General features: G+C 60.7%; 4 protein-coding genes and 1 long non-coding RNA gene across 11 annotated transcripts; 3 read left to right on the forward strand and 2 right to left on the reverse strand.

Annotated features, from left to right (window-relative positions):
• The first annotated feature begins 30,054 nt into the window (after window positions 1–30,054).
• On the forward strand, window positions 30,055–74,131 carry ACSF3 (acyl-CoA synthetase family member 3). 4 transcript variants are annotated; one of them, XM_042919205.1, is made up of 10 exons: window positions 30,055–30,092; window positions 35,587–36,293; window positions 37,946–38,101; window positions 44,221–44,375; window positions 45,850–45,995; window positions 50,226–50,338; window positions 60,174–60,300; window positions 69,041–69,175; window positions 69,752–69,863; window positions 73,731–74,131. In XM_042919205.1, exons 2-10 carry the CDS (start codon window positions 35,646–35,648, stop codon window positions 73,897–73,899), a joined length of 1,761 nt encoding a protein of 586 aa, XP_042775139.1. In that variant the 5' UTR covers window positions 30,055–30,092; window positions 35,587–35,645; the 3' UTR covers window positions 73,900–74,131. The 4 variants fall into 4 exon arrangements, with proteins under 4 accessions (XP_042775139.1, XP_042775141.1, XP_042775140.1 ...); XM_042919206.1 differs by having other exon boundaries at window positions 30,063–30,092; window positions 35,598–36,293; XM_042919208.1 differs by lacking the exon at window positions 30,055–30,092 and adding an exon at window positions 30,233–30,289 and having other exon boundaries at window positions 35,598–36,293.
• Window positions 74,132–89,624: 15,493 nt separating this feature from the next.
• Window positions 89,625–108,326, forward strand: CDH15 (cadherin 15). Its single transcript, XM_042920426.1, has 14 exons — window positions 89,625–89,699; window positions 95,954–96,112; window positions 96,309–96,464; window positions 97,572–97,716; window positions 101,574–101,734; window positions 102,642–102,770; window positions 103,254–103,439; window positions 104,249–104,502; window positions 105,091–105,233; window positions 105,390–105,626; window positions 105,909–106,148; window positions 106,340–106,476; window positions 106,715–106,882; window positions 107,821–108,326. The coding sequence occupies exons 1-14, from the start codon at window positions 89,658–89,660 to the stop codon at window positions 108,019–108,021; spliced, it is 2,358 nt and encodes a 785-aa protein (XP_042776360.1). The 5' UTR covers window positions 89,625–89,657; the 3' UTR covers window positions 108,022–108,326.
• Window positions 104,469–106,604, reverse strand: LOC122208959. The gene is made up of 3 exons (XR_006197383.1): window positions 106,312–106,604; window positions 105,891–106,070; window positions 104,469–104,929 (listed from the first exon to the last, which is right to left on the reverse strand). It is a non-coding gene; the product is annotated as an uncharacterized LOC122208959 (long non-coding RNA).
• A 213-nt stretch (window positions 108,327–108,539) lies between the features above and the next one.
• On the reverse strand, window positions 108,540–113,084 carry SLC22A31 (solute carrier family 22 member 31). 4 transcript variants are annotated; one of them, XM_042920501.1, is made up of 9 exons: window positions 112,707–113,084; window positions 111,129–111,232; window positions 110,855–111,009; window positions 110,457–110,625; window positions 110,106–110,251; window positions 109,912–110,020; window positions 109,571–109,785; window positions 109,165–109,276; window positions 108,540–108,857 (listed from the first exon to the last, which is right to left on the reverse strand). In XM_042920501.1, the coding sequence occupies exons 1-9, from the start codon at window positions 113,082–113,084 to the stop codon at window positions 108,578–108,580; spliced, it is 1,668 nt and encodes a 555-aa protein (XP_042776435.1). In that variant the 3' UTR covers window positions 108,540–108,577. The 4 variants fall into 4 exon arrangements, with proteins under 4 accessions (XP_042776435.1, XP_042776437.1, XP_042776436.1 ...); XM_042920503.1 differs by lacking the exon at window positions 112,707–113,084 and adding an exon at window positions 112,225–112,700; XM_042920502.1 differs by lacking the exon at window positions 112,707–113,084 and adding an exon at window positions 112,225–112,700 and having other exon boundaries at window positions 111,129–111,356.
• Window positions 113,085–118,440: 5,356 nt separating this feature from the next.
• On the forward strand, window positions 118,441–121,488 carry LOC122207768 (14-3-3 protein zeta/delta-like). Its single transcript, XM_042917939.1, is given in 4 exon segments — window positions 118,441–118,453; window positions 119,342–119,725; window positions 119,728–120,083; window positions 120,320–121,488. Coding segments are annotated over 4 exon segments (912 nt in total). The 3' UTR covers window positions 120,479–121,488.
• The last annotated feature ends 408 nt before the right edge of the window (window positions 121,489–121,896 follow it).

Consider the following 121,896-nt stretch of genomic DNA (forward strand, 5'->3'; position numbering starts at 1 on the left):
TGATCCCCCACACGCGGTTGTTAATTCTGGCGCAGCTGCTGCCCCCGCCGCAAATTAACACTATTTGTTCTGCCGAACGTGTGTTATTCCAACACTACACGCATAGCTTATTACCTCGCCGGCAGCGAGGGGAGGAAGGTGGCCGCGGCTGGGGAGCGGAAGGGGATGTGGCCCCTCTGGTTCCTCTGACTGCGCCCCCCAGCCCCCGCCACCCTGGCCCAAGCCCATCGCCTGCACGGGGGAGGGCACCGGCACTGGACCCGTGGACCGTGACCTTGAAGGACCGGCATCGTTCCTGGGGGAGGGTCCTGGCTCCCCTCTGCCCATCCTGGTGGCCACGCGCAGGGCTCTGGGCCTGCCGTTCTGGCAGCTCCTTTCTGCACCTCCAGCTCCCTGGCCTTGGGGGGGTGATTTGACCTCTCTCTTAGTCCCTGTGCCTGCCTCCCCAGCAATTAGACAAGACCCCCTGGGCACAGCTAAGGCTTGGCTCCGTTAATGGCACTGTTACCAAGTGTTTCCCTGCCCCCAGAGGTGAGAGTTCTCTGCATCGCAGGCAGTTCAGTCCACCAGGGTTCAGTCCAGAGGTCAGGACAGGGGGGTATGGCTCTGACATGGAGTCCCAGGCCGGACCCTCCTCTGTAGGTAGGCAGAGTGGGGGAGGGAGGCCCATGGGCAGAGTCTCCCAAGTGGGGAACCTGAGAGCACGAGGGACACATGTTGCCCAGGAAAGCCCCGGGGGCAGGACTCGGGCCCTGGTGGGCACAGCCTCCCCGTAGCTGCCACCTGCAGACCCGAGCTTGGGGCCCGGCAGACCCCTCACATGACTGTGCTTCCTTGCACCCTGTGGGGATCTCAGTGGGGATCTCAGGGGAGCCATTTGTCCCCCCCAGCCCTCCCTGAGCAGAGGCACCAAATGCAGGAAGGCAGAGGATTTTGTTAAAGACCTGCCATAGGCCGACTTCTCCTTAGACCCTTAGGCCAGGAGCACAAGGACCCCTCCAGGCGGAGCCCTGCCAGACTGTCCCTCCTCCCTGAGCCTCCTGCGTTTGAGGGGTATGTTCTGTACCTCCAGGTGTGGGGTGCAGAGTGAGGCCGTGCTTGGGGGCTCACACAGCACCCCGGGCCCCCAACCAGGGGCTTTCTAGGGTCCCAAGCCCCTATCCCTACTAACAGCACAACCAGGTACTGACGCTTTCTTCATAAAGGTCGCTGGACTAGAAGGTTGCATTGGGCCCCTGGGCCCCCTAGTCCCCCATGAGGGGGTCCCTGGGGAAGATGTGGCAGAGGGGTCGTCTAGACCCCGGGTAGCTGATAGCGGTTACCAGCTTTGGCTAAATGGAGCCTGGTCGGCACCCGCTGGTGTTTCCTGGGGTGATTTGGGCCAGGCACCGTGTCTGTGAACTCGAGTGCGGCTGGTCTGGACACCCCCTGTCCTCCTCTCCTCCGGCCCCACGGCCTTATCCAACAACCCAGCAGTGAGGACACACTCCCCGCGGGTTGTAGAGCACACTGGAATGCCTGGAGCCTGATCCGGGGAGAGGCGGGGGCCTCCCTGAGTGTGGGCAGAGGTGCTGAAGGGCCGGGACAGACAGCAGGGAGCAGGCAGCCAGCTTCAGGGCCGTTAGGGAGCGTCCATGACTGCCCGGGGCTCCCCAGGCAGCCACCCCGAGGGCCCTGGCCCGGAGCCCCAGCCGTGAAGCATAGAACGCTGCAGGGGGGCCGGGAGCCGGGGCGGTGCCGCAGGCCGCCTCCCTCCAGGCCGAATGTGGGCCCGTGGAGCCCCTGCCTCGCCTGGGTGAGCAGTTTGCAGGGGCTGGGGGCCTGGGGGCTGGAGGAGTGACCCCCTCAGGCAGCCGGCTCCACCCAGGTCGTTGCAGTTCAGGGACCTGCGGGGAGACCGCTGAGGGCACAAGGCTGGCCCCTCGGAGGCTGGAGATGGTGGGCGCAGCTGCGTGCGCCCTGCAAGGGCCTGGGGGGTGCCCCGCGGGGCCAGCGCGTGGGGGGCGTCACGTGTGTGTGGCCCAGAGCAGGGAGTCCGGTTTGTTTTGCTAGACATCGTGAAGCCCGAGCTCTGTGTGCAGAACGCAGCGTACAGGTTTCAGCTGACGGTGACTGGACGGACAGACGACTGACCGACTTCCAGCAGGTGACAGAAGGGGCTGCGGTGGGCTCAGGGTCAGGGGCCATGAGACACCAGAGCAAATGACCGCAGGGAGCCGTAGACCCCTCTCCTGAGCAGGCACCTGCTCACGCCCGGGACCCTTCTGGGAGGCTGGGTGCCCCGGCTCACTGTCCCCTGCTGTGGGGAGCCCCAGAGGCTTCTCTGTTGAGAGGCAGGAAGGCTCCACGAACGTTTCATTATGGATGCGGTGTGGTGACCACCGGGAACATCTGGCGGGGGTCTCCGGGGAGCTGGGAGCCCGTGCAGGAAGCAGGGCTGTGAAATTTGGAGGCAGAGGGGCCGGGAGCGGTGAGTGGAGGTGCCGGCCTCTACTGCTGAGGGCGGCTCAAGTCTGGCCACCCCACGGTCCCTCCGGCTCTCCCTGCCACCCACCCTGCTTTCATGGACAGACCTGCCCACGTGTTGGCGGACATCCTGGCCCGATTCTTCTTCAACCTCCACCGCGCTGCTCCCGCTGCCCGCCCTACCCGGCCCAGGCCCGTGGCCACTGGGACGAGGCGGTTGTGGGCAGGGTCCCGGCATCTCACTGTCGGGGGCAGTCGGTTTCCCACATTCCCTGCTGAGCACTCGGACCAGGGATCACCTGGGCCAGGCCAGCACCTGCCCTGCAGGTAGGGGGGTCGGGGCCATCGCTGGAGAGCCCTGGGGGCTGGGGACGGAATGACCCCCCAACCTAGCCTTCAAAGTCCCAAGCAGACCTGCGCGAGCGCCAGGCTGTGGTCCCAGAAGATGTGGGAACGCTCTTTGTGCAGGATTGGTCCACACCCGCCTGCCTGCTGAGGGGGGCTGCCCACAACCACCCACGTTGAGGCTTGGAGACCGTGGGCCACCCTGCCAAGGGGCAGACCCCGGACTCAATCCCAGCTGGCACTCCGCCAGCCCTGGTTCTGGGGCCCCTTCACCCCCACGGCCAGCCCCTGCCCTCCGCTCGAGCGTCTGCAGGGGTCTGAGCCCCGCCTGACGCCTTCCGTGTCCAGGAACCTGACTCCAGGTCCCGCGTCCCCTGGGTTCCTGCACGGGGTCCCCACCCCCCATGTCCCTGCATCTGAGCCCAGACCCTTGCTGCCCTCCAAGGGCAAGGCTGTGTAGCCCCAGCCAGGCCCTGCACTCAGCTTCTCCCACTCCTGCAGCCCGAGCTCCTCCTGACTCGGCAGAGCTGGGCCCCACCCCTGCGCAGGGCACAGGCCCTGCGGAGTGTCCACACACACCCCGCCCAGCACGTGCCCAGGCCTCCTGTGTGGCGTCTTCCTTCTGGGTCCGCACCGGCTGCTCTGAGCACCCCACAGGACGGTGTCCGATTCAGAGCCCCTGCAGCGGCAGGGGTGCGTCCTGCCTGCCCCTGTGCCCCAGATGTACCTGGAGACGGGAGGGGGAGGGTGCACTGTCTCCCTCCCCCGCCCCCCCTGCCCAGGAGGGCTGGCCAGGCACCCGCCCGCTGCCCTGGCCCCTTCTGCTCAGCACGCATGGCTGTCCCCACCAGACAGCTCGCCACCCCCCCGCCCCGTGCCCTTGGCAGCTGGGCTCCTTGGCACCACCCCCCCAGGCTCCTCTGATGGGCACGTTTGGCTGCGGTCCCACCGCAGACACCGTGGTGCCAAGACAGCCTGTGGGGCTCTGGACGGGAGGGAGGGACGTAGACACGCTTCTCTTGGGGCCTCGCGGCTCCTCCAGGCGTGTCCCTCCACCCATCCTCCCCCACCCCTGCTGAGCGCCTGGGTTGGCCTTCAAGAGGACACAGCAGACACCCAAGGACGTTTGGGGACACCTTCCAAAAATGGCGCAGAGTGGACCTGGCCCTGAGAGCCAGCAGGATCCCAGCGGGAGGGGCCCGAGCACCGCGGCCAGACGCACGGCCTCGCTGGGGACCCTGGGCTGTCCCCTCAAGCCCCCACGCCGCCCAGCCCGCCCGCCCGCCCGCCCAGCCTTATTCCTCTGTGCAGGGAGAGACCCCTGCCACCGGGACAGACAACTCAGCCACTGCATCTGAAACCGCGGGCCCTCGGGGCGGCGGGGGAGACAGGGCTGAGGGGGTCACCCGCGCTGCCTCCTGCAAGCTGCCCGGCCACGCGACTCGTGTCCACGCCGAGAGCCGGCCACCCACCCGTGAGCCCCGCACGTCGTTACCTGTGCGGCCGCCTCCGTCCGCCTGCTCCCCGCCGAGTCCTCCGTCCCTCCTCTGCCCGGCGGCTGCCAGCGATTTGCGGTGGGTTTTGTTTGCCAGTCCGGCCCCCGTGCCCACCGGTCCCCGGGAGGCGCCCCGCCCCGCCGCCCGTTCGTGGCAAGCGTCCACGTCCCCTTCCCTCCTGGCCCCCACGGTGCCAGCGCGGAGGCACCGGCAGGGACGGAGCCCGGCCAGCCTCCTGCAGCCGAGTGTCGCCAGGCGGCCGCTGCGGCTTTTCTTGTATTTTAAACACACACACACACACACTCTCGCACACGCACACACGCCGAGCCCCCCGCCCCTGACAACACGCATCCCTTCTGTCGGGGAGCAGCCCCAGCCAAGAAAGCCGGGAGCGAGCAGAGCTGTGCCAGCACGGAAGTCGGGCCCGGGCTCGAGTCCCCCCCCCACCCCCGCCGCCTCCCTCCCACGGAACTCCTGTCCGCCCGGGGGGGTCTCCTGACCGGGCGCCCCTCGTGGCCACACGCGGCCCCGGCCCGTCCCCGAGGGGAGCTGCTTGCCGAGCGCCGGCTGCCAGCTAGACGGCCGAGGGCCTGGCCTCCCCGAGCCCACGGTCCACCACGGGCCGGGCTGCAGGGAAGGCACCGGGAGGGCGCGCCTGGCCTCGTGGGAGCGGGGCCCTCCGTGCGCGAGACGGGACAGCCTCCAGCCGAGAGGGGGCCGTGGATGCGGGGCCCCTTCCGTCCCCACGGCCCACGGGGTTGGCGGCCAGCAAGTGGCCTGGGGGGAGGGGAGCCTCTGGCCTGGCTCTGGTGGCTGCTCGGGGCCGAGGTCACGCAGACGCGCTCCGCTGAGGCCTGAGTGCCCGTCTGGGCCGACGGCCGCCCGTCCTCGCGAAGCCTCCCTTAAGCCGTGTGTTCGGGCCCCGCCCTGCTTCTCTGTGTCTCCTTTTTCTCACTGCTGATTTAAGGACTCGATTGACGACTTCCACACCTTAGCTCTCCAGACGGACAAGGAGGAAGGGCCACTGCAGGACGCCAGGTGGAGGCCCGGTCACCTCCGGTGCAGGCTCCGCCCGGAGACCTCTCTCCCTCCGGAACCTCCCTGCCTAAAGCTCTGCTCGTGGTGGGACAAGGCCCCTGCCTGCGTCTCTGGCTCAGCCAGAGACGTCCCTGCCTCCGTCAAGCCCCGCGTGAGCACATCACCCCCTCAGGTCGTCACCCCCCTCAGGTCCTCACCCCCTCACATGGCACCTCTCTCAGATCACCGCTTTCTTTACTCCCCCAGGGCAGTGCCCCACCCCGCCCCGGGTTGCTCCTGGTGACTCGAGGGCAGCCTCTGATCTCCAGGCTCTGGGTCTCCCTCTCCACAGGGCCCGGGCTGCAAGAGGTTCTGGAAGGAACGGCCCCTGAAGCCCCGCCCTCCTGCTGCCTCCTTGCGCTCACTCAGCTGTCCTCCACACACCTTCTGGCTGCTTCCGGAAGATTCTAGCAGCCTCTGCCGAGGTGCCGGCACTTCCCGCTCCCCTCCCGCCCAGCGCCCCCTGCGCACTGGAGGCTTGCTCGCCTGCCTCCTTAGGGGCCTTCCCTGGCCACACCTGTGTTTTTAATCGAAAAACCCACATAATGTACCAGCGGCCCTTGAAGCGACAGGAAAATACGCGGTTCAGGCCACCGCCTCTACCTGTTCCAGACACTTCCGTCCCCGCAAGCAGAGGCCCGCCCCAGCCCCAGCCCGCCGGCCCGCTTTCCGTCTGGATTTGCCGGCTCCCGGTGGTTCACGTCGCAGAGTGTTGGATTCGTGGCTTCTCTGTGGCACGGCCTTTGCAAGGCTCTCCACGCCGCGGTCCGCATCAGACCTTCCTGCCCTTTTTCAGGGCTCCTTGTTTCCTCCCTGCAGGGCGCGTCAGTGTCCTTCCACGTGGAGCAGGGCCTGACTCAGCGCTCCGTCCCCGGCACCCACGCCGGGTGTGGCAGGCACCCCACTCCAGTCCCACACCCCACGGACGAGGGCACAGCCCCTCACCCGCCGGGCTCTGCTCCCTGCCGTGCTTCCCCTCCAGCGTGTGATGTGATGGGGGCGGGGTGCACCCCCGAGGCTGTGGGACCTGGCATCTGTGGCCACCGTGGCAGCTGCCATGTTGTCCAGCCAGGTGACACCTGCAGTCTGGGTGTGGTTGTGGGAGCCAGGCCCATGGCCGGTCTACAAACGTCCCTTTCTCAGTCCCCGTAGGAGGGAAGATCGGGAGGGTCCAGAACAGCCTCCGAAAATGAAATGAGACGAGCTTGCGGGGACAGGTGTGGACATAAGACCAGGCCTGTGGCACGGGGCAGGGACTGGCCCTGCGCAGGGCAGGGCCGGGGAGGGCAGGCCGTCGGGAAGGCAGATGCGCGGCCACAGCCAGAGTGACCCCGAGCCCCGCCTCCTCAGGGTGCCTGTGTGCACAGCTGCGGAGGCTCGCGCCATGCCTCCCCACCCCAAGCTCTCCTGGGGCTCCGGCTGTCACCCTGATGGATGGGCTGAGTCGGGGGACCCCGGCTGGGCCAGCGCCTCATCCATCACTGGGGGCTCCAGGCGGGCCGGCCGCAGCAGCTGCCTGAGTGGCCTGGTGCGTGCCTTCAGTCCCTGTCACCCCAGCCTCTCCAGCCAGAGCGGGTCGGTGAATGGCTGGGTCACACCTGCCTCCCTTGGCCCCCAGGACCCTGGCCGGGCGCCACCTGGCACTGTCTGGGCCGCGGGGTTTATGGTGGTTCACCTGCCGGAGGGGCACTCCCAGGGCACCCTGGCTTGCCTGCTGCTCCCTGCACAGCCTCGCCTCTGCGGGTCACCCAGTCTGGGGCTGTGCTGTGGACGGAACCGGGAGGTGGGGGTGGGGGTGCTGTCTGGTGACCCCACGTGCAGAGACGTGTCAGCCGCCGGCCTTGGTCCAGACCCAGCTTCCCCAAGGTGCAGACTTTCACCTTCTGTGACCTTGCGTGCCTCAGTTTCCCCAGTGGATAATGTGCTCACAGGCTGGGTGAGGCCTCAGGGGAGCACTGGATACCAAGGTGTGAGCAGTTGCTAGCTTGGGTGAAGCACGCTGTTTTTACATTTGAGTGTCGGGTGGGCTTGTGGACCATGGGAGCACGTGGTCTGAGTGTGTGTGGGCCCAGGAGGGGGCACGCCACGGAGGTGGTGTGTGCCTCAGCGGGTGAGTGGGCGGGAGGGGCCCCCCGGGTGAGCAGCGACGTGCTGGGTGAGGTGCTGGTGAGGTACGGCTCCCCCAGAGCCTCGGGGTGCCCCCGTCTTTCCCACCCGGGCAGGACGGGAGCGCTTGTGTTCATTGGTGTCCTGGTTTGCCCTGGAAAACTTGAGGAGGTGTCAGTGACAGGAAGCGGTAGAGACCGATGTCATCTCCTTTCCTGCCTTCCTGGAACACATGCTGCCAGCTGCTGCCCCGGGGCCTTTGCACATGCGGTTCTAGCAGCCGGGAAGACTCTTCCTCCAGGGATCCACATGGCTCGCCCCCTCACTCCTCCCGGTCTCTGCACCAGTGCCAAGTTTGCAGGGAGGGCTTCCCAGAGTGCACCTCCCACGTGGCCAGGCCCAGCCTGGGACCTGCTTCGCTTTCACTGTAATGCTGCCCTCATGCAGTCTGTCTACTGGCTGTCTTCGCTGATTGTCCCCCACTCAACGGCAGCTCCGTGGGGGCAGGGCCTTTGTCCCGCCCAGCTGGAGAATGGGCTGCAGGTGTTGCCTGAAGAGTCAGGGGAGGCTGTGCTCCAGACAGGGTGGCTGGTCCCCACACACAGGGGGCTCCTCTGCCCTCCCTGACCCAGCCGTGGCACCGGTGGGGGGGGGGGGGTGCGGAGCTGCCCTCCGCCCTCCGTGGAGGCCTCCACGTGGCTGCCCGGGGGCCCGCAGCACCGACCCCTGAAATGATGACGGGCCGTCTGTGGGGCGCTTGCCGCGTTCCAGGCCCCCACCAGGTGGCCTTTACCTGTAGCCAGTCCTCCCGACATCCATTCCCCAGGGGGGCCGCCGCCTGGAGACAAGGCGCCCACAGCCTGACTCGGACACGCCCCCTGGGTGGGGCGTGTGCGCGCGTGCGAGCTGTTCTGCGGCGGGGTGCCCCCCGCGGCACCCCAAAACGCTGCCTGCCGGCGTGTGCCGGTCTCCGTGGCGTGAAGTCCTCCCTGGGTGGCAGACGTCTCTGAATGCGGAGCGGGGAAGAGCTGAGCGCCACCGCGTCCGCGGGCCGAGGGCACCGGCCTGCACGCACCTGTGCCCCCGCGTGCGCGATGACGCCGGCCGGCTCTTCTCGAACGTCGACGTGAGTCTCCGAGCCTTATTTTGTGCCCGCCAGGACAGTTTCGCGGGCTTACGGTGCAAGGTTTCCACATCACAGCGCTGCCGGGGTTGCGCACAAGTATTTAGGGGTCGAGAGGCGTCACGTCTGCAACTTACTCCCAGCGTTTGGCAACGTGTGTCGGCGTGGGCAGAAAGCGGTGAAACGCAGTAAAACGTTAGGAGTTGAGGAAACCCGTCGAAAGGGGAAGGGACGTTCCTTATGTCATTCCTCCACGTTTTCTGTAGGTTTGAAATAATTTCAGAACGAAAAGTTCTAAAGTAACGAACACTGTCTCCACCCCCCCCCCCCACCCCGCCCAAAACAAGCGATGGGCGACGTCAGGTGGACTTTCTCCTTTGTGGCACCGGAGTAATGCATCCGTGACCACGTCTCCTAATGGGGGCGGGTGGGCGGCCCGTACTCAGCCCAAGCGCAGGGGAAGCTGGATGTGGTCTCCCGCGTTCTCTCCGGCCCGTCGTCCTCGCGGCCACCGTGGGGGCAGCCGACCTTCCTCTTTCTGGGTTCTCTTGCTTTACCTTTATTTCACATACTTTCTCTGGGTTGTTTTCTTTATAGTTCGAGTTAAATTCCAGTTCCTTAACGTGCAGCGTGACGTGGTTTTGGGGTATATGGCCGATGTGGCACTCACATGTGACACCTGGCCACGGGTGTCTTCTCACCTTGATCTGGACGCCCTTCCTCCCGGGTTTACCAACGGCCACGACCTTAAGTGCAAACATGTAGAGATGTCATTACGTTAGCGTTTAGACGTTTTGTGATGACAGTCTTGGCTGCTGTTTTGTCAGTTAGGTTATGTCTTAAATTCTGTCTGGGAATTGGGACAACGCTTTAATTGTGAATCATTTATATTGTGGTCTGTGAGTCCTGCCTGGGTAACGTCTGAGGCATCCACCCGTCCCGGCTGTCCCGGCACCGAGGGGCTTCCCAGGACACGAGACCTGTAGTGCCGGGCAGACTGGGACCAGCTGGTCACCCTCCCCGAGGAGGCATTCTGTGTCGCCTAAAGAGTGATTTGTTTTAGTACTTGCAACAAGGGAACTTGAAAAGAACCTGTTTCCTGAGTGTGGGGCACAGAGTTTAAATTTAGACCTACTTAATTAATTTAATCAATGACATTTCTCAGTTCCTCTCTATTTTTTTTTTTTTTTTTTTTTTGCTAATTTGATTAGTCAAAAATTCAGGAAAGTGTGTTAAAGTGTAGCCACTGCTACCGTATCTGTCCATTTTCACATTTTGTTCAAGCCACGTTTGCCGGACATATTTCAGCATTGTTACTTTTCGCATAAAAGTTTATTATGGAAAAATTGATAAGCCTTTAGCAAGACTGACACAACGAAGACGAGAGAAGACTGGAACTGCCAACATCAGACCCCGGGGCCCTTACGGATGTCATCAAGGAATATTACAGAAAACTTCTCGCTCGTGCCTTCGACACCTTGGAAGAAATGGACCGGCTCCTTGAAAAGCACACACTACCAGGGGCACCTGGGGGGCTCAGTCGTTAAGTGTCCAGCTTCAGCTTAGGTCATGATCTCACAGTTCATCCGTTCGAGCCCCACGTTGGGCTCTGTGCTGACAGCTCGGAGCCTGGAACCTGCTTCGGATTCTGTGTGTCCTTTTTGCTCAACTCCCCCTCCACTCCTGCTCTGTCTCTCTGTCTCTGTCTCTGTCTCTCTCAAAAATAAACATTAAAAAAAAAAGAAAGCCCACACCACCAAAACTCAACCAAGATGAAAAAGACAATCTGAACAGTCCTACAGCCATTCAAGCAGGTCAAATTCGTAACCAAAAAGTAAACTTCCACTTTCCCTGGAGAATTCTATCAATAATTTAAGGAACAATGAACACTAATTCGTCTCAAACTCTTCTGGAAAACCAAAGAAGGGGCAGCATTCTCTGACAGATTTTTGAGCCCAGAATTTCCTGGTTCTCAAAACCAAAGACAGCAGAAGACAAGAAAACTACAGACCAGTATCTCTCTTGAATTTAGATGCAAAAATTCTCAACAAAATTTTAACAAATCAAATCCAACAATGTGTAAAAATCACTAAGCACCATAACCCAGTGAGATTGCTTCTACCTGTACAAGGTTGGCTCAACAGTAGAAAGTCAACTGGGGCTCCTGGCAGGCTCAGTCGGTTGAGTGTCTGACTCTTGATCTCAGTTGAGGTCATGATCCCAGAGTCGTGGTATCAAGCCCCATGTCGGCTCTGTGCTAAGTGTGGAGCCTGCTTGGGATTCTCTCTCTCTCTCTCTCTCTCTCTCTCTCTCTCTCTCTCTCTCTCTCTCCCCCTCCTCCACACTCTCTCTCTCAAAAATATAAAATAAGCACAAGTAAAATAAACACAAAAACTTACCAAAACTGACACAAGAAACAAAACAGGAACCCTTAGAAGTCTTGAATCCGTTAAAGAAACGGAACCCTTCGTTAAAAGCCTTCCTGGAGAGGTCTGGCCTGGATGGCTGCCGTGGTGAGTTTGAGCAAACCTCATGGGAGGGACAGCCGCGGCCTTACGCCAACCTGCCCGGTGGGAGAGAGGCCCTTCCCGAGGGGAGCACGGCCCCGACACAGAAGCCCAGCGAGGATGCCCCCAGAGGGCTACAGACCTGCCTTCCTCACGAATCACTGGTGTATTTATAATACGTGTTGTAACTATTATGTATATTAGAAGCAAATGTGAGGAAACCGAACTTTAAAATCCCATACTACTTACAAGCACCCCAAAAGAGGAGACGCTAGGGTGTAAATTCAACGAAGCGTGTACAAGATCTATACGGTGTGTCTTCCGAAATGCCAAGGACAGAAACCAAAGCCCTAAATACATGGAGAGACGTGTCGTGTTCATAGATTGGAAGATTCGGCCAATAAAGATACCATCCGCTCCCACACTGAGCTATGGATTTAGCACAATTTCCATTAAAGCCCCAGCAAGGTGTTTTGCACACATGGACAAGATTATTCTAAAATTTATATGGAAAGACAAAGGACCTAGTTAACAACCATCCCGAAAAAAAGGAGAGTAGCTGTAAAACCTTCCCATAGAGCGACAGAGTCAGGATCGCATGACGTTGTGGAGGGATAGGTCAGACATCGATGGAGCCTAACAGAAATGGGAGCCACACAAATCTGCCCCAGTGATTTCTGACGACGGTAACAAAGCAGTCCAGTGGGGGAAGGGGCCGTCTCTTCAATAAACGGAGCTGAGCACGGGACGTCCACGGGCAACACTACGCACCGTGACCTAAGCCTCACACGCTGTGCAAAAATTCACTCCCAACTGTAGTTAGAACGGGCGGGTTCACAGAGACAGACATTGGACGTGTGGCTGTGAGGAGTCGGGGGGGTGGGCCCGTGGCTGTGCAGAACCGAACGGTCCGTGGCTGCTCGTCGTGAACGTGCTTCACGCCTCTGGGGGGTGCGCGTTCAAGTGGTGAACTTTATGTGACGTGACGTGCATTTCACCCGAACACAAAAACGTTAACAAAACGGATCACGTTTAAATCCAAAATGTAAAACTGGAACGTGTTTAGAAGAAAACAGGAGAAGGTTTCCTAGGACCACGGGAATGTTTTCGTTCTTAGAATTGACAGCAAAGCACGATCCGGTCCATAAATGGAAAAAACCGATACATTGACCCTCATCAAAATCAACAGCTTTTTCTCGGTGAACGACCTCGTTAGGAGGCTGGAAAGGCCATCTGCACCCTGGATGGCGTCTCGGCAAACCGTGTATGTAGCGAGGCCTGGTACGCGGGATGCACAGGGAATCCCTGAAGCCCCGTGCTGTAGAGACGATCCAGTTGGGAAATGGGAGGCGGGAACAGGAGCCTCACGGGGGAGCGCGGGGCGAATGAGCACAGAAGACGCCCAGCGTCGTTGGCCTCGGGGAGATGAAGCGTAAAACCTTCAAGGACCCACCAGCGTGCGCACGACGAGATGGTCACAACAGAAAACGGCGACCACACAGCAGCCTCGCGCCTTCCAGTACAAGTTTGGCGTCTCTGGCGTGAAACCCAGCCGCGGCGCTCTGGGGAAGCGAATGCTTGCGTCCACACTAGAACATTCGTAGCAGCTTTGTTAGAGCCCGAAACTGGGAACAGCCCGGGCGGCCTTCAACAGGGGGAACCCCGCTCGGTGCACCACAGCCCGGTTCACAAGCGGGTTGTGCCGGACCAAAAGGAGCCAGTCCCGGAAGGTCACGTCCGTCGTGAGCCCATTTGTATATCATTCTCGAAATGACAAAATTATAGAAACGGGGTGCCGGCCGGGGGTTACGGAGAAGGTGGGAGCGGCAGGACCCCCGTGAAGGGCAGCGTGAGGGGTCCCCACAAGGGTCCAGGTGTGGTCTCGGCCGCACCTGTGATGCTGTCGCAAGATGGCACCGCTGGGAGAGACGGGACTCAGAGCCCGGAGTCTCCGTGTTGTTTCTAAAACTGCACGTGCGTCTACAGCGGTCCCAACGTTAGGGCGACCGTCCAACTGCGGGGTCTGGCGGTCCAGCGTCGTCCGACACCGGGTCTGTGGCATCCACCCTCGCTGCCCGTTAATAAGAGGTAAGGAGCACCTTTCAGAGCTTCGTGCTGTCACTTTGCTGTGGCTCACACCCTTTGTCGAGAGAAATCAGTCCCTTTTATCTCATGTTCAGCTTTGTGTCGAATTCCCCCTTCAGCCCCGAAACTCGTGTTTCCCGGCCTAACTTGAAGTGTATCCTTTCTGATTCACTTTCTTTTAGACCTTTTCTTATAGACTTCAGTTTTGATTTTTTTTAACCAAATCTGAAAGACTTTTTGTCTTTTAAAAAGGAGTCGGATGTATGTATAGTTATCGTTAGGCACGCAGGGTAAGTGGGTCACCACTGCCGCGTCCCCCGTCCCCATCCCACGTGGCTGTTGAGTGTGCGTCTGCTTCCTACCGCCAGTTGCTGGGGAGATACTCTTCCTGTTCTCAGTCTTCTAGAGTCGCCTCGTTTTAATAGACGCACGTGCCCTGCTGAGTTGCCAATTGGCTGCATCGGGCGTGAGGCCCCTCCCTCCGTCCGCCCACGTGGGCTCCTGTTCCGCCACCCTCCCTGATTTTGTTGGTGTTTTAGGAGAAGGAGAACTTGCTTGGCTGATGTTTTAGCATATTAACTTTTCCTTTAAAATTGTTTATGGCGTTGGTGGGGGGGCACCTGGCCGCCTAGGTCAGCGAAGCATGTGATTCTCGATCTCAGGGCTGTGAGTTCGAGCCCTATGGAGGGTTTAGAGATTATCTGAAAATAAAATCCTTGGGGCGCCTGGGTGCTCAGTCGGTTAAGCGGCTAAGCGTCTGACTTCGGCTCAAGTCAAGACCTCACAGTTCATGGGTTCGAGCCCTGCTTTGGGCTCTGTGCCGACAGCTCAGAGCCTGGAGCCTGCTTCCGATTCTGTGTCTCCCCCTCAGTCTGCCCCTCCCTCATTCATGCTCTCTCTCTCTCTCTCTCTCTCTCTCTCAAAAATAAATAAACATTAAAAAATATTTTTTAAATGATAAAATAAAATCCTTTAGGGGTACCTGGGTGGCTCAGTCAGCTAAGTGTTCGAATTTGGCTCAGGTCGTGATCTCCTGGTTCGTGAGTTCAAGCCCCGTGTCGGGCTCTGTGCTGACAGCTCGGAGCCTGGAGCCTGCTTCGGATTCCGTGTCTCCCCTGCTCTCGCTCTCTTTCTCTCTCAAAAATAAGTAAACATTAAAAAAACATTTAAAAAAATATGTAGTAATAAAGTAAAATCTTTTAAAAAATTGATTTTACCATCGATATCCTGGTTTCTAACCACATCTTGGTGATTATTTGGATTTGCTCCTGTATTGAGCTCTTTACTCTCAGATAGAGTTCAGTAGTAGAACTGTCCTTTCTGGTAGCATTTCCCCCAACTCCGTCCTTGTCAGCTTGCGGCTCGTCTGAGGCATAATTTCCGAGTTTTTCGTAATCGGGAATGTCTTCCTGATGGCAGGTCATCATAACATCTCTGTTCTATATAAAATCTCGGATCAGAATCGTTTTCTCCCAAAACTCTGGATATTGCCGCATTGTTTTTAGAACTTCTTATTTCAAGGGCGTGACAAATTTAGTATAATATTTAAATATTTTTCTGCCTACAGGTTTAATAGAATTATTTGTGTACCCTCAACGCTTAAGATACTTTTTCCCTCTGAGAATTATCTAAGGGTTTTTTCCCTTTCGTTAATTTCACGAGACGCAGACAAGCCGTCTCACCTTCAGATGGGATGAGTTTCTGTCACGTCACGGACGGCCGCTCTGTCCCCTGTTCCTGGCTCTCTGTGGGGACGCCACCCACACAGGACCCCCGCCCCCCACCCCCGCACATGTTCAGTCTTCTCTCTCGCCGATCTCGTGTTTCTGGCGTGACTTCTGCAGGTGCACTGCCCTGGGTGCTCCCACACTCGACAGTGTTATTGAGACAGAACTGGCGTAGGACGGAAGGCACGTGTTTAAGATGTCGGGACTGAGTTTTGACAAATGCATTCAGGAACAGAGCCGTCGTCACAACCAAGATCCCGGACGCGTCTACCACCCTCCACGCTTCCTTGTGCCTTCGGCAGCCCCTCCCTCCCACCATGTCCCACCCGGGGGCAGGCGCGGAGCCTGGGTGACTGTGACCACGCGCACGGGAGGACGGGGCCCGGGGGTCCGGGGCGCAGACAGCCCCAGAGGAAGGCATGACGGGGTGCTGTGGACACAGACGGGTGGGACCAGGAGGGCGAAAGTGCGTGTGGCTGTGGGGGCCACGGCGACAGGGCAGGTCTGCAGGGGATCCCGGGAGGGTCTAGGGAGGGTCCAGATACAAGAGCCTGAGGACGTTTTCAGGATGCCTGTGCCCTGGAGAGGCGCTGGACGTGCTGGCCCGTGGGTGTCCTCGCAGAAGCCACGTGGAGGACTGTGGCTAGTGCGGGGTGGACATGAGTGTCTCTGGGGAGGGACGCAGCTGGGGACCAGACAGTCCTGGAAGACGCGGGGATCCTAAGCCCCGCGTCGTCTTCACTTAACGGTGCCCCTGGCAGCTATGTGTTGACCCAAGGACAGAGCCAGGACTCCTGACATTAAGGGTCAGCTCTCTGTACCTGACGGGTCCCCAAGGCCCGGCACTGTCTGAAGATGGGTCACGAGCAGCCGTGCTCTGGGCCTCGGTCTCCCTTCTGCGTCATGAGAAGCACAAGGTTTCTGAGGGATCCTCACCCCACGGCCCCTCCTGTGGGAGGAGACTTCTGGTTCTTGAGCCCTTGGGATCCTGGGGCGTCCACAGAGACCCCAGAGGGGGACTGAGCGGGAGTGGGCTGAGCAAAGGGGGAGGCGTCAGTGCCGTGACCCCCAGGTGGGATCCGGCCAGTGCAGGCCAGGCCAGAGGAAAGAGGAAGGGAGACTGGGCATGGGGAGGGCTCGGCTCACGGGAGTTTCCACCGTCAGACGCCCAGTGGGGCCCCGGAAACCGGGGCTGACCTCCAAGCAGGCAGAGCGCGTGACTCACCCGGGCCCACCTGCCCTGGGTCACGAGACTGCAGGATACCTGTCCACGGTCTGGGGCCACGTGTCACCCAGAGGCACCCATGGCCTGCTGGGAAGGGAGGCCGCCCAAAAGCCCCAGCTCTGACCCTGGATGCCCCGTCTGCTCAGCAAGGGGCCCGGAGCTGGGGGACGGGTACGGAGCTCCCCCGGGGCTCGGGCCCTCCTGCGGACCCCCAGCAGCTCTGAGTCTCCCCGGCTGCACCCCGGCCCTGAGCCCGGTAAGTGACCACAGCTCGGCCCCGTCCACTGTGCTGCCTGGGGGTGGGTGTGGAGAACGGCCGGCGGCTGGGGTCTGAGGTGCTCCACGGGACGGCAGGGCCCGTCGGCCCCCGAGGAGCCCAGCTGGACCCTCCAGGCTCCTAATCGGGCTCAGCTGGGCTGCTGGTGATCCGAGTCCGAGACCCGCCGCCCCCTGGCTACATGCCCCTTCCTCTCGGAACCTCGGTCCCCGCATCTGCCGCTGGGAACGAGGTCCCCGCTACGGCTGGTGCGTCTGAGACGTGCAAGTTCCCGTCCCTTCTAGCCTGTATGGGCGGGCACTGCGTCGGGGTGGGGGGAGGTTCTCCCTCCTCTCCCCCACGTGGTGATTCAAGGAAAAATCATGGGTCAGACGAGTGTCTTCTGTGCCTATTCTGCGTGATCTTGCAGGCTTTACGCACCTCCTGGCGTGAGCCCTGAGCTTCTAGCGTGAGGATCACGACTGTGAACCCTGAAACGGACGGCCACTCAAAGCCCATTCAGCCCCTGTCCCCTTGTTGCCGGGGCCCAGGGCTCAGCGCCACCCCCCGCCCCCAGCAGGGTTGGGGTACCAAGGCCCAGGGCACATTGACCTTGGCATAGAAGCTCAGCCCTGGAGCCTGAGCCTGTGGGAGGTCAGAGGTCCCACCAGCACCCCCAGTGGCTGCAGGGAGCCAGCCGCCCCCCCCCCACCCCCTACACCTCCGTGCATCGTCCCAGACAGGGGGAGTGCTTGTCCACAGCCCCCCAGCAGTTCCGCGGCCGCACCTGACTAGGATCCCACAGAAGGGTTTTCCCTTTGGCCCATGCAGGCCTCCTTCCAAAGCCCGGGACTTCCTGGAGGAGGCTGCAGGAATTCCCCTTGGGACCCCTGAGGATGGGCCAGGGCCACATCCTGTGAGAGGGCGCAGCCTCAGCCCGGGTCACTCTGCCCTACTTCTGGAAATTTCTTTGAACTTGAAGGCATATTCATATGAAGCACTTGATTTGCTAATCACACACTGACCCTGCCTAGGGGCTGGGGGGATGGGTGGTGTCTCAGACCAGGACCTGGTTTGGGGTCCCCGGCCGGCCCCTCCCCCAGCACGTCCCTTATGTTGCCGTGGTGGCCTGTCCTCGCCCTGCAGAGGGAGCTGTCTGCTCCGGCTGTAGCCCGAAGGGGTGGTCCCAGCTGGCGTGTATACCGAGCCGATGCGTGCAGTGCGGGGGCGCAGGGATGTTCCGCGCCCGCCCACCCAGGACTGGGAAGTGAAACCCCTCCGCGCGCGGGCGCGGGGGCCACCAGGTGGGCTTTGCGAGGGTGGCATGGAGGCTGGTCTTCTGCCCGGGCACCTGGGTGGACTCGGGCGTCCTCAGAAGTTGACCCTGAAGGGCTGGGCCCTGGGGGGTGTGGGACAGAGGTCCCGCTCTGCCCACGTGCCACCAACCAGGCCGCCAGGAAGAGGCGCTCTGCGGCCGGGTGACCAGGGTGCCTGTGCACGTGGCTCCCGTGTCCCTGGATCCTGCGTGGCCGGCCCACAGAAGGGGGTCCATGTGGCAACACCAGCCGCCAGGCTCTGCTCTCGTCCTTACCCCCCCCCCCCCATAGGCTCAGCGCTGGGATCCGACGCACCATCTGCGGGGTGACACAAAGTGAGTCAGGCCGCTTGTTTGAAAAGAATGACGGGTTTCAAGACGTTAATCCCGGAGCGCTGAGCAAGTGCGGACCCCGGGAGCCTTGCCGAGCATTCGGGCTTGCTCTGTCCGGCCCCCAGCCCCCAGCCCCCAGCCCCCAGCCCCTGGGAGGAGCTCGAACCACCCCTCACTCCCCGGCCAGGCTGGGAAGGCATTCTCAAACGAGGTTCCGTGGAGAACCAGGGTTCTATGGACCTCTCCGAGGCTGCCTTAGGGGGTGACAGAGCAAAAGCCCAAGCCCGACCCCTATTGCCAGCAACTCCAACCGTCCAGTTCACGTATTCCTGGTCAGTGTTGTTTGCAGCAAGTGAATATTAGGCTTTCAACATAAAAAATTGGGAGGAACGATGGTTCGAACAGACGGTTCAATACGTGTTAAAAATGCAAACCAACCCCATAGCTCAACACGAGGGAAACCGAGGCCCCAAGAGCAGGCGTGAGCTCCGGGGACACTGCGTAGCCAACCCAGAACCCGGGTCCCCTGCCTGGTCACTGGGAGCCGGTCACCCCTTGGTGGCTCAGAACCTGGCCGCATGGGCTCAGGGATGGCCCCCAAGTCGGGGTTTTGTGGGGGCATCCCTGCTGGTCTGACCTTCTTCAGGAGCCCCTCACACTGCCCATCCCCTGTGGCACTCACAGCTGCATGTGTGACCACTGACCGGCGTCTTTTCTGCTGGACTCTGTTGCTACATTCAAGGTGCCTGACGTGTGTGGAATCATCTGGGTGGGAGAGGGGTGGGGCACAGGAGGGCGGCATCCGCCCCCATTTCTGCCAGCCAAGGACAAGGAGCAGTGACTGGGAAGGAGCAGGTGCAGCCAAGGAGGGAAGTGGGCGGGGGGCGGCGGGGGGCGGAGGTCACACCTTACCCAGAGAGAATCTAAATATGGGATCACTGGGACTCCTGGGTGGTTCAGTCGGTTGAGCGTCTGACTCTTGATATCAGCTCCGGTCATGATCCCAGGGTCGTGAGATCGAGCCCCTCAGTGGGCTCCGGACTGAGCGTGGAGTCTGCTTAAGATTCTCTCTCTCTCTCTCTCTCTCTCTCTCTCTCTGACCCTCTCACCCGTTTATGCACTCTCTCTCTCTCTTTCTAAAATAAACAATAAAATAAAAATGTGACGGCTGTGCTGGCCAGAATTGCCTGTTCAGCCGGTGCTGACCAGACTCGCGGCTCGGGCCTGACCCTGCTGTGTATGGAGGCCTTCCCATAGCAGGTGCATGTGGGCACCCTCCCCCCGCCTTACCGCCAGCATCAGCAAATATTTGCAGGCCAGCACGAGACACCCACCATGTTCTAGAAGGACACACCGGGAGCAGAGGCCGGATCAGCCCTGGGGACAGAATTCTGTCTGTTGAAAGGAGGGTCACCCCGGGATCCTCGTGAGTAAAGCAAGATGAGGGGTCGAGGAGGGGACAGCCTCTGGGGGAGCCGTGGGGACTGACCCGGCCGCGACAGTGATGCTGCAGCCGCACGGGGCCCCGGAGCTGCCCCGGCCCTGGAGGGCCGTCGCCCCGGTGTGTCCCCAGCGCCACCATTCCTGGCAGGGCCGCGTGCGGCCAGACAACAGGCAGACGTGGCAGGCGGCCTGGGCACTGAGCACAGGTGCCGTGGCTCTTGCGTTCGTGCAGGGTGGCCGGGCCTCACCACGGCGGCCCTACGCCTCACCCACCCGGAGCTGGAGGCCACGGGCCGTGGCCCTTACTCCTCTTCCCACACTGGACCCGCCGGGAAACCGCTCACACGGGAGCTGCCAGGCACCGCGCAGCCCAAAGTGCCGGCCAATCGTGGGCGATCGCCGGGTGCCGGGCACAACAGGAGACCCAGAGACCAACGCTCAGCCAATGCTGAGCTCACGCAGAGGCTCCCAGCCCCGGCCGCTGTGCTTGAGGAGCCCTGGGGGCCTGGAGAGGCCCTGATGGCAGCCACCGGCCAGACCAGCCCCGTCAGCACACGGGCCGTTGGCAAGTTCACAGGGAGCGACTCAGCGAAGGTCAGGGAAGGCCAGGGAGGGGATGTGAGCAGAGTCCAGCCCCAGTCAGCCCCAGGCTGTTCTCCAGCAGCTACTGGCTCTAAGGCCTTGTTAGGACCCTGTGTTCCTCAGTTCAGTTTTTCTGTCTGCAAAGCAGGTGCCTCCTAGGTCCCTGAGAGCAGATGAGGAGACACTATGCCCGTGCCAGGCACAGAGAGGGCACCCGCCCGACGCGCGTGCTCGTATCACGGGCACAGGTTAGCGTGTTAATCCTCGCAGGCCTCTGGGAGCCGAGGGGTTGTTACCTCCACTTAGAGGAGAGGAAACCGAGGCACTGAGAGATTCAGCCGTTCACCTGAGGCCATGCGGTTCATACAGACGGGAGCTGACAATCGTTTGATCTAGTGATGCTGATACGACGGCGATGATGCGAATCACGACGGTGCTGGTGGTGATGATAATGGTGGTGATGGTGGCCGTGATGACGGTGGTGATGGTGACAGCAAGGCTATCTAACACATAGCACCTACTCTGTGACCGGCGCTCCTGGTAGTCTGAACGTATCGCCTCATTTAACTCTCCAATTACAGGTGAGGACAGTGAGGCATAACGAGAGAGAAGAAATAACTCGCTTGAAGCTACACAGCCAGTCAGTGGCAAAGCAGGGGTCCAGCACCGGGCGCCTGGTCACACTGTAATTCAGTGGTGCCCGTGTGGCTGCTGGACGAGGAGCAGGCCACTCCAAAGTGTCCCCGCGCTGCCCCCACGTCACTCTCCTTTGGCTGTAAAAGCAAGGAAGTCGTAGCCCTGCGGTGGGCTTGAGAGGGCCACGTGGGACTCACGTGGCCCGAGCTGATCGGGGGTGAGGGCTCAGTGAGCTACCCGTGGCACCGTTGTCACTCCGTGTCGTTGCTACCTTGTCCTGCCTGCCCCCTTGTCCAGTTCCCCGAGGACCCAACTGTCTCTGCTCACAGCTTCCGTAGATGCACTGTGTTGGGCGAAGGACCAGCCTGGCCCTGTGGCTGTGGTGTCAAAGGTGCCGGGGGGCGCTGTCCCCATCCTCTCTCCCGAGTGCAGGTGTCCAGGAGGCAGAGGTACCCGTCTGGAGGGACGGGACGGAGCCAGCCCTGCGCAGGGCACAGGACCACCCGGGGAAGGGGCACCGAGGCACAGAGGGGCCGGCGGGCGGCAGGGAGGCCACGAGAACGGGGCGCTTGTGCCGCAGACGGGCTGGCCTCAAGCCCACTCTGGAACGGCCCGGGGCGAGGGACCGAAACCGCTCAGCTGTCATTTTCATTAAATCTGCATGCCCCTACTGCCAATGCAAATGTGCTCCGGGAGTGTTCAGGTAGAAGACACAAGGACGGGACGAGTGCACCAGGGAGCCGGCTTCGTGGGGAGCCCAGCGAGGAGGGAGCAGGCTGTAGGAGCCCCAGGCTCCCGGCCGATGGCCAGTGGCCCAGCGCGGGGCGGCCCCTCTCCCCGCCAGCCTCTGACAGCCGCTTCTGCCAGGTAAACAGCCGGTGCCTGCTGGGAGCCTGGGAGCCCGGCAGGTGCTGGGATGGGCCGCGAGCCACCTTGCTCCCCTGAGGCTGCCCAGAGGTGAGCCTGGATGGGACACGGTTGACATCTTCCAAGGGACTTTCCCTGGGCCTGGAAATGGGGCGTTGAGCCCACAGTGACCTGAATTCAAAAATCATTCCAGCAGAGACAACCGGGAGCAGAGAGCAGGGCCCGGCCCCAGGATGGGGAACGGGAGCCAGGCCCCTGGGCGTGGCCGCGTGGAGGCCAGGCCAGCAGCTCTGTCTTCTAAGGGCCTGGGCCCTCGTGGGGGGCGGCTGGCCTTGCTGAGGGGCTGGACAGGGCACCCCGGGCCAACGCTGTGCTCAGTGCACCTCCTGGCCCAGGCCCATGCTGAGCTCAGGATGTGGGTGGGAGCGCGGGTGAGGCAGAGCCGGGCTCTGGGACAGCCGGGAGGCCTCCCTGGCCTCTCGTCTCCCGACGGGACGCGTGCTCTGAAGACAGGCCACCTCCCCACCGCTCGCCCCCACGGCACTCTGGACCCAGGAGCTGCCGCCTCTTGAATGAGCCCCTTGGCGGAGGCCCCCTCCGGACCTCCCGGCTCCCGTCCACAGCAGGAGAAAGGGCCGTGCAGGTGTCCGGGGCTCCAGCTGTGTGGTCTGGCTCAGCTGCTCCCGCCCCGTGGTCCAAGAGCTCCCCGCAGCGTTCCCCTTGCCGACACCAGCCGCCTCTGTCCTTGCGGGTGCCTGGGCTCCACGCCGCCCATCCTGCCCTAGGTCTTGCTGGGGGAAAGGCTGTGCACCGTGCACCCTCTCTGATCAGATCTCAGGGTGAGTGTTACTTTAAAACACTGGGGAAATTAAGACACGTGCTGTGAAGAGGCCGGGCCCGGGCTGACTCCCTGTGGGTCCCGCTAATGCCCTTTGCACCCGTCCCCAGAAGCCCAGTGGGGCAGAGAGAAGACGGCCCAGGACGGCATGGACGGGGGTGGCTGCCGGAAGCTTCCTGAGCTCGCCTGCCTCCCAGGCCCCCGTGCACCCCGCCTCTGCTTCCAGCGTCCCCCGACCCCTGACTCCCGTTTCTGCCGTGCTGAGGCCGGCGGGGAGACAGAAGGCGGGAGGCGATGAGGCGACGAGTCCTAAGGCTCCGCGGGACGGGGGCCCTCCCTGAACACGAGTCCAGCTGGTGGCTTGTGCTGTGTCACCCCATCTTATCCCACACGATGTTTGCAGCTCTTGCGAGCTCCCTCCCGGTGTCCCCTGGCCGCCCTGCCCTCCAAGGTCGGCCTTAGCAAGCGTCTCGTTCGGGCTCCTCCAGGGAAGCAGCCGGCGGCAGGCGCACGTGCGTGGGAGCACGCTTCCCCCGCGACCCGGCTCGGCTCCTGCAATCATGGAGGCCAGGAAGCCCCCCGACCCGCCGGGTACGACGAGCTGGAGGCCAGCCGGGCAGGAGTGCCATCCAGCCAGCGCCCGAGGGCCCGGGAACCCGGGGGGCCGACCTCTGAAGGTGGGAACGCGTGGGCGTCGTGTCGCACGGGGAGCAAGTCCCCCCCTTTTCCTCCCTCCGGGCCCTCAGGGGGTTGGACGAGGCCCACCCACACGTACGGGCTCAAAGGCCGGTCCTCCAGGAAACGTCCTCGCGACCGCGCGTCCCCGAGCCCGGGGCAGGCTGGCGCACGAGCTAACCGCCAGAGCAAGAGCGGTGGTTGTGCGCGCTTCCTGTTTGTCGCACGAGATACCAGACGCTGACTTCATATAAATAGTCGTCCCGCTGCCTCATCGAGGACGGTCTCGGGGGGAGCGGCTGCGTTTCCTGGAGTGCGTGTGTGAACCGCGGGGCGCTCGGGCCGCGGCCCGGACCGGGCTCTGGCTGCGGCCGCCTCCAAGCGCCGCAGGGCCAGGCTGGCTTGTGGGAAGGCAGCCGGCGGCCGGCCGAGTGTTCCCATGGAGCTGGTTTCGGCCTTGGGGACCCCTGGGGAGGGCCGCGGGTCCTGCGGTCACGCCTCTGAGGGGCACTGGCCCAGAGGACCGCGTGCCAGCGCCGTGCTCCGCTCTGAGGCCTTCCCCGCGGGGACATCCTGGCCATCCCTGGCCCGTGGCCCTCCGCTCGGGACTTCCCCAGCTGAGCACGGCGGCCCCCCTGCCCCGGCCAAGAGCAGCCTCCCAACCTCCGGTCCGCGGTCACTTGCTCTAGGCCGTGGGTAGGGCCTGGTTTCGAGCCCTGGAGGCATGGCGAGGCCCCTCGCGTCTGACCACCTGCTCACCCCTCCTCACCGCTTCCTCCCCGGGCCCTGCTAGTGAGGAAGGCTGACTAGCTGACTGGTTGTCAATGAGTCTGTCCCCTCCTCCCGCTGCTACCTTTGGGTGACTTCGACTGTGAAGGACAGAAAACCAAACTCAGAGTGACCGTGGCAACTTAGCTCGCCTAAGCAGAAGTCCAGAGGTAGGGTGGTTCCTGATATAATGAGTGCACTGGCTGGGATATGGCCCAGGACCCAGGCTCTGTCTGCCTCTTCTGTTCGCTCACTCTCAGGACGGCGCTTCCGTTGGTTACAAAATGGCTGCAGTGGTTCCAGACATCACATGCAGACACAGAATCCACCAGGGACACATAGGGGTTGCTTCTTCCGAAGCATCTCTCCTCGTCGGTGAGGACAGCGTTCCCAACTTGCACTCACGTCTCATGGACCGGTGTCGCTGGCAGGGAGAATGAGACCACTGTGACTGGCTTAGGGGGTCACGATTTGCCCTCTGGGGCTGGAGGTCCGCCTCACCCCCCTTTCCTGAAGCACCTGCCTCTTGGGGAAAGTGCCCACGTGAAGAAAACCGGGATCCAGGGGAAAGAGGGAAGGTGGCGTGGTGTCACGTGGGCATGAACGTGATCTGCCAGAGCTGTGTCCTGGATTTGCAGAGTAAATAGGTAGACCGGTGACAGCAGCGTTTCCCCGGTCTGAACCGGGGACCTCCAGACCCCCTCCTACTTTGTGACGCAGATGCTTCTATCGAGGGTTCGTAAGGATGAGGGTAACAGAACCGCACACTTGCTGTGCTGCAGGCACAGTGCTAAGAGCTTTACGTGGAGCACAACACTTAATTTTGACAGCATCCCTTGGAAGTGGGCATTCTTATCGCAGGTAGAAACGGACCCAGAGAGGTTAATTTGCCCAAGGTCACACAGCTACAGGTGACGGAAGCAGTTGTGTTCAAATCACCCCAGAACTCCGTGGCTTAAAATCCCACGCGTTTGTTATCTCTCACGGCCTCTGGGGTCAGGCGTGTGGGCGCATCTCAGCCGGGCGGCCTGGCTCGGGGCCTCCCCGGCCGGTGGCCCCGAAGGTCAGCAGGGGCCGCCGGCTCATCTGGAGGCCCGAACGGGGCTGGAGGAACCACCTCCAGGGTGGCTGTTCCCGCGGCCGCAGACGGGAGGCCTCGGTGCCTCGCTCGCGGGCCTGTCCACAGGGCTCACGGTGTGTTAGCTCGTGACCTGACGTCCGCCCCCTGAGCACCTGCTCTGGGGCCTGTGTGGAGGGGCTGCTGCCCGAGCCGCTGATGAACAGTGACAGTGCCTAGTGTCCAGGGGCAGCTGCGAGTGTCCTGCCATGTGGCCTCCTAGCAGGGGGACTGAGCGGGGACGAGAGGCCTCAGACACCAACCACACCCCCTCACGTTCTCGGGGGCTCCCTATCGGAAGCAGGAGCAGGCGAACAGCCTGGCGTGGAGGCCCTGCCCACCCGAGGCTCCCTCCCGAGGGCACCCCTCCTCCAGGGGTCAGATCCACGTGCAGCCAGGTCCACAACAGGTGGGACCTCCCTCGGGGGGGTGAGGGGCTCCCCTCCCCCCGGACACGGGCCTGCCGGCTCCAGGACCCTCAGCTGTTTTACGTGTGGGGCCAGCTCCCCACCAGTTCGAAGGTGCATGCGTGGGCTCACCGGGCATCGCTGAGGGCGACTGCAGGAGCTCCTGCCTTCGGAAGACGGATGCCTCTACTCCTCACGCTGTCCCGCCTGCTTTGTCCACACACATAGTGGGGAATCCTACCGCACGTGCGATTTGGGGCTCTAATTTAAATTTTAATGTTTACTTTTTTAAAGAGAGAGACAGAGTGCGAGTGGGGGAGGGGCAGAGGGAGAGGGAGACAGAGAATCGGAAGAAGGCTCCAGGCTCCAAGCTGTCAGCACAGAGCCCGACGCGGGGCTCGAACTCATGAACTGTGAGATCGTGACCTGAGCTGAAGTTGGACACCCAACCGAGTCACCAAGGCGCCTTGGGTTCTATTTTTACGTTAGGATTTAAGAAAGTATGTTCGTGCTATCTTTATTCAACCGTAGATCATTATCAGTAATTCTAGGTTTCTGTACAGCTTCACTCTTCTCCTTTCATTGGAGACACAGCGTCTCGTTATTCTGGCCCCCTAATGAGTTGTATCCTGGCTTGTGGCTGTCGCGAGTAGCACGGCCGTGAACATCTCTGGGGACATAGCTTGTGCAGATGACTCATTCTTTATGGGAGTTGTTGTTATGTGGGGTGGAGTCTGATTTTAAGCAAAGGGGACACGTGTCGGGCTGTTCATTCAGCTTCACAGCTGTGGGGAGGAGGGAGGCGTGGGGCAGAGGGGGCGGGACGTGGGTTCTGAGCTCGAGATCCCAGCTCCGTCACTTGGCAGGAGCAAGGACACACGATGACTTCTCTGAGCCTCAGTTTCCTCACCTGCAGAACGGGCACAACGCAGCCCTTTGCCAGTCACACAGCTCCCTGGCCCTACTGCCCTCCGTCGCGGCTCAGGGCACCCACTGGCAGGGGCCCCGGGGCCTCCGTGTCTGAAAGCCTTCCGGTCACCTTGCCTGGCTCGATTCTTCAGGGCACGGGCCGTCCGCCTCAGCCAGCCCGGCGGCTCTAACAAAACGTCCCCTATAGGCCAACGCCTATGACGAGAGTGCCGGCTCGTCCAGTGCCTGGTGACAACCGGCTACCTGGCGGGTACCTGTCACCTGCTTGTGTCCTCGCTCGGCGGAGAGCAGAGAGGAGGCAAGCTCTCCCGGCTCTCCTCATCGTGGGCTCCACCTACACACTCATCTGTCCTAATTGCCTTGCAAAGGCCCCACTTCTTCACATAAGGGGCAGAGCTTCAACATGTGAATTGTGGGGGGACACAACCGCTCAGTCCACATGTCACACGGCACATGACTTGGTGTGTCTGTTTATTCACCGCTCTCTCCGCTTCCCCTGCGAGCGTGTAAGTTACAGGAGGGCGAGGAGCTCTGTCTTCCTCTCTGTGCCTAGAGCAGGCCTGGGGGGCACGGGCACCTGCACAGACACCCACCCGTCTGTCCCGTGAACTGCCAGGCCAAGGGGAGGCCGCGGACGCACTTAGGGTCCTGTGCCACTCAGGGGAGGGTGGAGCCGTGGTGAGAAGGATTTATGTGTAGACAGTGACCCCTTCCCCTCTGTGCTTGGTGGAAAGCCCTCCCTAGGGGGCCCTCGGTGTGTTTAGGGGCCAGAGGCAAGAACACAGCCACAGTGGCAGTGCTGGGCAGGGGCTGCTGAGGGCTCAGAGGACCCGTGAAGTTTACACGAAGGGCTTCCTTGCCCCCTCCCCCTTTAGAAATTATTTTACAAATAAATAAAAATCATTTTACAGTCTGTTTATCAGTTACACAGTTTGAGAGACCACCGTCCCCTTCCCGCCCACCAGAGGCAACGCTGATTACCTCCGCGTGCCTGCAGAGCCTCCGTGGTGCCTGCAGAGCCTCCGTGGTGCCTGCAGAGCCTCCGCGTGCCTGCAGAGCCTCCGCGTGCCTGCAGAGCCTCCGTGGTGCCTGCAGAGCCTCCGTGGTGCCTGCAGAGCCTCCGCGTGCCTGCAGAGCCTCCGCGTGCCTGCAGAGCCTCCGTGGTGCCTGCAGAGCCTCCGTGGTGCCTGCAGAGCCTCCGCGTGCCTGCAGAGCCTCCGTGGTGCCTGCAGAGCCTCCGTGGTGCCTGCAGAGCCTCCGCGTGCCTGCAGAGCCTCCGTGGTGCCTGCAGAGCCTCCGTGGTGCCTGCAGAGCCTCCGTGGTGCCTGCAGAGCCTCCGTGGTGCTCCCTGTCACTGCTCCTGCTGTGGACGCCCAGTGCTCATCTCTCCCACCACACCCGTCCCTCCCTGAGAGGCGGCCATGGACTTGGTTAGGTCAACATCAATGTGTGCAGCTACTGCTCACGGTGTAAATGTAAGCCTGTAGGCGCTGTAGGGAACGGCCTCCTAGAACACGATTTCTCTGCCGTGGCTGTACGTCTGCCCGTTTTCCCTGCGTGGATCACCACCCTTTCTCTTGATCGGTTTTCTGTGCCCAAACTCTGCCTCGATTGTTCGAATCTCCTCTCAAAGGAGCAAACACAGAAATTCCATCAGTTTAGGGGCGCCTGGGTGGCTCAGTTGGTTGAACATCCGACCTCGGCTCAGGTCATGATCTCATGGTTCGTGGGTTGGAGCTCCGCATCCACGGCTCCGCTGGGCTGACAGCTCGGAGCCCGGAGCCTGCTTCGGATTCTGTCTCCCTCTCTCTGCTCCTCCCCTGCTTGTTCCCTGTCTCTGTCTCTCAAAAACAAATAAATGTTGGGCGCTTTTTTAAAAGAAATTCCATCAGTTGCATCTTGGGGCGGGGGGGGGGTGGGCAGGGAATGACCACTCCCACCTGTCAGGTGCAGGTCTCTGCAGCAGTGGGAATGGGACCAGGGGGGAAGCTGGGATCTGACTCAGGTTCCCACTGGGCCACTTGGCTGCTGCACTGGAAACAGGCAGCTGGTAGGGGGGTGGGGGCAGTGCGAGCGGGGAGACCAGGAGGAGGCTAGATCAGTAATCTGGATGTGAGATGAGGGTTTCCCAGGGCCCCTGGGGTGGCTGCACGGTGGCTGGTGGGAAGGGGCTGGCTCCTGAGGGACTCTGAAGGAGAAGTGACCAGGACTGGACGTGAGGTGGAAAGGAAGGAGGAGTCTACATGACCGAGGTCCCGGAACAGCGGTGAGCTGGGCAGGCGGCAGGGGAAGTGTTAAGACAGCCCTCCCGCAGCTGAAACGGGGAACTACAGATGGGGGCTCAGAAACCACAGCCCTGGAGGCTGGAAGCTGAGGACCAAGGTGTCGGCCGACTCAGTGTCTGACGAGGACCCGCTTCCCGGTTCACAGATGACCGTCTGGCTGTGTCCTTGCGTGGCAAAGGGCGAGGGAGCTCCCTGGGACCTCCGTTGTAAAGGCAGGAAGCCACTCGTGGCCTAAGCGCCTCCCAAGGGTCACCTCCTGGTACCATCCCATTGGGTGTTAGTTTCAACATATGCATTTTAGGGGGACATAAACACTCAGCCCATTAACAGGAAAGACCCAGTTCAGGTGGGCCATGTCAGGTATTCGACCCTCTGGAACACACAAGTGAGACGTCAGGCAGCTGGGATCTGCGACCAGGGACCCAAGTCTGCGTGCACTCACTGTACCAGGCACTCTGTGGCCCTCCACCCAGAAGGTGCTCGTTGTCATGAATTTCTTTGATGATTTCTGCCTTCTCTGCTCTCCCTCCCCAAAACTACTGTTTTTCGTATAGAACCTTCTGGATGGGCCCATTTCCTTATCTTTCCTCCCGGGTTTTCCACCTCCTAGTCTTTTTTTTTTTCTGTCTCTGGGGGATCCCCAGCCCCTCTTCCCTTGGGCCATGGCATTCTCCTTCTCCAGGAGCTCCCTTGAGTGTCCGGAATGTTCCTGACAGAGAACGGGGCTCCCCTCTTCTGCGCCACAGCCGGGAAGGTTTGGGCCCCTGCCCCTGGGCCCCCACGCGCCACCCCTGTCACCCTGCTCCAGGTCCCGCGCCACCAGTGTGTCCCCGTGCCTCCGGCACTCCCAGGTCCCGCGCCCCCTGTGTCACCCACGCGCCACCCCTGCTCCAGCGCCACCCGTGTGTCCCGTGTCCCCATGTCCCCCGCGCCCCCAGGTCCAGCGCCACCCGTGAGTCCCCGCGGCCCCAGGTCCAGCGCCGTCCTCCCGGGAGGACCGACCGCAGTGAGGGCCGTGCGCGATCCAGGACGACCTGCGCCCACACACCGCTGGACCGCACAGCTTGCGTGCGTTTGTTTTTTACTTTAGAAAAAAAATCACATGTTTCAGCCAAACGAACGGACTCTCGCCCCGAGTTCAAACACCCGCAGCGGTGGCGCAGCCGAGCCCCGTCACGCCCCGCCGGTAGCTACAGTTTTGAGACGCTCTGGTCCAGTCGGGAGCCCAGCGGCCGGGTGGCTAGTCCACCGACCGAGGTTACAGCGAACACCCTCCCGGCGGGCGCCTCCCGCTGTCGGCGCCGGGAACGTTCGCGCCCGGAACCCGCCGCCGCGGCGCCGCACGCGCCGGGAGGGTGGGGGTGGACGCGCTCCGGCGCCGGACGCGGGGTGCGCGCGCAGCCGCGGTTCCGGTTCCGGCCCGAGGGGAGGCGGAGGAGGAGCGCGAGCCGGAGGAGGAGGAGCGAGCGCCGCGCGGGCCGAGGTAGAGCCCGCCGTCCCCGGCCCCCCAGGCGTCCCCGCGCGCAGGCCTCCGCGTCCCGGCCCCGCCTCCTCGGCCGCGCGCCGCGGGGGCGCCTGGGCCGCGCGCCGGCGGCCGTGCCGAGGCGGGAGGGAGGGGGCCGGGCGCCCGCTGTCCGTGCTCGGCCTCCGGGCCGGGGTCGCCGGGTCGCCGCGTGTAAAGTAAATCATTCCCGTCTCCGCCGGGCCTGAGGTGCCCGCGCCCCCTGCGCGTCGTCCTCGCTGCCTGCTGCGTGCGGCGGGCGCCCAGGGTGCGGGTCCGCCCGGCTGAGCAGCCGGGCTCTGAGAGGCGATGAGTGGGGCGCCAGCCGGGGAGGGACGAGAAGTCAGCGGTGGGAGCGCCCGTCACGCCGGGGAATGGCTGCGTCGCCGCCCCCAGGGGGCAGGTGTCTGCGGGGGCACCAGGGCCGCGCTGCTGCCATTGAGCGTCTTGGCGCCTCGGGTGGTGGCTGCGGCGGCCGGCCGCCGCGAGGTGCGGGGCCGTGCCCAAAGGGCGGACCGAATCAGCCGGGTGGAACGCGGCCTGGGCCCGTGTCACGCCTCCAGGCGGCACTTTTGAAACAGTATTTTACTTCCTGATACGGATCCGGGTTCGAGCGTGACTTTCCCCCTTTGGGTTTTTTGATTTGACGGCAGCGGTCCTGGACGCACCGTGATGCCTGTTACTTAGAAATACAGACTTTCGGGTTCTGGGGGCCGTCACGTGCGCTCTTACTCATTTAGAAAGCAGCCACCCTCGTTTGAATGCAAGTATCACTCAGGAAGTGATTCCTGCTGCGGGGCCCCTGGGTCCTTCCTGCACAGGCTGCACGCAGGCCTTGTAACCAAAGGGAAGTGAAGGCTTAGGCAGGTGCAGAAACCAGGGGGGAGGAGCAGAGGCCCCGGGGCAGGCCTGTGCTGACTCTGGAGCCTGTGCTCTGAGCCATGGGTGTGACCCCACCACCTTCCTGATGCCCCGCGGGCTTCGGTTCCGTGGGAGAGTCTGGGTGGTGAGCATAACCAGCGGCCTCTGTGGGGTCTCGGGCTGGGCTTGTCACCGCTGGAGGAACCTGAAAGCAGCGTGTCCTGGGAGAAGAAAACCAAAATGCAGGTTCCTCTGGTCTTTGGCCGGGATCCTGCCACATCGCAGCCCGGTGCCTGTGGCCATCTGGGGCTGGCTGGTGACCCAAGAGCAGTTTCGTGGAGCTGGGTCGTTGAGACAGGGAGAACCCGTGGCCTGACTGCGTTTACTTGGTGGCAGTGGCAGTCGAAGCTGAGCCACTGGGGGTGGTGGAGGCCCTGTGGCTGGAAGGTGGGGCTGTCTTCCTGAAGGGTCTGTTGGTCCTTCTGGACCCAAAGGTGTCCAGGAGGATGACACACAGTCATCTGCCCTGGATAGAGGTATGTTTTTGCCTGTTCCCGTCGGGGCCCTGATCCCCTGATCTTGAAACTAGCCCTGTCTACAAGAGTTCATGACGAGTCATTTCAGGGTCACTTACGTGGGCGACTTAAAAGCCGTCTTGAAGGTCTGGTGCCAGAATAAATTAGCGCATCCTCTCTGGAGGGGACTCTGGCAGTATTTCCCCAAATGAAAAGTAATTTTTGCTGTGAGGCCCCCTGGTGAGCCCTGGGAGGGCCACGTCTCAGAATCTGCTCCACGAACTACCCCCTGGGAGCCCAGTACGTGCGCCCCGTGTCTCCTTCCCCGGACATTTGCCTTAGCTGCGGCGATTCTGGCCTGAGGCCGTGCTTCCGGGAGCCCTCCGCTCACGGCATCTGTCCTGGTCTCGCCGGCCGCCAGACGCTCAGACTGGTAGCGGGAGATGCCTAGTGTGTCACCGTCCACGCGGCCGCCGCAGGAGCTGCTTCATCGGCACCGATGTTTTCACGTCTGGACAAGCCTCTTACGAACCAGCAGTTTTAACTGAAGGAAAAACGCTGTTGTCTCCTTTTTATTTGCTTCTATCATTTTGAGAAATTAAAGAGCTATGGAGAGCTACAGACACCCTGCAGACCCACCATCCAAAACATGGTTTAATATTTTTGTCTCTTTTGTGTAGAAGAAAACAATGCTGCAGTTGGACCATCTCCACTTTTAGAAACTAAATGACATTTATTAGGCTTTTCAAACACTGGACTGTAAAAGTTGTACGTGCTCATTTCAGAAAAATTGCAGAAAATTGGGAAGCACTGAGAGGAGCCAAGAATCACCTGATTCCCACAACCCCCCGATCACCTGGTGTCTGCCTTCAAGGCTTCTCAGCTGCAACCATTTTCTCCCTCAGTGGCATTGCAGGACGCTTCCTGGCGGTCAGCACGCGCCCTCCACAGCTGGGCTGGGGCCCCAGCACCCCGTGCTCACCCTGATCTCCTTAAACCTCTTCTGGACCCTCTGGTTGAGTCCCAGTTTTCCGTATCGTAAATAACATTGCAGCGAACATCCCGTTTGTGCGTCGTGGTGCACGTCTCGAGTATTTTCTGAGGCTATGCTTTAAAAATACCACTGTGGGAACACGAGGCTTGTGTTCTCTGGGGCTTTTTGGGCTCATCTTGAGCTGACTGTGAAGTATCCTTTTGGGTGGCTGAGTCGATGCCCTGGGGCAGCCTGGCTTGTGGCTGGTGAAGCCTGTTGGGTGGAAGTCAGATGTCTGCCTCTTGGGGCCATTGCCCCGTCCGTCCCCAGCCCTGTTTACGGGGCCAGCCGAGGCCCCGGCGAGGGAGGGAGGGTGGGCTCAGCGCTGCTTTCCGGTTCTCAGGACTGACCCCAGGGCACGGGGTCCAAGGGCTCAGACTCCAGCTTCTCAGTGCCGTCTGCCCCTGGTGTGGCGCAGCTCCTGGGACCCTGGGACACGCAGGCAGCATACCCCCATCTCCCAGTGACAGGGAGGCAGGAGGTGTCTGTTCTTTGAGGGCCTGGAGGGGAGACGCGGGAGCAGATGTGGATGAACGGAAAGTGGCGTGGATTTCTGTGGCTGCAGTCACGGCCGCACGCCTGACACCCCCTCTGGTGCCTCCTGGGGACAGAGGTGGAAGAGGCAGCTGTTGGCAGCTGCTGGGGTGCTCCGATCCTTAGCACCCCCAGCTAGCGCCCTGAGCACCTGTCCTGTGCTCTCCCGCAGAAGAGCCGGCCTCCGTGTGGCCCAGAAATGCCTGGTAGCAGGCTTTCTGTTTGCAGACTCTTTTCTTTTCCCTCTGGCCACTACGGCTAATAGAGAAGAATTTGCTAGAAGTGAGGAAAGGAAACCTGTCAAAGCTACCCTGCTTTGTTCTTCACGAGCTTACTTTCTCTCCGAAACTGGCGTCTCTGAAATGTTTTTCACATTTACTGTTTTCTCTGATTGAGCCCAGCTCTCTCCTTACCAGTTGTCGGATTTCTTCATAGTAGCAGACGTGCACACCCAGCCACGGATTCGCCTCTGACCCACGGGCAGAGGGCAGGACAAGGACCCGGAGAAGTCATGGGACACGGGGGCTTTGAACGACTGCCTCTTTCATCTGGAAATAGCGTGGGGTCCAGTATGTTTGAGAACCGACCCTTAGGCGATGGAGGCTGTGGACTGTTAAGGCAGACTCGCCCGGGGCCTCCGCCAGCAGCGGGAGCTGAGGGGGTCCCGAAAGGCCTGCGGTGCGGGCGGGGTCCCCCCTGGTGGCTGCTGGAGCAGGCCCCCCGCCAGGCTGCCCAGAGCCGCCCTGCGGAGCCCCCAGGCCGCAGGAGAAAGCCTCGGCCTGCCACACTGCACTGCACGGGGCCCCCACACTGCATGGCGCACCGCTTGCTTGCCGAGGGGCTCAGGGGCTCGCACAAAGCACAGTTCACACTCCCGCAGCCTGTTTGTTTTGTTGGGTAATTATAAAGTGTTGTGTATAATTTGTTTTTAAATTAAGAACAGAGAACAAAACCGTTTCCTTCGTGTAACAAACAATAACACATTAGTCTTCCCCTGTGGCAGGGGAATGAATGTGAATGAAAGAGTAAAGCCAGGGTTTGTCAGGGGGAGAACTTGCTGAGCAGGGGAGTGGGGGGAGAGAGTGGGAGACAGAGCATGGGGGAGGCGGCGGGGGCGCCCGGGCCCCTCCTGGTCTCCGTTTTGCTGGGCCTGCTGGGAAGGGGGCAAGATGTACAGCTTCTGTTACAGTGTTGTTGGACGGCAGGCATCCCGTCAGCCTGTGGCACATGCAGAGGTGCCCTCTGGGGTCCCTGTGCCTGTCCTCCCCCACCCCACCCTCCAGGGAGCGGGCGGTGTGCGGTCATTGGTTGGGCTCATGCCTCCTGACCGGCTGTGGGCTCTGGTGGGCTTGGCTGGGATGGGAGGCTCAGCCTGGGGGCGGGAGGCTCTTCCGGGATGGGGGGGCGCGTGGGCTGGGCTGGGCTCTGTCTCTGACTTGGGGGCTGGGCACCTTGGAAGTTTCTTTGTGTGAAGTAAGTCCGAGGTGGTTTCCCTGCCCACTGAGCAGCCCGGCCGCAGCCGAGGGGGGTTACGGGGCGCAAACACATCCTAGTGCGGGAGGTGCATTTTCACTGCCGGCGACCCAGAGCCCAGAAGGGGCAGAGGCCGCGGGCTGCGCCCAGGGAGGGGGGCACAGTGAGGAGCAGCGGGAGCTGAAGGAGCTGTGAAATTGGGGATTTCGACCCAGAGCGAACGGTCGCTGCTGGAGTCTTCCGGTCGTGCTGGTGGCAGAGGCTCCAGGTAGCAGGTGGGCTCCTGACCCCTGGAATTGAGCTGAACTTCAGCTCTAAACTGCGGTGCAGCGGAAGCAGTCTTGAAAGCCTGCGCCCTCTCCTGCTAGGTGCTGACGCCCCTGGCTGTCCCCAGGAGGTGGTGGCCCAGAGCCGAGCCAGCGGCCTGCTGCAGGAGGGTCCCCTCTCTGGGCACTCAGCACAAGTGCAGGGGGAAGTCAGCCGGCCACAGCCCCTCCCGGAGGGCTCTTCCTTCCCCTGGCCCCGGGGTCCTGATTCTGACGGAGAGGGAAGAGTCCCCTTCGGCTTAAACCCAGACTGGCGCACCTGAGACCCGCAGACTCACTTTGTCTGGGCCTCTGCAGGCCGCCGCGTTCCGGACCGCGCTCCAGGGAGGGGTGTGTGCGGAGCCGAAGCGCGGCCTGTGTGTGGGTTCCGGGTGCCCCGGCCTCCAGGCTGCGCCCGCGGGGGGCACAGAGAACAGGTGCTCAGCGGCCCTCGGTGCTCCCTCCTCGTAGCTAGTAATTCTCCAGGCAGTAAGTTATTCGGGATTTACTTGAAGGGCCTTGAACTTGCTTTTCCTTGGTTTTTGCCTAGGTTAGTTGTTTTAGAAACTGCATTTTTGAGGTCCTTTAACGAGCGAGTACGAGGCCGGGGCCCTGGGCAGCGGGTCCCGAAGGAGCCGTGTCGCGGTGGCGTTCGGTTCGGGATGTCAGCTGGTGCCCGGGGGCCGGCCGACGCCATCTGGGCAATTCCACCCCCGCTCTGGCGGCGGTAACCTGTGGCGCCCTCTCTCTCCCGGCCCCGCCCCAGGTAAATCCACTTGGACGTTTGTGGGTGCGGTGCTGCCCCCCACCCGTGATGTCCCTCCGGCGCCTGCTCTGTGCTGCGGCCTCCCGGCGGCCGGCTCCCGTGACATGCAGACGAGGCCGCCCCCTGCACACGGCCCCGGCGGCCTGCTCGGACGGGAGTGCCCCCGTGTTCGGCCGGGCCCTGGCCTTCGGGGACCGGATTGCCCTCGTTGACCAGCACGGCCGCCACACGTACAAGGACCTGTACCACCACAGCCTCCGCCTGTCCCGGGAGCTGTGCCGGCTCCTCGGGTGTGCCGGCGGGGACCTCCGGGAGGAGAGGGTCTCCTTCATGTGCTCCAACGACGTCTCCTACGTGGTCGCGCAGTGGGCCTCGTGGATGAGCGGGGGCGTCGCTGTCCCCCTCTACAGGAAGCACCCGCGGGCCGAGCTGGAGTATGTCATCCGGGACTCCCGCAGCGCCGCGGTCCTCGCCGGCCGGGAGTATGTGGAGCTGCTGGGCCCGGTGGTCGGGAGGCTGGGGGTCCCGCTGCTGCCCCTCCCGCCCACGGTCTACGGTGCGGCGGCCGAGGCGCCCGGCGAGTGGCGGGTGCCGGAGCAGAGCTGGAGAGACCGAGGCGCCATGATCATCTACACCAGCGGGACCACAGGGAGGCCCAAGGGCGTCCTGAGCACCCATCACAACATCAGGGCCATGGTGAGTGCTCGCACGCCGTTGTGCTGGGGCCCCTGGGGTCGGTCCGGCTTTCCTGTCCTTTTCTGGGGGGCCTCTCGCGGCTGCCCCCGTCCTACCGGCCCTGCCGGCAGCACACGGCGAGACGTGACCGCCCGCCCCGCCACCCCGGGTGGGGCGGCTCTGGGAAAGGGGGCTCACTCGGGTGTAGGGGGACCTGGCGGCCCCCCGAGGGGCTCCGCGGGGCCGTGCCGCAAGCGAGAGACCGAACGTGCCCCGACACGTGACGTTGAGGGGTTTCGGGGAGAGCAGCCATGAGGCGAATGTTCGAGACGCGTGATCGGCACCTGAAATGGGGCTTCTTTGGGAAACCTGAAAACGGGAACTCGTGGACCCCACATCTTGGGTGTGACTTTTGTGTTCTGTGGCCTCGGCATCCCTGGGAAACTCCCCAGCCGCCTTGTTTACCTTGAATTTACATCCTTCCTACTTCCGGAAACCGTGTGCGTGGATGATAAAGACCCTTACACGCTAGGAGCGGTAAAATAGAACCGATGCTCAGGAGCACGAAGGTGAAGTGGTTAAGTCTTGGCCCAAAGCGGTCCTGTACGTCGGGGTAAACTGAGTCCGGGCTGACTGCAGGCAGGGTGTCACGATGCGTTTTCTGTCTCCCCTGCAAGACATACTCTGTGTCTGAGGAGACCCCATCCCTCGGCCGATGTTTGCAAAGGGGCGAGCGGGTCACGTGGGTTTGCCCGTAGCGGTCACTGAGGTGTGCAGGACGACGTCCCCACTGGCGATCTTGAGAACATTCAAAGCGGGGTGTCCCACACTGCTTCTCACTGAAAGCCAAGGTTGTGGCAGGAAACCCAGCTCCGGGTTCTGTGACGGTTCAGCTGGGGTGAGGGCGGCGCCGCACCAGGCGGTGGAGGGTGGGCGGCCAGACTCTGCCGAGGCCCGGAATCCCAGGGCCTGCCGGAGTCAGAACTGCACCCTGACTGCCGGGGGCGGGGCGGGGACGGGGGGAGCCACCACGGGCACATGCAGGGGACTTGGGACCCCCACACTAAAGCCCTGGCCGTGTCCAGCTCTGCTCTTGGACACGGGGGTCAGAATGTGAGCCAGCAGACCATGGTCACGAGGCCACCGTCACCTTCAGAAGCCGTGAAGGACTGGGCACCGGGCACCAGAGTGGGAGCTGCCCCTCCCCTGCCCTCCCCTGTCCTCCCCTCCTCTTCTCTCCTCCCCTCCCCTCCCCTCCCCCCCTCCCCTCCCTCCCCTCCCCTCCCCTCCTCCCCTCCCCTCCCCTCCCCCCCTCCCCTCCTCCCCTCCCCTCCCCCCCCCTCCCCTCCTCCCCTCCCCTCCCCCCCTCCCCTCCCCTCCTCCCCTCCCCTCCCCTCCCCTCCCCTCCCTCCCCTCCCCTCCCCTCCTCCCCTCCCCTCCTCCCCTCCCCTCCCCTCCCCTCCCCTCCTCTCCTCTCCTCTCCTTCCATCCCCTCCCCTCCTCCCATCCCCTCCCCTCCTCCCCTCCCCTCCTCCCCTCCCCTCCCCTCCCCTCCCCTCCTCTCCTCTCCTCTCCTCTCCTTCCATCCCCTCCCCTCCTCCCATCCCCTCCTCTCCTCCCTGCCCCAGCCTGGTGGCTTCCTTCCCATCTGAGGCCGTGCCTTTGTCCCACAGGTGACGGGGCTGGTCCACAAGTGGGCGTGGACTAAGGACGACGTGATCCTCCACAGTCTCCCGCTCCACCACGTGCACGGCGTGGTCAACAAGCTGCTGTGTCCCCTCTGGGTGGGCGCCACCTGTGTGATGCTGCCTGAGTTCAGCGCAGAGCTGGTAAGCGGGGGACAGGCTGCGGGCATGGCTGGATCTGGGCGCCCGGGGACCGGGGGCGCCTTGCTCTGCAGTGAGACCCTGTGGCCGTGTGAGTTCTGCGTTGCTGCCGCCATAACAAAGGATTACAGACCGGGGCGGGGCAGGGGGCTGACGGCAACACACAGATCCCTCACGGTTCCCAAGTCAGAAGTCCACGATGAGTCTTCTAGGGTGATGTCGGGGTGCGCACAGGGTGGCTGCCATCTGCGGGCTTCGGGACAGGCTGGTCCTGGCTTCTTCCAGCATCGGGCGGCACTGTGCCCTTGGCTCGTAGCCACCTCGCCCCGGGCTCTGCCTGCCTCACGTGGACCCCGTGGTCACATCGGGCCACCTGCGTGTCCAGGGTACCCTCCCTTCTCAAAAGCTTTAACCGCAGGTACAGAGCCCCTCTTGCCACGCGAGGTGACGTATCCATGTTGATTAAGAATCGGACGTTGGGGTCCGTGGCTCAGCCAACCGCACCGGCTCTCCTTCGTTCCGCAGCGGGAGGTCCAGCTGGGGCCTCGTTGTCGGGCCTCCCGTGTGCCCGTCCTTACGGCGTGTTCCTCCCCTGAGGCTCTCGGCCTCTGCCCTTCATCCGTTTGTGTTGTTTCTGAGCCGCGGGGTCCTTGGTGGTGTTGAGTGAACAGAGAGTCTGCAGCTCTGAGATGGCTGAGGCCCCGCCCACTTTCTAGACAGACAGACCCGTCTGGACGGTCGAGCGATGGTCCTGGCATGCACACGCCTCTTCCCTGCGGGGCTCTGACCCAGGCCCTTCCCTTCCTCTCTCTCCGCCCTGCTCCCCCCACCCCTGGCCGCACGGCTGCCCTGAACGGACTCGCTAGAACGGACTTGACGTTTCAGCCCGTCGCGCCGTGCTCGGGTTCATTCCTGTGCTGCCCTGAGGCTCCCTTGGCCTCTTGTGTCACCGTGTTGGGTCCCACTGCTTACCCGTGCTGCCATCGAAGGACATGGTTTCCAGTCCGAGGACATTGTGAGTCAGGCTGCTGAGGACACTCTCGTAAGGCTCTTTCTGTGGACGTGTCTCTCGGCCGTGACCTGCCACGGACACACGAGTGGAAGGGCGCTTACCGCCACCGGCAAGGCGTGCAGGTGGCTCCGTGTCCTCGCGCACATTGGCATCGCGGTCGTGTGGCTCTCAGCCGTTGCAGCGAGAGGGTTGGGTTTGTGCCCGTGTGTGTGTTTTTGCTTCCTTCTGTCGAGGTGTGATGCCCAGATAGTGTGTATTTCGCCGCGTTGAGGTGAGTGTGCGTGTGCGAGGCCCGCCGTCCCTGCCCTGCGAGGCTGGCCGTGCCCCCTTCCGCCCCCCCAACCCCGGACGCGGCCACCTCTTCTGTCGTCCTGCTCTAGGGCAGTTGGTCTCCTGAGCCTCACGAGTGACGGGGGCACAGGGACTGTGTCTCACTGCCGTCCCTGACCGTTCTTGAGATGTGTCTGTTCACGCGACAGTGGCTCATCCCTTCTCTGCTGCTGTCCCTCCCTTCTCCTGTTGGGGGACATTGGGTGCTTTCCACTTCGGCTTTACGAGTAAAGCTGCCAGGACATCGTCATGGAACTTCCTGTAGGGACAGATTTTCCTTTCCTTGGGGTACATACCCCAGGGTAGGACTGCTGGGTCAGGACGTCGTGTGCGTTTGACTTCAGGAGAAACTGCCGAACCGTGGCTTCTGCTCCCTGCTTTTGTCGGCAGTGAGGAGGGCAGCACAGCACAGTTGTCCAGGTTTTTGCATTTCAGCCACCTTCCTGCGTGCACAGCACCACCCTGTTTTCGTTATAAAATTCGTATTTCTCCTGAGCACTTTTTCATATGTTGTTGGCCATTCAAAATCTCTTTGAGGTGTTTTTTTACTATTGACTTGTAGGTCTTCTTTATACAATCTGGGTAGAAGGCCTTGGTCAGAATTACACGCTATGAACCTTTGCCCAGTCTGGTGTTTCACAAACAGTGTCTTTTTTAACACTGTCTTGTGATACAGACAATTTTTACTTCTGTAACTCTGGTCTGGAAGTGGTGACCGTCGTGGACGTCCTTGACTCACGGTCTCGAGGAAAGCGTTGACGGTTCCCGGTTCAGTGTGATGCCAGCTGCTGGGTTTGTAGATGCCGTTTACCAGCTGAGGACGTCCCTGTCGCGTCCCTGTCTGTGGAAACTTCTTCTCTTAGAGGGGACAGGGTATCACAGGTGTCTTCCCTATTGCGATGATCACACAGCCTCTTCCCCCTTGATTTGCTTATTATCTCTTTCTCCCTTTAGTCTGCTAACAAGGCTAGTTATGCTGATCAAAGGTTTTCACGTTTCTAGCTTCCTAACCTTGCGGCCCGGACTTCCCGTGGTCGGGATGTGCTGTCTTTTTATGTGTTGCTAGGTTTGATTTACTGACGTTCTGTTAAGGCTTTTGCATCTGTGTTGATGAGGAAGGCAGGTCTGTAGCCCTCTGGGGGCGTCCTCACTGGGCGTCTGTGTCGGGGCCGTGCTCCCCTCGGGAAGGGCCTCTCCCCCACCGGGCAGGTTGACGTAAGGCCGCGGCTGTCCCTCCCATGAGGTTTGCTCAAACTCACCACGGCAGCCATCCAGGCCAGACCTCTCCAGGAAGGCTTTTAACGAAGGGTTCCGTTTCTTTAACGGATTCAGGACTTCTAATGGTTCCTGTTTTGTTTCTTGTGTCAGTTTTGGCAAGTTTTTGTGTTTATTTTACTTGTGCTTATTTTCTGTTTCTGAGAGAGAGACAGTGTGGCCAGGGGGGTGTGGGGGGGAGGGACAGAGAGAGAAAATCACAAGCAGGCTCCACGCTTAACACAGAGCCCGACATGGGGCTCCATACCACGACCCTGGGATCGTGACCTGAGCCGAAATCAAGAGTCAGGCCCTCAGGGCACCTGAGTGGCTCCGTCGATTAAGCATTTGACTTTGGCTCAGGTCATGATCTCACAGCTTGTGGGTTTGAGCCCCATGTCGGTTTCTGCGCTGACAGCTCAGAGCCTGGAGCCTACTTCAGATTCTATGTCTCCCTCTCTCTCTGCCCCTCCCCTGCTCCCATTCTCTCTCTCTCTCTCTCTCTCTCAAAATTAAACAAACAGTAAAAAAAAAAAAAAAGGTCAGGCACTCAACCAACTGAACCACTCGGGTACCCCATTTTTGTTTCCAGAAGAAATTGTGCCTCATTACAATTGTGAAATGCATTGCATGAAGTAGTTCGTGCTTCTCTCCCTGTCCTTCCGGGGTGCCTGGGCTCTGAGGTGGTGTCTCCTTTAACTCTGATGTCGGCGGCTGGCGCTTTTGTTCTGTTCTCTCGATCGTTCCTGTGTCCGGGCTCGCGGTCCTGTCAGTCTTTTCTTTCCTCCAATGCACCCGTGCTGCTTTAAACAGTCCGGAGTCCATAACTTGCACAGTGATGACCCGGCCTTCCCTTGTGGGGTGCTCCCCCTGCCCCCCCCCACCCCCGCTGGCTCGTGAGCCTCCCAGCTCGTTTCCCTGAACTGTGTCGCGTCTTTCCTGCGGCTGTCGACGCGTTGTTCACACCATGCAAGTCGCCACCGTAAATGATTCAGGGAGTCTTCATAAATGTGGATTCTCGGGCTTTGTCTCAACCCCTGCTCCCACGCGGTGACCGCCGTCCACCGCCGTCCCCGCGCATTCCCCTTCCTGGACGCTGCACACACGGGGAGTCCTACCGCCCGCAGTGTCCCGTGTCCGGCTTCTGTCACTGCGCACAACGTCGCCGCTCCATCCACGTTGCAGCGCGGGGGTCAGCGGCCCCCGTCGTGCGGCCGCGCGTGCTCCGCTCGCCCCGGAACCGTCCGTCGGGCTCGTGGGAGACTCGTAGTTTTGCCCGGTGGGAGCGGCGCCGCCGTGAACGTTCGCACGCAGACCCTTGTGTGGCCCTGTCTCCGTTTGCCTTACAGGGATCTGCAGGGACAGGATCGCCACATCGCAGCACGGGTTTACGTTTTGTGTTTTCCGAAACCGCCAACCTGCTTTCCAGATCCGTTCTTCCCTGGTTTACGTTTTCACCCAAGTGTGCGGGGACCTCGGTTTCTCCATATCCTCACCAGCCTTGTTCTAAGTGACCACTGTCCTCACGGTGGAGGATGTGCAGCGAGATCCCTCGAGGTTCCGATCTGCATTTCCTTGCTGACTAGTCAGGTGGAGCGATGTTTCACGGTTTATTTGCACCCCTGTCTCTTCGGTGAGCCGTCTGTTTAGGTTTTTTTGCCCCTTAAATTGGGTTGTTTATCTTACTGAGTCGTAAGCGTTCTTCATATGTTCTGGATGTAAGTCTTTTATCAGATGGATGGTTTGCAAACATTTCCTCCCGGTCTGGCTTGTCTTTTCATTGCCTTAATGGTATCTTCTGAAACACGTGTTTTGGTGAAATCCGTCGTATCTGGTCATTTCATAGATCACGCTTGTGGTGTGACCGCTGAGAAATCTTTGCCCAACCAAGATCACGAAGATTTTTTTCCAGAAGTTTTGTGGTCTGAGCTCATGCATTTAGGTCTCTGATTCACTCTGGGTTAATTTTTGTGCGCGGTGAGGGTCTCAGATTCATCCTTTACGGGTACGTGTTCAGTTGTCCTAGCACTGTCCGCTAGAAAGATGACCTCTCCCCGGCTGAAGGGGGGCTCCCTTGCCAACACCCACTTGGCCGTGCGTGGCGGTCTGTTTCCGGGCTCTGGTCGGCCCGTATCTGGGGGTCTGAGCTTGGACCAGAAGCATGCTGCGTTGGCCACCGTTGCTTTAGAGCAGGTGGGGAGTTGAGAGCTGTGAGTCGTCCACGCTTGCTCTCCCTTGTCACAGTTGTTTCGGCTCTGCTGGGTCCTTACCCTCCCACATGAATGCGGCCAGGGGCCTGGGGCCCCGGGGGACGTGGTGACGCTGCGGCCGGGCGGCAGAGGACCGCCGTCTCGTCAGTGCTGCGGCTGCCGGGCCGCCGTTTCCTCGGCCGCCCGTGCGTCGCCCGCACTGCTCTGTCTCCTGTCCTGTCCCGTCACTTTCAGTGTAGACCTTTGCCACCGGCCTGTGCCCGACTGCTTCTGTCCTTCTGTGCCTTCCTATCCGTGTCTGAGTCTGTCCGGGGAACTCGTGACTTTGGACAGTATGTCTCCTGGTTTTGTGATGGTTCTTTTTTGTGTTTCCACATTCCCGATGAGATCCTTGATTTTCTCTTGTTTTGTTCACCTTTTCTTCAAAATTCTGTAGCCTGTTTGTTGTAATCGCTTCCTGTTCCCGGTCTGATAATTCCAACATCTGGATCTTTGAGGCTCTGCTCAAAGACATTTTTTTTCCTAATTATGGGTCACATCTTCCTGTTGCCTTACATGCTTTGTCACGTGGGGGTGCCCATCATTGTCTGTAAAGGAACAGTATTGTTTCCCCTGAGAGCCCAGTCAAGGGGCAGCGTGTGAGGTGCCGGGCCCTCGAATGCCATGGGCCGAGGTCCGCATGTGTCCGGGGCACCGGGGGCCCAGTGCCGTGAGCTCTGCGCCACCCCCACCCCCCCATGACCGGGGCTGACGCGGCAGCACCGTCGGGGGGGGAGCCGCGGAGGGAGTGTGCTGCCCCAGCTGCCTCCAGGGCTAGGCGACACGTGAAGCGCTTTTGTACGAAAGCAAGACGCGTCTGTTGCCGAGTGACACAGAATGCACGTGCCTTCCCGATGAGCCGGGACGGTGGCGCATTCACCACCTCTGTTGGCGCCAGGCCCTGTGCTGACCCGGGGCTCACCGCTGCCCCTCGGGAGGGCGTGAGGTGCCCCGCCGCTGCTGACGCCGGGCCGACGCCGGAGCCGCGCCCCCTCTCGCGACTTGCTGTGCCCCACAGGTCACCCTGCAGCGGACACCAGTGTCGCTGGCACAGCGGGTCCACGGAGTGGCCAGAGGCTGTGTCACCCCGTGAAAGTGATGGGAGCCGCTTACGGGCCCCTCAGAGCCGAAGGAAAGGAGCGGTCTCCACGAAGAAAACTGTTCTGGAAGCAGATGGCACGCGTCTGAGCGTGTGTGTGTGTGTGTGTGTGTGTGTGTGTGTGTGTGTGTGTGTGGTTTCTCACGTTTTTGCCGTATCCCTCCTTTTTCCTTTTGAGGTTTGGGAAAAGCTCTTAAGTTCTGAAGCTCCACGAATTAACGTATTTATGGCGGTGCCTACAATATATGCCAAGTTGATGGATTATTATGACAAACATTTCACTCAGCCTCACGTCCAGGATTTTGTACGTGCGGTCTGTGAGGAGAAAATTAGGTAAGTGAAAACAGTCCCCTCTCCTACCCAGAAAGTCTGAAAGGTCACACATACAACTTACTTCCAGTAAAACAGTTCCAGGTTTTAGGAGGCAGCGCTTTCCCTCTCCTGTAAAGTCTACATCTAGCCATTTGTATTTTCCGCACGTCCGTCCGTATTGTATCTCGCTGCGTGTCTGTCCAGCTGCCTCTGTCTCTCTGCCGGCCTGTCTGTCTGTCTGGTGGTCCAGTCTGAAGGAAGAGGGCTGCCCCATCCACTGTGACCCCTCGTCAGCATGGCTCCTCGCAGCCCCCCATCGTCTCTCTCGGCCGTGGTCCTCTAGCTCTGGCCCCTGAGCGCCCCCCCCTCCGGAGCACCCCCCCCCGCCCTCCCACATCCCTGGACAAACACGCTTCCTGACAGAGACACGCAGGATCTTCTGGGCCCTTCGGCGGCGTGAGGCTTCTTCCGCTCTGTCTCGTGCACCTGCAGACACCGCACACTTCTCCCTGCTTGTCGCTGCAGTGGGCGTCCTGAGAGTCCGTGAGTTTTCACAGGACCGGCAGACACACGTCACCCGAGTGTGGCTCCATGAGGCCAGCACAGCCACTCATCAGAACACCGAGTGAGCCGCTGCGCAAGCCTGACCTTGAGATCTGTGCGCGTGTCCCTGTGGCTTCCACCCCGCTCCACGCCCCTGGTTCCCGCTTCTTAGGAGGAGCACAGGAGGGTCGTCCACTGTGCTTCCTGGAGAGAATTCCGGATCATCCGAGCCAATATCCGACATGGCCGTGATTCTGCCCCCTCCCCCATTGCTTTGCTCCCCATCCGGTGTTGCCTGCCTCCCGCCTCCCCAGCCCCCTCACGAGGCATCTGGCCCCCAGGACAAGAGCGGCATCAGTCGTACATGTTCCCCAGACCTAAAGAGCCAAGGGCAAGCGTGGGATCAGAGAGAGGAAACCAGGGTGATTTCCGAGAGGCAGAGGCCCCAAGGCCTCACCGGCTTGGGCTCGTGGTGGGGCGGGTCCTCGTGAGCTCACCTCGTGAACTAGAAACAGAACCAGCTGTGTGGCGGGGACAGGAGTGCCTGGAGGCTGCCTGAGCGACTGTCCCCCCCCGTGAGCCAGCCGGCTACAGCAGTGCCCACCCGTGGGCCGTGTGCTTCCGGCGGCCTCTCGCCCTCTGACCTGGAAGCAGTTTCTCCCAAACCAAAGCCTTACTACCTCTGCTGAGGTTTGGGCTGGTTCATAAACAGCGTATTGCTTGCAAAGAATGCCTTCAAAGACCCTAAAGTTATTTTTTTACCTCGATTACCCATTCCTTTGGAAGACTTGTCTGCACCCTAAGATACACCCAACAAATTCATTTCAAAAAACAGACTTAGAATTTAGCCCGCAACTCCCGCTCGCGTCCTGAACCGTAGGGCAGTGACGGCGAGTGAAGAGCTGTGTGTGTCCACTTGCGGTCCCTAAGACTGTCCCCTTCGTGCTGGCAGGTTGATGGTTTCGGGGTCCGCTGCCCTGCCCCTGCCTGTGCTGGAGAAGTGGCAAAGGGTCACCGGCCACACTTTGCTGGAGCGGTATGGGATGACGGAGATCGGCATGGCCCTGTCCAACCCCCTGACCACGGCTCGCACGCCAGGTACCCACCAGCCGCGTCCTCTCCCTCCCTGCGCCCCGAGCCCTCGGGGGGCGGGGGGGGCCAGTCTGGGGAGCGCGCTGCCCTGCTGGGCCGGAGAACTCTCTTGGGGTGTTGGCCAGGTGGCTGGGGCCCGTCCCCCTGCCACTTCCGCGCAGACCAGGCTTGCCGCTGGCCAGAGCGTCCCATCCAGGAACCACGCAGGGTATAGGGGCAGGGGTGAGGGAGCCCTCTATCTGTCTGGATGACCGTTCCTAAGTCCAGCCCTTTCTCCGGCGCCCCACTCCGACTTCAGCTCAGACTTTCACGTCCCGGGTCCTTAGCAAGGAGTCCACAGCGGAGCCCAAGCCCGGGAAGTGAATGTGCCCCGTTTCTGTTCTCAGCTCCCTCCCCGTCCTCACAAGGCACCCCCTCCATGGTGTCCACAACACGAAAGGGATCCCATTTAGAAATAAGACCAAACACTTCTGTGTCTGTGATTATATCCACACGTGCATGTATCTCGCACGTACGATAAAACTCACCGTGTCCACGTTCAGTCTGTGAGTCTTGGAAACACACCTAACCATGTAGCCCCCATCACACTCGAGACACAGAAACGTCCGATGCCGCAGACCCTCTCCTTGTGCGTGCTCGGCACCCCACCCCCCCACCCCAGGCCAGGCAGGCATGCACCTCGTCTCTGTGCTTTTTCTGGAATGTCCTACAGGACGTGGCCTTTTGGGTCCCTTCGCGGGGTGTGGCATCCACATGGACACATGTCCTTTCCCACGCCGAGCGGACTTCCACGGGGCAGACCAGCCGCTGTTTGCTACCGCTTCGCCAGCCGAAGGACGCTGGGCTGTGTCTGGTTTGGGCCAGTTACCAGTAGGGCTGTCATAAACGTCCGTGTGCAGGTGCCGTGCGAACATATGCCTCGTGGGAGAGTCTCCAGAGGGGGGTCGTGGGGTCCGAAGGCAGATGAGCACTTGACTGCCTGAGAAGATGCCACACCGTGTCCAGAGCGGCTCCTGGCGCTGGGGCGCTCTTACCCATTGACAGACCAGGACCCCGAGGCTGGGGGGGCGGCAGGGTTGCACACCCGCTGTGCCACGGAGCAGGTGTTCGTGCCATTGCACTAGGACACCCGCTTTGTCGGGAGTGCAGCAGCACGGCCCGGTTTGGAGGCAGAGAGAGGGGCACAGAGATGCACAGAGAGCCTTCTGGGCCTTAATTATAAGAGCAGACACAAGGCCAAGAGCCAAGACCAGGAGCCAGGACCGGATGGAGTGCACGGGGGAGGCCCCGCGTGGGGCTCACCGCAGATGGGGTGGGGGGGGGTGGGGGGGGCAGGGTCCTCAGGTGAGCACGGAGAGCAGCCGCCCTGGACAGAGGTCACACAAGCGTGCCCAGCTGACCTGGCCGTTTCCGGCCCCCCTCTGCGGAAGGGGGATCCCAAAGGTTCTGAAACCCAAGATTTATTGGGCAGAAATTCTGGAATCTTCAGTCACGGCTGCAGCTCTCCTCCAGGCCTCAGGGGCCTCGTCGCTCGTCTTACCTTTGAATCAAATACCTGTGACCTTTTTCTGTAACGCAGGCCTCCAGCAGGCGGGTGCGATCCTGTTTGCTTTGGAAAAAAGTAAAGTGGCGTCGTTTCTGGAGAAACCAGGTTGACAGGGCGTCCTGGGCACCTTCCGGTCTTGTCTGCGCGTCTTGATGCCTGGGCTGGGCTCGCGTCACACTCGGGGACCCCCGTACCTGCTCCCGGCTCGGGGTCGCCCCGGGCCGGCCCTCCCTCTCTGCTGCCTGTGTGGCCTCCGAGTGTGGCGCTCTCCGTGGGTCCGGGGACCGCCAGGATCCGTTTTTGCAGGTTCTCACACCCCGACGTGGGCGCCCAGGGCGAGGCCAGCCTTGCAAGAGGCTTGTTTGCTGAGAGTCAGGCTCCGGGTCGGGTCTTCCGGTTGTTCCTTCTCCGTGGCCCTCACGGTACCACGAAGCGAGATGAATAATTCACGGCCAGGCGCCGCTGGGCCTCATCACACTCTAATTGGCGGTGGAGATCAGAGGCGCCAGCGGCTCCTGCAGCGGGCTCGGGGGAGCGCTGAGGGCAGCTCCAGCCTTACCAGCCTGTCCCCCTTCTCTCGGGACGGCCGCGGACTGGCCGCCCTCCCCAGACTCCGGACGGAGCCACGGGCCAGTTGCGGTTACCTGGGGAGAGCTGACGACCGACCGTTTTAAAGACCAACCGTTTTAAAGACTGCGTTTTATGACTGTGCCTGGGGGCGGGGCGGGGACGCTAGGAGGGGGCGGGGCCGACCCCGCGGGTGCGGGCTGGTGGCTGCCTGTGGTCCGCCCGGCCAGCTGGGGTGGGACAGACACGGTTCAGACTCCATTGCTGACCCCTCCCCCCCGCCCCGAACTGCGAACTGCGTCTTCTCTGTGTGGACCTCACCCTGCGGGACGTCAGGCCTCTGAAACCAGGGTCGTCCCTGCCTGGAGGTTTTAGCTGTATTGTCATGTCTGCGACGCTGTAATGAATCAAGATTCCGTTGGCTCGTCCGAATCAAGATTCCGTTGGCTCGTCCGAATCAAGATTCCGTTGGCTCGTCCGTTACAAATCTCAACGGCTGGCAGCACTCGCCGTTCAGAGGGAGAAAAGAGCAGAGAGGGGCAGGGGGAGCCGAGGAGGACGGCTTTCTCCTTTTAAAAAATGTTCCAAGGAGAAACCAGTGGATTGAAAGCTGGGGAGGAGGACGGGGGGGGGGGGGGGGGGGGGGGGGGGCGCTGGCGTTTCTCAGAGAGGAGGACGACCCCCTTCTGGTAAGAAGCGCGTGTCCGGTCGGTGCTCCCATACGGTGCCGGCGGGTGGTGCCGTGGAGGGCACGGGGCACAGAGACCGCTCCTCCCGGGCGCCTTTTCCACCTGCTGCCCGAGTCCTGCCCTCTGTGGTACGGTGGTGCCAGAAAGCGCCGTGTTTGCCGAGTTCTGTGAGCCGCCGGCCCGTCAACCTCTCTAGGCCGGGAGGCCCAGGAAAGGACAGTCTACGCAACAGAGTTAAACTTGTCACTGCCACGGTCTAAGGGAAAGGGGCCATTTAGTCTAGAAAAGGCGACCTCGAGGTCCCCTGGCAAGTGCGTCTAGACTGCGTGTGGTCTCCACTGCGCCCAGGGGATGCCAAGCCCGGCGCCGGGAGGAGGGGGCCGGAGGGGCTGGGTTCAGAGGCTTCTTCTTGTGTCTGGTATCCGTGCCTCACACTGGGGAGGAGACTCCCTCGCTTCCCGTGTGGCGTCTCGAGAGTCCTGTTGCCTGCGCGGCCGCGGGCTCCATGCACGTGCGCCGCTAGCAGGACTGGGGAGGACCCGCGTCTCAGGTCCTCGTAGGAGTGTCCGGAGCGGGCAGACCCGCCGAGGCAGCCGCTGCACGGTTGTGGGGGTGGGGGAGAACGCGTGACCGCTGACGCCTCTGGTTTCCGCCCGGTGACTGCAAGTTCTGGAGCCACGTGGCGGTTACGGTTGCCCCACGTCACGCGCGTGCACAAGGCCACTGAGTTGTGCGCTTCGTGACGAGTGATTGTATCTTGTACCGATTTAACTTTGATTTTTAAAATCTTTGGAAGCAAAACAAGAACGCGAAGGGCCAGAGGGGACCTGGTCCGGATGCGCCCCGCCAATCAGGGACACCGCCCTGGCCTCGCCCCCCAGGACCTCAGATGCAGAGACGGGCGGGCCGCGAGGATAGTACAGCGTCATTCTGGCAAAACGAGGCCAGGATCCCAGAATCCTGTGCGGACGTAGAGTTTCAGAGTTGGCCTCCCGGGTGTCTGTCCCGTGACAGTCCCTCACTGATTCCAGTGGACGCGAGTCCTCACAGACGCTGAGCGTTTGGTCTCGGGACCTCCGCCACAACGGTCCTTCACGTGGGGGCAGGCCGCTGCCCCCGTGCTCCGGAACACACCGAGCAAACCATGGGTGCCTAATAAATGAAGCAGAAAGCGGGTGACAGGCTTCCCTGCCTGCTTCGTCCCTCCTGGGCCTTCTGCACACAGGTGCCCTGTGGTGACCCCGGGGACAGGCCACCGGCGCCTGTGCCCTTACAGCAGAACTAGGTGCCGGAGGGGGAGGTGGTGGCAGCCCCAGCCTTCGGCCCGGGTGTCGAGCGCCTCCCTAAGGTGACTGGGTCCCCTCCGCTCTGGCGTCTACTGTCTTCTGTGCAGGACGTCCAGGCGTGCAGCCCTCTCCTTCTCTGTCTTTGCAGGTTCCGTGGGGACCCCGCTGCCAGGTGTGGAGGTGCGCATTGTCTCAGAAAACCCCAAGAAGGACGGCTATCCCTACGTGCTCCACGCGGAAGGAAATGAGAAGGAGACAAAGGTGGGCCACTGCTCGGTGCTCAGCTGGTGGCACACGGGTGTCCCCCGGCCAGGACCGCCCAGCAGGCCAGAGGTTGGAGGTCTCTTCCTTGGGGCCCCGACACAGGTTCAGGCTGGTGTTTCCCGAGGGCCCCCACCGGTGTTTCCGGGCACCATGCCCCATGGACGGTGTGCAGAGCAGGGCCAAGGCCCAGCTGGGCCCCGACCTCCAGACTCTGCCCGCCTCCTCAGGCACTGACCCTCCATCCACTGTGGGTCGTGACAGCCTCTGGACAGCCCTTGTTAAAACGGGTTGTTGGAGGCAGCCTCTGGTTAAAAGCGCCGTGCTGGCGGGGCCCTGTCTCCACTCAGTAAACCCAGGCTGGGTGCGGCCGGTTCCTTGCGAGGCCACCACGGGCAGCTCACGGAGCCCCGAGGACGAAGGCTGCCGCCAACCGCTGGAATCAGTGGTGGCTTGGCTGTTACTCTAGGTTGACCAGGGTGAGGAAGGGGATACTACTTACTGTCTTATTTCAGTGAAGTTTCTAGTAGCCGCAAATCTGATCGTCGGTGAGTAGAAACCCCAGGAAAGTTGAGGGTTGGTGGGACTGGAACCTTGATGTAAAAGGAAATCGCCTTCTCTATAGCCGAAGCCCATGCTAGACGTCCGTGTGACTGATCTCTACTGGACCCACGTGTCAGCTTCTGTCCCCGGAGAGGTGGCTCCCGGCTCCGTACCTGTGCCAGGCCCTGCCCTGTGACCTTGCCCCGTGGCCTCAGTTTCTGTGTGTGGAGTGAGAGGTCGAGGAGACGGTCAAGCAAGCGGGTGGAGCTGGTGGTTTCGGTGTAGTGCTACGAACGTGTTCACAGTGAAGAAGTAGGTGTTCCGTTTAGCCGAGAAGACCCCGCCCCTGGGCCCCCGTGGGGAGGGTCAGCCCTCGGCACGTCGCCCGGCTCCCAGTCGCGGCGTTCCCGGGGCCTGTGCAGCCTGACGGTCCTTGCCGCCTCTCTGGCCAGAACCCAGCACCGGGAATGAGGCGTGAGTGGCCGGGGGGCAGGGGGCGCCAGGGTCTCTGCGCCGCACAGGGGAGCCCTGGGCAAGACAGGAGCAGGGAACAGCGGGGCCGAGCCGTGCTTCCCAGATGGCGGGAAGGTTCCGTGTTTGCTCTCACGGGCCCGGAGCAAGGCGGGGAGGGGCGCACGCCTGTGACGCCCGGTGGCCGTGGCAGCCGGGTGGTGCCCGTGTCCGAGAAGGCCCTGACGGCTCCAGAGGGCGGCTCACGTGCCCGGGCCTGTGAGTGCCGGCCTCGTCGCGTCTGCCGGGGCACCGTCTGGGCTCTCGCTGCCGGTCCTCAGCGTGTGTCCTCGTCTCCCCGTCGCGGGCCGCCCCGGCTGTGGCTGCTTGCTGACGCGGCCGGAAGCCCGGGGGCACCCAAGCGTCCCGCCGTCCGCAGCTCTGAGCTGGCGCTTCCCAAGCCTGCAGCTTTGTCTGGCAGGACCTCGGGCTCCCCTGCCCGGACGCTTCTCTGGATGCACAGGAAGCGGCTCTGTCTTCTCGGTGTCTGTCTCGCCTGGCTGCCGGGCCGCGGTCAAGGCCGCACCTGCCTGGAGGACCCGGCAGCTTTGTTTGCTGTGGTGCATCTTCCACGTGCCGCGGCCGCCCAGCCGGCGTCGCCTTTAACCCTACACACACGTCGCGCGGCATCTGTTCGTTTTCCAAGTGCTCACTTTCAAGAGTGCCAAGCACGGGCCAGCACCAGTGAGGTCCGGCAGCAGACAAGCGGCTTCCCGGCTGTATGTGACACGCTGGCCTGCACGCGAAACGTCGTCTCTCGCCGAGGACGCGGAGACACCGTGTGTGGCGTTCCGGCTGGCGCAGGGCGGTGGCAGCGAGCTCTGCTTCCCTCGTTTCCCCTTAAAAATTAATTATCTTGTTGTTTGTCCATATGCGGGCTGTCGCTCCGGACAGCAGCCTGCTCGGCCGCCTGTCCTCCTGACGGCCACCAGCCTCTCCTGGGCTCCCCTCCCGCTCCTTCCCCCGCCCCCGCCTGTCCCTGCCATCTGTCGCTGCTGTGTGCCACCGACGGTTGAATGCGACCCGCGGCAGGGCGAGGACTGGGGGCGGAGAGCCGGAGGGCCTGCTCGTGCTCTGGCCCTTCAGTGGGGGGTGGGGTGACCAGGCTGTCCCCGCAGAGGCACTCCCCTCTGACAGACAGACCATCATCTGCCACGTGTCCCCTGCCTCGTGGATGCAGTGGGCTTACCAACTCTGTGTCGAGGGCCAGGAAGGAGGTGGCCATACCCCAAACTGGGAATCTTCACGGGAAGGCCAGCGGCGCCTGATGGGCAGGATGGATGGGCCGGATGAGTGTCTGCCAGCCCTTAGCTGCCCTGTGCCTCTCTCCCCCCACCTGCACCAACGCTGGCCCCACGTGCCCTTGAAGGGCAGGCTCAAGCCACAGAAGGGGAGCAGCCACTCCTTCCTGCCTTGAGCCCGTCCCCGCGTGCATACCCAGATCCTTCCAGCCCCAAGCAGTGGGCGGCACTGAGTGACACAGCCGTCCATCGGGACACGGTGGGAGCCCACAGCCAAGGAGGGACCTGGGGACCTTCAGGGACAGGGGCCCTACCATGGGTCCCACCCGCCCTCACCGGCCTCCTTGGCCCATAGCCTACCTGCCTGCATTCCTGCCTCTTACTCCAGCAGGCTTTCCTCCACAGAGGGTTAGAGCAGATCCCCACTGTGAACTTGGGCAGGTGTCCCAGCTTGTACCTGGGGGCTTTCTAGCACCTGCCGCTGCCAGAGAAAGACATTCAGGCTGCTTTCAGACGGGGAAGGCTTCGTTCCAGTGCTGGCGGTTCTCTAGCATGGCCGCTTGTGGTAAGCGGAGTGGTACCTCTGCGTGGGTGCCCATGCCCTCGGTCACATGACAGTCCTACACGTGAGTCCTCTGAAGACGAAGACGAGAGTCCCCATGAAACAGCCCAGGCTTTTGGCTGCAGCATGAAGCAGCATTGTGTGTGACTGCTGGGCACCCAAGTCTGGGGGTGTGCCCCATCCAACCTGCACCCGCGTATCCTTGGGAACAGCTGGGGCCCCCAGAGCACCAGGTGTGGGCCTTGCTGATCGCCTGCCTACCTCTGAACTCGTCCCAGCAGATGTGGGGTGTTAACTCTGAGTAGGTCTAAGGAATCACAGCAGAAACCCCTGCAGGGCTCTGGTCCCACTTGTGACCCAGTGATCCAGGTGATGGAATGTAGCCTAAGGTAACATTTCTTGTTACGCACTATTTTAGATCATTTATTTCTCTGTGATAATATTCTCATCAGTGTTCCCCTTCTCCTGGCTTATCTTCACTTTTTTTTAATTTTTGATGTTTATTTGTTTTTGAGAGAGAGAAAGAGCGCAAGGTGGGGGCGGGGAGGGGCAGAGAGAGGGAGACACAGAGTCAGAAGCAGGTTCCAGGCTCTGAGCTGTCAGCTCAGAGCCCAACGTGGGTCTCGAACCCACAAGCTGTGAGATCATGACCTGAGCTGAAGTCGGACGCTTAGCCAGCTGAGCCACCCAGGCGGCCCCCTATCTTTACCCTTGATAAGCCTTCATACCCTTGTCTCTAAAACTTATAAATGTCAGTGACCAAAATTAAGTTGACTCCTTTGTCCCAAAGTCTGTCTGATGAGTCAGTATCACATAAACCACTGTGTAATGGGTGCGTGTGTATTTAGAGCTTCAAGTTGGTGGTTCGTTTTCCCTCTTTCCCTGAAGCAATGAAAAAAAAAAATTTTTTTTTTTTTTTGCATAAAGAAAATGATGGCCTATTTTAGTTACTTGGTACTTGCTTTCCGTAGTCCAGAGACTCCCTGGCAAATCTGTAGGAAAATTAGGACTGGTAGATGTGTGTGTCTTTATGGTATTGAACCCATGAGGGGTGGTACATATCTGAGCTGGTCTGTACAGAGGTTGTATGCTCTTCTCCCTTGAACTGTGTATCTGTTTCTCTGCCAACACCAGTCTTGACTACTGTCGCTTTATGGTGAGTCTCAGAACTATAGCCTTATGCCACCAATTTTATTCTTGTTCAGAGCTGTTTTAGTTATTGGTATTATTTTGCTTGCCATACCAGTTTTACAACTAGGTTGTTTGTATGTATTAAAAAATCCTTTGGGGATCTTGATCAAGATTGCACTAAATCTGTAGATCAGTTTGGTGAAAATTAACATCCTCACTATGACAAGTCTTCTGATCCATGAACATGGTATGCCTCTGCATTCATTTAGGTCTTCTTGGTGTGTGTGTGTTCTAGCTCACTGATCCTTTACATGTCCCACTACATTTATTTTTTTCCTATTTTTTTTTAATGTTTATTTAATTTTGAGAGAGAGGGAATCAGAGCATGAGCAGGGGAGGGGCAGAGAGACGGGGAGACACAGAATCTGAAGTCGGCTCCAGGCTCCGAGCTGTCAACACAGATCCGCACGTGGGACCCACGAACTGTGAGATCATGACCTGAGCTGAAGTCAGATGCTTAACCGACTCAGCCACCAGGTGTCCGACATTGGTTGATTTTCTAATATCAAACCAGCCTTGAACTCCCAGGACCAACCCCCTTGCATATGGTATATCATTTATTTTATATGGTGCTGGATTGGATCTGTGAGCATTTTGCTGAGGGGTTTTGCATCTGTAGTTTCCCTTCATTGTGCTTTTTTTTTTTGTCATGTTTGGGTGTCAGGGTAATACCAGTGTCATAAAGTGAGTTGGGAGTTATTCCCTCCTCTTCTGTTTTCAAGGAGAGACTGCATGTAATTGGTATTATATATTTATTTAGATAGAATTTACCAGTGAAACCATCTGGGCCCGGAGGCTTCTTTTTTAGAAGAGGTTAACCATTAATTCAGTTTCTTTAACAGTTATAGATAGGATTGTTCGGGTCATCTAATGCATCTTGGGTGAGTTTTGGCAGATTATGTTTTTTGAGAAATTGGTCCATTTAAGTTGTTGAATTCTATGCATAGCGTTTTCCGTGGCAACCCCTTACGAACCTTTCCGTGTCTGCATAACCTGAAGTATTCTTCTTGTTACTCTTGTGGATAATTTGTGCCTTCTCCTTCTTTGTTCTTTGTTATTCTTGCTACAAGTTCATCCGTTTTATTGGTCTTTTCTGAAAGAACTTGTTTTTGGATTCATTGAGTTTTCTCTGTTGCTTTTCTCTTTTCATTTTAATTGGTTTCTCGTTCTTATCCTCATCGTTTCTTCTAGCTTGCGTTTTACACTTTTTACAGTTTCTTAAGGTGAAACGTTAGGTTGTCAGTTTGGGACCTTTTCTCCTTCCTGATTCATGAGTTTGCTCATGCAAATCTCCCAGCAAGCGCTGCTGAAGCTTTACCTATCCCCCCGATTTTTATGTGTTGTCATTTCGTTCAGTTCAAAATATTTTCTGATTTTCTAGTTTCTCTTAAGACTTCCATGACTCATGGATCATTTAGAAGTATGTTGTTTATTTTCCAAGTGTTTGTAGGCTATTATCTTTCGGTTCCTCATTTTCAGTTTAATTCCCTTATAGTCAGAAAGCATACTGGATACGATTCCAGTTGTTTTAACTTTGTGAAGGCATATCGCATGCCCCAGAACGTGGCCTGGTGGTGGACACGCATGCTGCTGCTTCCGGCCACAGCGCGTGCGGGTCCAGCCCCCGTGGTCGGGGTGCTCAGCTCCTCAGGTCTGTGCTGGGTGTCCGGCCGGTTCTGTCGCTAAGGAGGGGTGTGAACTCTCCTCCGTAATAGTCCGTTTCTGCTTTCTGGTGTTTGCTGATGTATTTGGGAAGTCTGTCACTTGGTGAATACGCGTTGATAATTGATACGTCTCCTTGGTGACTTGGCCACTGTGTCATCTTGTGATACCGCTTGTATGTAACGTTCTTTCTTCCTAGTTCATTTTGTCTCGTGTTAATACAGCTGCTCGGTTTGTTGTGATTGGTGTTTATGTGGTTGTATGGTCCCACGCCCTTGCTTCTAACCTGCCCGTGTCACTGTCCTTGAAGTGAGTGTCGTAGAGGTGGTGTGCGGTTGGATCGCGTATGGCTTCTCCCGTCCACCTGACAGTCTTTTAATTGGCGTGCTCAGAGCACTGACGTTGAATTTGATTATGGAAACGAGTGAACTCCAGCCCACCACCCACCACCATGTGCTGTTTGCTCGCTGTCTGTTTGCCCAGTTTCTCCTGGCCCCGCTTCCCTTTCACTGCGCTCTTTGGACCCGTGTTTTAGCAGCCCGTTGTAATTTACCTGTTGAGTTTTTGACTATCTGCCTTTGTGCAGCTTTTTAGTAGTTATTCTGGGGTCTATAACATATATACTTCCCTTTTTGGAATCTACTTAGACTCCACACTTAACACTCCCAGAAGAATGTAGAATCCCTACCACGGTCAAAGAGAAAAATGCTCAGTGACGCTTGTTAAAAATGGCAGAGCAGACTTCATCCAGGACACTGGGATAAGTGTAGGGCCCCCTGCGGTGGGGCTTTTCAGTGCGGAGGAGAGGTCGGGCTCAGCTCTGAGTGCAGTGTGGTCTGTGCACATGTTCTTGCAAGCAGCAGGGATCGACGGGATCTTTGCTGAGGGCAGGCCGGGTGATCAGATGTCACCTGGGGGTGATACCAGAGGTGAGGCTGACCAGGCATCAGAGCGGGGACTCTTGCTAAACTCAAACAGCAGGGTTTTGTTAAAACTGGATCTTAAAGGGGCACCTGGGTGGCTCAGTCGGTTGAGCGGCCAACTTCGGCTCACGTCATGGTCTCGAGGTCCGTGAGTTCAAGCCCCACATCATGTTCTGTGCTGACAGCTCAGAGCCTGGAGCCCGCTTCATATTCTGTGTCCCTCCCCTGCTCACGCTCTCTCTCTCTCTCTCAAAAATAAAAGATTTTTTAAAAAATTAAAAAAAAACCTAGATTTTACAGGAAGGGCACAGGTGGGCCTATGATAAATTTTGGGAGCCTGACTAAAGTCTGGTCAAGTAAAGAATCTTTGTCACCACATACGGGTCCCTTTGCCTTTTCTGTGTTCAGCAAACACCATTGTCGTGTGTAACATCTACAGAGGTAATAAACTCCACTAGGCAAGATTATAATGTTTGCTTTCAGCGCTCAAAACTGCAAAACCTCATGAGGAACAGAATAGTCAGTTTTCTTCACCCAGGTACTTACCAATTCTGATGCTTTTATTTCATTTCTGAGCTTCCCTGTTTTCTTCTGGCATCATTTCTCTTCTGTCTGAAGAACGATCTCTGGCAATTCTTTTATTTATTTATTTTATTATTATTTTTTTTTTAATTTATTTTTGGGACAGAGAGAGACAGAGCATGAACGGGGGAGGGGCAGAGAGAGAGGGAGACACAGAATCGGAAACAGGCTCCAGGCTCCGAGCCATCAGCCCAGAGCCTGACGCGGGGCTCGAACTCACGGACCGCGAGATCGCGACCTGGCTGAAGTCGGACGCTTAACCGACTGCGCCACCCAGGCGCCCCAGGTTGTCTTGTTTTTTATCTAAGAGTGTCTTTGTCCCTTCTTCCATCCGTAACGTTACTCTCACTGGACCTGGGGTTCCGGGCTGATGCTTGGACGGTGCTGTCCCGCTTCTCTGGCCTCCGCGGCTTCTGCTGAGAAGGTGGTGGTCGTCGGAGGCGCGAATCCGCTCTGGCCACTGCCAGGCTTTTCCTTTATCCTTGGCCTGCAGTGCTTGGATCGTGATGTGTCTGAGCTGGCGTTTCTTTGGGTTTGTCCTTTTGGGGGTCCGCTGAGCTGCTTGAATCTGCGGGTTTCACCAGACTTGAGACTTTTCAGGCAGATTTTACCCACGACCCCTCTGGCTCCTCGCTGCTCGCTCGTCTCCTGGGAATGCGGTAGCAGGAATGCGGGCCCTTACGGCAGGGAGTAGGGTAGGGCCGGTTTTTCCTGTTGCTCAGATGGGGTGGGCCAGTTCTACTGACCGGTCTTCAAGTTCTCAGACTTTGCTTCGTGACCCCCATGCTGTTACTGAGCCCATCCAGTGAATTTTTTTTACTGCTGTTACCGTGCTTTCCAATTCTAAAATTTCCTTTTGGTTTTGCTTTAGAACTTTTCTCTCCCGGGGCTTTCAGTTTTTCCATGTACTTCTAGAGTGTTTGCCCTTCCGTTTGGAGCACGTTTATGATGTCTGTCTTAAAGTCTTCGTTAGGGGCGCTTAACATCTGTGCCGCCCGGCCTTGTCCTGCACAGATGGCCTTTTTCCAGAAGAGTTGACATTTTGCTGGCTCTTCACGTGCTGAGTAATCTTGCGCCCAGGACGCAAGAGTATTATGTTATGAGACTCTGGGCCTTGTTTATTTCCAGTGGAGAATGCTGACTTTTTTATTGTTTTACTGTTACCCAGTTAGCTTCAGTCATCCAGCGCCAGCCTTCTCTGGGGTTGGGTGCCTGCCTGTTTATTTTCGGGGCCTTTGCCTCGCTGCCCTGTCTGCCCAGTCTGACCTTGGCAGTGGAACCAGATAGAGGGCAGCAGTGGAAAAATGGGTGAAATTCAAATCAAGTCTCTGGTTCAGCTGAAAGACAAACGCTGCCTCCTGCAAGCAGGCTAGATGGCAGGCGCTCGGCTGGGCCCTGCACGTGGAGCCCTGTCCCCTTGGGGTGGGGTTGCTGTGTCTGTGGGAAGTGGGCTCAGGAGTCAGTAGACAGCTGCTGCGTCGTTCTTGGAATTCCATTCTGGCCAGGCCTCGGACAAACGAGTCAGACAGTTTTACAGCCTCTTTTAAAGGGGTCTCTGATTTTTTTTTTTTTTTAAAGAGGGATGGTTCTTCCCCAGAATAAGTTCATTCCAGGTGGGAGTTGATAAGTCAAAGCACAGCACTGGCCTCGGTTCCGTCACCTCTCCTGGGTCCACTGACAGCTTCCCACGGGGCCTCTTGACGTGCTCGTCCTCTGCACGGTCTTCTGGCTTCACGGAGAGCCTCTCAGCTTCTTACAAAACCCAGTCTCCCTCCTGCCCTGCGCTGTGGTCACAACGGAGAGAGCCCCCTGCTTCCCAGGGCCACGTGATCCGGGCGCGCCCTCTCCTGGACACCCGGGGCCTGCTCGCGAGCCAGCCTTTCTCGGTTGGCTCTCCGCTCAGCCTCCTTCTAACCGAGCGGAGGCCCCGCGGGAGCTGCCAGGACCCAGCTCCTGCTGCCGCCCCGGAGCGCGAGCCGGCCACGCACGCCTCCTCACACACACGTCCTGTGTGTGTGCTTTCTCCAGGAAGCACCCTGAAGACGGGAGTTTCATCAGGTGCCGGGATCACAGCTTTTACAAGTGGACAGGCGGCTCAAATCCAGCCAGGCTCGGACTGAGACCTGGGTCAGTGACTCACGTCCTCCACTAGAGGACGGGGCTTTGTAGGACGAACGCAGTGCCTCACAGCTCCCCGCACGGCGCCGTCTGCCTGGGCTCTGGGACTGAGCGGTGCATTTCTCAGGGCACCCGGGGGCTCAGCTGCTTAAGCGCCTGATGCTCGTTCTCAGCTCAGGTCATGATCTCGGCCCGGGTCATGATCTCACGGTTCATGGGATTGAGCCCCGTGTCAGGCTCTGTGCTGAGTCTGCTTGGGATTCTCTCTCCCTCTCTGCCCCTCTCCCGCTTGTACACATGCATTCACCCGCTTTTTTCCTCTCCCGCTCTCTCAAGTAAACATTTAAAAACAACAAAACAAGAAAGATGCATTTTTCAATCATTTCCAACAAAATGTCTAATTTTGGAAGGGTGCGTGTCTCCAGGGGTCACGAGGGAGGCAGGGGGAGCCCCACACTGCGAGGTGTGTGCTCTGAGGTATGTGTTTCTCTCCCGTGCTGTAGGTGACCCCAGGGTTCACGGAGAAGGAAGGAGAGCTCTTGGTCAGGGGGCCATCCGTGTTCCGTGAATACTGGGACAAACCAGAAGAAACCAGAAATGCCTTCACCTGCGACGGCTGGTTCAAGACAGGTAGGAGGGGGGCCGGAGGGAAGGGGACACCCCATCTTCGAGGCTGTGTCCCCACCTGCCCCCAGAGCCCACCAGCCTCTGAAATGAGGACAGCAATGAGGCCTGGTGGTCCTGCCGCGTGCCGTGGGTCAGGAGCCCCCTGAGTGTCAGACACCCTCCTCGCCCCTCCCTCCCACCTTCCCCAAGCCCCCCTGCTTTGTAAATCTTCTCGTCCCCCCTCCCCCCACGCAGGATCCTAGGTCCTTCCGATACTATGTGCTTCCTTTTCCATCCGGGTCATTGTACGTTGTTCTCCCCACGTGCCTGGGTGGATTGTGGTGCTGCCTTGATGTGGGGGCCCCCACCCCCAGCGGGACCTAGAGCCTGCTCAGGCTCCGTGCCCCCGCCCCGGCCCCTCCGCTGTCCTCGCCCTTTCTGTCCCCCCCGCCCCCCCCCCGCCTCCCCTCCTTGGTCCCAGCAGACCTCGTGAACGCTAGGTTTGCGACTACAGCAACTCACTTCTGTGTGTGCTCACTTAGAACGTGTGCATGGTCTGCTTCCGGGTGGTTTCTCCTTTCCTTCTTGTTTGTCTGTATTTGTAAAACTTCTGTGCTGAGAATGCATCATTTTATAAGAATCTCAAGACACTGTTTTCCAAAAAGAAAGGCCTGTTTTCACATATCACCATACGCGGCCCCGTAAGCAGAAATCTGCCTCATTCCGTGCTCTCCTGTGGGGAGCAGAGCCGAGGAGAGACGGCAGGCAGCTGGAGCAGGGTGCCTTGGGGTCACCGTGCACCTCTTAGGAGAACAGTGGCTGTGGCCCTGAGCCTCGTGGCCCCACGGTGTGTGCCTGTGGCTGGCATTCGCGCGGACACCTCACCGGGCTCGTGTCAGCGTGGATCTGTGGACGGCAGGATCACGTGTCCACTCTGATCTGCTGCTGTCGTGGGCCTGGGGTCACCGAGCGGCAGAGCGGGGACCCACGTAGACCCTGACAGTCTCGGGGTGCCGTGTGGGCCCGTCAGATGGGGGTTTGGTTTGAAGGGACAGATGAAGGATCTTCCGGGGGGGTGGGCCTGGAGGTGTCCCCTTCCTGTCCCACTGGCCAGGCGGCACGTGGGTCCAGACTTGCTGGTCCTGCAGCTTCCGTGGTTCTGTCGCTTGCCTGCAAAAGTGACATCCCAGCGGCCACGGGTGGAGGCGTCCAGGCTCCCCTTTCCCTCTGTGCCGGGCGGAGAAAGCAGGTGTGCAGATGGTTGTGAAGGGTTTGTAGATGGGACGTCTGTCAGCCTTCGGAGCAAGGCCGGGCCCTGAGAACCCTGGCGGGTCAGCAGAGGGCTCAGGGGTCAGGACCCAGGAACCCTGATCACCTGTTTCGGAACCTCCTGTCTCCACGACAGGACGTGGTCAGCACGTTAGCTCGCACCTGCGTGGTGTCCCTTTGTGGACACCACGTTCACACAAGCCAGTCTCGTAGCAGCAAACCTCTCCGTGTCGTTGTCTTTCAAATGCATTGGGTAAGAAATGCTTATTTTGAGCCAGTCTTGTTGTCTGTAGCCCTCTGCATGGTCCCTTACTTGCTTTATGGCCGTCTTCTTTTATTTTTAAGTTCGGGTAAAAAGCCGCAGATGCTTTTTTCTCTGAAAACCCGGGAGCCCAAGCCCCGTGGACTTTGCCGGTGGCAGCTCCCTGGGCACTGGTGGCCGCGTGCACAGTGTGGGCACTCAGCGTGAAAGCACCCAGTCCCTGCCGCTGATGAATCTTTGCGTTGAAAAGGGATAGCCTGCATTAATTGTTGTAAAGAGATGTCTTTAGGAGAAAATGATTTTGAAATTCAGTTTAATTTCATTGTAATGCGCTGCAAACAGGAAGGGAGTGTGTGTGTTTAATTGGCTCTCGGGCGTGAGGCCTGGAAGCCGTGTGCCTTTGTCACAGGCCATTAGCGATACAGGCTGCATAACGAGCGGGCGCAATCAGCTCACAGCTGCCGGCTCCTGCGGGGAGAGCATGATATTAAATAGAAATCAGGATAGATGAAACTTAACCCTTTCCCTGGCCGGCCCCTCCTGCCGTGGGGTTCTGGACGGCTGCTGGGGAGCCGCTGCTGGCGGCTGCACGGGGAAGGGCCGAGTCCGCCGTGGAGGAGAGGAGAGAGGTCGCCGGCCATCCCTGCCCAGGCCCTGCCTCCTTCCCCAGGTGCGCGGGGAGCTCCCTACAAGCCTACAAGCTCCCTACAAGGGTCGTGGCTGCCCCTCGGGGAGGAGATCCAGGGTCTCCTGAGAAACGCTTCTGGCAGTCACAGTGACCCCTCCTGGCTCTCGTCCCGCCGGAGCACCACCACGTGGGCTCAGAAACCATCGCGCGTGGGCACCAGCGCTGGCCCGGGCAGGGGGAGGTGATACCCCAGGAGCCAGGTGCCCTCAGGCCTTTATGTTAACTTACTGTTGGAGCAGAGGACAGAGGACACAGCTGAGGACACGGGACGGAGGCGAGGACACTGGGTGGAGCTGAGGACACGGAGTTGGGGACATCGAGCTGGGGACGTAGAATGGACACGGGGACAGAGCTAGGCAGGCCTCATGCTTCCTGCTGCCTTTGATGCTTCCCCCTGAGCAGTTTTGTGTTAAAGACACTGGTAACTGAACATAAGGAAACAAAAACGGCCTGACTTTAAAAAATACTTCATCATATGCTGTTTAGTGTTAGGAAGTGACCTCACAAACCGTGCGTGCTAAGAACACATTAACGCGTTGGTTGAAGGTCGTTAGGGCGTGGGAAGCAAGTGCCCTGAGCAAATCCACCAGAATACCAGCGGGTTCTTGCCTTCTTCCCCAGCGAGCACGCGACGTCATTCCTGGGGACCGACAATACAGCGACTCAGCAGCAGGGCGACGGAGGGGCCCTGGCGGGCATCGGGGTACACAGGGGTCCTCTCCAGAGCCGTGCCCCCCAGAGGATCGCTCCCTGAGCCCAGGCAGCCCTGGGGCGGGGGGAGCCAGCAAAGGCGATGGGCAGATCACAGCAGAGAAGGGCGGTTGGCCGTAAAAATACGTAAAATACGGTCTCACTTCGTAGTGACGAAAGAGGAAAGTACAGAGACCGAGGTTTACTCCTTCACCAAATTGGTAAAGCTTCTGAACGCTTGGCACTCGCCGCCATGAGGCTGGTACTTCCCCTCCTGCAGGTGGGATCGTGTCAGGAGTGTTTCTGCGAATCTGTCCAAGGAAATGAGGAGAATGGGCAGAGACGGGTGTGCAGACGTCCACTGGGGCGTTATTGGTAAGGCGGGAGGGCAGTGATGGAGGCTGCCGGTCGTGAGGCGCGCCCGACGGTGGGTGTTGAGAGGCCTTTAGAAACCGTGTTTTGGAGACCGATGATAGCGTGAACTGGTGACGCGTGCCGTGCGCGAGCCGGGTTCCTGTGCGCTGAGCACACCGCCGGCCCCCGTCACCCGTGTGAGGGGCTCCCTCTTTGCCTGGGTCTCTGGCCCCCGGCGCTCCCACAGCGAGCTGCTGCTCTCACGGACACGGCGGGTACACGCCATGCTCATACTCCCCGCTCCCCTGGTGAAGAAGGACCCAGAAGGGCGCTCGGGCCCCGAGTCTGCCCTGCTCACCTGCCGCCTCGCGGCTGTCCTGAGTTCTGGTTTGCTTCTCCAACCAGGGATCTTCCGTTTTGGCCGATAAGTCCTAGTCAGGACCTACACCCAGGGATGCCGTGCTGGGCATCGGCCACGCGTGTTCGTGGGTGTGGGTGCGCGGAAGGGAGGGCTGTCACCGACCTGGGAGGCGGGGTCACAGTGAAGGCTGTGCCAGGCGACGGGGCACAGACTGCTACTGGTCCGGCCCCCGTGCTGGCGTCTCCTTCCTGAGTGTGTCGTGTCTTTTAGTTTTTGTCTTGCTTAAGAATCCTTTGTTTCCCAGGGCTCCCGGGGGTGCTGTCCTGTGTCATCTTGTGTCACTTGTCAGGCTCTGCTTTCATAAAGCTAAGTCTCAGACCCCCCGGGACAGGCTCCTGTGGGCAGTGATGTGGAGGGCGCCCCCCGTTGGATGTCGAGCTCCTGCCCCCTGCGGGCCACCGTGCTGCTCCTTCGGCCCCACACCCTGGGCGGCGGATGACTGTGAGTTCGCGGTTTATGTCAAAGTTGTACACGCGGCTTGAGGACCCCTGTGGCCCCGGCAGTCTGGGAGCCCGCCCCGGAGGCCCCGCCCTCAGTGCGTGGGGCACTCGGACCCGAGGCTCATGGTAACCGTGGTCCTTCTGTCCTTGCCTCCCTGAGCAAGGCGTCTACGCCACCCCGCCTCCTGGGGGAGACCCCGGTGCCGGCCGCCCCCACTGGGCCCCTCCTGCACCCGCGGCCGCCTCCTTCCCTTCCGCTCCGGAGCCCAGGAGCCCCCTGACGACGGGCACGCGGGTGCACACTCGGGGGGCACGTGTGTCTGACGTGCTCGTTCTGTCAGGCCGGTAGAGTTCGGGGTCGGAGCCTCCGCGTTTGCCGCAGCCGCGCCCTTCCTCACGCTGCACGGCCTTTCCCCTCTTTGCGGTCCTGGAGAATCTTCTCCGTCCCAGACACCTGAAGTCGGACAAGCCGAGCGCCGAGGCCGCTCCGACTTTGACTCTGTCCTGACGCCGGTGCTCGGATCCCCACGGCCTGCGATTCTGGGAGTCGGTCGGCTGATTTTCTCCCCCTGGAGCCCGGCCGGCGCGCAGGGGCTGAGAGCAGGAAGGGCAGGCGGGAGGCCGAGCCCCGTGTTCACAGGCCTCCTTCCCCGACGCACCCGCCCCCCCGGCCTCCCCCGGCGCATCCGCCGAGCCTCCAGTGCCGACCAGCTTCCCGGGGCGCCTGTCCACACCCCGCAGGTCAGCTGTTCCCGACCGCTGGTTCCCAGCTTGCAGCCTCCAGCGTTTCCTACCGTCCCTACCCGGGGACACGCAGGAGGGTCCCAGATGCCTTCCAGCGACTGTTCACAGGGAAGCAGGGAATCACAAGCCCCGAGGATGGGCCCCGTGCCAGAGGGAACTCACAAGGAGGCCCCTTCGGACCGAGGTCCGGGCCGCTGTGAGAAGGCAGCGGCCTAGTGGACGCAGAGGCAGGTCCCGGGGACCGAGTGGGCAGAGCTGGAAAATTCCATCCTAGAAGTGTCCCTTCGGCTTTGTGAAAGGCATCAAGGGACTTGGGATTTCTTCTGTGGGCCCCAGGAGGCCACCCCCTGCGGCTGGCAAGGCATCCCGAGGCGGCCAGCGGGCGCAAGGGTTCTGCTGAAGCAGCAGCAGTCGTGGGTGGGTGGCCGGAGTGAAAGTCAGCACTCAGTCCTGACCGTGCCCCAGGACCCGGTGTTCGTGTGCACACTCTGGATGCAGAACTGGACCCCCCCGAGGCCCCCCCGAGGCAGGCACGGGACTGGGCTGACTGCCCGTCAGCCGGCTCTAATGGAAGGATGAGGCTCTCGGCCCTGCTGCCTGGCCTCTCGCTGGCGGGCGAGGGGCTGCCTCCTTCCCCGACACAGAAGCCAGGTGCCTCGGGAAGGACATTGAACCCACACTGTCCTCTCTCCCACTCAGCCTTCCGCATCAGCGGGTGGAAACCCCGTGTGCAGCCACGGCCTGCTGGGTACGGTGGTGGCCCTGGCTGGTCTGCACGCATACGGGCACCTCCCGGGGTGGGGAGGCCTGGGGGGCAGAGGCCTGTGGCAGAGGGAGTCAACCCACCACGAGCTGCCTCCTAGCACTGGCTGGGGGCGACGCAGGGTCGCGGGGCCTGGTGGGGCCCGACACGCACAGGTACAGAGTGGAGGGCCGGGTTCTCCTGCCGCCCTGCACCCCCATGCACCCTTCCCCCCCACCTCCGCCCCCAGAGAGCGAGGCAGGTGTTTCCCGGCAAGGGTGGAGCGCTGACACCTGAGGGGACCTCACCAGGCACGTTGATTAGCACCCTGCTGAGCAATTTCCTATGCTGCGTCTCAGTCCTGAGTTTAGTTCACAGATTCTTTCTTTAAGGACTTCTTGCTTCCTTGCGGGGCGGTTCAGAGGCTGCAGTGACTTGGCAGTGAGCCCGCCAGGGGAGGCCGGAAACTTCTCCATAGGCCAAACAGCAATTTCTTAAAACTTTTTCTTTGAAATAGGCACAGACTCATGGCAAGTGCAGATGGCGTGCAGGCCGGTCACCTTCACACCATTCCCCAGCGTCCTCGTCCCCCGCACAACACCAAAGCCCACCAGCCCTACACACACGTGTGCTCACTGCCCTCATCGCAAGAGTAGATGGGGCCCCCCTCCCTCCGCCGCCATCCCTGTGGTTTAGGGCGAGGCGCCGAAATAGGTCCTACAAGTGTACCCGGCATGGTTCCCGGGAAATCCGCGTCCTCCGGGCAGGCCTCCAGGCTCCACACCCAACCCGCCTGACGCGGACACTTGGGGAGCACGCGAGGGTGTCCCTGCAAGGAGGTGCAGCCCCATGGTGTGCGGCAGGCCTGAGCCGTCCCGCGTCGGCTGTCACCGCCCAAAAACAGAACCCGTGTCTCCGCTGACCAGGCTCACCCCCCATCTCCCCGGGGGCAGGGCTGGACACTGGCCAGGTGGCGTCCACGGCGCAGCGGGGTCGGCGCTGGAAGGAGTGGGCGTGCTGTCGAGGAGGCCGGGTGCGTGAACCCGTGGGGCGGGTGGGTGCTGTCCCGGTACCCAGACCTGGGTCTGGGAGGCGCTAGTGTTTCTCACCGCCGTGAATGGCAGGCCGGTGCGCGGTGGGCGGGGGCTGTGGGATCGGCGGCTTCCGGCAGGGCTGCGTCGCTGACTGCGAGGTCTGGGGGGGGCAGGAGGGGGGACGCAGGGACCAAGGTGGCCGCGGGGCCTGTGGGGTCTGCGGGGTCGGGGTTTGGAGACAGTGGCCTCCTGCCAGCCACCATCTCTGCTGGACTTAGCCTCTGTTTCAGCCAGCGCCCAAGGAAATGGAGCAGAACGCCTGAAGGGGGTGGTGAAGGCCCTTGCTTTCTGGGACGTCCAGCAGCCTTGCGGGCCAGGCCTCCCACTTCTGAGTGTGTCACCGGGTTAGCCGGAGCCCCCACCCTTCCGCCCGAGGTCCCGCACTCAGAACCGAGGTGCCTGGGGCCTCAGGGTCTCCAGGCACAGTGGGGAGGGGTCCCTGGGAGAGCAGGGCGATCCCATCCTGGTCCCCTTTGCCCCCGAGACGGTGGTCCCCCACGCGGCCCCTCCCCTGTCCAGGGCATCGAGCCAGAGCCCTGGGCCTCCTTTCCCTGCAGTATGGCAGGGCAGGTGGCCTGCCGCACAGCCTCACCCGCCCCGGTGTGGGCACATGGGGCGTCTTCAGCAGGACCAGGGACAGGAGCCTGAGCCCAGGGCAGGGTCGCTCGAGCCGCTGGGCCTCTGGGCAAGTAGAGATGGTGGGGGCTGGCCCACGAAAACTGCTGGAGGGCCCGAGTGCCAGTGTGGTGTCCCCTCCAGCAGCAGGAAGCAGTAACTGCTTGGACTAGGGCCATTTGGGGTATTTAAGGAGCAGGTGGCCGGCGGTCAGAAAGCTCTCAGGAGACCACACAGCCATCCAGTGGGGAAGGGGTACAGCCAGGGCTGGGGCTGCACCCCAGGAATGGGGGGCACAGTGGGCCTCGCAGGACCCAAGACCGACTGCACCCGCCCCCGTGCTCCTCCACACTTGGGCCCCTTCCCTGCTGGCCAGCCAGCCCCCCAGTCGGCTGTCCTGGGGCCACGACGCCCTTTCCAATTGCACTTGCCAAGCCTTTGGCTTCTTCTGCTTCCTGTCGGCGGGGGAGAGCCCGTCACGCTCGTGGCCCTGTGCTCTTGAAGCCTGGCCTTCCCGCGCCATCGTGAGCAAGCCGGCCGCCCGGCTGCCCACAGGCTTCCGTCTGGTTTAGCAGACCGGATCACGCCCTACGCTGCGGCAGCTCGGGGCGGGGTGCGGAATGATGGATGGTGCCTTCCCGCACGGGCGGCGTGACTCCTAATGAAACACTTATGATTTATTCCAGCCAGGAACCCGGCACGGAGCGCGAGGTGTGCGGTCGTCTGCAGGGCGTACCAGCGCTGTCCTCAGAGGGCTGGGGAGGGGGGGGCGTCCCCACGTGCACGTGTCCACACGTATTCACACATGTCGGCGCACAGACACACGCCCACCTCCTCCGCGCCCTCACGTCCTGGGCTGGCACTCGCTGTCCCCACGCCACCCGCCTGCTCGCGCTAGGATGCGGGCGAGCGTCATATTGCCCAGTGCTGCCCGAGAGAGGACCGCCGGGGGAAGCGGGATGGGGGACCACGAAGTCGGGGTGGGGGAGCAGGAGAACTTTCTGCTGTCAGAGACCCCGTGTGACTGTGCGCAGCCCAGGAGACCCCACAGACGAAAGGCAGCTGCGGCGGGACCGGCCGCGCCGGGACCCGGCTGGGACCAGGACCCCGCGGTGGGATGGCCGAGGCAGCTGGGCCTCGCTGCCTCTGTTGTCACGGGCCTGAGAAGGGGCAGCAAGAGGCAGCCACCGTGCCTCTGAGCCCTGGTCTCTACGGCGGGCGGTCTCCATCGGCCCTTCTGGGACACTGCTGTCTGCGTGGGGACCTCAGGCTGAGGTCACAGCCGTTGGAACTCAGGCTTTGCCGCCTTGTCCTGAGACCCCGCATCCACCGCCGTCCCACGGGGTCACCACTTGGGGGGTGCTGCTCCCAGACACGGGCACCCAGCCGCGCGTATGCACCTGTAAACACGCGTGCCTGCTGGTGACCAGAGCCCCTTCCCTCAGGCGACACAGCCGTGTTCAAGGACGGCAGGTACTGGATCCGGGGTCGCACGTCCGTAGACATCATCAAGAGCGGTGGCTACAAGATCAGCGCCCTGGAGGTGGAGCGGCTCCTGCTGGCGCACCCCAGCATCACAGGTCCCCGGCGCCCCCACGCCCCGCCCCCACGTCTGCTGGGGCCCGCCCACCTCCTCCCTCGCCACCTCCTCCCTCGCCACCTCCTCCCTCGCCACCTCCTCCCTCGCACAGCCCCTGTGCTCAGGAGCACGGCCCCAGGGAGGGCTGGAGCAGAGGCGTGGGCATCCGGAGCTGTGCCCAGGGGCACCGGCGGTTGCGGGTCCAGGAAGCTCCTGACCTCAGGTCACAGGTTGTGAGGACCCTGAGGACGGCAGAGGCTCCCCAACGTGACCCACTCTGGACTTGTCGCTGTGCCCAGTCCTCTTAGCGGTGACTGTCTCCTGGGGCCGTGCAGGGAAGGCAGAGACATGGGAAAGCCGACCCCCACCCTGAGCTCCATCCAAGGGCCATTGGGGACCTGCCCCCCCCCATCCCCAGCAGGGTGACCCCATGCTGACCCCACGCCCCTTCCAGGTGGCTGCTAAGCGGGGCTTTTCCCGGGCCCTTGCTTCAGGGCCCCCATCCTGGGCATGTCCCGGGCCCGTGTTGGCCATCGTGGCATTTCCAAGGCGTCCCTCCCTGCTCTTCTGTCCACAGATGTGGCTGTGATTGGAGTTCCAGACATGACATGGGGCCAGCGGGTCACCGCAGTGGTGACCCTTCAGGAGGGACACTCACTGTCCCACAGGGAGCTCAAAGAATGGGCAAGGTAGGGGCAGGCAGGCAGCGGTCCTGCTGTCGGGGGAAGGGACAGGTGGGGGGTGGGCCGTCCCGAGGTCGGGGGAGGGGTGGAGGGGGTCTCCGGTCCTGCTGCTGTCCATCTAGGGGTCAGGGGGAGCCTGAAAGGTCAGGTGACGTGTTACGTTCCCCAGGCCGCCCCCCCACACACACACACATACACAAGGGGCCCCAGGAAAGGTCTGTAATGGCAGGTAGAGCAGAGGTAGCGAAACGAGGGTGCCGGGTGGGAGCCCCCGTCCTTCCAGCGGTGGGACAGGGTGCGTGCTGGGGGGCCTCTCCAGCCTTCCAGAGGAATCTGTGGGCAGGGCGCCCCCTTCTTCTCCATTCCCCCTCCCCGGGCTCCCTTCTGTCCGCTGGACACAGGCATTTGCACGTGCTCTTTGGGAGTCGGGGCCAGAGCCCTCCCGTCCTGCGCCCCGACCTTAGCCGCAGGCCCGTCCCTCACCATGTGTCCCCTTCCCGGGAGCCTCTGTGCCATATGCCGTGACCCCGGGGCCTCTGTGCCTGCCAGCCTCACAGGCCCCCTTCCCTGTGTCTGCGGTGCCCCGTGATCCATCGGGCTGGGAACCGACGGGCAGGGACCAGGGTCTGGAGGCAGCTCAGAAAGGAAGCTGCCAGTAATGGCCCCAGATTCTGGGAAGTTTCTCCTGCCCGTACCCTCTCCCCTACAACCCCTTCTTCCCGACTTGCCTCCCTCTCCTCAGCACTAAGATCTTTTTAGCTCATCCAACGTGATTTCACAAACAGCAGGAGAGCCTTGTTTCGTGAGGGGCAGCACAGCTGGGCCAGGAGCTTCCCCTGGATTTTCGAAGTCACAGTTGGAAGAGTCGGTTTAACAAAGGAGAAGGTTCTAGTGGCTGTAGCTGCTTTGATTAGACAAATTACTTTGTGAAGGAGAAGAAAGCACACACCCTGAGCTGAGCTCTCTGCGGAGACTGTCAGGGCGCAGTCTTGGCCGCCCCCGTGTGGGGAGCCCCGCACCCCAGGGCTCGTGTCCACCCCGCAGGTGTGTGTGCACACGCCTGGCTCGGGGCCGGGGAGGGCGCGGGACAGGCTCTCCGTGCTCTGGGGGATGCACACGCCTGGTGGGGCTCTCTCTGCTCGGGGGGGCCCCCTGGGAGGCCAGGGCAGGCGGCCGACCTGCCGCCTCTAGGACCGTAGCACAGTGAGGCCGGTGTCCGGGCTTCTGTGTCCTCAAGCGGGGCAGTCACTGGGCGGTGGCACGGAGGCCACCCACCCCGCGGAGGGAGAAGAGGGATCTTCCTCCCGAATGGGCAGGTCTGACTCTAGACCTGGGTTCCAGCTCTGCCGGATGAGGCTCTTAGTGAAGGTCCTCTCTCTCCCTCTCTCTCTCCCTCTCTCTCTCTCTCTCTCTCTCTCTCTCTCTCTCTGTCATGCTCACTGCCGTTTGGGAGTCTTTCTAAAGGTTCTTGCAAATGACATTTTCCTCTATGCTCCCACGTTTTTCCTTTCTGAAGGTTCCGCCCTCACAGACTCCACTACTCAGGGAGGGCTGACTTCCTCTCTGTGCTGTACCCGAGCCAGACCTGGGGGCTCAGGCAGCACGTCCCCTCGGAGGGGATGAGTGTGGCCTGGGACGGGGCGACAGGGCCACGTTTGCAGGGTCTGGGACGTGGACCACCCACTACCCCTCCACCCCCCAAATACCAGGTCGGGAAGGGGTGTGGATTTACACACCAGGGAAGAATCTGGGGTCTGTGCTCTTGAACTACGGTGTTGATGTCTGATGAGGCCACGGAGGAGTGGTGGGCATTGGCTTAGTGCCTGCTGGGCTTTCTCCCGGGAGAAGGGCCGTGAAGTAGCGGGTTGGGGGGAGGGACACCTCCGTGTCCACGCGTCCATTTCCCCAGGAAGCCTGCTGTTAGCACACAACTCCGCAGGATCCCCTTCTGAGAGCACAGCTTGCCTTGCGGTGTTTCTAAAAGTTTCCTGCTTGGCCAGTTGCTGAGCTGAGACCCCCTGGCAGAGGCTGGGGCAGCACACCCCACCGTCCCCAGGGTCAGAGTCCTCGGTCCAGAAGGACTGCTGTCCTTGGAAATGGTGGGGTCCGCAGGATTTAAACCTTCCTGCATCCTTCATCACACCTTTAGGTCGCTTTCTGATTTTCATGGCTTTTGTTCCTTTTTTCAAAAGTGGCTGCTAAGTTAGGGTTTGTAACCCTGGGCTCTAACTTAACCACCATTTGCCCCCCGTGACGTCCTGCCCCTCCGTGCGAATGCCGCCCCCGATGCACACTCACCCACACTGCGTTCTTCACTCTGCTGACCCTCGAGCCGCTGACCCCCGCGCAGTCGAAACTCTGTGTGTTCTGACCCCGAAGACTTACCTGCTAACGGCCTGCCGTTGAGCGGATAGCCGTCGATCAATGGCACTTTGTAGGTCGTGTGTCTTACTGCGCTCTTACAGCCCGGAGGGATGCGGGGAAGAAATGTTAGGAAAATCACAAGGGAGAGAAGATATATGTACAGTCCTGTGCTGTATTTATCGAAAAATTCCACTGACACGCGGATTCATGCAGCTCAAACTGGTAGTGTTCAAGGCTCAGCTGTATTTCTGTTCGAGCATCGGCTCTCAGGGCTCAGTCACAAGGAAGTGATGCGTGTTTCCGTCCTGTGCCCCCAGGCCCGCCTCTGCCCTCTCTCTCTGGGCCGTGGCACCAGCTTCGCACTGGCCTGCCGAAGGGGACGCAGGGGAGGGCCACCCACAGGCACTGGAGGCGCGGGGTTTGGGCGGCGGGGTGGGGGGCTGAGAGGGGCTGCGTCCCTGGATCGGACCTCCAGGTTCGCCCTGCCATGCTCCAGAGCCCCTCCGGCAGTGCTGGTGGCCTCGCAGCAAAGTCCAGCCCAGCTGCCTGTGTCCTCTGGACCCTAGTGGGCAGCTGGCCGTGTGTCGAAGCCGCCGGGACCACCGGTGGGCCCCCCTCTCCCCTCACGAGCCAGCACCTGAACCCCGAGCCCCCCAGAGTAATGATGCGTTCAGTGTGGTGTTGGTGACGCTCACTGCCCATGGCCAGACGGACACGGCCCACGAAGACAAGTGCGTGTTCATGAGCACCCGGCCGCTAAGGCTGAGATTTGGGAGTTCTCTGCCACGGCCCCTCACGAGCTCACCACGACCTCCCCAGCGGCTGAGATGCCCCCACCGCTTGCAGACCAGAGGCCACATGTGCCTGCTGGCCCCGGGCGGACGTTGGGATGCCGTGTCCCTCTGGCCTGAAGCTTGTGGTCAACAGCCCCAGAGAGTGGAGCTCAGTGGCCCGGGAGGCCAGGAGCTGCTGTGCTCTCCTGCCCCCGCTGTCTGGCCGAATCCTGTGGTCTCCTCACGAAGGGGCAGGTGGCTCAGACAGGGCCTCAGGGGAGCCAGTGCCTACGGCCCGAGGAGCAGTCCCAGAGTAGAGCCCGCGGGTGGCAAGATCCTACCACATGGCCACTCACAGGAGAACAGGCCATCAAATGGGGCCCCTCGTGGGACTGCGGAGTGCAGGGAGGGCAGCACCAGCCCGCGAGGGGCCCCCAGCCCTGCCCGCCTGCCCGTTCCGTCCGTCTGGCTGCAGCCCTGCAGCCCCGCCCTGCCCTGGGAGGCCTGACCCCGAGGAGGGCTCGTCCTCTGCCCACAAGGGAGCCTGGAACCCAGGCGGAGGCAGCTCCCTCCATGTTGCTGTCCTGCAGCGGGGTGCCCTTCCAGAGCCGGCTCGGACGTGGCCGGGCTTCGGGGCCCCGTGGGACATCTGCCCACCTTGCGGGCTCCCTGTTGCGTTGGGAGGGGGCTGTCCGGGCCCCAGTGCCTGCCACTCAGACGCTGCTCCTGTCTGCAGGGGCGTCCTGGCCCCGTACGCCGTGCCCTCTGAGCTGCTGCTGGTGGAGGAGATCCCACGGAACCAGATGGGGAAGATCAACAAGAGAGACCTCATCAGGCAGTTCTACCCGAGTGACCAGGGTGCCCCGAGGCCGGGCACCGGTGAGCCAGCGTCCCCTGTAAACTAGAACCCCCCAGATCAGAGGGAACAGTGCTGGGGCTAGCAGAAATGAGATCACAGCGCTGATTTTCAGATCCGACGTGACCCCCTGTCGGCTCTGCTGCGTCCTCACAGCCACACCCGCACCGAGCGTAGCTCCCTGTGCTGCCGTCTGCTGGGCGGGTCCCCGCAGCGTCCGGGGGCACGCCCCAGGGCAGCGGGCCTCCAAGCAAAATTCAGTAAAGTCTGTGCAGAAAAGACAAGCATGTGCCGTGCTGTCTGCCCAGGGGGGCACCGCGTGCCGGGTACAGAAGTCCTGCCTCTGTGTGCACAGCCGAGTGTCTCCCACAGTCTGGGCTGTCCATGTGGCCTCCCCAGGTGACCTGTGACCCCTCCAGGCCCTCCTGGCTGGACACCCGACCGCTCAGAGAAGCCACCCGGGAGAGTGGGCCTGGGTATCCTGGTGGGGACAGCCCCGCACCGTGAGCGCAGCGTCACCAAGGGGCGTCCCTCTGCACAGGGCCAAGCAGACCGCCACGGGGACTCAGGGCTCGGAGCAGAGCGCCTGGATGCCGTGCTGGCGGCCACATGTGGCCCCATGATCCCCCACAGGAGCTTTCTAGACCAGGGGCCGGGGGGCCTCTGTGATGGATGAGCCAGGGGATCCGAGTTTCTGGCTCTGTGGCCACGCGGCCCCTGTTGCTGTCGATCCTGCTGTTTGTGTGAGAGTCCGGCTGATGGGCTGACGGCTGCCCTGCCTTGACCCGCCTGTCTGTGCCACGCCCTCCCCGGGGCCCCAAGGCGCCCTTTTGCGTCCGCCCCACAGCCCTGCACCTCTGCTCTTAGTGGTGCTGGCTCTGGCACGTGGGTGCCCCACCCACACTGCAAGCAGAAAATCCAGAAGCTTCTGGATAGTTTATCGGAGACCACAGCAGCTGCTGTGCCCAAGACTGCTGGAGTCTGGAGCTCTTTCTGAACGTTATGTGCCCGGAACACTTGCCTAAAAGACCAGCAAAATGGGGCTGGGGCGGGAGGGGCCACTTTGGCCCTGGGCAGGGGCCAGGTGCTCGCGACGCTGTGGAAGCCGGCCGACTACTCCCCTACTCCCGTGCAGTGTGCAGCCTGGCTCCCCGAAAGCCTGACCCCAGGCGTGGTGTTTGCTCCAGGGTGACCAGCCCATGCTCCTGCCTGAGCCCGGGACACGCACACCGGTCACTGCCTGCCAGGCAGGCTGGCCACCGGAAGGGCTCAGCTGGCTGCCTGCCATCCAACTCTTCTTCGGGGGTGGCCCTCGGCACCACACGGGACAGCTTGTGCTCAGGCTGACCCTGGTCTGGCCTTGTAACTAGGGAGCCACCTGCCACTGGGGGGAATCAGATCGAAGGTTGCAGGGTCTTTACTTAATCCCACTGATCTGACACCTCTTAATCCTGAAAGCTTTGATTCCTGAAACCATTTACAAAATTATTTAGTTTATGCTATACTCTGTATCAAATACCTTGAAAGCCTAATAGTCACCTTCTACCAACAAGACCACAGAAGGATGTTGGCTTGTTTCGGGAACATGTGCCTCTGAGGACACGGAATGCCATGTCCTCCTTGTCCGTGTGACCGAGCATGACGAGGCTTCCCCCTTGGCTGGACAGCCCTACGCCGTCCTGCACTCCACTCCCAAAGAAGGGCCAGGAGCAGGTGCCTGAGGTTGGCCGTGGGCAGCTTGGTTAGCGGCCGCTGGTGCCCCTGGTCCCCCTCACCCCCAGAGGGACTCCTGCGGAGGCGTCGGCCGCCCTGGGGCTGAGGCCGTTGGAGGGCAGCGGGCGGGCCCCGGAGGGAAGGAGCACACACAGCTGGTGCAGACGGCACAGGTCCGCGCCCACGTGTACGGGCACCGGGGCCAGCAGAAGCCGGGCCCCGTGACGTGGGGGAAAGGCTGGAAACAGCCTCGTCTCTGCCTCAGTTTCCCTCTTTGTGACTTGAGGCTGGCATTTCCTTAGGGCTCTTCTGGCCAAGGACTGAGGGCTTTGCTTCCTTGGGAGCCCAGTCCGTGGAGGCTGGTGGCCCCAGCGTGGCCTCCCACCTGAGCTCCCTCGAGGGCTGGGCCAGCACAGGCCAGGCTGCCATGCGCCCCTGACCACGTCCGCCACGGGCACGGCTGTCGCCACATGCCTAATCCCTTTACCGGCCACCGTCAACAGTGCAGAGTCCCCGACGGTCAGGGACTCTCCCAGGCCACGGCCACTGCTGTCCACGCTCAGATCTTTCCGTGTCTCCCCTCTGTGCCCTGGGGCCTCCCCCTGCCGCCTTCACACGTGGCATCTGGCTTCTCCTGAAACCCTCCTCCCACGCCCCTCCGAGGGGCACGGCGGGAAGTGAGACCGGACGGACACCGGACGAGAGTAGAGATCCTCTGTGCGGCACCCTCGGGCCCAGGACGGAGGCCTCTCCCGTCGGGACAGGGGCGGGTCCCCACGAGGGCCCTGGGATCGGACTCTCCAGCTGAGGGCAGGGGCAGCGGGGCCCCCCCGCCAACACAGGTGAGCGTGGGGCGCCCCCAGCAGCCCAGGGCAGGGGCCAGGTGCCCGAGGGAGGAAGTTGTGCGAGCGCTCTGAGCGCCCCGAGAGCCGGGTCCTGGGGCGCTAAGGCTGGGGTTCCCGTCTGGGAGGGTTGGAGACGGGCCCTGCTCGCTGTGTCGGGAGGACGGCGTAACCGTGTGGAGCGGGGCAGCGCCTGACGGATGGAGGCAGCCCCGTGTGGGAGACGCGTGCCTTCAGGGGCTCGGGCCACAGCCATGCCTGCGCACGCACGAGCCCTGAGGCCAGGGTCGGGAGGTCCTTTCCCAAGAGCCCCTGGAACGGCTGAAGCTCTGAAAGCCAGACTCCGTTTCTGTTTTCTCTGCCACGAGGTGGGGGGTGGGGTGCACCCTGAGTACGAGGGAGGGAAGGGCGGCGGCCCCACTCAGGTCCCCCCCGCGTGCAGCAAACCCGACCAGACCGGCCGCGCTCCCGTAGCCCGGCTGTGTCGGACAGACGCCCCGGGCGTTCCCAGCCTGTAGTCCAGACAAACAGGCGCCGTGTGGTGGGCGACGGCCCAGGGTCCCAGGAAGAGGGAGGCCGGGTGCAAACCACTCTGGGGGTGAGGTCAGATGACTAACCAAGCCCAACAGCGAGGCCGCCAACAGACGCGTAACCGTGCGCGTACGGTGGTCTGGGCAGGAGGCCGTCTGCAGGGAGGTGGGGCAGCCGGGAGCCCGGGACCTGGTCGGCAGCCTGGAACTGTGGCAGCAGGGCCATCCCCAGGGACCCAGAGTCAGACACTCTGCCGGCCGTGGATGCCTCTAGAAGCCGGGAGAGAGAGGAAACGGACCGTCCCCCGGAGCCTCCAGGAGGAAGCAGCCCTGCGACGTCTCAGCACATGAGCCCCAGCCTGAGAGGACGAGCGGCCCCCAGGAGCGTGGTGGCTGTCTCCCCTCAGCTGGCAGCCTCTGGTTCCTGTGGACTCAGCCCCTCCACGCCCACGCGGCTGTGACCGTGGCGGGTGCAGAATGTGGGAAGCAGGTCTGGGCACAGGAACAGAGGGGTTTGGGGAGGGTCTCCAGGCACGGTCACTCAGCCGGGACAGGAGGCCCCAGCTGTGTCCTTGCCAACACCTCCCAGCAATCCTGCGTTCGCTTCTCTCTTCTGGGTCCCAGGTCGGGGGCGGATCTGTGGGGAAAGCACCGAGGTGGGCGGCCAAGGCACCCGCACGACAGCCCACGTGCCTCTCAGAGCCTGTTCCACGGGCAAGGCAGGGACAAGCGCCCACGCCTGAGGCAGAAGGACTTGGTGGAAATCCCATTCCCGAAGGTCCCTCCCTGTGCCTGGTGCAGGTGGCAGGCTTGGCAAGGGGTTTGCTCCTTGGCCCTCAGCCCCTAACAGGTGGCTTTTCTGGGTCCTCTATCCAGGGGCCCAGCCCCAGGAGCGGGGGCACGGGAACAGGAGCTCAGGACGGCCGGGGGCCCGGGGGGCTCAGGCTGCATCTGAGAAGCGGGGCCCTTCCTGCAACGCAGCCGTGGCCCAGCACAGAGCAGGTACCAGGAGGGCAGCTCCCACCTGACCTGTTCTCCCCCGAGACCACGCGGCCCCTCTGAGGGGGGCTGGGGCAGGTGGCCGGCCAAGGCCCTCCCCGAAGGCCCCAACCCCCTGCGTCTGCTGGCGGGTGGAGTTTCCCCACCGCGTGTCAAGTGTAAGGGAGTGAGCACATACCTGCAGGGCAGGGCGTCCTTGTGCACGTGTGTCCATGGTGGGGACTGCGTGTAGGGTCCACGCATGTGCATGCTCCTGCACGTAGTGGCCCTGGCCCCACCGCAGCCCCTCCCACACGGGCCGCGTCTCGTCATCGGCTTGCCAGTCACGTCGTCGCTAACAGTCTGCTCGTAGATACACGGCCGTCCAATTACTCCTTAAGGGTTACAGGCCATTAAGCTGTCAGCCTGCTTCATTCCGGCCCATCGGCGCTGTCCCCACCAGCACACAATAACCATTAAAATGACACCAGGAACAAGCAGCCGCGCCCACACGGCGTCTGTGACGTTCCCATTAGCGCCTGCCTCAATGAGGAAGGGCCGCTTCTGAGAAGACGATGTCACACTGCACCAGCCGGACGGGCGGCCCGCCGAGCAGACGTACACAGACACACTGATGGGTGTATACACACACACATAGGTACGCTCACAGACACACAAATGTTTACAAACAACACCGATCTGGGCTCTGAAGCCTCCTGCCAGGTGTCGGCTGCCCCTGGGCCCCCAGTGACCAGTGAGGGCCAGATCAGGGTCAGGGATAGCTCAGAGACATGCTGGGAGCCAGCAGCAGCTGGCATGGGGCTCCAGCCTGGGACCCTGTCGCGCCTAAGCAGCCTGCATGTGGACCCTGCTCCTCCCAGCCCCAGAATGGTGACATCTCTTCACAGTGGCTCAAGTACGTTTTTCAGAACCACTTTAAACACTGAGGACAGAAGAAAGAAGACCGGCCAGTGCCGTGTCCACCCGGCCTGTTGGGTCTTAGCCTCGGGCAGGACTTGCCTTAGATCCTTTTCGAGAAGTAACGACAGCAGTCCCAGCCTCCGTCCCACATTCAGGAGCTGAACACACGGTGCCGGGTGCTCGTGATATGTTCTCTCAGAGGGACACAAATCTGCCACTGAGTTCATGCTGTTCTGCTGCTGGCTGTGTTTGTGGACCTAAGCTCTGAGTTGCCATGCAGAGGCCCACCCGTCTCACGGGTGGATTGCATGGTCGTAGGCACGGGCCTCTTCCCAAAAAGACCATGTCGCGTAGACAGCCTCCAGCAGACAAGACGCCGTATCTCTCCTCCACGCAAAACAGACTTTAAATCTTTGCCACGGTGCTCGGTGTCAAATAGGATCCCTTTATTTTAATTTTTACTCCCCTAATTGCTGCTTAGGTGGAGTATTTTGAATATGTTTATTGTCCATTTGAATTTTTTATTCTGTGAATTGCCTGTTCATGTTCTTTGCCCATTTTCAAGTTGGTTGTTGGTAATTTTCTTGATTATGCATTGGTTGCGTGGCTTGCCTTTTTTTTAAATTTTTTTTTAACATTTATTCATTTATGAGAGACAGAGAGCACAAGCAGGGGAGGGGCAGAGAGAGAGGGAGACACAGAACTGAAGCGGGCTCCAGGCTCCGAGCTGTCAGCACAGAGCCTGATGCGGGGCTCTAACTCACAAGCTGTGAGATCATGACCTGAGCCGAAGTCAGACACTTAACCGACTGAGCCACCCAGGCGCCCCTTGCCTTTTATTTTTTTAATGGTGTCTATTGATGTGCAGAATTTTTAAATTTTAATGTGTTCACATGCATTCAGGTTTTTTATGGTCTGAGTTTTTCTTGTCTAAAACTTCCTTTCCTACCCCAAGTTCTTAAATACACTTTCCCATGTGTTTTTCTAAAAGTTACAAAGCTTTACTTTTCTCGTGTAAACCCTTCATTCATTGCAAATTCATTTTCACACGTTGTGTGAAAGGCCCTGATTTTTCCCACGTGGAGTGACCAGTGTTTCCTTCTGTCCACTGAAGCACGTGGGCCTCCGCTCTCTGCCCAGCATCCGGGCACGTCCTGCTCCAGGCTGTGCCGCCCTCTGCCCTGTTTCCAAAGCCGAGGCGCCTGTTAGCACACGGCACCTCTATTTCCTTCTTCAGAACCGTCTTGGCTGTTCTTGGCCCTCTGCTCTTACACCAGAATTTTAAGAGCAGCTTAAAGTTCCTTTTTAAAGAAACTTGCTGGGGGTGATGGGATTTATAAGTTAACGCGGTGACATCTGACATCGTCACAAAAGTGCGCCCTCCAGCCCACAAACACGGCCCAGCTCTGTGTCGTGGGCTCCTTCCAGTGTTGTCGTTTTCCCAGTAATAATTGTGCCCGTCTTTCGAGAGGGTTGGTCACAGGTCCTTCTTGTTTTTGTTGAGATCCCAAGTGGGACTTTTCATCCCGTGTTTTAACTGCTCGCTGAAATGGTTTGTGTGTTGCATTTCCATCCTGCGGCCTTGCTCGCCTCTTGGCGGGCTCCTCCCGCGGGTCATCAACGCCTGCCCGTTAGCAGGTCACGTCTCCTCCTGTGACTCCCCACTCCTTCTCCTCTCATCGCGCCACTGAAATGCCCAGTGGAATACAGACCAGGAAAGGGGGTAGATGGCCCAGAGCCACCCTCCAGCTCTGCAGGTGAGTGCAGGCGGACGCCTGGCGCAGATCAGCACATGTATTGCTAAGATGCTCTGGGAACGCACGCTGAATTTCACCGAAATGTTTCCTTCTCTATTAAATTGGCCATCCTGTCTGTCTTTGACTGTTTTGTTTTGTTTTTTTTAAGTTTATTTACTTATTTTTGAGAGAGAGAGGAAGCAGGGTAGGCGCAGAGAGAGACGGGAGAGAGAATCCCAAGCAGGCTCCTCACGGTCAGTGCAGAGCCCGATGAGGGGCTAGAAACCACGAACCATAAGATCGTGACCTGGTCTGAAACCAAGAGTCGGACACTTAACCGGCTGAGCCCCCCAGGCGCCCCCGTCTTTGTTACTCTGGACCCTGCTGATGGTATTGTGCACCGAAGCACAGTCGTGCCCCTGGAAGAAACCCTGCGGGGTCACAGTGTGCGGATGGGGTCAGGGGGCCTGAGCTGTACTGTGTTTAATGCGACTGTTGAGCTGGCCCTGTGGTTTCTGATCTACAACTCCAAAGTCCAAGAAGCTTTAAAAACCGAAGTTGCCCTTTTTTTTTTTTTTTTTTTTTTTTTATGTTGGGGGTAAACCGATCTGGCAGATGCTGCACAGTTAAACGTTTGTGCCCCCTCCCAAATCCATACGCTGAAAGTGACCGGCCTGGGTGATGGTGTCAGGAGGTGGGGCTGTGGGAGGCGGTGAGGTCACGACGTGGGATTCGAGCGCCCTGGCCGCTCTCGCCTCGTGGGGACGCGGCCGGAAGACACGGCCGTGAGCCAGGACGCCCTTGCGGGACTCGGAATGTGCTGGACCCTACACCGCAGCCCGGCCTCCCGAAGGCCGCCTGACCTTCCCCCGGTGGCCTCGGCTGGGCCGTCCCCTGCCTGGCCCATCAGGCTCGTTCTTGTGAATACAGCCCGGTGCTGAGGCACCACTGAAGCGTCCTCGTGCTTGGCTATGGGGCACTTCTGGTTCCAACCGTCATCATTTCTACTTTGACTTAATCTCTTAATCCGTGAGTTACCTGGGAGCACCTGTCAGCCCGCCCAGCTCCTCCTGCTCTCCCGCCATCCTGAGCGCACAGGCCTGTGGTCCCGGGTCTTAGAAACCCAGGCACCTTTTGTGCCCCCTACGTGGTCAGCTTTGCTCCAGAGCCAAGTGACTGGACACGTGACAGTGTGGTCACCTCAGGGTCAGCCTCCCCTCCGGGACGTGGCCTGTTCAAATCTGCACACGGCAGGCTGCTTTGTCTGTCCTTCCTATGTCTCAGCGCTAGGTTCTTTGGTCCTTTTATTCTTGATTATTATGTATTTTTGCTGAATTGTTAGTTAGCATTTCTATACTTATTCGTGTTTTTTCCGTGAGTTTTATTTTTGTGAGAAATCTTGCTCTTCCCCTGTTGGGGGCACAGACAGACCGTCTAACACCGAGCCATTTCTTCATGGGCTCCGTTTGGTTTCAGTGTGTCTGCCGTGAGCAGAGAGCCCACGTGTCTGACTCCAGGGGATGGCTTGTCTTTTAGTTACTGAATGTAGGCCATTTATTGTGACGATTTGATGTATTTAAATAGACTTCATCCCTCAAGCATTTTTTGTTTTTTTTTTTTTTAATGTTTATTTATTTTTGAGAAAGAGAGCCCAAGCAGGGGAGGGGCAGAGAGAGAGGGAGACACAGAATCCGAAGCGGGCTCCAGGCTCCGAGCTGTCAGCCCAGGGCCCGACGCGGGGCTCGAACCCACAGACCGCAAGATCATGACCTGAACCGAGTCAAACACTGAACCGACTGAGCCCCCAGACGCCCCTCATCCTGCAACCTCTACTTTGTTCTCTTTGTGCATTTGGAAATTATAAATTAAATTTCTGGGGCACCTGGCTGGCTCGGTGGGTAGAGCATGCAACTCTTGATCTCAGGGTCGTGAGTTTGAGCCCTATGCTGGGCATGGAAATGACTGAAAAATAATAATGGTAAGGGCTCCTGGGTGGCCCAGTTGGTTAAGCATCTGACTTCGGCTCAGGTCATGATCTCGCTATTCGTGGGTTCAAGCCCTGCGTCGGGCTCTGGGCTGACAGCTCGGAGCCTGGAGCCCGCTTCGGATTCTGTGTCTCCCTCTCTCTCTGCCCCTCCCCTGCTCGTCCTCTATTTCTGTCTGTCTCAAAAATAAATAAACATTAAAAATTTTTTAATTAAAAAAATAATAAATATAAATTAAATTTCTGTTGAGTACCCTTGAATTTTTTTAAATGTGTACTATAACACTCACAGTTCTTTTTCCAAGTTTGTAGTTACGCAGTAGGCGGGCCCTGTGGCCAGGATGTAACCTTCCTCCCTGCCCCTCCCATCCTGATACACTTCTAGAGTTTCAGTCTTGTTTTGTTTTGAAAACAAAAATTAATAGGCTTGTTTTTACAGCGACTGGATAAATTTAGTGATGTTTTCTGAATTTCTTGGCTCAACGGATTTCTTGTCATAATAACGCTCGCCGATGTTTTGGCAAGCATCTCCGAGTGGTCAACCTGCGTGGCCTCCGCACGTCCGAGCCTCCGTTTTGTCGCCACTCTTCAAAGACGAGCTGCCCGGGCCCAAGCCAGCCCTCTGTGTCTCTGCCTCCGGCACCTTTGACGTTCACGTCTTCCCAGTTCGTGAGCCTTTTTGTTCCGATGCCATGGAGGCTGTCTTTGACCTGGACGCGGCAGTGCGTCTCCACGACGGGAACAGCCAGCAGACGGGGGGCCTCGCTCAGATGAGCAGCTCCGGTCCCCGTGTCCTCTCGGCTGCCTGAGCGCCGTCCACACGCAGACGCCCCTCTGCCGCCATCCACGTACGCTGGGGCGCTCAGCCCCGCCCCGCTGACCCCACTTCTGTGCGGACGGCATCCAGGCCGGCCCCCCCGCACCCCAGGTGACATGCCCGGAGCTCAGCAGAGGCCTCGGTCTCTGGGCACGTGAGTGTGGTTTCATCTTGTTGGAGGGCTAGTGCCGCAGGCTCTCTAGAGAGTTCTGAATCTTGCTTTTCTCAACAGACACAGACCTTGGGCCACCGTGACTGCGTCCCAGGCAGGCATGAAACCACCCGCCAGGGCAAGGCCAAGGGCAGGGTGGGCCCCGCCAGGCCCCGTGCTCGGGTGAAGACCGCCGGCGGGCCATCCACCCACATAGACACCATCACTCCAAAGGTGCGAGTGTCATCGGAGACTCAGGCAGGCACCTCCCAAAGCCACAACCCTGCGTCTGCGGAAGCCCCTTCCCGTACCCGCCTGGAGCCGTGGCCTGTCTGCCAGATGCGGTTCCTTGTTAAACCTCGGATTCACTGGGTACAGGTACGGGCCTGCCCCATGGAGCCTCACCCGGGGGGGACGAGGTGCTGGGCCTTGGCTGGCCACATGCCTCCTTGGCTGGGGAGGGCAAGAGCCCCGCAGTGGGGCAGCAGTGGTGCCCCAAAATGGAAGCTGGGGACTCTCTCTAACCGAGGAAGGTGCCGGGAGTAAGCCAGGTGCCCAGGTCGGGTCGGCCCCTGAGGGCCTGAGGCAGGGACAGGACCAGAGCAGGGTCCGGAGACGTCAGAGGACTTGAGAGAGCAGCTGACTGACGGGAGGTGCGTGCCAGCTCGGGGATGCCGAGTATAGGAGGTGCAGGAGGAAGAGTCTGGAACGTTCTGGGGTTTCCAGCTCAGCAGCCTGAATGGAGAGTACAGGAGGGGGAACCGGGGGGCTGGAGAGAGGGCAAGGTGGGGCTCAGGCCTGAACATGCTAAGCATGAGCTGGCAGAGGGCGCTGGGCAAGCCTGGATGTCCACCAGAGACTTCTGGGTGAGAGCAGGTGAGGGTCGGAGGCTCCCGTACAGGTGCACACAGGCCCCCGACATCCGGGGGAGGGCCGGGAGGGTCAGGACCAAGGAGAATGGCTGAAGCGTGCCGATTCTCCCCAAAGAGGCAAGGAGGCCATCCACGGGGGACTGTGTGGTGTGGCCCGGCCTCTCACCCAGCAGCCTGCAGTCCTGGATGGGGTGGGGGTGGGGGTGGGGGCCTTCTGTGCCACACACCGGCTCTGCACCGACCTGACCCTTCTGCCCCGAGTCTGTCTGTCTGCAGGAGAAGGTCGGATGGGAAGGCTCTAATGCCCTGCATCTGTCTCGTGGGCCCTGTCCCTGGAGGCCCCCCAAGACCCTGCCCCTAGGCAGAGTGCCACCACCGGTGGCCTCAGAATGAAGGGCAGCGTTGCCAGACCACACCGATCCTGTTACAGCCACGGATTTCATCTGAATGATCGTTAATGTGATTTATACAGTTATTTGGATTCTCTGCTCGTGAATTTGTCACCAGTCCACTTGATATTGATGAGAGACAATGGAGGCAACGCTAGCTGAGTGGAGCGGGGCGGGGGTGGAGGGGGCCGTGCTGACTGGGCTCAGAGACCCCTGTCTGAAGCCCCCACCCCTGCATGGCTCTCCACCCCCCCCAGCCCTCCCCCACCCAGACTGAGAAGGTGCCAGTGTGCACGCGGCTTTGCTGGCCGTGTCCCTGGGCCTCGTGGACAGAAGGGTAAGGCACGTGAGGGACAGGTGTGCAGCCTGCAGCCCCTCGGGTGGCCCTCTGGCCTCCCCTCCCCCCAGCCTGGAAAGGACCAGCCACTAGGTGGCCTCATGTGCCTGGGTGTGTGGGACTCAGCAGGACTCAAGGACCCTGCAAACCCACCCATGTGGTGACAGCCGCGAAACAGAGCACGGAGGCCACTCCGAAGAAAGGGAGCTTATCCTGAGGCTCCACGAGACCCCGAGTGGGTGTGTGCCTCCTGCTCCCTCTGCGCCCTGCTCCTTGTGCCAAAGTCAGGTGTTACTGCCAGGGCCCACGGGCACAGACCGCCAGCCAGGCCCGCTGGGAGCACAGACACTGGTGAAGGAGGCCCGGCCTGGTGCGCCTGCCCTGAGGGATGTGTCACACCGCCCTGGCCCCCCGACACCGTCTCACCACACGCCTCTGTCCTGCCCTCCCCCTTCCTGCCTTCCACACCTTCCCGCCCACATCGTCCCCTCCCCTGGGTCCTCAGCACCCTGAGACTGAACGAGCAGGATGGGGGGCCCGCACACCTGCCCTAGGGCCTTGGGGTACATGGGCCCCCCGGCCTGTCTGGGTGAGAGTTTTTACTAGAGTGAGTTTTCCATCAAAACTGGCCTGGGGACAGCTCACAGATTCCTCTAAAATCTGACCATCTGTGCCCGGTGACCTCTGTTCTCTGGCTTGGCCCCCACTTAGCCCTGTGTGTGTGCCCGCATCACTATGGCCAGGCTGTTCCCCTAACCTCGGGTTCTTGAGCACTCCTGGGCTGACCTCGGGGCTCTCGCGGGGCGGCCTGACTCACCTGACAGCAGTGCCCGTGGCAGAGGCCGTTCGTCTGGAGTCCGTGCTGGCCGGGCTGCCCCAGCACTTTGCGGGGAGGAGTCCAGGCTGCCTGTAGGGCCAGCACCAGGGCCAAACAAACCTCGGGCAGGCTGCGCATGGTCCGGCCGTGGTGGGCAAGGGGTCTGGGCTGGACGTGGGCAGGAATCTGTGCAGGTCCCAAAGCCAGCATTCCCTTTGTTCCTCCTGGGACAGCAAGAAGGCTGAGGAGTCCGTGCTGGGGTCCCTTCGCCCTGGGAAGGGGCAGCTGTGTCCAGGGTAGGGGCGAAGACACATCACCCCGCCCACCTGGCCCCTGAGCACAGAGCGGGGTGACCTCTGGGCCAGAAGCGGGAGGTCCAGCCCACTGTCCCGGCCACCCCTCCCAGGGCTTCCCTAGAGCCACACTGCCCCCTGCTGGTGCCAGCAGACATGGCAGGAGCCGTGAGGACACCAAGCCTCCCTAGCCACCGAATCCCTGGGACTGATTATCCCCTAAAGAACACAGGATACCACATCCAGTGAACCTGGGGCCACTGCGTGGCTGGAATCTCCATCACTGTATCAGAGGTGCAGGCACGTGGCCACTGGGCAGGACAGCCACTGGGGCTGGGGACATGGAGGTCAGGGACAGGCCTGGAGGGAGGCCAAGACCAGAGCCTCTGGGTCACCTGCAGCCCAAACCCTGCAACCAGCACCCAGGTCAGGCTGTGAGTGCCTGGCTGCCAAGCCCTCGGGGCCCATCAGCCCAGGACCCCACTGCCTCATCCAGGCCACCAGGGTTAGTCAGGGCCTCGGGACGCCCCCCCCCCCCCCACACTCTGCACCCATCATCCACTGAGGAACCCCTTACGCTGCTGCCCCCCCCCCATTAGGATTTGTTAGTGCTTTCTGACCCCTCTGGGAGGCAGCCCCAGCAGGACTGTCCTCAGCACTAAAGCCCAAGAGCCCAGACCCGGGAACCATGGAAGAAAGGAAAGGCAGTGGGCGTGCCCCCACCTAGCCTCTCTCCTCACCTCCAGACCAGGCTCCCAGAAGTTGGCCGGGCTCCTGGCCAGGCCCCACCTGTATTGGTCTGTCACCTTGGCCTCCTCGGGACTTCCTGCTCTTGCCTCTAAAGTGAGGGGCCCAGAGACAGGGGCCACCTGGTGCCTGGGTCTCGGGGACCACCATTTGGGCTTTACTGTCCTTATAGGTGGCTGTCCCCCAGGCATCTCCATGTGGGTGACCACAGGCACCCCAGGGAACGCCCACAAGGAAACTCTCCCTGCCCAGGCTGACACCTGGGGTCAGGTCACCTCCTTCTCTCAGCGGACCCGGCGATCCTCCGCTCCCCTCCCCTCTGTGTCCACCCCGGTCCCCGCCTCCATTGTCCACCCAGCAGCCTGAACCCCGCCCACTCGTGTGCCCTGCCCACCGGCCACCCCGAGGCCACGCCCCCCCCTCCCCCCACGTCTGAGCCGCCCTTGCTCCTTGCAGGGGTTGGGGGTGGAGTGTGGGCTCCGGTGCCGCCTCAGGGCCGCAGGTTAGAGTCTGGGGAGGGGGTGACCCCGAGGGAGGCGGCAGAGCTGCAGGCTTGGAGAGTCCAGGGGGTCGGGTGCCCCCAGTCCTCGGAAAATGATAGGGCTCTTCTGGAGGGGCGGTCCTGCTTTAGGAAGGAGAGGTGGTCCTGCGGCTGGGGTGGCCCAGCCCTGGACAAGGCCCCCCATGCTTGTGCTTGGGCACAAGGGGAAACCGAGGGTGGCAGGGAGAACGACCTCCCCAAGGCCCTGCACTTGGACCCCCATGGGGAGGATTGCTCACCAACCTGGGACCACACCCGGTCACAGTGGCCTTTCCCTGCGCTTGGGGCTAACCCATGACCGGACCCAGCTCACCCTCCCCTTGGAGAACGCCTACCCCCAGAGGTTGTTGGTGGGGGACAAATGGCCAAGAGCAAGGTGCCAGAAGGATGGGCAAACAAGCAGGGAGGAGGGGGTCTTACAAGGCTTTTTCCCCTCACCCCCGTTAGAGTGCCTAGGGTTAACCAGGGGACTCAGAGGCTCAGCCACCCATCCCCTTCTACCTCACCCCTGCACTAGTACCAGAAGGCAGCAGCCCCAGGCATTCAGAAGGCTGTCCCGCCCCTGTTCGGGGTCCCTAATCTCAGAAGCAGCATGGTGGCGATGCATCCACACGACTCCTGAAACTGAATGCTACGGGCACCAGTGACAGTCACAACAAAGTTTACTGCAACGAGAGGCAAGGCAAACCGATCGATCGGGACCGACACTCTTGACCAGAGTGCAGCCTCGAACAGCCGGGGTACAGAGTTTTTATAGCCGACCACATCGTCTTATTCTCACCTGGGAACAGAACAAAGGAATAGTTCCCAGGTGGAAACAGTTCAAACAGGCCCTTGCCCCAATCCAATCACTCCTAATCCATCCCTTGATTGATAGGGTAAGGCTGTTCTCTCTTAACCTATAGTGTTAAAACAAAGCTGTTATTTCTTAAGGCTATAGGTTAGCCCTACCCTTACAGTGGCCCTTAGAGGCTGCTCCCCAGGCCCAGGGTCTCAGAGCCTGGAGATGGAAAGGCCCCCTCTCTGACTCCCCGCCTCGGAGCAGTGAGTGCCAGGGACACGTTGCCAGAGTCTCCTTCAGGCGGCCTGGCCTCCTTCCAAGCAGGCCAAGGGCACAGATGGTGCCACACCTGCTCCACGGCCCACGATCTGGACAGGAGCGCGGAGGACCCGCCCCTGCCACAGAGAAGACCCAGGCTCCCTGGACATCCCCCACCCCCTCCTGCTCGGAGGGCAGTGTGTTAGCTCCTAGGGTCCTTCCTCCGTCCTGAGCTCTCCACCCTCCGTTACTGTGTGCTGGGCCTGTGAGCGACACACGCACACACACCAGGGGCGCAGGTCTTGAAGAGGAGAGCAGCCCCAGAACAGGAGGCCACGGGGGGGGGGGGGGGGGGGGGGGGGGGGGGGGGGGGGGGGGGAGGGAGGGCTGCGGCTGGGGTGGGGAGGGCCAACCCACAGGCCTTCCTCTGTGCTAGCCCTGAGGATCCACAGAAACAATTCAGCCACAGGGGAGCCCCACCCCAGTGCGAGAGACTGTGACCTAAGATGGGCAGGTAGGTGCCAGTGCCCGATAGGGTGCTCAGGGGTTGCCATCAGACAAAGCCCTCAAGGCGGCAAGCAACACGCCTCCGGGATAGCCAGGGGAAGAGCACTAGGGGCAGCGGAAACAGCCAGTGCAAAGGCCCTGAGGCAAGAGTGTGTCTGGTGAATTCACGGAGCTGCAACGTAAAAATTAGTGGATGGACGAATCGATCCACTCTGGCTCCCAGCCCAGCCCCCACCCACCTCCGCCTTTTTTGCCGGCTTCCTCTTCTTACTACTGGACTCCCGGGGCTCTGCCGCCCTGGACAGCCGCCTCCGGACCGGTTCCGCCCCGCCCCGCCGCCCACACGTGCTGCCGCTCAGCCGCAGGCCCTGGCTCCGCCCCCGCACACGTGCTGTCACTCAGGCCCCGCCTCCCGCCGCGCACACGTGCTGCCGCTCAGCCCCAGGCCCCGCCCCCGGCCTCCTGCTCCGCCCCCGCACATGTGCTGTCACTCACTCGGGGCCCCCGCCCGCGCACTTGTGCTGTCACTCAGCCCGCGTTGTGTCCGAGCCGGAGGCTGCCGGCCCGACACTCGGCCCCCGCTCCGCCGGCCCATGGACGCCGCACTCCTCGTCGCCCTCGGGCTGCTGGCCCAGGTAAGGCGTCTGGCCGCGCGGAGTCCCTTGCCCCCTGCCCTACGGCTTACAGTGGGACGCTCCCGGGGACCACTGGCTCTGGCCGCCTCTGGAGGACCCGTGAGCTGAGGGTGCCCGGTGGGCAGCTCTGTCCAGGGCGTTCTGTGCCCCAGCGGGGTCCGGAGGCAAAGGGTAACCGTCTCCGACTGAACTGGACGGGGAGCCAAGCTGGGTGGCCGCCCGGAGACCACCTAGCAGGCCGGTCCTTCCCCTGGAGGTGCCCCCCTCAACCCTGCCCGACTTGTGGTGAGAGCCAGGGAGGGGGGGGCAGCAGGAGCACCCCAGTTGGACGAGCTGGTAGGCCGGTTCCCTGACGCTCCTGCTGGGTAGGCAGGTGACCCTGGTTGGTGACCCTGGTGAGTGGAGTCCGAGGCATCTCCACCCTGTGTCCCGCCGGCAGGGGCAGCTGCGGGCTCTGCCCTCCAGGAATCCACTCTCCCCTGGGAGTGCCCTGGGAGCCAGGCCCCTGGCACACAGCCCACACCCCCACATTCCCCCCCTGGCCCCAGTTCCCTGGTCTCTCCGAGCTGGGAGCGGGGCAGGATAGAAGGAGGCACAGACCACTGCCCCTCTCCCCACCATGGGCACCCCCTGGGAGGGGGCCACATCTCCTCGAGTCCTGGGCCGAGTGGCCCTTTGGACGGGGCAGGCACTACTCCGAGCCTGGGAGTGGAGCCGTGGCCTGCCTTTGGGGAGCAGACTGAGTCAGGGTCACAGGCCAGAGGCCAGGGCCGGGCAGTGGTGGGGACATTGTGCATAATAGAGGACCTTTATTTGCCTTATACTTGACAGGTAATGAGCTCGAGGGCTTGGCGAGTGCCCATAGGTGCTTGCTGTTTGGGTCCCAGACACTGGTGAGGACAGTCAAGTTTCCCAGCACCCACTCTGGGCTTCTTGAGTCCCCCTGACTCCCAAAGATCTTCCAGCTGTGGCTGGAAGCTGGTCAGATGCCCTCCAGTTGGACCCCCTCCCCGCCCCCCCCCCCCCCCCCCCCCCCCCCCCCCCCCCGCCCAGCAACTGGGCCTCAGGACACCCGGCACCCCTTGTTCTGGTCACCTGCACCCCTGCCTCTGGGCCCACCTGGGCCTGGGCTCCCCCAGCCCTCTGCTGGGAGGTCGCACCGTGCACAGTCTTCTTGTGCGCCCTCCCACAGGACCGTATGCCCCCACACACTGGGGTCCACTCCAGAAGGCTCCACGCCTCTGATGCCCCCTCCCCACTTGCCGTAGGAGCAGTGGTCCACCCCCACCCTGCACCAGACCCAGTACTTTGGGCAGGCACATGACGGAGACCTGCTCTTTTGGGTTTGGGGTGGCTCTGCAGCAGGGGAGGTCCCCTCCCTGGGGCTCTTGCGGAATGACCCCTGCACACAGCTGGAGGCTTTGGGGATTTGGGGGGATCAGCCAATGGGGCTTGGACACAAGTTCTGTACTCGATGTGGCTCAGATTAGCGCATGAGGGGAGCTTTTCCTAGACCCCCCCCCAAAATACATCCGTGTCGGGGCCCTACCCACCCCTCCCCCATCCAGCTCAGCTTTCAGACTTTTGTCCTCTCCTGTCGAGCCACATGGCAGCTGATGGCTGCCTCCTGGACATCCCTTCCTCCACCTCTGTGAGCTCCCGAGACCCCCGGCTGGCCCCGGGCGAGGCAGGGCTGGCTCAGGAGGGGCCCCAACACAGGGCTCTGCATTGATCTGGTGCTGACTGTGCCTTTGGGACAAGGCACACCCCTCCCCCGCCTGTGTCCCCTAAAATCTCACCTAGGGGGCTTAGAGTGTGTACTTTCAGAGCTGGGCCCTTGGGCCCCTCCCCGGGCCCTCAGTGCCCCCATAGCTGGCCCTGCCCTTGGGGGGGCAGGGGTGGGGGGTGGCGGAGCCTGGATGATTTGGGGCAAGCTGGTGAGCCACACGGTTTCTGGAAGGAAGGTGAGGCCTTGGCTGTACTCCTGGGGACTTGGACGTGTGAAGGCCCCCACAGGCAATGTGGGAAAGGCCGTGGAACAGGGCCGTGGAACAGGCTGACGCAGGCCACGTTCTCTAGTCACGTTAATATGACAGTAGCTGGGGCGGCAGAGGGCAGCCGGCTCCTGGACCATTCTCTTCCCCGGGTGGACAGGGCAGCCCCGGAGCAGAGTGGCCCTCACGTGGCAGAACCTGTCCCTGCAAGGGGGATGCTGGGGGGTGGGGGTGGGGGGTGGGAAACAGCTGCTTCTCTCACCCCCTTACTTTGGCGCCTCAGGAGACGTGCAGGGGCCTCTCTGGGCCGGGGCAACAGCTGGGCCCATTCCTGGCATGCCTGCTGCCGGCCAGGCCGTCCAGGAACGGGGTGGTGCGGATTCCAGCCTGGGCAGAAGGGGCTCGGGCCTGGGAGGCTTGCGGGGGTGCACACCGGGAGCTCTTCCCTCCGCCCGGGCAGACCCCCCCGCCCCGGGCCCCTGCCGCCCCGTTCCGCCAGGCTCCAGGCCTCCCACCCGCTTCCTAGATCATGAAACCTTGAGCCAAAGGCACCGTTGGAGGGGTCTCCACTCACACAAGTGTGGGATTAACCCCGGAACCTCTCACTCGAGCTCACGTCTGCAGCTACGTTTTGTAAGGTTCCCCCAGTGACACCGGACGGGGTAGCAGGGCATGTTCCCTTCCCCTAATGCAGTCGCGACACGACGGTGGACAGGGTTCCAGGAAGCTGGGCCACGGGAGCAAAAGTCCAACCCGAGCTCAGGCCTGCTGCCTGCCGTCTGAATCTCAGCAGTGATTTTAGGGAGCCCCAGGGGCCCCTAGAGGCCAGCAGCTCCAGGACACGAAGCAGGCCGTCCTCACTTCCCGCCCAGCCTTCCCGGTCCACGGCTTCTCTACCCGGGGTGGGGGAGCACCCAGCTCTCTTCCCAGGCTCCGGGGAGACTACACCGTGGCTTAGAATTCTTTGTTCCGAACCCACCGTGGGCTGGTGGAGAGAAGCAGAGGGCCCTGTGGGCCACGCCAGGCAGAACGGATTCCTACAGGGGCGGTGGGGGGCTTTGTTACTCAGCCGCTGGGGTTGGGTGTTGGGCTGGGGGCGGGCCCCGGGGAGGGACAGTGGCCCTGGTGTCTCCAGGGCTTCCAGACTATTCTCTCGGTTCTTGGTTAAGGCAAAGGCCAGGGATGAGCACGGGGGTATCGTTGGGCCTCACTTGGGGGAACTGGGGTCGTCACACCCATTGGTTGTGGCTGGGCGTGGGAGCAGCACGGTGGACGGCAGAGGGGAGCCCGCGTCCACTCGGTGGTGCCTTCTCGCTCTGCCCACATGCGGGGGTCTGTGTGAGCTGGCTTTGTCCGTGTGGCTTCGTCGTGGCCCCAGATGTCCCATGGTCCCCGGGCAGCTCCCAGACCCTCCCCCAGCCGGCCACGTCTGTCTTCTGGGAAGGGGGAGGTGGGAGGACCCGGGCTGGCCGGCGGAAGTGGGCTGTGGCCCGGCCCAGCCGCCCCACCCACCGCAGCCTCTGATCTGGGCAGGGGGTCCCTGCCAAGGTTCTGTGGCTTCTGCTGACCTCCTGAACTTGGGCCGTGGAGCCCCAGGCTCTGCCACGACCGCACCAGCCCCGCACCGCGCTGCTGGGCATGCTGCGGCGTAAGCCAAGGCCGCTGGCAGAGACGGGGGTGAGGGGCGGCCGGAGGCTCTGTGGTGGGCTGCACGGGGCAGAGTGTGTCCCCCAGCATTCCTCCAAGAGCCTGAGATCAGGGGCTAGCCCCCCTGCGGACCGGCCCCCGCCTGCACCCCCAGTCCTGTCCACCTCCCCACGCTGAGGCCGGGTGGGGAAGGCGCTCCTGGGAGCGACGGAGCTCAGAAACTGGTTTCCCTGTGGGCCCCACCTCTGCTGCTCTCTGGCCGTGTGGGCTTGAGCCAGTGGCTCAGCCGCTCTGAGCCCTACTCTGGGTGACTGTGAAACCAGACAGCGCTCGTTCCTAGGGGGGGTGAGGGCTGAGGGAAGGCCTAGGGAGGGCAGAAAGGGCTGAGACAGGCGGACGCTGAGCCCCGTGCCGCCCTCGGGATGCTTAGGAAACAGATGCTGTCCCCGCTAGCACGGTGACAGGCCAGCAGGGCTCTGCTTGGCGGGAACACGGTGCTGACCTGGAAGGGTTTGTGCTCTGTGGGTTTGGCGCGAAGCCCGAGCCGCCCCAGGCACTGCCGGTCCGTCGGGCTGGGGTAGCTTGGGGGCCTGGCCGGGAGCTTGGTCCTTTTTATAAACCACGTTCGCTGCCTCGCAGATTCCAGGCCCCTGCAGGTGACACTGCCCCTGGGATTTCAGGGGAGGAGGAGGAGGAGGAGGGGGACGATTCCAGGCCTGGGGACCCGGCTTGGGGCCACAAGGAGAGCTCAGCTGTCATGTGAATGTTACTGCTGTTTTGCGAGCAAAGCGTGTGGAAAGCGTTGTGTGCTGGCCCTGGGCGGTGAAGGTGCCAGGGAGCAGAGCGGAGGGTTACGCGGGACAGCAGCTGGCATCTCCTTCCTGCCCCTGTCCCATCCCACCCAGAGCACCCCCCTCACTCGTCCCTGATGCCTGTCTTCTGAGGCCACGAGACCACCCCGTCCCATGCCCGCTCTCCACGGACTGCGAGGCCCCAGACGGAGGCTGGGGGGTGAGCTCACGGTGTCGAGGCGGCACAGGGCAGCCAGGGAGCCACCCTGTCCACCTTAGCTAAAAGGGAGCGCCTCCTCCAGAAGGACCCAGGGCCCGGAGACCCTGGGTGGGGCCAGAGAGCTTCTAGGGTCATCCCTAGAGCACAGAGGGCTGGCGTCTGGGAGGGGGTGTCCACTCTGCATGCCCCCAGCCAGCCTGTCCTGCCTTGGGTTTGAGGGGGGGCAGGGCAGGGGGCAGCTGCCAGTGGGGGGGGGGGGGGGGGGGCGGGGCCCGAGCAGCCTCAGAGGGTGCCTTCTCCAACCCCCAAAGGCAGCTGGGTCCCAGCGCGTGACCGAGCCCCTCCCCCAGACCCCACCCCAGGTGCCGCCATCTCTCACCAAATCCAGCGGGACCCTGTGCCCCTGGACCAGAGCCCCTGTGCCCAGCCAGCCACAGTGCCCGGTCCCACACTCAGACCAGCCGGCACCCTGTTGAAGAGCCTGGCGCGGAGACCAGGGCCGGGAAATTCGGGATGTGTTTGTGCCGCCAGCCCGCCCCTGACTCATGGGACGGTGCCTTTTCTGGGCCTTGGTTTCCCCACCTGAACTGGGAAGGTGGGGCTACCTGTGGTCACTACGGGGAGCGGCCAGCGGGTCTCGAGAGACTTCTGACGGGTGCCCTCCTCCCACCATGCTCCCTGATGGCCCCAGTTCTGAGCCCAAAAGCTGGCCCAGGGAAGGGCCTGAGCTGTGTCATGCCCCCACCCGCCCCTGCGGAGGAGGGGGTGAGCACAGCTGCCACGTGCTCCCCATCTTCCCTTGGCAGCCCCCGGCCCCCCCCCCCGAGTGTGTGGAGAAAGAGGAGGGAGCACCCCCAGGGCCCTGAGGATCCCAGGAGTAGTGGTGTGAACCCTACCACTGGCCCCGTGGTTGGGAGGAAAGCAGGGGGTCGGCACCCGGTGCTGTGGTCCCGTTTCAGCCCCTTGGGCCCTGCGAACCCCCAGCAGCTAGGCCAGTCTGCACGGTGAGGTCGGGTAAGTTTGCAGGCCCTGCTGAAACCCTGGAAACGGGCTGAGCCTGCAATCCCACAGAGCAGCCTGGAGAAGCCCCTTCCGACCGCCTGTAGGGCCTCCGCGAGCACCCGCTTCCGGGAAGCATTTGCGGGAGAGGGGAAGGGTGGCCACACCCTGTTAGCCACAGTCTTCTCCCACGAAGCGTCCCTGGGAGCCTCCCCCTGGCAGCTGTGGCCAGCAGCTGCCTCGTTCGTCACTCTGGCTCCGTCTGCCCCCTGAGCACCCCATGCTCTCCAAGGCCCGGTGCCTGCGCCTCCCTTGGGCCACTCCGGGAGGAGGTGGGGGCCCGGCAGCCTCGCTTCGGCCGGCCGGTCAGGGAACATCCACCAGGCCTGGGGCAGCTCTGGCCGCAGGGGCTCCCAGGAGACGACAGGAGACACATGCAGGGCTTTGGGGGCTCCAGCCTTGGGGTGTGGCTGTGGGGTCTCCCAGGACCATGAGCTCAGGGCTCTGATGGGGGCCAAGGTTATGGTGGGTTCGCTTTTCTGCGGCCGGGCTCACTGGGGTTGCGTGCTATGTAATTGACAGCTAATTGTGCCTTTGTTGCAGAGCCTGGGCCTGTCATTGGGGGTCCCTGGGCAGAGGAGGCCCAGTACCCTGTACCCCTGGCACCGGGCACCTGCCCCAGGCCGTGTACGAAGAGCCTGGGTTATCCCCCCCATCAGTGTATCCGAGAACCACAAGCGTCTTCCGTACCCTCTGGTGCAGGTGAGGGGGGCACAGACGGGGGAGGGGGGGGTAGCCCTGGGGGCAGAGCAGGGGCTGGGCTGTCCCTGGAGGGTCCCTGAGGGCAGCACATCTTTGGGGTCATAGGCCGAGCTGCTGGGGGAGGAGTCAAGGCCAGGAAGAGGGAGGGACCCTGCCTTTTGGGGCACCTCCCCCAGCCGGGCTCCTTTCTTGGCAGATCAAGTCCGACAAGCAGCCACTGGGCAGCGTCATCTACAGCATCCAGGGCCCCGGTGTGGACGAGGAGCCCCAGGGCGTGTTCTCCATTGACAAGTTCACGGGGAAGGTGTTCCTGAATGCCATGCTGGATCGGGAGAAGACAGACCGCTTCAGGGTGGGGCCCGCTGTGGGGAGCACTGGCAGGAAAGTCGGGGGGGGGGGGGGGGGCTCCTGCCACCACCAGGCTCCTGGTCTCAGGGTTGGGACTTGAGGGCACATGTCCTTAATTGGTAGGTGCAGACAGGGGTTTGGGACTATAGGACCTGCATTCCAAAGAAGATGTTCAGGGTTCTGTTCCCATTTAACAGATGAGCATGAGCGAACTGAGGCCCCATGGAGGCGGGGCTCGGTCCTGCCCAGGGAAGCAGCACTGGGCAGCCCCCAGCAGAGCCGCTGTCAGCCTCCAGGAAAACACCACTGGACACTGGTGTAGTTTTGCCCCAGTTTTGCCTCAGCTGGGCCATGTGTGGTGGGGGTGGGGCGTTGTGCAGAAGCCCACGGGATGGCACGTCCCAAGGCAGGTGTCCCTTGACTCTCCGGGGAAGGTGGCACGGGATCCCCCCGCCCCGGAGGCATGGGATCCTGAGGCTTGAGAGAAGGGAGCAAGAGGCCATGGAGGGGGGAGGAACCTGACTCCCCACAGAGTCCGGTGTCCTGCCGAGCCTGGAGTCTCCAAAGTGTTTTAAGTTTGCTCTGGAGGAGGAGGCTTCTGACTTTGCTCTTGCCGTGCCCTGAACGTTGTTCGTTCAGACTTTGAGAACGAGCTCTTGGTTCCCTTACACAGAGAGTTATCAGACAGAGACCACGGTCCTACCTGGACACCATACCATGCCCGCTCTCCAGAAGCAGGGAAGTGGCTTAATTTCCGTTTCACGGGATCGTTAAGCTCCAAGAGGAGCCTGCACCGATTAGCAGAAGGGACGGAGTGGGAGCGCTAGTGAGACTGTGCCTTCAGTCGCACACAAAACATACCTGTGAGCTTCCCGGCAGCCAAGGCGAGAGAGGAAGTGAGGCGCTGCCCTCCCTTGCTGTGGGCAAGCAGGCTGGTGGCAGGGAGGTCTCGCTGCTGCACACTCGCCCCACCCCATGCCCTTTCTCCCCTGTGTAAACTGGTGTCCCCAGCGGGACACCGGGTCTGCACTTGCCGTCCCTTTGCACGGCCTGGTGGGGGCCACCAAAACCGGGGGAGCACAGCACCAGCCCCTGCTCTCTGCTTGGCTAGCTAAGGGCCTTTGCTCTGGACCTGGGAGGAGCCACCCTGGAGGAGCCCACGGACCTGGAGATCGTGGTTGTGGATCAGAACGACAACCGGCCCGTCTTCAGGCAGGAGGCGTTCAGCGGCCGGGTGCTGGAGGGAGCAGTGCCAGGTGAGGCTGGGGGGCTGCGGCGGGCGTGGGGGGCTCTGAGTCCGTCAGAAGGCCCGGGGGGACTTCAGCAAGTCTTTCAGTGGTCCTTCAGAGCGTCCAAAAACAAGCAAGCAGACTCTCCAGGGGTAGGGACTTTGCAGTCACTTCCCGTTTCAGTGTAAGTTTCACACCCCAGCGTCTTCCAAAATGCAGTGAGGATTTACGGTGGCCGAGCTGGGACGGAGGCTGCTGCTGCACTGAGGTGAAATCCACACACAACAGGACTGACCGGTCAAAAACGGACAATTCCGTGGATTTAGCACCCTCACCACGATGCTGTAAGCCTGGTTCCAGACACGTCCATCCTTGTTTCTCAGTCCTACATCTCGATCTCAAACAAGGCACAACCTCCTGTCCGGACGGCCTCGCTCGCCTGACCTGTTCCAGGCAGGAGAGGCCTTCCCGCTCTGGTCCCAGGGGCTTGAGTCCAATCCCAGGCCAGCCTTCCGCCTGAGAGGCTGGGAAGGGCGGACTCGTGGGAGGTGCTCCCACACGTCTGTTTATTTCACGTCCTTCTTCGTGTTTCAAGACTCAGAATGACCTTTTTTTTTTTTTTTTTTTTTTACTTCTTTTTGCATACTTTCAGACTTGCAAAAAAGTTAAAAAGAATTGCAACAGAGTTGGGACGTTGATCATGTTTGCGCCTTTGTGGATTATCTGCTTGTTTCCACCATTAGGTTGGGACGATGGTCCCGCTCCACCTCCTAAGCTCGTTCCCCTCCGTCTGGAGCGGTTCCTTAGTCGTTAGGCGTTCCTGACCCTGATGTGGTTTTGTTTTTTTTTTCAAAAAAGTTTTATTGCACTAAAAATACACATAAGTGTTACCATCCTAACAATATTTAAGGGGACCGTTCAGTGGTGTTAAATACATTCCAAACGTGGGGCACCTGGGTGGCTCAGTCGGTTCAGCGTCAGACGTTGGCTCAGATCACAGTTCATGGGTTCAAGCCCCAGATCGGGCTCTGTGCTGACAGCTCAGAGCCTGGAACCTGCTTCGGATTCTGTGTCTCCCTCTCTCTGCTCCTCCCCTGCTAGTGCTCTGTCTCCTTCTTTCTCTCTCTCTCTCAAAAATAAACATTTAAAAAATACATTCATAATGTCGTGCAGCTGTCCCCACCACCAGTCCCCAGACCCTGGCTCCCACCTACTTTCCACCTCTGTAAATCTGTATACTCTAGGGACCTCGTATAAGTGGAACCTTCTAGTATTTGTCATCTGTGACGGCTCATCTCACGAGCACAGGCATCCAGCTTCATCCGTGTTCAGGATCTGCTTCCCTTTTAAAGCTGGACAGTAGTCCATTGTGTGGACAGACCATGCTTCAGTTGTCCGTCCTCCTGTAGATAGATACTTGGGTGGCTTCCGCGCCTTGGCTACCGTGAGTGATGTTACGGACGTGAGTTCACGTTCCCGCTTTTGGTTCCTTGGGGGATAAACCCAGAAGTGGAGTTGAGGGACCACACGGCGATTCTGTGTTTCATTTGAGTGACCTCCGTGCTGTTTCCACGGCGGCTACACCATTTCACACCCCACCAGCCACGCGTGGGGCCGCATTTCTCCGTGTCCTCGCCAACACTTGCCTTCCGGTTTTTCATGATGGCCGTCCCAGTGGGTGTGAACTGGCGTCTCGTGATGTGGGTTTGCGTTTCCCTGACGACTGCTGATGTCGAGCACCTTTTCATGTGTTTTGTGGCCATTTGTATATTTTATCTGGAGAAAGGCGGATTCAAGCCCTTTGCCCATTTTTGAATTGAGTTGCGTTTTGAGTTTTAGGGGTTGTCTATATATCCCGGGTAGACCTTCACAGAGACACGATTTGCAAGTGTTTTCTCCCGTCCCGTGGACTGCTTTTTACCCCGTTGCTAGTGTCTTTTGACGCAGAACATTTAAAAATGTTCACAAGTCTGGTTTGTCCGTCTTCCCTTCTGTTGCCTGTGCCTTTGGCGTCCCGTCCAGAAATCATAACCAAATCCAGTGTCGCGAGACTTTTGCCCTCCGTGTTCCTCCAAGTTTTACGGTTTCGGGCCTTACGTGTAGGTCTTTGATCCGCTTGGACTGAGTTTTTGCCTGATGGTGTGAGGGGAGGGTCCAGGTGCGTGCTCTGGGCTGGGGACGCCCAGTTTTCCCAGCGCCGGGTGCCGGGAAGACCGACCTCTTCCCCCTTGCACGGTCTGGGCACCCTGGCCGGAAGTCGTTTGGCCACCTGCGTCAGGGTTTGTTCCCGGACTTCCTGTCCCACTGGCCCGCGCGTCTGTCTGTGTGGCCACCGCACACTGCCATGATCCCCGTACCTTTGGGGTGGTTTTGAAGGCAGGCGGTGTGGGTGCGCCCGCTGTGTTCTTGGCTGTTTGGGTTTCCTGGAGGTTCCGTACGAGTTTTAGGATGGTTTTCCTATTTACGCGAAGAAACTTGTCCTCAGGACATTGATGGAGAAGACAGAATCTGCAGATCACTTTGGGCAGTCCTGACACTGAACAGCGTTGACCTCGCAGTCCGTGAACGTGGGACGTGTTTCCGTTTACTTGGGTTTAATTTCTTTCCGAAACGTTTGTAGTTTTCACCGTCCAAGCGTCACACCTCCTTAGTCCTAACACTGACGTTCTGAAGCACTTACTCAGTTATTTTGAAGAACATGGGTTGTCCGGATGGGGTTTGTGTGGTTGGATTCAGGATTTGCACTCTGGTAACACAGTTCTCCTCAGTGTGTCCTATCAGGAGTGTGTGTCCCGTTCCTGGAGATGTGGACTTCGATTTGCCTTGTTTAGGGGGTGTCTGCCGGGCTTCTCCACTGTGATTTTTTTTTTTTTTTAGTTTATTATTTTGAGAGTGAGAGTGCAGGGGAGGAGCAGAGAGAGAGGGAGAGAGAGAATCCCAAGCAGGTTCCGCACGGTCGGCACAGAGCCAGACGCAGGGCTCGATCCCCTGAACCATGAGATCGTGACCTGAGCTGAAACCGAGTCAGACACTTAACCGGCTGAGCCCCCCAGGCGCCCCTCCACTGTGACTTTTCCATTTTCCCCCTGTAATTAACAGGCATCTTGTGAAGATCCTCTGCGACTGTGCTCGTTCTCTGTTTCTCCTTAAACTTCCATTCCCCGGTGTGAGCATCTGCTCGTGGTCCTTGTCTGGGTCCGTTCTCGCAGGGGCGGGGGTGGTGGTTTCCTACTTCCATCGTCCCTTCACCCCTTTGTCAGCGGGCTTTCTGCCCTGCGGATGTGTGCCTGCGGATGCTATTTTTGTTTCTACGACTCTGGACCTCCGGAGTCTGACTCTTCGGTGGGTTACCATCCACTGCAGCCATTGCTCTGATGCCCACATTGTCCGTGTTTGGCCAACAGGAGGCTCGTCAGATTGGCTGCTGTTCGGCCGCGGCAGCAGACAGAGCTGGGAGACGTGCTTCCGTGTGCAGACACGAGCGTGTGTTGTGCGTGTGTGCACACGTGTTGCGTGTGTGCTGCTCACACCTGTGTTTGCACGTCTCTCTACTTCTGTTAGTTCGGCGTTCCCGCTGGCTCGGAGCTGGCCCGCTTTCCAGCTGGTTCCCCCCGCCCCGCCCCGTCTGAGCCCGGGCTCTCAGCCCCTGCTGGATTGTCTCCGTGTCTGGGGGACACAAGCGTCAGCTCTCGATCGAACGTGTATGTCAGACGCTCTTGCTTCCTCCTCCAGCCGGCGCAAGGCAGACGGCTTAAATGTTCAAGTTCGTACAGACCGAATGGGGGCCTGGACCTGGCACGGTGGGCCACGGACGGCGAGGCGTGTCCTGGGGCCAGGGGTTGGCACCCACACGTGTCCTCCCTGCTCGTCCCTGTCCTCACCAGGCACCTACGTGACCAGGGCCGAAGCCACAGACGCTGATGACCCGGAAACGGACAACGCGGCCCTGCGGTACTCCATTCTGGAGCAGGACGGCCCCCAGCTCTTCAGCATCGATGAGCACACGGGGGACATACGCACCGTGCAAGTGGGTCTGGACCGCGAGGTGAGGCTACCGCCATGAAGGCTGGGGGCCAGGGCCGCCAGGGTTGCACCCTTGCCCGTCTTCTCGGCGCTCTGAGGCTCCTGGGGCGGCTCATTCCAAGCTGGGCCCTCCGGCCCAGCCTTGCCCACCCTACGTGCTCCCCCCGACACGGCAGAAGGGAGCCCCCGCTTGCTGTGGATACTCCCAGTGGCTCTGGACACAAACCCAGCTTGGGACACCCGCGTCTCGTGGCTGGTCGTGGGTTTAGGTCCGAGGAGAGCGGGAAGGGCCCTCCGTACGGTGCCTGGCCCTGACGAGTCCTGCCGAAAGCCGCCCCCACCCCGGAGCCTGCCAAGCCTTCGGGCTTCCTGGCATGGGGTAGGCCATCCACCTGGCCCCACACTGGCCAGTCGCGCTCTGGAGTAACAGCCACTCTCTGTCCTTGCACGCTCTTCCTCCAGCGGGACCCCTGCTGCCGCTCACAGCCAGGCTGCCGCACAGCTTCGGCACCTCCAGGAAGCCCTCCTTGGTTTCCCCGTGGCTACACACACAGCTCTGTCTAGTCACTTGCTGCACCAGGTGGCCTTCGTCGGTTCCTCTTTCTGCCACTGGAAGTGGCCCCTCAGGGCAGGGACCCAGCTTGCTGGTTCAGCTCCAGCGTGCTGTGGTGTTCCGTGAATGCGCATCCAACTCGACGCCTGGCCTCTTGCCCACGCATAGTCTGGGCTGGCAGTCGTGTTGTCAGACCCAGAGGGCCGGGCGGCACATTTTGCCCCGGAGCTTGGGAGCAAAAGGCCGGGTGTTGGGGCTTGTGATGCGCACAGGGCTCTCCCGTGAGGCTGAGCCCGGTGCTGTCTGCTCGACGCCGCCCCCCACCGGGCCCTACGGGGCCACCGGGGACCCTGACTGCGCATTGCTGTGCCCCCAGGTGGTCGCCGTGTACAATCTGACCCTGCAGGTGGCAGACATGTCTGGAGATGGGCTCACCGCCACGGCCTCAGCCATCATCACCCTTGAGGATGTCAATGACAACGCCCCTGGGTTCACCAGGGACGAGGTACTGCCCCCGACCACACCCACGCTGGGGACTGTCCTTCCCTCCTCAGGCTCCCGACAGAGAGACAAGGACTTGTCTGAGGACAAGCACAGAAACCCAGGTTAGACTGGTGCTTGTGCGCACGTAGACACAGAGAAGCTCGGGGAGACCCTGGGGGGGAAGCGTCCCACCGAGACCCCTCGGTGGCCCTCGGGCAACAGGAAGGAGCCTTCCCTCCGCCCCCGCCGCGTGGGACGGAGCAGCCAGCCCCAGCCTCCGGGACAAGGCGGCACACAGGGCGCCTGGCGCGCAGCTGAGCCCGCAGACAGGGCCTCATGGGGACCCCTGGGGGGCCGTGATTCCCAAGGCCACAAGCTCGGGAGGCTCTGGGGGGGGGGGGCGGGCAGCGGAGTCAGCAGGGAGGGAGCAGGGGTGGGCGTCCCCCCGCGGGGTCACCCCCCGGCCCCCGCAGCCCCGGCGGTAACGAGGGCCGGGCTTCCATAGTTCTTCATGGAGGCCACGGAGGCTGTCAGCGGAGTGGACGTGGGGCGGCTTCAGGTGGAGGACAGGGACCTGCCGGGCTCCCCAAACTGGGCAGCCAGGTTCACCATCCTGGAGGGCGACCCCAAGGGACAGTTCGCTATCCGCACAGACCCCAAGACCAACGAGGGCGTGCTGTCTGTGGTGAAGGTGAGTGGGGTGCACGCCTTCCCCAGCTGGGGTCTGGCTGCTGGACCCGTTTGGGGCAGAGCAGAATGCTAAGGGACCCGGGAATGCTGGGGTTCTGGGCACAGGCCACGCTGACCCCGGGGCACGGGGGCCGGCCACAGCCCGGGTGATATTGATGGAGTGCTGCCTCTTGCGGTGTGGGGTGCCGTGTAGACCTGTGTCAGGCGGGTCTGAAGCCAGGAGACAGCAGCGGGAGACACACGCACACACGGGTGCAGAGCTGCTCAGATGCTGACGCACAGGAGCGTTACTGCAGGAAACGGGGGTTTGCAGGCCCAGCGGGCTGGGAACCCAGGACCCGAGTCTTTCCTCTAAAGGGAAACCTCAGCTTTGTTCTCGATGGCTGCGAGCTACGGACGAGCCCCGCTTGGGTCATCCGGGACGATATTTAAAGCCAGCAGGTGGCAGAGGTTAATTTAACCCCAGGTGCCAGCCCCCTCTGCGTGCCCGGACGAGCGTTGCTTGAGTCACCGGGGAGGACGCCTGACCAAGTGACGCACGAAGCTGGTCACACGCCGCCTAACAAACTCATTCTGAGTGACGACTAGCTGTCATTTTTACGTTATTCTTTGCCACTTTTGGTCCTGAATAATTTTTATTTGTGCAGGGCTAATGAGGGACAGGGAGAGTAGGGGCTGTGACGAGAGACTGAAGGGGCCGCGGTCCCACTGTGGGGGCCTCGCCCTGCCCTGTAGCCGCCTCCGGGCACCTCGAACGTGAGGGGGGCCCGGAGTCCTGATCGACCGCCCCCCCGGTCCCCACCCCCCCAGCCCCTGGACTACGAGAGCTGTGAGCAGTACAACCTGAGAGTCGCGGTGCAGAACGAGGCCCCCCTGCAGGCGGCCGCCCCCAGGGCCGAGCGGGGCCAGGCCAGGGTCAGCGTGCGGGTGCAGGACGTCAACGAGGCGCCCGTGTTCCAGGAGAACCCGCTGCGGACCAGCCTGCCTGAGGGGGTGCCCCCGGGAACCCCCGTGGCCACCTTCTCTGCCCAAGACCCTGACACGCAGCGGCTGCAGAGGCTCAGGTGGGGGCCGCCGGGGTGAGGCAGAGGGGGCCGACGGCCTCCTTTGTCCGCTGCCCAGCCGGGGCCCGGAGCACGGTGGAGGGTTTCCGTCAGAGCCCTGGTCGGAGGGTAGAGGGCACGTCTGTCCGTGTACACCCCTGCACGTCCCTGGGGCCTCGAGCCCTGTGCATACGTGTGTGTCGGCGTGAACTCGTCCCAGCAGGCCGGGCTGGGCGCTAGCTGGCCCACCGACGCCACCCAGTCCGTTCTGGTGAGCCGGTGTGTGCAGGCCGGCCCTTCGTGTGTTGGATGTCCCCCCGGCCCTGGCCCTATGGATCTGTGTCTGTCTCCACGGTGCCCACGCGCTGAAGCCTGGCTGTGGCACTCACTGGCCGTGGGGCCCTGGCCCTGGGCCTCACCTGCCTTCCCTGAGCCTCGGTTTCCTCATCTGTCAATTGGGACAGAAACCACCAGCTCAGGGCAGTTGGGGGCCTAGCTTCAGAGGTGCGTGTGTGCACACGCGTGTGGGAAATGTGTGTTTCTGTATGACCACACCCCTAGGGGTCCTGTGTCCGCTCAGGGTCACTCTGTCCCCTCCTCGGCCAACAGCTACTCTAAGGACTATGACCCAGACGACTGGCTGCGGGTGGACAGAGCCACGGGTCAGATCCAGACCCAGCGAGTGCTCAGCCCGGCCTCTCCCTTCCTCAAGGATGGCTGGTACAGGGCCATCATCCTGGCCTACGACGATGGTGAGTGCCAAGCTGTGCCTGGGCTCCAGGGCTCCCGGGCCGGGCATCCTTGCTGCTGCCCGAGGGCTGAGAGCTGCGCGTGCTGCGGAGCCGATTCTCGGGTGGGCAGTCCGCCCCAGCAGGGCAAGGAGCCCACCCGGCCTCTCCCGCCTGCAGCCTCCCCACCCAGCACGGCCACCGGGACCCTGTCCATTGAGATCCTGGAGGTCAATGACCACGCCCCTGAGCTGTCCCCGCCATCTGGTAGCGTGTGCAGCAAGCCAGATCAGGGTTCTGGCCTTCTCCTGGGGGCCACGGATGCGGACCTGCCCCCGCACGGGGCTCCCTTCCACTTTCAGCTGAGTCCCCGTGTCCCAGAGCTGACCCGGAACTGGAGTGTCAGCCAGGTTAACGGTGAGTTTTTCCAAACACCGGCCAGCGGGTGCAGCCCTGAGACCTGGGGGGCGCTCAGCAACGTGGTCCTGCTGGTTCCCGCCGCATCCTCGGGCGGGGCAGGAACTGTCACGCTCAGTGGGAGGATGGGGAAACTGAGGCCCCAGGTCTCGGGATCCTCACCCACCAGGCCGCTTCTCCCAGCATCAAGGGGCGTGGAGGGGCCGTGGAGGGGCCCTGGAGGGGCAGGGGCAGGGCGCGTCAGGTTGGGAGGCCCGTGCTGACCTTGGGCGCCCTCTGCAGTGAGCCACGCGCGCCTGCGGCTCCGGCACCAGGTCCGGGAGGGTCTACACCGCCTCAGCCTGCTGCTCCGAGACTCTGGGCAGCCGCCCCAGCAGCGCGAGCAGCCCCTGAACGTGACGGTGTGTCGCTGCGGCCCGGATGGTGCCTGTCTGCCGGGGGCCGCTGCCCGGAGGGCAGGAGGCATGGGCATTAGCCTGGGCGCCCTGGTCATCGTGCTGGCCAGCATCATCCTGCTGCTCTGTGAGCGCCCGCGTCCCGACACCTGCTGCCCTGACTCCGCCTCGCAGGCCCCGCCCCACCTTAACCCTCCCTTCCTTCCCCCCCCCCCCACCCCCCGAAGGCCCCATGCCACCAGATCCCACTCCCCACACATCCAGACCCGGCTGGATGACCGGGCACCCACCACCTCCTATCTGTCCTCTCCTGCCCAGTGCTCGCCCTGCCGGTCGCCCTCGTCACGCGGTCCCGGCAGCAGTCAGGGGACAAAGGGTTTCTGCACGGACTGCAGGACGATCTCCGGGACAACATCCTGAACTATGATGAGCAGGGGGGCGGGGAGGAGGACCAGGTGAGGGGAGGGCGTTGGGGGAGGTGGTGGTTTAGAAATGCTAAGCAGTTGGAAGGGTCCCTGAGAGCCTAGGCCGTGGGTCCCCCTCCAGCACCCCTCACCCCACCTTCAGGAGGAGGGAGTGTCCCCACAAGTTCTCTTCCCTTCCCCCGCACCCCCCTCATCCCACCAGGGTGCCTGGGACCAAAACCCCACCCTGTGATTGATCGGGGCTGAATTCTGCCTACTGTGTCCCCAGGATGCTTACGACATCAACCAGCTGCGCCACCCAACAGAGCTGGCGGCCTTGTGCTCTCCCCTGGGACGGCCGCCACTGCGCCGAGATGCCCCGTTCGGCCGAGTGCGCCCCCAGCCACCCCGCATGCTGCCCACCAGCCCCGCTGACATCGCTGACTTCATCAATGATGTAGGTGTCCCTGGAGGTGTGCAGACAGGGGCAAAGGCACGGGGACACGCACGTAGGGGCTCCCACCCACGCCTCTGTGAACCCTCCGGACGCGCACCATTTGTGGAGAGTGGGTCTGTTGCTGGGGACCCCAGCTGAGCTTCTGGGGAACCCCTGACAATCTGAGAGGGGGCTGAGGCTGGGGAGGTGCAGGGGACCACAGGCACAGGTCCCCTGGAAGAGGAAGCTGCCCCCCCACCCCCGCCCCGGATCGCGCTGAGCCTGGTTGAGCTGGGGGGGGGGGGGGGTTGGAGCTCGCTCTGCGGCACTTTGCACTGGACACCGATCGACAAAAGTTAGCGTGCCCCGAGGCTGAGGGTGCAGCTGTCAGTCGCATCCCGGAACCATAGTTATGTGGGCACAGCATCGGCGAGTTCTCGCAGTCAAGGCGGGGGAGGCTCAGAAGGCAGGCGGCCGGGTTGGATAGGCTGTGGGGGAGCAGAGGGTGCCGCCTGCCGGCCTGCCCGACGCCACACCCGCCCGCAAGCAAAGGCCTTGATTCAGAGGAAGCCCCCTACAGATGCCTGGGCAGGGGTTAGGCCCAGGTGCAGGTCCCGGTTAGGAGGGCGTGTGACCCTTTGGGTGAGAGGACGGACGGAGGCGGACGGGACAGAACCCTTTGCAAAATCTTTGAAAGGCAGAAACGGGGGTCTCACCGATGGGATGTTAGGAAGCCTCACGTACCCCAGCCCTAAGGAAGGAGAGAGCCGCCCAGAGGGAGGTGGGGCGGCTCTCCCAACGGTGCCTGCACTCGGGGCTCTGCCCCTCCCCCTCCTCTTCCCGCGGGGCTGGGGGTGGGGCTCCCTCCTCGGGGTCTCGGGCTGAGCGGGCTGCAGCCTGAGCTGGGGGCGGGGCTTGGTGCCGGCAGGGATCCTGAGCTCTCCCGGGCCTCTCCGCAGGGCTTGGAGGTGGCAGACAGTGACCCCAGTGTCCCGCCCTATGACACAGCTCTCATCTACGACTACGAGGGAGATGGTTCTGTGGCAGGGACGCTGAGCTCCATCCTGTCCAGCCTGGGGGACGAGGACCAGGACTACAGCTGCCTGCGGGACTGGGGCCCCCGCTTCGCCCGGCTGGCTGACCTGTACGGGCCCCCGTGAGGGTCGGAAAAGAGCCAGGGAAGGGTGGGGGGCTTTCTGATGCGGACCCGCGTGCCTGCTCAGGGTACAACCACCAGACACGGAGGGCAGACGTCTTTCCCAGGACAGGCAGCCTGGCCTCCAGGCCCGGCTGACCTCTGTATAGGCAGCCAGGGGGCCCCCAGGCCCTTGGACAAGTCTGCTTCTCCCAGGGAGGACAGAGACCGGGGGACCCAGCGCCCGGAGAGCGGAAGCTAGACAAGCCTGGCTTCCATCAGCCTTCCCTGGGGTCAGAACCCCCACCTCGCCGGCCCCCAGCGGCCTCCCACTCATGCCCCCCCCCCCCACTCCTGAATTAAAAACCTGCCCTTCTCTCCAGTGCCGGTGGCGCGGTCCGGGCTGCCCCCCACAGGGGGGGGGGGAGGGGGGGGGAGAAGGGGGTTAGTGAGCCCACCGGGAGCCCCCTCCAACCCAGGGCGCGCGGCCCGAGAGAAGCAGCAATGAGGACGCCAAGTTCCACGGATGCCTTTATCCTCCACGCGTGGCTGGGATGGCGGGGAGCCAGGGCACCGGCGAGTCAGCCCTCCCGCTCCGGCCGGGACCCCGCCCGGTGGGAGGGTGGGGGCGGTCGGCGGCGGGCCCGGGACACATGCAGGCAGTCGGCGTCCCGCAGCGACGCGGGCAGAGGGCGGCCTCGGCTCTCGGGCAGCAGGAGGACGCACAGCAGGGCGAGCACCGCGAAGGAGGCGAAGACCACGTGGTGCAGGAAGAAGCCGCCCCGGCCGTGCACGTCGGCCAGGGGCGCTGCGGCCTGGCCCAGGAAGCCGGCCCCCAGCACGAGGCCTAGCCCGGCCCCCCTGCGGGAGAGCGCGCGGTGGGGGGCGGCCCGGGGGCAAAGCGGGGGTGGGGGGGGCGGGGAAAAAACTCAAAAGTCTTTGTGGAAAAGCTTCCCCCTGGCCTGGAACAAGTTTCCTCTTCTCATCAGAAAATTCAAAACCGCTCCCCCCCTACCCCCCCGCAGTTCTGTCCTCGCTGCTCCCCAAGCCCCCGGCCCCCTTCCTCCACTCCCTTCTGTGACCAGCGGCCCCCGTGTGTCCCCCAAGAGGTGGTGTGAAACCCGGGCGCGACGGGGAGGGCGGGGTGTGGCTGGCAGCCCAAGCTCACCTGATCACCGTGGGGAACACCTCCGCCGCGAAGAGGCTGCTGAGGGCAGACACGGCGTGGGAGGCCAGGAGGCCCAGGACGGACAGGGACAGCATGGTCCAACCTGGCAGGTCTGGGGGCAGGAGGAGGCAGTTTCCACAGGCCCTGGGGACGCAGGGCCTGGCGTCCCCAGCCTTTCCCCGTCTGGGATCATAGGATCCTTTTGGCCTTCTGACTCTTTGGGCCTCAGTTTCTCTGGGTACACGGTGGGAAGACAGATGGGGCAAAAACCAGAACTTCATCCCAATGCCCCGTATCCTGTGCTACCTTCTCGTGGCCCCAGGAGGGGGCTGATCCCGCTCCCCCACATCGGTCAGACCCTCTGCCAAACACGAGGACTCGGTAGTCTGCAGGGCCCCACACTCACACTGGGTCCCGGCAAGGAGCAGCAGGGATGCCAGCCCCAGGACCAGGGTCCCCAGCAACAGGACCGGGCGTCGCCCCCAGCGGTCCCCCGTCAGCAGCAGGAGCACAGCGGCCACCGCCTCCAGGCCGGCGGTCAGGAAGTAGGGCCAATAGAAAGTGGGCTCGCTCGGGGCCAGGTTGCGGAGGAAGCCGGCTCTGATGCCCCCGCAGATCAGCCTGGGAGAGAGAGAGAACGCAGCTATGGCCAAGCCAGGGCGGGGGACTCCAGCGACCAAAGACCCACCCACCGGGGGGGTGGAAGGCGCAGACCCCATTAGCCCACCCGTGCCCTCCCCTCCTCACGAACTGAAGCCCAGGATGAGTCCGTTTCTCCAGACGACGCGGGTGTGCCGGAGCTCCAGGACGGAGTGGTACTGGGGCCGCGGGCTCTGTGCACCCAGCATGTCCAGCTCTGTGGCTCCGGGGACACGAGGGGGCACATGTGAGAGACGACCCTTCTCTGGCACCCGTCTCCCATCTCCCGGCCGGTGCATCACCTGGAACCAGGGAGCTCTCCTCCTCTGAGCCGTCCTCTGGGTCCACGCCCCCAGGTTCTGCAAAGTGCCCCAGGATCTTCCGGGCCCGGGCGGGCTGTCCCGTGGCCAGCAGCCAGCAGGGAGACTCAGGGAACAGGGCCGGGGACCTGCAGGAGTGGGGTGAGAATGCCCACAGGTCCTCTCCGCAAGGAGGGCAGAGGCTCACGACGCCTCTCTGGATCCAGGGGCACAAGGCATGCCGCGGCGGCTTTCTGGATCCCTGTGCCACACCCACACGCCCGGCGTTGCACAAAGGTGGAGAGAAGTGACACACGGGGCCGCCACGCTGGCACTGAACCGTGACACGCTTACCCCCAGAAGAGCAGCAGAAGGCCCGTCGCCAGGGCGCTGAGCCCCTGTAGGAGGCGCCAGTCCTGCGCCAGAAGCGCCAGGCCAGGCAGCAGCAGCGTGCCCAGCACGGAGAAGAGGCCGGCTCCCACGGAGAACACCAGGCGACGAGGGGGGTCACACAGCTCCAGGCCTGAGCAGACGCAGATGGCCTGAGGACCTCTCCAGGGCTGCGGGGACCGGTCACTAACCTACAGCTCCAGCACCTGGACCTTCCCACCAGGGACAGACCTCAAAGAACAAAGACTGCCCTGCCCCCTCCACAAGAAGGGCCCTCAGCCGGAGTGCCAGAGAGGCCTCCCCCGCCACCTGACTTTGCCCTGAGGGGGTGCTCCCCAGGGCCCCTACCCCACGGTACTCACGAGCCACGTAGAGGGCAAGGGAAAACCCCGCCAAGGCCCCCCCGTGAAGCAGCCTCAAGGTCAGCAGGGCGGGAAAGCTGGCCGCCAGGGCCTCACTGGCCCCCAGGCCTGTGGCCAGCACCAGGGAGGCCACGAACACAGCCCGACGTCCAAACCTGGGGGGCAGCCAGGGAAACGTGGGTGCGGGTCAGGACAGCTAGGGCATCCGGCAGGAGGACCCTGAGGGCCCGGAAGGGGGGGCTGCTGGGAGAGAAGCGAAGGGGCAGCGCCTCACCGGTCACAGCCCGCACCCAGGAAGACACAGCCCAGCAGCCAGCCCAGCAGGTGGCTCATCTGCTCCAGGGGCACCTTCCAGCCATCCTCACACACCAGGTTCCACTATGGGGACACCAATCACCTGTTGGCTGGCCGGGCCACCCGTCCCATCGCGAGTTCCCAGAAGGCCAGGCTGCAAGGGGCGCTAGACGGCCTGCTCCAGTTCCTCTCTGGAGATAAGGGGGAACTGAGGCACAGAGAGGGTGGAGGACCCGCTCAAGATCACACAGCATGATCTCCTGACTCTGGTAGTCTTCCCGCAGAATCTGAACAATTCCTGGTCTGAGTCCCCAGAGGGCAATGACAGGGGTCCCCAGGACACCTACCTGGAACCCCAAGTCTGTTTTTTCTCTGGATGGGGACCCACTCCCCTTTCTGCAGCCACTGGTCTCCCACCAGGGGACCCTCGACAGAGCTGAGCCTCCTGCTGGCTGCTGTGCCAAGGCCTCCAGGACATCGCCCTCACCTCCCCCGACGCTGCTCACTTCAAAAGTGATTTCGGGAACTGTGACTCAGGCCTGCGCTCACCTGCTTTTCCCGGACATGGCCCTTGACCTCAGTTTCGCGCTTCCCCACCTCTCCTTCCAGGTTTCTGCGCCTCCTCCCCAAACTTAACGTACTGTTTTGGATCATACTACATCACAGTTTTTCTCTTAAAAACCAAACGTTTGTGAAAGCTGACGGGGTGCCGATCGATCAGTACCCCCACAGAAGGGCAGGGGTGCCGTGGGGCAGAATGGACGGAAGACAGCAGCCCAGCCGGTTTCGGGGCCTCAGGCAAAGACGTGGCAACCCTGTCCCTGTTCCCACACTGGAGCTGGTCCTCCCAGGGACAGAGGTAGGGATGCGGGGCAGAGGCTGCCAGGAGGGAGGCAGAGCTGGGCGGGTCCCAAGCCCCAGGGAGGAAGGAGCGGAAGAGGGGCCTGGGAGGGTCCAGCTGCCTCCTCCCCTTCTCTTCGCAACCCACCCCTGAGTCGCCCCCACCCCCCCCCCCCAGCTTGTTTGCACCTCAGACGAAAGGTCTGCTTTTCGCCAACGTATCTCCACGTGCCTACCTTGATTCAAAGCCTCCTGTCTCGGGAACCCGCTTTCGACACCTACATGGCCCAAAGCCACAGCTTGCTCAAAACGCTGGTGGCACTTGAGTGCCACCTACTGCGGACCACCTGGCGCCGATCTGCTCAGACCTTCGGCTGAACGCCTCCTCCCCCAGGCTGCCCGCCCGCAATGGCCGTCCTCGGGCGGCAGGCTCCGCCGTTGGGCCCGGCGCCCCCGCAACCTGGGCATCTGCTGCGTCACCTGACGACCAAGAGCCCAGCCTGACAAGCCCCAGCCGACCACGGGCAGAGGGCAAGGGAGAGGAGCAAGGGGGGACGGAGGGAGGTGAGGACGGAGGAAGGCAGACAGAAAAGGGGCGACGAGAGGCGTTAGAGTGAGAGCAAACAGGATGAGGCAGAGAAGGCTGAGGCGGAGACCCCGACCGTCGGGCGCGCGTGCTCCCGCGTCCGGTCCTCCGCCGATCTGATCGGGAGCGTACCTGGGTCACCGGGCTGCGCAGCAGGCCGGCGGCGGGCAGCGCGTAGTGCCAGCCGCGCGTGCAGGGCCGCGTGCCGTTGGGGCGGGCGTGGGGCTCGGGCTCAGGGTAGCGCAGGAGCAGGCAGGGGCTCGGGGCGCGCGCGGGTCCCAGGCGCGGCACGCTGGCGTCGAGCAACGCGGGCCCGCGCAGAGCGCGCAGCGCGGGGGGCAGCAGCTCGGGGTCCGGCCGGCAGTGGTGCGCCGGCGGCGTGGTGAGCAGCGGCTCCGAGCCCAGCGCCAGCCCCAGCGCCACGCACGGCAGCCACGAGGCGGCGGCCAGCAGGCGCCGGGCCCGGCCGAAGCCGCCCGCCGCGCGCAGCACCCGCGTCTCCGACTCCATCGGCGCCTCTGCGCTCGGGCGGGCGGGCGGGGCCTGCGCGGGAGCCGAGCCACCGAGGGCCGGACCCTGGGGCCAGGCCGGCAGGGGCGTGGCCTGGAGAGCGGGCTAGAGGAGAGCCGGGGTGCCCTCGCCCCTGCCGCGGGGGCTGCGAAGGCCTGGGGGTGGGACGTGGTCGGAGGACGCGGTCAGCCAGGCGTCCGGGCGCGGGCCCGTGGACCTGGGGCGTGAACACGGGGCGGGGACGTGGTCTGAGGTATCCTCGTGCAGGGGCGTGGTCGGAGGTGGGGTCGTTGGTGTCCTCGTGCGGGCTGTACACGTGCGGGGCGTACACGTGTGGGGCGTGGTCGGAAGGGCGTCCTCCCGCGGGGGCGTGGCTCGAAGGCGTGGCAGGGTAGGCGGGGCGTGGTGGGGGGGTGCGGGGGAGCGTCCTCGTGCAGGAGCGTGGTCAAGGGCGTTGATGGCCGGGCGTCCGCGTTCAGGGGCGTGATCGGCCACGTCCACGTGCGTGGAAGTAGTCGGGAGGCGTGACCGGAGGGGGTGATATCGCGCAGAGGCGTGGTAGGGGCGTGGTCAGGGCGTGGTCGGCGGGGCGTCTTCGCGCAGGGGCGTGGGGGGGGTGGTCTGGCGGGCAGGTGTCCTCGTGCGAGGGCGCGGCCGGGGCGGGGCTGGCCGTCCGGGCCACTCAGGTGCAAGCCACAGGTGAGGGGCGGGGTTGCGGTGATCCTGGGTGCTGCGGGTCAGGCAAGGCCCCGCTGGGAGTTGGAGGGTCCTGGCGGGTTTGTGCAGCAAGAGCCTGAGGCCGGGCGCGCGCGGGCATTTAGGAGTTTCGCTGGCATCGTGCGTGGGCGCGCCTGGGAACCCCGCCCCGTCGCCCTGGCGGAGTCTTCCTCCCCACAACCGAGGTAAGTCGCGTTTGCCTTCAGCGTTTTTGCTCTGGAGAGAAGTACAGTAGGTCCTACAGATTACACCTGAGTTTCCGAACTAGTTTCTCTGACTCTGAGCTGGGACTCTGGACCTGACTTGTGTGTTGTAATGGCAAGTTTTTGCACATCAGAATGTCCTGGCTTAAAAACGTTCTTCCTGTGGGGGCATCTGGGTGGTTGGGACAGGTCATGATCCCAGGGTCATGGGGTCAAGCCTGTCTTCCGGCTCCACACTGGGCATGGAGCCTGCTTGGGGTTCTCTCCTTTTGCCCCTCCCCTGCTTGCGCTCCTCTTTCTCGGTAAAAAAAAAAAAAAAAAAAAAAAAAAAAAAAAATGAGCTGAAGTTCACGTAATATAAAGCTATGTGTTGGGGGGGTTACCATTCTTTGTTGAGTTTAAAAAAATTTTTTTGATGTTTATTTCTTTTTGAGAGAGAGAGCACACACAGGGGAGGGGGCAGAGAGGGAGGGAGACACAGAATCTGAAGCAGGCTCCAGGCTCTGAGCTGTCAGTACAGGGCCCGATGTGGGGCTCGAACCCACAGACCCCAAGCTTCACGACCTGAGCGGAAGTTTGACACTTAACAGACAGAGCCATGCAGGCGCCCCTCTGTTGAGCTCTAAAACATTTCCCTAGTGGACCCATTGCATCCCCATCAAGCAGTGGCCCTCCCTGGCGCTGTGCGCCCCGCCCTGCACCAGACGGCTCCGCCCACGTGAGGGGGGGCTCCTCTCCTGTGCTCCAGGCAGCCCCGCCCCTACCCCCCCTACGCTTGGTGTCCCCTCCCCTACGCGGGGCCCCGCCCTACACCGTGCGGCCCTGCCCCCGCGCCTGGTGGCCTCGCCCCGACCTTGTGCGCCCCGCCCTGCACTGTGTGGCCTCGGCCCCGCGCCGGTGTCCGCGCCCCCAGCGCTGTGCTCCCCTCCCGGCCATGTGAGGCCCGGTCCCTGAACCTGGCGGCCCCACCCCTGCGCTGCGCTGTGAGGTCCCGCCCCCGCGTCCCGAGGCCCCACCCCCGCGCTGTGCGCCCCGCCCTGCACTCTGGGGCCCCGCCCCGCGCTGTGCGGTCGGGCCCCTGTACCCGACGCTCCGCCCTGCGCTTTGGGGCCGTCGGGGTTCCCTGCTTCTGCTCGGAGTCACGGATTCAGGACTCGCCTGCTCGCGGCCTGTGTGTCAGGACTTTCGTCCTCTGTGTGGCCAGCAACATTCCGTCACCTAGCTGTGGCGCCGCTTGTTTGTGCTGCATCTGCTGGTGGCCCTTCAGGCTGTTTCCCCTTTCTGCCCGTCATGATCCGCGCTGTGAACCTTTGTGTACACGTCGTCGAGTCCCTGATTTCAGTTCTTTCGGGGACCGACCCAGGAGCGGGATTGCTGGATCGTGTGCTGAGGCCGTGTGTCACTTTGAGGAGCCACCAAACCTTTCTTGCACAGCAGCTGCCCGGTTCACGTTCGCACCACTAACATGGGAGCTCCGGAGTGCCCACATTCTTGTCAACAATGTCCTTGTCTGTCTGGGTTTAAAGACCCATGACAGAGCACTCCCCTCCCCCTGCTAGTGGATGTGATGCAGCTCACTGCGGTTTCGACTTGCGGTTCCCTGGCGGCTGGTGATGTGGGACATCCTTTCCTAGGCTTATCGGCCACATACGTGTCTTTGGAGAAATGATTGTTCGGACTGTTTGCATGTTTTTTGCTTAGGTTGCTTGTCTTTTTGTTCAGTTTTAAGTATTCCATACATATTCTGGATACTGGCCCTTATCAGATACATAGTTTGCAAATATTTCCTCTCATCCTGTAGGTTGTCTGTTCCCTTTCTCATATTGTCCTTTGATGCAAAAATATTTTAATGTTGGCGAGGTTCAATTTACTTTTTCCTTTATGCTCATCCTTTTGGTGTCATGTAAGAAACTTACTAAATTCAAGATTATGAATATTTGCACCTGTGGTTTTTTTTCCTAAGCATTTTACAATTTCAGTGCTTTGATTTAGGGCTTTCATCCGGTTTGAGTTACTTTTTGCATGTGGTGTTAGATAAGAGTGCATCTAAATTGCTCTGCATGTGGACAGATTGCCCAGCACCGTTTGTGGAAAGACTTGTTCTTTCCCCCACTGAACTGCGTCCGGTGTGGCCAGCTGTGTGGTCAACGTCTGGACTTTTCCGTTTTAGTCTCTTGGTCTGTTTGTCCGCATGCCTTACCACACCGTCTTGATAACTGTAGCTTTGTAGTATGTGAAGTGTGAGCCCTCCAACTCTGTTCCTCTTTTCCAGTATATTTTTTAAGATTTTATTTTGAAGTAACCTCTGCACCCAATGTGGGGCTTGAACCCACAATCCCAAGGTCAAGAGTCGCACACTCCACCGACTGAGCCGGCCGACGGGCACCCCCGAGATTGTTTTGACTATTTGGAATCACTGGCAGTTTCATATGAATTTTAGGATCACTTTTTCTAGTTCTGCCGAAAAGACCGTTGGGATATTGGTAGGGATTGCATGGAATCTGTATGACGCTTTGGAGATACTTGGAAATAGTACCATCTTAGCAGTATAAAGTCCCCCAATCCTTGAACACATGTCTTTCCTTCTGTTGAGATCATCTTTAATTTCTTTCAGAAATATGGGTGCCTGGGTGGCTCAGTCGGTTAAGCGGCCGACTTCGGCTCAGGTCATGATCTCACGGTCCATGAGTTCGAGCCCCCCGTCGGGCTCTGTGCTGACAGCTCAGAGCCTGGAGCCTGTTTCCGATTCTGTGTCTCCCTCTCTCTCTGACCCTCCCCTGTTCATGCTCTGTCTCTCTCTGTCTCAAAAATAAATAAACGTTAAAAAAAAATAAAAAAAAAAAAAGAAATGTTTTGTGGTTTTGGGTATACAAGTCTAATACTTCCTTGATTGAATTTATTCCTGAAGTATTTTATTCTTTTATTTAAGATTTTTTAAAGTTTATTTAAGCAATCTGGACACCCAGCCCGGGGCTTGAACTCATGACCCTAAGCTCAAGACCCGCATGCTCCATCGACTGGGCCAGCCAGGCACCCCTAGTTTATTCTGTTTAATACTATTGTATGCAAAATTGCAAGTTTCCTTTTCAGATTGTTCATTGCTAATGTGTAAAAATACAAGTGATTTTTAGGATACTGATCTTGTATGTTTGCAACTTTGCTGAGTTCGTTTATAAGTGCTGATGTTATGTTTGTGGATTTTTAAAAGGGTTTTTACATATAAGATGCCATCTGCAATTAGAGATACTTTTATTTCTTTTTCTGCCTAATGGCTCTAGCTAGGACTTCTAGTGTAGTATTGAATAGAAGTGGAAATGGGCATCCTTGTGCCTGATCTTAGAGGGAGAGCTTTCTGTCTTTCACCACTGATTCTGACACTAGGTTTGGGTTTTCCAAAGTTCCCTTTGTCATTTTGAGATCTATTCTTTCCATTCCTAGTTTAGGTGTTTTTATCATGAAATGAGATGATGTTGAAATTTTCTCTTCCTTCTATTAGTGTGGTGTATTACATTGATTAATTTTTGTATGTTGAATCATTGTATTCCTGGGATAAATCGTACGTCATCATGTGTCTAATAATTTTAATATGCTGCTGGATTATATTTGCTAGTGTTTTCTTGAGGATATTTGCATCTGTATTCGTAAGATACTGGTTTATACTTTTCTTCTTGTGGTATTTTTGGCTTTATTATCAGGGTTATGTTGGAATTATAGAATGAGTTAAGGGGTGTTCCCTACTATTGTCTGGGAGAGTTTGGGATGGACTGGTGTTAATCTTTAATATTTGGTAGAATTTACCCACAAAGCCATCTGGTCCAGGGCTTTCCTTTCTCAGGATGGTGTTGATTATCGACTCAATCTTAGTATAGGGTATGTCTAGATTTTCTATTTATTCTTGGTTTCAGTAACCTCTGCATTTCTAGGAATTTGTCCATGTCACAGGATTTCTATTTTGCTCGCATTTAATTGTTCAGTATTCTCTCATCCTCTTTTATTTCCGTAAAATCCAGTTGTTTTCTTGTTCACTTCTGATTTTAGTAAATTGCGTCTTGTTTTTTCTTAGCCCGTATAAAGAATTGTCCATTTTGGGGGCGCCTGGGTGGCTCAGTCAGTTAAGTGTCCCACCCTTGATTTCAGCTGGGGTCATGATCTCACAGTTCATGAGTTCGGGCCCTGAGTCGGGCTCTACACTGACAGCATGGAGCCTGCTTGGGACGGTCTCCTCTCTGCCCCTCCTCCGTATGCACACGTGTGCGCTCTCTCTCTCTCAAAATAAATAAACTTAAGAAAAAAAAAAGAAATGCCCATTTGGTTGATCTTTCCAAAGAACCAGCTTTTGTTGATTCTGTTTCCACTGTCGTTTCATTTGTCTCTTCTGTTAACCTTAAAAATAAAACTGCCAATTGTTTTACCAGCAAGAATGTCTTTATTCTGGAATGGCAGAGAATGGTACTCCGAGACCAGCAAGCCAGATCAAAGCCTTATAGCAGAAGGCAGGAGAGAGGGTGGGGCTGTTGTAAACTAAAAGTCCATTGGAGTAAACTGGAAGCTGGAGGTATAGAGGCTTCGCATTGGCTGGGCTGTGGCCGTCTCCCATTGGCTGGGCTGTGGCCGTCTCCCATTGGCTGGGCTGTGGCCGTCTCCCATTGGCTGGGCTCTAGCCGTCTCCCATTGGCTGGGCTGTGGCCGTCTCCCATTGGCTGGGCTCTAGCCGTCTCCCATTGGCTCTGGGGCAGGAGGAAGCCTTCCTTTCCCCTGCTGGGGTAGTAAAGTGGTAGCCGCAAGCGGGATGCTTGCCTTCTGTTGGGTCTGCATTTGAAAGCAGTGCTGGGTGTGAGGCGCCCCCTGCCGGCCGACTCCACTGTAGACAAAGTTTCCTTTTATTCCCACACTCACATCTATTGGCTTTGGGTTTAGTTTGCTCTTTTCTTGTTCCTTAAAGTGTAAAGTTAGGTTATCGATTTGTCTTTTGTGCAGCAGGCACTTATAGCTACGGAGTCCCCCCACACTGCATTTGCTGTATCCTGTAACCTCTTTCTACAGTCTTCAAGTATTTTAAAAATTTCTCTTGTGATTTATTTATTTATTTTTTTTTTTTTTTGTCTCCTTGGTTATTTAAGAGTGTGCTCCTTAACACCCACGTGTTTGGAATTTTCCACTTTGCTTCCTGTTCCTGATTTCTAGCTGCATTCCATTGTGGTCAGAGAAGGTTGGTATTATTTCAGTCTTTTTAAACTTAGGGGGTCTTGGAGGAAGAGTGAGCCTGGGAAGGTGGCGGGGGATCCGAGGGGAAGGCGAGCGTTTGACGTCATCGTGCGTGTGGTGCCCCTACTGCAGGGGCTGGTGATTGGAGGAAACCCCTTGGCTGCGGAGCGGCTGTACCCGGTGAGCAGCGAGATCCAGGGACAGAGTCTCAGCCTCGCCGCTGCCGCCCAGAGACTGCTGAGCCCCCGTCGGTCCGTCCGCCGCCACCCACTCCGGACACAGAACATCCAGTCAGGGATAAAAATGAGCTGGTGCAGAAGGCCAAGCTGGCCGAGCAGGCTGAGCGATATGGTGACACGGCAGCCTGCCTGAAGTCTGTAACTGAGCAAGGAGCTGAATTATCCAATGAGGAGAGGAATCCTCTCTCAGTTGCTTATAAAAATGTTGTAGGAGCCCGTAGGTCATCTTGGAGGGTCGTCTCAAGTATTGAGCAAAAGACGGAAGGTGCTGAGAAAAAACACAGATGGCTCGAGAATACAGAGAGAAAATTGAGACCGAGCCAAGAGATATCTGCAATGATGTACTGTCTCTTTTGGAAAAGTTTTTGATCCCCAGTGCTTCACAAGCAGAGAGCAAAGTCTTCTATTTGAAAATGAAAGGAGACTACTGCCGTTACTTGGCTGAGGTTGCTGCTGGTGATGACAAGAAAGGGATGATGGATCAGTCACAACAAGCATGTGAAGAAGCTTTTGAGATCAGCAAAGAGGAAATGCAGCCGACACAGCCTATCAGATTGGGTCTGGCCCTTAACTTCTCTGTGTTCTATTCTGAGATTCTGAACTCCCCGGAGAAAGCCTGCTCTCTTGCAAACACAGTTTTTAAAAAAAAAAAAAAATTTTTTAACGTTTATTTATTTTTGAGACAGAGAGAGACAGAGCATGAACAGGGGAGGGGCAGAGAGAGAGGAAGACACAGAATCCGAAGCGGGCTCCAGGCTCTGAGCCGTGAGCACAGAGCCTGACGCGGGGCTCGAACTCACCGACCGTGAGATCATGACCTGAGCCGAAGTCGGACGCTCAACCGACAAAGCCACCCAGGCGCCCCGCAGAGACAGTTTTTGATGAAGCCATTGCTGAACTCGATACATTAAGTGAAGAGTCCTACAAAGACAGCACGCTAATAACGCAATTACTGAGAGACAGCTTGACATCGTGGACATCGGATACCCAAGGAGACGAAGCTGAAGCAGGAGAAGGAGGGGAAAATTAATCGGCCTTCCAGCTTTTGTCTGCCTCATTCTAAAATTTACCCAGTAGATCATTTGTCATCCATGGTGTCCCACAAATAGTTTTTTCTTTACGATTTATGACAGGTTTACGTTACTTCTATTTGAATTTCTGTATTTCCCATGTGGTTTTTATGTTTAATATTAGGGGAGTAGAGCCAGTTAACATTTAGGGAGTTCTCTGTTTTCATCTTGAGGTGGCCAATATGGGGATGTGGAATTTTTATACTAGTATAAGCCTTTGGCATAGTACTTTGGGTACATCGTGGCTTCACAAGGGCCAGTGTTAAAACTGCTTCCATGTCTAAGCAAAGAAAACTGCCGACATATTGGTTTGTCCTGGTGGGGAACAAAAGGGGTAATTGGTTGCAGACACAGGTGTACGTTTTGTGGGTACTTTAAGGTTTGGAGCACTTACGGGGCTGTAGGGGAAATGGGCGTCCCGTAGATATTACATGTCGGACCATGTGCATCTGGCGTACTCATTCTCAAATGTGCACACCTTTGACTACGGTTACAGAAGTGAGCCTTCAGTTGTGACCCAGTTTACTCTGGATGAGTCAGAAACGGTTCACATTCCCTTATTTGTAAAGTTACCTGCTGTTTGCTTTCATTATTTTTGCTACACTCATCGTATTTGTATTTAAATGTTTTAGGCAACCTAAGAACGAATGTGCAAGTTAAGATGCAGTAAAACGAATTGCTTGATATCCATTACTTTATGTGTATCAAGCACAGCAGCAAAACAAAAATCCCACGTATTTAACTTTTCTTAGGTTTTGTTTTTGTTTTTGCTTTTGTGATTTTTTTTTTTTTGATACTTGCCTAACATGCATGTGCTGTAAAAATAGTCAACAGGGAAATAACTTGAGATGATGGCTAGCTTTGTTTAATGTCTTATGAAATTTTCACGAACAATCCAAGCATAATTGTTAAGAACACGTGTATTAAGTTCACATAAGTGGAATAAAAGTTTTATGAATGGACTTTTCAACTACTTTCTCTACAGCTTTTCATGTAAATTAGTCTTTTGGTTCTGAAACTTCTCTAAAGGAGATTGTAGATTTTTGGAAATTTATTCCTTATTCCCTGTTGGCAGCTAATGGGCTTTTACCAAGTTTAAGTACAAAGTTTATGATAACAACAAAATACTACTACTATAACTACCACTGTTCCCAACCACCATGTCCCATATTTCTCCTTGTGGTTTTGTTTTTTTTCCCCAGACGGGAGATTGATCGGGAAAAAAGTACCGTGTTCCATTTAAAATTTTGGTATATGGCATTTTCTAACTTAGGAAGCCACAATGTTCTTGTTCTTGGCCCGTCATGACATTGGGTAGCATTAACTAAGTTTTGTGCTTCCAAATCACTTTTGTTTTTAAGGATTTCTTGATCTTGTG

Source organism: Panthera leo, chromosome E2, assembly GCF_018350215.1.
Source record: "Panthera leo isolate Ple1 chromosome E2, P.leo_Ple1_pat1.1, whole genome shotgun sequence".
NCBI classification, from domain to species: Eukaryota; Metazoa; Chordata; class Mammalia; order Carnivora; family Felidae; genus Panthera; species Panthera leo.

Bases quoted from the DNA above. Each gene is read 5' to 3' on its own strand.
- ACSF3 (XM_042919205.1), top strand. From the start codon at position 35,646: ATGTCCCTCCGGCGCCTGCTCTGTGCTGCGGCCTCCCGGCGGCCGGCT. The intron at 44,376-45,849 runs GTAAGTGAAAAC...TCGTGCTGGCAG, and splicing joins GTCTGTGAGGAGAAAATTAG to GTTGATGGTTTCGGGGTCCG. The intron at 50,339-60,173 runs GTGGGCCACTGC...CCCGTGCTGTAG, and splicing joins GAAATGAGAAGGAGACAAAG to GTGACCCCAGGGTTCACGGA.
- CDH15 (XM_042920426.1), top strand. From the start codon at position 89,658: ATGGACGCCGCACTCCTCGTCGCCCTCGGGCTGCTGGCCCAG. The intron at 96,465-97,571 runs GTGGGGCCCGCT...CTGCTTGGCTAG, and splicing joins AGAAGACAGACCGCTTCAGG to CTAAGGGCCTTTGCTCTGGA. The intron at 106,149-106,339 runs GTGAGCGCCCGC...TCTCCTGCCCAG, and splicing joins CAGCATCATCCTGCTGCTCT to TGCTCGCCCTGCCGGTCGCC.
- SLC22A31 (XM_042920501.1), bottom strand. From the start codon at position 113,084: ATGGAGTCGGAGACGCGGGTGCTGCGCGCGGCGGGCGGCTTCGGCCGG. The intron at 110,626-110,854 runs GTGAGTACCGTG...GCGTCTGCTCAG, and splicing joins CCTTGCCCTCTACGTGGCTC to GCCTGGAGCTGTGTGACCCC. The intron at 109,786-109,911 runs GTGAGGAGGGGA...TCTCTCTCCCAG, and splicing joins CTCATCCTGGGCTTCAGTTC to GCTGATCTGCGGGGGCATCA.